Source organism: Musa acuminata, chromosome BXJ3-11, assembly GCF_036884655.1.
Source record: "Musa acuminata AAA Group cultivar baxijiao chromosome BXJ3-11, Cavendish_Baxijiao_AAA, whole genome shotgun sequence".
Lineage (NCBI taxonomy): Eukaryota > Viridiplantae > Streptophyta > Magnoliopsida > Zingiberales > Musaceae > Musa > Musa acuminata.
Window position 1 is genome coordinate 1,224,972 of NC_088359.1, and position 138,649 is coordinate 1,363,620.

The following is a 138,649-nucleotide window of genomic DNA, read 5'->3' on the forward strand; positions in this document are numbered from 1 at the left end:
ACTTATTGATCCGCTCACGGAATGCTGGATGGTTAATGATAACTCATTAACATACAACGATTCTATGGCCTCGGTCGTGTGTTTGATCCTTAGACTTGAGATACCAATGATTTCTTATATGAGTACTTTGCTCTTTGATATTAGACTTATAATAGGTCTGGATGTTCTAAAATCTTGCATAACCGATCATCGGGAGTGATCGTCAACCTTACAAGGGCAATTGAGTGTCGATAGAGGATCATCCGCTCTCAGTGTCATTAAAGAAATATTTTATATATTCTTGCTCAGGCAAATCTCTTGCTAGGATCATTCGGATCGAGAGAGAAAGAGTTCTTCGAGAGAATCCGATTAGAGCGAGACTCGAGTAGATTCTATATGAGCTTGACAGTCCCATGCCCAGTATACGATATTTGGGATTAGATAAATGAGGGACTACAAATACATGGTAACTAAGGATAGACAAGTCCAATGAATTGGATTCCCCTATATTGTCTAGGGACTGGGTTGTAGTGGCTTAGTTCGTCCGTAGTCGATGAGTCGAGTGAATTATCATAAGAGATGATAATTCATTGAGTCAGAATGAGTTCTGATAAGTATGACTCACGACCAACTCGATATTCGGCCTAGAGTATCATACACATATGGTATAACTACGCCTTGCAAGCCTAGGCAAGCATGACCTGGGTTGCAGAGTTATTTTCGAAGTCGACTCGGGTCCGCCTTCAAGCCGAGGAGGCGAAGCAGCACCTTGTGGAGGCATGAAGGAGGACAAAGGTCGAGATCTCCAAACTATCATTGGATCTGGGCTTGGCCATCCGTCATGCCGAAGAACCCGAGACGAAAGGGGCCTGGAAGCTAAGGAGGCGAAAGGGGCCTGGGAGGAGAAGAACTAGGCTTCCGAACGGGAGAAGAGAGACGTAGCCTCTTACAAGGAATTTGAGGGGTTCTAATACGGCCTCCGGTGCTCCAGTCAGGTTGCCTATGAGTTCAGGTGTCAGATCGTCACTGGTCGTTTCAAGACGAGATACCTCATACTCGAGATCGACGAGGCAGAGATTATATCAGCCAGTCCTCTCTAGGATAAGTGGCACAGTGTATTAGTTTGCTATTGCTTCTACTCGTACATCTTCTTCCATTCGACTCATCGAAGCGCTCATCTACTTCTCCCCGGAAGAGGATATGGCACAAAGCACCAAGAATACGCATTCAAACTCCTTTTCTCTACTACAATCATATCTCTCTATATTTCCTCTCCAATGATCGTTGGGCACATCAGACAGTGTAGTTTCATTGTTGCTTGTAAGAAGCTTATTATACTCGGAAGACAAGAAAGCTAAGCGGTGAGAATTTTTACTACAAACCTACTTGTCTTCTGACCGGCAGCATTGGATGGTCCACGTGGACTTCGCTTCCGCCCATTATAAGACAACGTGTCGACCGTGGGACACGTACTACTGTTCGTAGAAAAAGTGGAACGCGATACGTCACGGTCTACAAGGCGGGAAAGTAGCCTTCGCGTCCCGGGAGACACATCCTGGATTGCCTGTCTCTCAGACGATTCCAAACACAGCTGGGGGCCGCAATTTGTCGAACAGTCAACATGGGGCCGAGACACTAACCAAGCGTAAAGTTTTATCTTCAATATCGTGATCGGATTGATACACGGGATCCTCGCTCGCCAAAAGATGTTGCGTTCAGTGGTCTGTTAGTGCACACCTTTGCATCCTCGAGCGCTTTTTCTACTCACCCTGTTTTACTTTCGTTGACACAACTATGCGGGACCCATGTGAAAACCTATTAATACCACCAATCATTGTGTGGGTAGATAAACGGAAAACATATAAACGAACATAAAATCATTCAACTACGGAAATACAACTGCATAGACGACTCGAGACACTCACAAGCAAAAAATAATTAGGAATTTATTATATATTTATTGCATTACTACCACCCTGCATTACAATGAGAGTAGAGGACGCTCCACAGAACAACTTGGAGCGTCGTCTCGTACGTAACACAACGCTATCACCGCAGTTCTATATATCATCTCAGGCAACCCTTTATTGCTTTCCGGCTAGTTTGGGCTGAGGATGCTAATATACATAGGATCGATGTTGCGGTAGGGCTCTCGCTCCCGAAGCCTATGGAACAGAGATCTCTTCAGTCCAGTCTTCCTCCGTGCCATTCCTGATCTCACCCATTTTGGCCCGTCTGCCAACGAACCTGTGATTACGATGACCGTCTTCTCGCTAACCAGGCTTGCGAGAGCAACCGTCGCTTCCGGCTCCATGGCGGACGAAGCATCCACCAGGAAAATGTGAGTGAAGTGGTCGGCTCTGATTCCGGCGCTGTGAAGCCTGAAGCTGCTCATGAACGTCGACGCCACCACGGCGAACTGCTGCAGCTCATCGGGAGGTGGGCAAACGAAGCACTCCCCTTCGTACATGCATGTCGGCATAATGTCCTCCGGCACAAGGTCCCAGTCTCGAAAGGCTGCATAAGCTCGGAACAACTTCGTCTCTGGGATTTCGTCGAACAAACTTTGCATGAGTGCATCGCACGTCTTGTTCCTGGGAGAGCACACAAGTATTCTGCAGTCGGAGGAGTCCTTGTAAATCCGGACGATGGCTTCCCGAATGATGTGCCCGGTGATAGAAAGATTTGATCGAGCTCCCGTGAAGCTCAGATTCGATTCGGCCTCCATGTCACTGAGAGGTCGATGATCTATAAGCGGTCCGTCGATGAGATAAGGTACAAGGCCTTCAAGGTTTTGAATCCTTCTCAACGTGCGAATCTTGGAATCTCTGATGTTTAGTGAAGCCTGGAATATGGGTGAGCACGAGGAATTGGTCGGCGGTGTTGGATCGGGGAAGAGGATTTTGCACAGTAGAGGATCTGTCGCAGCTGAGACGGCCACATGAGACCTTTTCAAGCAAACTCTGTTGAAGGAGAAGTTCACGTCGTACTTCTTCGCCGGCGAATGCTGTTTATGGAAATCAAGTTCGAATTCTGCCAGCACCGTTGTACTCTTTACCACGCGTACGATGACTCCCTGGCACAAGAACAAAGCGAGTGAATAAACGAGTGTTACTCTCCGAATCATAGTTTCGCATACAGAGAACATTGAAACGAAAGAAGAGGGAGGATGTTTGAGAGACGAACCTTAAAGGGTGCAGCGTCCGTGTTGCCTGAAGGTTTCAGAATGACATAATCTCTTGATAAAAGATAAGGCCGTCTCTCAGGAACTGCGTCGATCTCGAAAGCTACAAAGGGATAGACATCGTTCTGTTTCTTACTGCTCTTCCCGGTTTGTCCGGCGCTCCGAGTTCTAAACTCGGTCTTTGGCCGCAAGTCCAGAGTAACTTCCGACAGTAAATAATCGCTCCATTTCTGGTTATTGCAAACACCAACAATTAATTATGAGATGAAGCAACAGCAGCAGTTCAAAGATCATGTCCAACTTCTTTGGCCATAAGCTGCAGTAGACATGGAAGATCACGAGTCTCCTGATTTCTTTCCGTGGTAGCATTGCCACCCAACGGTATGCAATTAGACAGGGGAACTGAGTAGATATGACAGAGTACCTCTTGCTCGTAGTCCTCTGCATAAAGCAAGGTTGCAAAGTATTCGGCATAATTCTGCGGAGACAATGGCATCTTCAGAACTGGCGGCACTATGTCTCTCTTGATCATCACCTGCAGATGCTCCGGAATGTCGTATCTTGGAGTCGTGCGCTTTAGGTTGGATCCAGGTGTACCCGGCGATCTTCCGTCGGATTCAGGTGGCTGTGATGAGAGGCTAAATGGATAAGATTTTGACCGGATTGGAGAAGCTGGAGACGCCTTGGATGACAAAGGAGAAGAAGATGCAGAATCGTTGGACGAAGGAGAAGAAGTGTTTGGCCGAGATTTGCGGGGATTCTTGGATGTGAATTGGCTAGTGGTATCGACTAGGACGGTGAGGACAGGTTCGTAAGGCGACTTTGATCGAGGAGCGCTGGCTGCAGAGACCATGGATGACAGAGACGAAGATGCAGCAGCTTTTGACGAGGGTTCAGAGGGATTCGACGGTAGCTGACGCTTGTCGACATAGCGCGTGGCACTGGTGACCGTGGTGGAAGGCGACTGCGTCGAGGCAGCAAATGAAGAAGGCGGTTTCGATGGAAGAGGACTTGCCGTAGCTGCCTTGGACGACGAAGGGGACGATGGAGAAGCCCGACATGATGGTTCGGAGGGATTAGACGGGGGCTGATGCTTGGCAGCGGCGACGGCGGAACGCGACTGCGACGGGGCGGCAGGTGGAGGAGGTGACTTCCATGGAAGAGGATTTGCTTTGGAAACCTCGGAGGACAAAGGGGAAGATGGAGAAGCTCCTGAGGAAGAAAAAGAAGCTTTCAGAGAAGGTTCGGAAGGATTCACCAGCTGCTGGCGCTTGACGGGATCGGCGGCGTCGGTGACAGTGGGTGACGGCTTGGACGGAAGAGGGCGAGCTGCCTGAACCTCGGACGGCAGAGGTTGCGAGAAAGATGGAGAAGCTCCAAGCGAAGGTTGACGGGGCTGCACCGGAAGCTGGGGCTTAACGAAGTGGAATGAATCAGTGGTAAGTGATGAAGGAAACGACGAGGCTTGCGCCGTCCTCCTAGTTGACATCAGCGCCGGAGATCGTGTCGGCGAGTCGTCCGCCCGATGATAGTATCCGCCATGAGTGCTACTTGTACTTGTTGCATTCGATCGATCGAGACCCTTGTCCTCTTCTCCGCCGAAGAAAATGCGTCGCAAAACATCAAGAAGAAAACCCATGAGAAACTTCTTCACTCCGTCTTCTCCGATGATCGTTGCAGGAGCAGAGAGTTTGCTGCGCTCGGTGCGAGAAGAGCGTTCCCTTATCAGGTGAGAATGCTTAGACGAGAAGTCTTCGTTTGGGAAGGGGGAAAGTGGCAGCGGACAGGGATCCGCGGGATTTACGCATGTGATGGCACTCCAATCCGCTCGAAGGGCCCTACGCACGGACGCGGCTACCTCGCAGGAATAGCCAATGGTAATGCTTTTATATTCAAGTCTGTGATCTGGCTGCTACATGGGATCCTCAGCAAAGCGACGGGTTCGATGCCTAGTTAGTGCGCACAAGCGCTTTTCCGAAACTTTTCGCTTCCCCCACGACGTTCTTACCCTAATCATAACTCGCGGGAGCCACATCCGGGCCCACTATCTTCTCCAATCATAGTGCAGGTAAGAATTGAAGGCAATCGACTGCATCAGTGGCACCAATTCGGCACCTCTCCGAGTCAGCATTCGGCAGGTCGTAACGATTTCGTCTCGAAGTAAAGAATAAATGCACCGAAGAAAGCAAATGATACGTTTACAAGTGTTTTCATTTGACTTGATTACGATGTTTCTTAATAGTATCTACTGTGTTTATATTGATGTATTTAAAATATTATAAGTAATATTATATTATGTTTCTTTAGTTACTATTTGTTCGTAGATCATTATAATATTATACTTTCAGACTTGAAATTATTTGGTTGAGGTAAGAAGTTTATTTTGATTATGTATAGTATATTTTTTAGTAAGTTTTATAGTATTTTTTTATTGTGATGGTCAAAAACACTATAAAAAGTTTGTTTTAGTCTTATTTAGGTAATATTTTTTTTTTAACTATTATATGGTTTCTAACAAGGTTCGTCGTACCGTACCGTACCGACGTTTTGACCTGGGCTCGGTACGGTACGTACCGCCCGATACAGGCGGTACACTTCGGTATGGTAGACATTGATTTCTAGTGTATATTGATTTTATTTGACTCGTTTATAATGCTTTATGTAAGTTTTATAATATTTTTATTATGGTGACTAAAACATTACAACAAACAAAAAATACTGTAATAGGCCAAAAAACAATAACAGGTAAAAAAAAATTAAAAAGGTATTTTTGAGTTTTTTAAATTAGGAGCACTATTTGTGACAAAGCAAAATAAGAGATAACTATTGAAAAAACACAAAATATGAGTATTTTCTATGAAAATCACCCATTGTATTATCTCATATATGAGCCTTGTCACGAAGATATAATATAATAATAGTCATTAACACTACTATATGTTTTGTTCTAATATGCTTATGAAATGTTAACTATATTTATATGAATAGTAATATGTATACTATAGTATTTTATGTTCTGATATAATATTAGTTATATTACTTTCATTATGAAAATACATTTAAATGTAAGCTTCGAAAAGCATTGCTAGCAAGTCATGATTTGAAATGTATATGGAACCGATATTTTGAAAACTGTATAAGTGAAAAAATTGATATTCAAGTATTATATATTAATAAGCCATGGTTTTAAAATGCATGTACAGTTTAAGTTTTTATGCAAGCATAAGGAAATTATTTGATATTTTGCATATTTCAAAAACATGTTTTGAATGCATAAAAAATTATTTGTTTCAGATAAAATAATTATTTATAAATAAATTATTTTACAAAGTTTAATTTAAGAGAGAACATTGAAATATTAAATCAAACTTTGTGATTTGATAGATTTGGCTGAGGAGTCTTAGTATAAGAGTTCCTATTATATTATAGTTGAAGTCAAAATTTTAAGTTTATATTTAAAATTCTTTCGACATACAATTAACTAATTAAGAGTATAAAGTAGAAGCATACAATTAGGAAGAGAGAAAGGGATTTGAGACATGAGAGATTGTAAAGTTTTATATTTAATAAGAGTTCATAATTTTAAAGTATCTCCTCTATTCTCTTCTATTGTCATTCTTCTATAAATTTTTTTATGCCCACTGTCTCTTTTGAGAGGATTTTCCAACACATCATGGACTTAGCTGCCTAGTAGGGTTAAAAAAATCACAAGAGATTGCTTAGGATTTAGTTACTAAGTGATTTGTATGCTCCCTAAAGTATTGCTCTCCAATTATTCCACCATTATTAGACCGATTTTACGATAGGTACCTTTTGATGCTATCTGAAAAAATTCTTTGTGTGATATGCAAAGGCACTATCTTTAGATCCAAAAATACTGTCTGTAAGAGAATTATACTTTCTCTTCTCTTTCTATCTTTTCACGGGACCAATTAGATTGATGATTCATGGAGGTTGAGAGAGAAACTATAATATCTGAACGGTATCCTCTATAAGATACATTGTTTAACCCTTAGAAGTATTGTTTATTTATAAACGAGAACAGAGAGTCTAAGATAAGTTATTAAGAGAGTTCTTCCCATCAATGAGACCCCATAACGAATCCTATTTTAATATAGATTTTTTTTTTTTTTTTTTTTTTTTCTGATGACCAATATTTGTTATCAAAATCCAATTAATTTTATTATATATCTTATCTAATTATAAAGGATCATATAATCGTCTCGGTGATGTCGTCGAGGCTACATCGCCTTTTTCTCCCTAGGTGGGAAAAGGTGACGCCGCGTCGCCTTGACACTGAAAAATTCTTTATATATATATATAAATATATATATATATATATATATATATATATATATATATATATATATATATATATATATATATATATATATATATATATATATATATATATGCGACGTCCCCTGCCTGGGAAGAGGAGAGAGGCGACGTCGCCAAATATATATATTATTATTATATATATACATATATATACCGAACGGTATACCTACCGTACCATACCGAGCGAATATCGAAACTCCGTATGATATTTCAATCCTTATATCAAATACCAATTTTAATCAACAACTGAGCATTAGAACCAAAGCTCCACAGATCAATGCCAATATATCTTCTTTCTTGGATGTTGGATTGAGACATTAGTTTACAATAATCTAACAAAAGCTCCACTTAATTTTATATTAGAAGTTGATAAAGACTTTAGTTTACAGTGATCTAACGAGCACATTATCATTAATATGGATTCAACTATTTTAATCGGATGTTCATCCTTAATAAAATTAATGAATCAGTTATTTTAATCAACTTCCTTTTTTTAAAAAAAATTGTATTGCATCATTCAAAGGCTTAATAAAAAAAAGTGAGTGTTGATGTGATGATAAAGTTGTTCCTTCGCTTTCTTAATAGAAGCTTTAAAAACAGCTAAGATTAAAAATACTATAAAAGAGGATGGTAATGGCTCCCTCCTCCTGTTGAAATGCTCTGCTCTGCTCTTTCCAACTGTTAACCTCTTTATCCTTCAGCTTTAACAACTACGCCAGCAATCAGTCAAACCTTAGAGCTATCACTGTGAGCTCTCGAGAGCATATAGCAGTAATCAGGGCCGAAATGAAGGAAGAACAAATCCAACACTGTTGTAACCATTATCCACCCACTCTTATCCACGTCCTTTTCTTCAATTATCTATAAAACTAGAGAGTTCTTGCCAACTAAGATAAGAATTGGCAGGTGACGACGACAAAAGCAAGCAGTACAAATCTATTGAGACCATAAACCACTGAGTCCAGGTTCGGACAATTGATTTCTTTATGATATATGACAAAAGAAAGATACTACCATTATCCTTATCTTTTCCTTTGGTTTCTCTGCACTCTACTATTGTGTTCTTCTACTTGCTCTTGAGCAATCTTTGGAGTTTTGCATTTAAGCTTGTGCTGAGATTGGCTTCAGATTCTGTTCTTGTGTTCTGCCTTTGAGGCAATCTCAGGAGCCATGTAACTGTGTTCATGCATCAAACAGAAAGTAGAAAAGCTTTAGATGTCTTCCTTCTCATGAATCTTTTTCTTTCTTTGCTCGCTCACGCATTCACATCGCATGATTAGGGAATACACAAGTTAATCAGTATGATAGAGACTAGATTCTAAATGAATTACATAAGAATTGGAGGAAACTCTAAGAAGACAATGTCATGAACATCATCTCTCGCTGTCACCAAGTCAGGAGGACGATTACTTTTATGGTAGACATTAAAAGTACATGAATTTATATCAGGTAGAATGCTCGAGCGATCTAAAAGCTTGGAGTGGGTCAGCCAGTGGAGTCCTTTTGTCTTCCCAATCACTCTTCTTCTTCTTCTTCTTTTCTTTTGTTTATCCTCCTGCCATAATTGCAGGGAGAAGGGCACGGAATTCAATTGTGTGGTCCACTGAATCTTAGCAATCACATTCCTTGATCTTCGAGGGCCCTACCAACCTACCTAATCCACCATCTCCAGCATATCGTATCGATGCTTCTCTAATGAACTGAGTAAGTCTTCCAAGTGTTCTTGTACTTGGGCTGCATACAAGAAAACAAGAGCAGGTAAGAGTGGACTCGGTTTCCTTCCAACGAGAACGGCAATACTACACCTTTCCTACATCATCATCATCATCTTTGGCAACGGCAGGACCACAGAACGTGCACTCTAACCTTGTCTTCCACCTTTCCTCCGACAAAGCTTCCGTGCGCCATCTACAACCGAAAGCATCAACGGTATACTCACTCATATCTGCTAGCTGTGGGCACTTTGATCACCATGGCATAATTATCCTTCTTCTTCGAAGAACCTAAAATGAAGGCGACGGTGAAGGATCATAAAGCGTCAATATCTCTGGGGTTGTCGAAGGCTCGCTGGCCCCAAGAACAGTGGCCATTGTTGTCGCCGGCAGTGACCTGTGGGCGCCTTCCAGACTGTAAAGCTTCGTAACAGTGATAACAGGAGAAAGCATGGAGTTCATTTATGTGGCTGAATCTGTAGATATGCCTATAGATTATGCATATATAGGAAGGAGACCTAACTCTACTTTTGTGTCTTTCTCATCACTTGATGTATTATATGAGAAAGCGAGATAGAGTCCTAGGGGTGATGCAAGGTTGCTCCACACGCAACAGTTGATGCATGTAGGACATGTATCCTAATGATATATATATATATATATATATATATCATGGACAAGGCAATATGATAACATGCAAAAGATACTGTATTCATCATATCAGGATACGTATTTTACACAAAGGTTATATACCTATTCATACACATCCATGCAGATTCATCAGTCTGTAAAGAAGGGAATATTATATATATATATATATATATATATATTTATATATCTAATGTAGGTGGTGTATCAGAATACGCGTATAAGTTGCATGACGTAGACAATTAAAAGTCAAGTCAAAGTACCCAATCGGCTGGGTTTTACTAAGTCACTCATTACGTGGTGAGTGCAACAGAGGTGCAAGGAAATTATTGCCATACAGGAAGGCATCACAGTAGGCATCTATATGAGGGTACACACCTTGTTATCTTCCGTGTAGTTTACTTGGGACTACCCTTGTCTCTCAATCCTCATCATCCCTTCTTATATTCCATGTCTCACTGGCTGTGATCTACAACCGAGCAGCAAAGGGGAAAGGAATCTACTACTCTCCTTCTTGCTGAAAAACTTGATGGATCTATTGATGAGGAAGCCAAAGGAGAAAAGGAAGGGGTTGGAAATGATGTATCAGATGGCAAAGATGTCCTTTTTGCTTCTCGGCTTGGTTTCTGCAGCACTAGTCCCTTACTCCCTCGACGTCTTCCGCTCTCTTCGCAGTCTCTGGATCCTCTCCCAGTTTGCCATCTTCGTCATCTGGAAGCTCTCCAGCACCAAGAACGGTGAAGAACATCGACCCAGCAATGTTCTCGACCTCACTCTTCCTACTCTAATCTCTGATGACTCACCGGAGACCTGGCTGGATGTCCTTCCCTCCCCGACCTCCGAGACTTGGTACGATGTCCCTTCCTCCCCACCCACTTCCACCACCTTCTCCTGCGCTAGTCCGTCCGAGACGGAACCCTTGCCGCCGGAGATCGAGAAGGTGATGATGGAGCCACCGGACGAGCATAAGACGATCGATGACACCTGGAACGCAATCATGGAGGGCGGTAAGCGGCCGGCGAAGAGTGCGCTGAGGCGACATCGCCGTGAGGAGCAGGGATCGGAGACGACGGTTCCCGGAAAAGGGCTGAAAGGGCCCGAGATGCCGAACGAGAAGGTTGCGCCGGTGGTGATCAATGAGGAGGTGGGGTGGAGGAGAAGGGAAGTCCTCGTGGTCGGCCAAGACGAGCTGTTCCAACGGGTGGAGACGTTCATCAAGAAGCACTACGACCATCTCAAGCTCCAGCGCGAGGAGTCGGCGCAGCGCCGCTTCTTGGAGAGGCTTCGTTGGCCCGCGTAGTACAGTCTCCAACGTCCCTATACTTCCTCCTTTTGTGTCTCATCCTACATCACCATTATTAGGCACGCATTCTCTTCTAAAGTTGTGTGTCTGCACGCATCGCCATTACAGAAGTGCCGCTGATCTGCTACCAGTCATGGTGTCAAAGTTTTCTGTGTAGATAGCTCATGTAATGAGACCTCGGTGTAAATATGCTACTGGAAACTCTTCACTACGTGAAGCATCGTCTCTATGTAACTCTCCTTGTGAAATCTAAACGTAGTCGGACGTGCTACTTCTTTGCATTGCCTCAGCGCTCCATTGCTTCTCCCATAACCTAACTTTCTTCTCCTGTAATTGGTGAACGCAAAGATAATATGCACACAAAAAGGTCGAAGCATATTATTTTGGTCATGTTGTTCCAAAAACATTGGAGAAGTCACCCAAACCATCCAAAAACTTCTCCATCTAATCGAATGGGTTGGCAAATCCTACCTCTGGATCAAAAAGGGAAAAAGAAGAATAAGAAAAGCTTCCTTTTCGCAAGCTTATCTTCTGCGAATTATCTCTCTTTCGCAAGATATATTTGCATGACTCGGTCAATCGAAAATGACATGTTGCATTTGTTTAGCATTGACTCTAGACCGAATGCTTTACGTGGGTTAATGATGGGGGTTCCCTAACCCAGGATATTATCTGAGTCTGATTAAGAATTGCTGGATTAGGTAGGGTTAGCTACTTGGTCAACTCTCACTGCTTGCCTGAGCCCTACTCCTTCAAAGAAGATTGGTCGTCACTTGTTCATGGTGATATCACAAATATGTCATCTGCAATCAAAGCTCGTCTTTCTTACTGAATCACCATGTTACGTTCTGATACTTTTCTTTATCTTCCACCTTTCAGGTGATGTTATTGCATTAAACTCACTTTCGTAATTACCCAACCAAATCTTAGAGTCTCTGTCATGTGTTGACTTATTCAAAGGTGATCAAGTAAACAGTATATTATATACGGTACATGAAAACGAACAGATATCAGAAAGTCTAGAAGATGAAAGATCAAACAATGTAAACAGCAGCAAAGATAGTTGGAGAAATTACTCTGAAAGTAGGCAATCTTTAGCATGATTGACTTGCATGCAGTCAAGAACAACTGATTTCATATGCTGGGATTGATAAGCATTTTTGGATTCTTGGAGTTAAATATAAGAAATTCAAGCATATAAAGACTTCTACATTAATTATATATTCCTTAAATATCATTTGTGTGGAAAGATGTAGGACTAATATTTTGATAAGAATTTTTTGAAGGATTTATGTGAAATGATGTGCAAAAGGAAAAGAAGCTTTGATCTTTAGTTTGAGTTAAATTTAAGAAGCTTATAATTGATGTTCTTCATGGATGTCACACAAACCAGGTAAATTCTACGTCGACCATTATTTCTCTGTGTTCATGTTGTATTGTTGATGCCCATGATAGTTCGTCTGGTTTCAAAATCAAGTAAATATGAGATGATCATTTCTCGTTTGTACAGCAAAAGTTTGCGACATTTGAGAGGTTAATTAATCTCGGCTGCATTAGCCAAACTTATTTTATACCGATCTTAAGGATGATATGAGTCAAACCTACCTGAAGTCCCTAATTTGACTCGACTCGAGCATATAGGAGGCTTTCATGTGTGGTTCAAAGACTATTAATGTGTCTCCTTATATATATTTATATTGCAGAAGTTTATTATTGTCTTAAAGCCATTCGGCGGACGAGTAGTTGGCAACTCGCCATCAGCTCGGAGCGTTGACGAGCCATGGAGTCCTAATCACTACCCCATGCTGCACCAGTCATTGATTAGCAGCATATCTACTATGATTCACGCAGGAGGAACTAAGCGAAAATGACACTGAATTAGGCTGAAGAAAAGAATAGAAGATAAGAACAATTATTGAAGAAGCTTTATTGAAGAAATGTAGAGAGATTTCCTCGTATAGTTGGAGAAATCTTATCTTCTATCATGCCCCCGCAAGATGGTGCTCCTGATAAGGATACCAATCTTGGATCGATGCAAAGAATGGTTTACAAGCAAGAGACTTCATGAGTAGGGCAAGAGCAGATCACTGCTATTGTTGCGATTGCTGTTGCTGTGAGGGCACAGGCGTTCTCTTCGTTCTCCTTAAGTCCGTCCTTCGTTCTCCTTAAGTCCACCGACTGTTAGCAGATCAGCGAAGGCTACCGCGGTGAGGAAGATGAGGATTGACCGTGGAGCCTATTAGGAATGTGGCTACAACGGCGTTGGTCGCTGGTCGAAGACAAGGGCAAAGCTTCGCTTTTTTCAACGACGTTGGTTGTTGGCCAAAGGCAAGAGTGAAACTTCGCTTTTCTCACTGTTCTGATACCATGAAGAAAAGAATAGAAGATAAGAACAATTACTGAAAAAGCTTTATTGAAGAAATGAAAAATGTTTCAATACATTATCCCTCTCCTATTTATATATATTAGGAGAAATGATTTCCCTATCTTCTATAAGAGGCTACCACGTTAATGCCTTCGCCTGCGAAGTGAGTTCTTTTTCTTCCAGTACTTGGACGCAGCTGCAAAGATCGATCACAAGTAGAAATGCTAAATACTGTCTTGGGCTTTCAGGCAGATAGAAAAGGGATGTGGCTCGTTGATTCAGAGGACTTGCGCATGCTTTCGCGGTTGACCTGGAGTCAACGTGTATAAGAGAAAACCTCCGGATTCTTTGTTTTCCTTTGACATGTAGTTCTTGTCTTTCTTGACAATGCTCATCTTAATGTGAATGAAAGAAGTTTTGGCATCTTAGGGAAGTACAGAGAAGAAACCAGTGTTTCTAGATCTTGGATTCTTTGTGGCGTTTAGTCGAAGAAAAGGAGCCCCCCTGTTTACACATTGTCATTGTTGTTGTGCCATGCTTTGCCACTTGCAGCGACAGCTGACTTTGAGATACACTATTAGATCTCATGGACGTTAAGATAAGTTTGTGACGTAGCAACTAGTCGTCATCTATCTTGATCATGTCGAATGGCTTCCGAAAGGTCAAGTCAATAACTCCCCAAGGAGCCGACACCAAACATCAATGTCGTTCTCAGCCACCCATCATGTAACGTGGAGTAAATACACAGGAAAAAATATGATGTGCACAATACAGCGATAGTTCTTTGTTTTTTTTTAATTGGCCAATGATTTTTAAAATAAAAATGAGTGACCATATGAGTAGAATTATTGATCAGATTACAAATGTATATTCTATGTCGGATACCAATAAGATAAAATTTCTAGTCACTAGGTTTGTGGATGGATGTCGACTACAGAATCCACGACCAAATCTTGCATAGCTGACCGTACTTAAAGAAGGGACAAATTCGTCGTCTGTCATGTCGTGGGTTCTGTGACTTCCTACCGAGTTGAAATTGGCAGTAAAGCCACATTTCTGCTATGGTATCACAGTTCTACCAAAATGTAGACATTAGCAACAGATCCTGTTTAACATCATTCTTCAGTGTAATAGGCATTTCTGATGTGGTAGAACACACTTCCCGAATCCGAAAACAATCTCCTAGGAGTTGCTTCCCAAATCTCATCTCAATTACGTATCAATCCGACAACATACCGATACACGGACTACGCGGACAGTTCGTTATCGAACGGACTGTACTACAGTAATAAACTGTAACAGTACTATAGTGCTTCAGTGATACACCGTAGAATATTACAATACTACAGTAGGAGAAAATAGCTCGATAAACCTTGATGTATCGTTCGATAAGCCTTGATGTACCGCTCGATACGTCGGTACCGTACCATACCGAGCTAACATCGAAACATCGGTATGATACGATATTACATACCTTAATCTCAATATTGTATCGAGCTCTCAAACATGATGCAACCCTAGTTAAAGATCACGTCCAGTGAAATAAACAGGCATGAGTTCTGTGCACTCAGGCCCATTGCAAACAAATATGTCAATTGATAGACAGAGATTACTTTGGAAGAGCACTTCAAAACTTCTGGTTGGAACCCCAGTTAATAAAAATGTGGCATCCCATAAACCCAAACCCAGTTTTGATCGGCTGGCACACAAGTATAACTTACAATCACAGTGACGGCTCAAAAAGAAATCTTCAGTTCATAGTGTTTGCAGTCTATTTGTTTACTGGGTTTTACTAATCCCATGGTCCACAATGACATCAATACTGTATTATAAGTTCTTTAAGACCACCAACATATCAGATAACTCGCCATCCACAGAGGTTCTGTTATTCTCAACGGGCTTCGTATTGCACAACTGCATCATTTGAAAGACAAACTATTAGTACAGGGAAAAGATTCATGGACATCGTTGCATCAAAAAAATGTCATGCAGGTATATAAACAACAAAAAATTGCTTTAAGGATAAAAACAAGCATATTCTTTGTTATCATTTAAAACCCAAAATATATGAAGAAATGAAACAGTTTAAAGATGACTTCAGGCTTTCACCAACTTAGTTGTGTGATTCATACTCGATCCCAGGAACATAACTGAAAACAGTGCCACCGGACAGGACAATTGAGTCGGCTTTAGTTCAATGATGAAAATCACTATATTCTTTTCTAATCCCACTAAATGAGACTCAACTATCTCTGAAACTGTCTTGCCTAAAGTAACAGTTTGCATGATTTGCTGCATACCATACTCTGTACACTATGTTTATATTGCATGGGATAAATAAATTGGGGCCAAAGTTGCCGTCTGATGCATTTTCACATTATGACAATTTATATTTGAACAATGTTCAGCTTTGACATTCTAAAGAAAAAAGATAGCATCAGGCACATCATTCAACATTCTTTTATGTCTCCTCTCCATTTTAACCATTTCACCTTAACTCTACAGCTAATATCTTCATCAATCTCCAAAAACTCCAATTCTGTTCAAAATTATAGTTAATAAGATATTTAAAATCTTACTTCTATCACCTTTTTGACTATTTCTTTTGATTACACCCACAATTCTTCTCTAGATATTGCTAAAATTGCACTTCATAGTTTGATCTTAGTTTCACTTAGTCTAAAACTCATATAAGATTAATTGCCATTTTCAAGATTAGGCACTCTAGATGCAAAAGATTTATTTACCTAGCTTAAAGCTAAGCGAGGATAAAAAAAAGGAGAAAGAACAATTCAAGTTTAAAATTAATCAATACTAGATAGGATCATGGCAATTTAATGCCAAAGATTTATTCTATGCTTGAAGCTCCCAACTATATCCTTGTATTTTTATCTACCTTTTGCCTTGAATTATTGCACCTAAAATAAAGATAAGCCCCATTTTTCTGTGTGCCAACCTTTGTTATGTTATTTGGCATCAGTAAGCAGTGGCAGCTCCAAACTTAATATAGGACTAATGTAGTAAAAGTTTAAGCAGTATTAGTAACATCATTAAGAGAACAAGAATGCATTTCTCATCAAGTATCGTCAATAAGCTAGAACTGTAGAAAAAGAGGCAATCTAAAAGGAAATAGATGTACAAAAACAGGAAATTTAAATGAACATATAACATTCATACTCCATAAACATGTTGTATGGGGATTTTCACTGTAAAATCCCAGATAATGATTTGACACATAAACGCCAAATCTTTGAACATATAGTTGCTGGTATAGGTTATACAGAAGCACCATAAAACAATTAAGAGTAAAGAGATGAATCATCATCAAAATATAGACTCAAAAAAAGCAGATGACCGATGAATCCAAGACAAAACAACTACTTAAGTCATTTTTCTACCTATCCTTCAATTCATTTGCAAAAGCATAAATTTCCACACGATCAACCAAGAAAACCCACCAAAAACAACAAATAATTAGGGCTGTGGCAGCGGTATCTATGAAAAAGACGATACAATTGACCAAGACATCAGAGTTACAACACCATATGTCAAAAAATATTAGTTACAAATAGAAGCGGCCCTCCGCTCTTCAGCCATCAATGATCAACAAACTAAGACCTCGAGCAACGACAACACGAAGTCTAAAGGAAAACTGAATACTACATACCTCTCCGAGTGCGCTTCTTGTAAAGGATGCGATATCCACACTCCCTGCACTGTATCACGTCCCCAGGCTTCAGCGTGTTCTCCGCTCCACAATCTGCAATCATGTTCGTTCCAATTTTTGACATAATCAAGACCATAAAGCAACGGATAACATCACAATAACCAAAAACTCCTTCGATCAAGGGAAAAAGAACAAGATCTTGCACCTCCACATATGTAACTAACAGGTTCAGGCTGCAGGGGATCCATGACTCAGGAAACAAAGGCTAGGGTTTGACCAGAAAACAAAAGAAAGCAACCGATCAGGATCCATCGAATAACAGAACGAAATCCAATTGATGAGCGATGAACTAAATCATACTCTTCTAGAGGAGAAAGAAACGGGATCGTCGAGCGCTCTAGGCTTGCGGCGACCAAGGACAGAACTACCGACGGCAGCCACGGCGTGTTTTGGTCAGCAAGCCGCCGCTTACCTTTATAAACCGGGAAAGCGTGACTCGGGCTAACCCGGGATGACTTACGACCGAACCGGTCGAGCAAACCTGGTTAGAGTAATATTGATAAATCTATTTTATTTGCCTACCCTTGAGTCCTACCTGCCTTATGATTGGCTAGATAGAGTGAGTCCCAATGGTATCCTTCACATTCTTCAATGACATAGCGGGTAGCGGAAAGGTGATGTGTGAAATGGTAAGGCAGCTTAGGACTCCTGCCAGGTCGGGGAGGGGAGGCCACTCCTTAAGAACACAGATTAGGGCTGAGTAACCACACTGAAACCGGAATCCTCCCTCTTTGTGGGTGCCTCTGTTCGTCTGATCTGCAACCTTCCGAAGGAGGAGAGAGTGATGGTCTGCATTAACGATGCCCTCACTGACGATGAGCTCTGAGCGGTGCTCGCGCGGCTGGAGGAGGAGGAGGAGCGGACCTTTTCGGGCTCGTCTGCAAGCGCTGGCTCCGTTTGCAGAGCTCTGAAAGTCGCCGACTCAGGGCCCGGGCTGGCCCTGTCATGCTCCGCCGAATGGCCGACCGGTTCACGGGCCTCCTGGAGCTCGACCTCTCTCAATCCGCCTGGAGGTCGTTCTACCCTGGATTCCGGAATTTTCGTGTGATTGATCTCCAGAACTGTAAAGGTGAGTTTTTTTCTGCTCAGTCGATGTGATGGTCTGTAGTTCAATTGTTTGGTACAGATTTTTGTGTGGTTGATCACGTCTACTTATTGAACTAGTTAAAATAGGAACCTTATTTGGAAGACGACTACTATGTTCCGGAGCATGGTCAGCCCACGGTTTTCACTATGTTTGCACATCGTTGTTAGCAATCAATGGTGGGCGGAAAAGTAAAATAAGAACCTTGCTTGGTTGTAGCATCTGCGCGGAATGGACCTTGTGTAATGGCCAATGGTGATTATTTTGGTGACTTATGTAAGAAATTGTTGTCTTAGACAATATACAGCATATTATTTGCTTCTAAATGGTCCATTTAAAAGGTGATTTGTGCTTTTCATTGGTTTCGAATGTGTGATACGTTTAACTCCTTTGTGAGAGAAAGGAGGTGTAAGAGTTGATTTTGGGTTGTCCGAGCTGGAGGCCAACTTAGATCCAACCTGATTCCTTTTCGAGTCGGTCTTAGGGAAATTTGCCAAGCTGGATGTTCAATCCTTGTAAAACTAAGTTGGGGGAGAGTCTCGATATTGCCCCTCCGACCTCAAGTTAGTCAAGTCGGACTAGTCGGACAGATCGAATTTTATTTGTTGTTTTGTATCGTGTATTGGGTGTTCCTATGTGATCTTTTTATAGTGAGTGCCTGAGAGAGGAGCATTACACAGTTGTTTAGTGAGAAGCGGTTATAACAGCCCGACGACCTCGGGTTGTTTTATTCGCTTGTTATGTTGGTTGAAATTGCCATCAGTTGGAGCTAACATCGAGCGGTTCTACCAGTTTAGCTTGACCATGTGTCAACCAATAGCTTGGACACGTGGCGAGGGAGCCCTTGCTGGGTAGATGATGAGAATGATGGTATGGAGTGCTGACGAGTCAGCCACATAAGCTGTCGACAGGGCCACCATGTCGCTCTTGCTCTAATAGGAGGTATAATTTGGTGTAAAAATGTCATTTTTGGTTTTGATATAAGATTCGACTTCATGCTCTAGACATGGCAAAACATTAGGAAACACTGATTGCGATGACTTTGGCAGTCATAGCTCTTTGGATACTCAAGCGTGCACCTTTGTAGTTTATTATGGTTCATTTACCATTAATGCATTGTGAACTATTCTTTGTGTCATTTTACTTGATGTCTTTAAATTCGAATATCTTGTCATACAATTGATTTTGTTTCAAGTGTTTTTTCCCCTTTAGTTTTACCTCTGGAACTTCATGATCTTATATGATGATGCTTATGACACATGCCAGTTATTTTAGTTGTCTGTGATTACTGTTGTTTCTCCATGATGTTTTATCTATATTGTATCAGTGACAAACCTCATTGTCTTCTTTATTAAACTGACATGCAACCTTTGGTAAGTTAAATATTATAATAGAATTTGTCATCGTGTCATGTTCTTTTAGGATTTTACTTAATTCAGTTATCATGAGAAAATAGGTTATTTTGCCCTGGACTCTAAGAGTAATATAATCTATCTTCCTTCTGTTCCACAGGTGTCACTGATGTTGGGATAACTACTCTGGGAAATGGCCTCTGATCCATCCTGTCCCTTGATGTTTCCCAGTGCAGAAAGGTTACAGATAAAGCTATTGCTTTGGGTTTTTCGGATTTGAAAAGGTTGTACATGACAGGATCCAGATCTGTTACAGATGAATTATTAAAAGCTCTGTCTAAGAGCCGTGATACGTCGAAGATATAGGGTTGGGTCGATATATTAAGGTTTTAGATGTGAGTAAATTGGCGATGTTGGAGTTTCAAGAGTTGCTGAGGTTGCATCATCGTTGTTGAAAATTCTGAAGCTGTTGGACTGTTTCAGGGTTGGCCATGAATCCATATTTTTCCAGGGTTCACTTCTGCCATTATCTTGAGACTCTCATAATTGATGGATGCCGTGATGTTTCGGAAGAATCCATAAAATCCCTGTCACCTGCTTGTTGCCACAGCTTCAGGAGTTCAAGGATGGACTGCGTTTCCTTGATATGTGTGCTGTCAACTTGTAGACATCTTGACATGGGTTGGCTGTGACACAGTGACAGATTCGGCTTTACGGTCACAGGCAATGGGTGTTTTTGAGTCCCAACTGACAGTTTTAAAGATGAGCAACTGCATGAAGATCACAATTTCCGGTGTAGGCTCGATATTGAAATCTTGCAAATTTCTGGATTACCATGAGCTGCGATCATGCCCGCATATCACAAGGTTGGGTTGCCAGGAAGCTGGATTGCTGTAAAACAAACTATGATGGTTGCCTAGGTGAAGGTACTGAAGCGAAGGTTGATGTCTTGTTTTAAGACCTAGACGAAGACGATGGAACTCTGATTCCCCGGAGGTGCTTGCCTGCGAGGTCATGTGGCACCATCAACTGCCAATTATTTGCAACCATGAGAAAGCAAGAAGTGCAGGTTCTATCAAAATCTCCAATAATTATTATCTCTTGGGTATGTCAATATTTGGAAGCTAGAACTTGTACCTATCTCGATTCAGCTCAATGTTCACAAGGATTTCCTTTACAAACTGGAACTTGTAGATGTATTGTCGCTGCAAATATGGACAGGTGGGTGGGCCGACACCAGCTAACGTGATCCTCTCGTGAGGATGAAAGGCAACGGAAGCCCGTGATAGGTAACCTGCTGGGCCGGGACCACCGGACCCGTGGACCTGGAGAACTTACCGATCACGCCTCCTTTTCGTACGTGTCGATAGGTGGACGGCCGGATGTCTGCTTCAACGCCCTTTTGAGGGCCAACATCTGATGGCGTAGTTCGGTCGCGCCCGCTGCCCGGGGGAACGAGCCTCGACCAGCCACGTGAGAAGCACGAGGTGGCGGACCTCTCACTCCATCCGTCGGGCCACGCGTACGGTGGAGGATTCACCGGAGGCGGTCCCGGCTCGGATGGGGTCGCTCCTTCTCCGAGTGCCGACATTCCCCGCGACTGCGGTCACGAACAGGGGATATCTTGCGCCTGTCACCGGGTAGAGGGACGTGACGTCGGGGCGGTGAGCTGGGTCGTAACATATGTCGATGTCACCACCGTGGGGGGGTCCCTTTTATAAGATTAGCACGTAGGGCCATCGCCCTCTTAGTTTTCGAAGATGATGAGAAGACACGTCTTCTCATGCGCATTAAAATGGGCGTAAGGTTGTATCCACGGGCATCATTGTGGAGTAATTGCATCAGACACGCAGTACATACACCACTGGAGACTTGTGCTGTTTTGACATCACAGAACAGGTCACCCACATTATAGCGTGATCTTTCTGCTGTATCATGGCATCAGCTGGACCACACAAAAAATGGATTTCCAAGAATAATAGCAATTGAAGAACTTGCAGATGTCGTCATGCCGTGTTCTTGGTGGTAGGATCTGGTCACAAATCGACAGAAGAAGTATTCGATAACTGTCGTCATGGTAATTTGTGACGGGAAGATTGGGCGCACAGTGGTAGACTTCTTTGGATCTCAGTCACCAACAGCAACAGCACAGGAGAGTCGTCCAGCCAAATACTACCTTTATATAGGCCACTCGGGCGCCGACCTTTTGGACTGTCTTAACTTTTCTCCCTCGTCGCTCTGTTCTCTTCGCTACTCCGTCCATCCTTGAAACTGGGATCGAAAACGAGATCCGATTCACATGTAATATCCTTTCTTATGATGACTTCTTTTGAATCTATCCTCGGATGTTTATCTGTTCTTTTTCTGGTTTTGTAAGGTTGTTTTTTTTTTATCTGTCTTGGATGTTTCTGTGAACACGATTGGGAATCTTCTGCTTGGGATCAGATGAACAGCTTCAAAAAAAGAAAAAAAAAATAGATAAGTGTAAAGTTATCATCTTTTCTGGCTCAGCTTGTTCCTTGTTTTGTCTTGTTTCCCTGGTTTTCCAATACAAATCTGTGACTTAGATTTCAGGTGGGAAACTTCTCCAAACATGTTTTAGCTTTGGAGAAAAAAGGTCACTTTTTTCTGGTTCAACTTGCTTTTATCTTTTCTTGTGCTTTCGAATCATATGCCTTGTTCTTGGGGGCAATTTGCATTGCCACTTATGTCTGTGTCTGGCTATCTTTTCCCCTCTCTATCTTCATCGGTGCTCATCTGTTGCTCTGACTTGAGAAGCAATTATGCAGTGTGCTTATCTTGTCATATGGTTGGCTGGAAAGATAAAAGAGATGGACGGTGCTGCCTTGCCACTTTGTCAGCAGTGCTCGTGATCTTTTGGACCACTTTCTGGAGAGATTACATGTGAACGAGCCCCATGAATCACCTACCTGTTGGTTGCATTCAATCTGCCCACTCTTTTATCAGCTAATCTGTGAGGCTTTACATCCGTATCTTCCTTTTTCAATGCTACTCTTTCCTTAGCAGTCACGTAACTTGACATGTTTTCTTGTTGACACTGCAAATAGCACCTCGATTTGTCTCGTTTCCGAGAATTTCTATGTGTTCTCACTGCATTGTAAGCAGATTTGATGGAATCTTTCTTCTTGTTGTTCATGTGCCAAGACTTCCTTTCTTGCCTCTTGTTGCAGAACTAGATTTGTGGAAATGGGTTGTCTGCTATCGACTCCCGGGGAAGCCAGTCCATTGAGAAGGGCTGCAAGTATTGGGGAGGTGGCCGTGTTTGTGCCCGGATTCCGCATCCCTGAAAGCGTAGATTTATCTCAGCCACTGGGTGATTGTTTGTCGAGAGGCCTTCTCGATCGCCTCTCGAGTCTAAGAACTCGTATGGTCACCATGGCTGCTCAAGAAGCACGACGGTTCACAAAGCCAAGGAGAATAACAACTACAAGACATGGTTTGTGACTCCGGGATATGCGTCTCTTCTAGTTCGATTTGTAGAGATAGTTGCGACGCTATAATGCATTTGATTTGTGTGCAGGTTCTGCCTTGAGCGAACTTTTGCGTGCTCTTGAGGATTACCTGCCTGTTCTTCTGGGACTAGTGAAGGATGGTAATTGAACCAGTCACCTCATAAGGTTGTAGCTATTTGTTTGTGCTTGTGGTTGCGGCATGCTTACAGAATCACGAAATTGATTGGTGTAGGTTGCCAATTGAGAGACAAGGTGCCGTTTGTGTGGATTAACCAGGAAGATGATGCAGAGGTTAGTCGGTATCTTTTGACCTGTTAGTCCTCCTGCAAGTTGATTTCCTTGATTAAGATCAAGAAGACACTGAGACTGATTTGTTCTGCTAATTCTCTATGAAGGAAACTGCCATGACAAATGCTTGGTATGAGGTGTTGTCTGTGCTACATTTGATGGCTATGCTATCTTTGTTGCAAGCCAATAGGTTGCTTCTTCCCAAGATATCCAGCGAGGGTTATCAGCTAAAGATATCTGAAGGTGGGTAGCAACAGTAGGTCATATGATTCATGGATCCTCATCTTGTATCACAAATTTATTGCATACACGATCGTGAATATGTTATGATGTGAGATTTTGAACCTTCATTGTGGAATTTATTATTTGCTTGGAAAGTTAGTTTTTTAAGCAATTCCAGCTTCTTTTCTTTCTTATGGCTTTATTTATCGATAAAAGAGTATTAACGAACATGACACTGATGAAGTTGCACCATGAAACCTACTCATTTCCCATTGTTTGTAGAAGATAATTGCACAAACTCATTTTTTGCACTGACATTGACTACAGAGAACAGAAGAAAATCGATTGATATTTTGCTGAAGGCAGCAGGGTATTTGGATTGTGCCATTCGACATGTGCTCCCTCAAATAACTCCAGAACACAGGTTTATTTATCTTGAGGTCCTACTCATCACCAACTTCATTGATAGCCACTTGTCTAATTATCTTATGAATCATCAAGCCTCTTGGTATTCTGTTTTGGGGATATCCTAAAACTTCAAACATGATATATTTTTGATTTTTTTCTCATTTTATCGTGTGAATATTCTGAGTTTTCTTTTTTTCTTTTCAATATTGTGCAGGAAGGACCTTCCACTGGACCTGGAAGAAGGAGTTCTTCGAGCTCTATGTTTGCAAGCTCTGGGACAGGTACTTCTTGTTCACTGTTGTCATTTGGCGTGCAATTAACATAATGTTCGAACACTGTATCCTTTAGAGAGCAATCAAAGCAGCTAATGGCCTTTCATTATGTTGCCAATGTCTGCTTTTAACAATCATATGAACCCAAAGAAGTTGAAGAATGCACTAATTATCAACGCACAGCAAGTATGGCTGACACATGCAAGTGTGCTTAGTTTCAATTCCTCTCACAAATGAACAATTTTAATCAGGTAGGGAAACTAATTTGCCACTGGCTCACTCATTCTCCATTTTACGTGGTTGACAGTGTGTTGATATCCAGCTTGGGATGGCAATAGATAGTCCCAAGGCAACGCTTGCTGTGAAAAGGCGATTAGCGTGTGAAATGGTCAATTACTGGCATCAGGTATCAGCTATAAACTCTTCCATGTCTGACTGATATTAATTCTTTATTGTTTTCCTTGTCCAGATTAGCTTCATCTTTGAACTCCTCTGAACTGGCTGTACCAAACTGACATTGTACATCTATAATCTATGTTATGTAACCCTGCTGCCTGATATAGATTGATAATTAAAAGTGATGCCCATTCCTAAATATGGCATCTTCCATTTGTGTTTCTGTAAATAAACTATACGACTTTATCTGTTGTTCGGTTCGATATTTTTCTCAGTGCTTGTATGTCCCTGATCTCTGGAATTCGTTCTAACATTTCCCATTAAATTCCATTGCTTCACTGGCAATGTAGTCAATGCTGAGATATGTGTGAAACTCATGTGAAATGTCCTGGACCTATTCTAACGTTTACAGGCTCAGAACAACATGGCAAAGCTTCCTTCTACAGATGGCTGGGCTAAAAAGCATCAACTCTTTATTAAGTGGAAATATGCTGAAGCAAAGGTATGTCCTGCTTCTTTTTTAACATGTCCATCACATATTAAAGTTAAAGGTTTTGAGACATGGATGGTGAAAAGTGTTATTGTAATTGTTTGTCTATATTCATTTGGCCTTTTTCTCCTGTAAAAGTCTTTGTAGAATACAAATAGTAGCTCAAATGATGTATGAAGACACTTTATCCTAACCATCCAAGAAAGGAGATTTGTACATCATATATAGATATATTTATCCTACAAATATGATCTCCATTTGACTGCTTTGATTTTAAAGAAAGGAAAAGGTTTCTTGTTGTGAAAGCTCCAGAACTTGAGTTCTGGTCATTCAGCTAGCAGAAGCTCCTTCTGTTGCTTTCCCTCCACCTTCAGGTCTTGAACATATTAAATAGAAGAGATTGAATTAGAGATGACGATAGGTGAAGAATTAGTTTTTTTTACATGAAATATTAAAATGATCTAGGAATTTGCTTGCACCATATAATTTAATTATACTCATAATTTTTCATGTTCATGGGTGCCTAATGGTTGGCTGGACCAATTGCTTCATTACTAAGTCTCAATGATCGACCAGAGTTAATGAAACTTAAACATTATGTCAAACGGTTATATTAGTGATGACATCTCAATTAACTTGAATCAACTCTCAAAGTGTGTTTAGGGTTCTCTTGTAACTGTCTGAGTGCCAGACATGACATGAAACTCAAATTTCAAGAAATTTTTTTTTCTTAGACTGCAAACATTTGCTCCAGAGTGTTGGCTTGTTTTGAAGAAACATGTGGGGGATGTATTTATTTTCTGATTTCCATATAGCTCATTGTTCTTTCATTTTGCTTTTTTTAAAGGAGAAGCCAAACAACTCGCTATGTCTTTTCTTTTGCTTATTGCTGCTCAAGCATATATTTGAATACATAATTTTTCAATATAACAGGCTGCTGCATACTATTACCATGGACTGATACTTGATGAGGGCAACACAGAGAAATCCCATGGAGTGGCAATAGCTGCTTTGCAAGCATCAGAAGAGTATCTGAAGGAAAGCAAGAAAGCTTGTGAAACTTTCAATTCAACACCTCCTACATCAAGGTTTGTCAGCCATTACCCTCTCTCTTGCATTTAATACATCAGCATTGATGTTGTCACTAACATATAGGACCAGAATTAGTACCTTAGGACAAATCATTACATATCTGGATCAAAGTCTAAGCTTAGTATATTCTCTCTGCAGGAATCCCCCTCTTTGGGGATCTATGAAATATCTGTCTGAGAAGATTCCTAAAGATGCATCAAGTAAGATACGAATCAATCAAGATCTTTACAGTGAAGAAAGGTAATCATCTAGAGTTGATTGTGATGTCAAGCTAGTTATAATGGCATTTCATTCCAATTCTACAACTAGTAAACTGCACTTTACCGTTAATTTTAGGGTTGTTCTTCACCAACACAATCAAAGACTTGTTCCTGAAACCGATTCTTCATTGTTGCCAAATGAAGTTTTGCATCCATGAGATGGACTTTAGTATTGCTAAAAGCACCATGCAATTCTATTATAATAAGAGAACAACATAAAATGCAAATGTTTATGTTGATTCAAATCATGATCATTAAACATGAAGTGGATTTTTTGCAGCCTGTGAAGAAAGTATGCTAAATGTTTGTGTGTGCAGGACATTCAAGACAGCACCAAGTTTGCCAGATTTTGCTTTAGCACTAAAGCCTGATGACTACCAACTCCCTCCGTTGGATCCCTTATGGAACAAGGAGGATCACCACTACTAGAAACTAGCAAAGGGAGAAAGCATGGAAAATATGTCAGCAACATGTTCTTCAGCAACAATCATGCTATAGACTATTGGATGGAAGCCAGTTACATGTGTACATTATTTGTTGATGTAAGATGGTGTCCATTTGAAGGATGTTGATAGTTCTTTGCCAATGAGGAAATCAAATATTCTTTTCTTTTGACTACAGCTTTGTCAGTGACTTAGATGGCTTTCTTCTCCACTGTTCAATAATAATTGGCTTGAATAACTTTAAGCAGATTTGTTTTCTGATAGAAATTATAGTTAAACCTTCCTTTATTATTATTATTATTATTTTGTTTTCTCTCTCGTGGCAATTCTTTTGTTTGTCACCTTACAATTTCTTTTCTAGATCTAAGCTGTATAAATCTGAATTGTGAACACTGTCATGCTAGTAATAGATTGAACAACATGATCAAATATATAAAATGACCCCACAAACCTGTTTCATGTAATAAAGGGAATGTAACGATCCTACTAATACTTTTTAATTCATTTGGACTTACCTTTAGATTTTAAATAGATTATTTTTGTAATTTTAATTTTAGCCTTTCATGTTGTACAAATTAAACTTACCAAAATCCATCCTCAAAAAATTATTTTATATAATAAAATTTAAGATATTTATAAATAATTTTAAAAATATTAATTATAAGATAAATAATTCTTCCATTGATGATAGTATTCCAATAATTGCTTACAAGCAACAAGCCAAACCTAATTATTGTGGGAGAGTATAGTCAACACAATTTAGTCTTAACCAAAAAAACGTGAGGCCATTCGAGGAACCCTCGTGGTCGTCCTATGAGAGACTTGATGGGGGCACCAAGGCATCCAAGGTAGCTTTGAGATGATCTTCAAATGGAATTCGAATGTCTAAAGTGGTCTAAAGACTAGGCCAAGGTGGAGTCTGGCTCCTTGAAAGGTTCCTATATAAATGTCAATGTTGAGGGGAGTTTCTTGACTTGACATCTTCGATACTTAAATTAGATTTGAAATGATATATAGTGTAAAAGGATTATTTGTAGAGAGATTCGACCTTTAGGCCAGCATTGAAGGTTGACTTTTATACCTGACTGATCGAGGAAATCACCCGTAACGATCGTAATGCCTTCCCTTTGGCATTTTGGCCAAGGAGGTGACAGGCTCGAACGACCTCTCATATATTATTGTCCATGGAGGTCAATCAAGGAGGTGACAGGCTCGAATGACCTCTCTTAAACTTTAATCTTGGAGGTTGACAGAGCTAGTTCGAATGTCTTATGGGTTGTTGTCCACAGAGGTCGATAGGCCATAATTGCCTCCATGTCACTGCCCCCGAGGGGGTGACTCAGCTCTCATCTTCCACGTCAACACCTTTGTGGCGACCAACTGGCAGGCTAAGATTGGTTATCAAAATGTTTCCTATCAATTGTCCCCTTGTAAGGTGTGCTTTGAAGCTCTTGCAAACAGGTTCGAAGTACGTAATTCGATCCATTCGATATGGGAGCGTTCATGATCTCATCTTATGTGTTAAGTTTTTCCAATTCAGGTGCCTCGAGTATATTGAATCTATATTTCCACTATGACAGATTCCTTTTGGTAAGGGTTGAGTTTTCTCAACTCATACACTTTGAAAAGCACATATTGGCTTAGAGTCTTCGTCGTAATATATTTATCTTAGTGTAAATTAGGTTTTTCTAACTCACATGTCTTGGGCATATTTGGCTTGGAGCCTTCACTATGGCAGACTTATCGTGACTTAGGTTGGGTTTTCCTGACTCACATGCCTCAAGCATATTTGGCCTGGAACCTCCACTGTGACAGATTTTTTTTACGCAAGTTGAATTTTTTCGACTCACATGTATTGGACACATTTGGCATGGAGTTTCTGTCGTAGCAGAATTATCTTGGTGCAACTCAGGTTTTCCCGACTCGCATACCTCAAACACATTTGACTTAAAATCTCTATCATAACGAACTTATCTTAATGCGAGTCAAATTTTCACTCACATGTTATACATTTGACCAGCAACCACTGCCCCGATGAATTCACGCGGATACTTTCTTTGTTGATGTGTCGGTTCAAAATTACGTTCGTGCAAGACACGGGATGAAGGGCACTCTAATTTTATGGTGCATGCCCCTCTCTCTCTCTCTCTCTCTCTCTCTCTCTCTCTATAACCCGAAAGGACAAAGACGTAGATGTCCCTCGGAAAGCACGAACAGTGGAGATCCACCGCGAAGGCCACCGTAGGCGTCCTCTACGAGACACCGTGAAGGACAAGAAATACAGGTGTCATCATAAAGCCCAGACGGGGAAGTTATGCTCGGATAACATCCCACCTCCATCCAAGAACCCCATAGAGCCATATATATATATATATATATATATATCATTCGAACCATATATTTGAACTACATGGACAGTGAACTTAATGTTTCATTCATATGAATGCGAACTACATTTGGATCACAGCTGAGCACACTACAGACGGACTAAACACTTTTATTAGTCACAACTATTGCTTTCAAGGTTCTCATCCCTAAACAAATATCACCAAGGAAAAATGTACTAAAACCGACTGAATCCAAGGATGGCTGTAAAAAGCTACTAAGCTGTACAATCTTCTTGTACATTTGCAAGCATGTAGTCCAGCGCTCAGCAAGCATACAAACCTTCAGTAAAGATGTCAAAATTTACCAATAGAATCAAATACTCGGGGTAAAATCTGCAACCACCAAACTTTAAGCTTGTAAAATTGTGCACAAGTTTTAAAATACAAATTCCTCTTCTTCATCTCCGATTGGAAGTGCTCCTCGCTCTGCTGTATCCCGAAGTATGGCAGCAGTTGAATCACTGATGCCAAGCAAGTGCTGGAGCCGAGTGAGTTTCTCTGGCTTCGGGATACTCTTGAGGTATATGCAGTACAAGTCTGCGAGCTCTTCCGGTGAGGACCACGATAAGGGTTCAGCAGGGACCGCCATGTCACAGGCAAGCATGTCGTTGAGAGATGAAATCTGGTACATAAATTACAAATAATCTCTTCAGTGCTAAAAGAGCAAGGGGAAACATATAAAAGATAACATGTAAATACAAGCAGTCATCCTTCTTCCTTTAGCCGACAACATTCTTCTAACTACAAATGACAATTACTATTCTAAAGACTTATTTTTCATTAGATAAAGTAAATGTTCCTTCCCACTCGACCATATTACTTTTTATACAACAGAATATCCAGATTGATTCCACCCAACAATAGGGCATCAAGTCAAAATGAACTTTAGGAAAGAGGAAGAATGAATTTTTGACTGTTGGGATTAAAAAAACAGTGGTTTATCATATAAGACAATACTTTTCCACGTAGATAAGATGAAATTTTCCCAAACAATACTCACGGATATCATGAAAAACAATCACAGATATCTCAAATAGTTTCAATGCAATACTCAAATAATGCAACACAACATGAGAGAGAGCGAGAGACAGCAAAAAGAGGGATGGAAAACTACTATCTAGAATATCATAAAACTATTCAAACAAAGTAGCCCCCACACAGCAAAATGACATTCTGCAAGACGATGAAAGCAACAGAATAGTGAATGGTTGTCAAAATAACTTAAGTTTCCAACAAAAGGAGACTAACTAAATTGCAAGTCCAAGTAAGAAACATACTCTGTAGAGCCCACAGAAGCAGAACTTCAATGCGGTCGTTATATAGATAAGAAGCATCGGGTGTTCATTTAGACTAAGGAATGTGATTTCCCTTGAACTGGTATACAACGGACGGGATTTTCTGGTACAGATGTAGACCGCCACTTTTCAGACGGTCTAATCCATTTTCTTAGGGATAGTGCCCCCAAAGAAAAAATTCATAGACCCCCCACCCCCTCCCTGACAACACAATATGTGCCCATGAATAGTGTGTTGTTATAACCGTATGGACCATACCCATACTAGTCTGGCCATGGACCATCACTAGCGCACGCCAAGCAACTTGTGAAAAAGATACTAATAAAAATGATCTTGTAATAAGGAACCTACCTTAACCAAAATTCACATTGGAAATATGATGCTCTCCCAAAAGAACAAAATTCATATAGAAAGCATAATGCAGCTGAAAAAATGTATGTATAAAAGCCATGTGAGAAAAAATGCTTAATTTTAAGTAATCATTCAAAAATCAAAACGATGTTAATTCTACGTTTCCCATAAACCACAATTAATTACAGAAAACAAACAATCATTGAAAAATATAATAGAAAAATTCAATAATTATATGCTCTCTTTGGTACTCGAATTTCATACCACTCCATCTCGATTCCTCTGCCGAAGTAATGCAACAGCTTGAACCAATGAGTTTGATAGCCTAGTCTTGGCGAGCTCCTTAACAACCCCTTTTGCCTTATCAGCATCGATGCTAAGATCTGATGGAATCTTTTCATACACCTCGGCTTCATTAAATACACCAGTGCCTGATGAAAAGATCTCCTCCACCGTTTTCCTAAAGAGGCTTTCCCGCAAGCGTTCTGAGATCATGCTATCTAGATCAATATTAGCCTCTTTTAGCTCTCGGACCTGTTGAATACCAATCCTCCCTTGACTCACAGCAGTTTCGATTGCAGCTGCCATCTTGGTTGTGGTTATATTCTTAATAACTTTTTGTGCATATTCTGCAGGCAGTCCCACCTGCTTCTGAACCTCATTGAGCTGCTCGATTCTGGCTTTAGTTAGCTGGCCATCAGCTAGAATAACCTCAGCCTGTTTCATGAATGCTTGTTCAGCAAAGTTCCTGTGGACTTCCACTATCTCTTTACCAGTCATTCCTAGTATTCGTCCAAGCTGATTTAGCAGCAAAAATTCTGAATTGTCTTTTTTTGTAGCAATTTGAGCTCCAAATGGAACTGTCGTAACCTCCCCGGTAATGCAAAAGAGCAAGTAGGTCCTGTAAATCTCAGCCCTGTCTCTCTCAGGGAGGTCATCCTTGAGGGTTATTTCTGTCTGAGCTGGCTTGGTCAGCTTTGCTTCCAGCTCTTTGTTCGGATGTGTCTTTCTCAGTGTCTGCAGAGATTCCCATTCATCTTCCTCATCTATTTGTTTAGAATCAACATCAATAGGTTCAGCTGGAGCAGCAGGCTCTCCTTTAATATCAGAAATCAATTCTGTGACAACCAATGCGTTGAATGCTATCATTTTTTTCAGCTCTCTTGCAGCTTCAGTACGGTTCCCTGCCCCTTTGGATCGTTGTATATAAGTCATGAAAACTCTACGAACCTGCAAAAGAAAATAGGTTGAAGCAAGTAAATTTGCAATGCTCAACTGTCAATGGTTTTTGTAAACATAAAAGCTATTTTTTAGTTTTAATTTAGTGTCACAACAGAAGAAGACAAAATACATACTGCCTTGTTAGCAATGGCCATGGCTGCATCCGTTGTAAGCCGCAAGCCTTTAGAAGCCTTCCTTACAGAGTTTCTAACTTCAGCATCATAACCCTCAACACCTGATGCAATTGCATCTTTAACAACCTGCAAATACAATATACCATTAACAAAAATACAGAAATAAAAATAAAGAATAATAACATTATCTGTTTGCAAGGGTCATCAGACAATCACTGCCATAATTTGCTACACAAGCCATCGCCAACATCTTGAGCAGAAATTTAACCTATTAGGTAGATACTTATCACTTGCATTATTCATATAGGTTTCATATCAGACAATTAATTTAAAGATCTCTATTGAATACTCCAACAAATACCATAATTTCCAAACTATTTCTCCCAAAAAAATCAGAAATCTGAGTAAAAAATTCAAGAACACTTTTTTCAGGCTATTTTTTTCTCAGTGAACGCTAGTCAACATGTGATGCACAAGATGGATTGCTAACCTTAAAATTCATGGCTACATATACAAATTAAACTATGACCAACAGATGAAATTTAACTAATTATTTTATAATAACTTTAAATTTTGAAACAACACTAAGTCAAAAACCAAGGAGGCCAATCATGCTTGGTTAAGATTCAAGCCAAATATACAGCACCTGTCTCGATAATGACTATCTCAAACAACATTGTTTGGTTTTAACTATTTCATGTAGTCTACCAAGACTATCATAGAGCAAGTTGCACAATGGTTTCTTTCTCGATAAGACCTGTACCTCCATACAACAAGGTCACAGGTACTAACCTGTACCTGTACCTCCATACAACAAGGTCACAGGTACTAAACAGGGCATTTTAACTATATTATGAGGACAAGACATCAAGTGAAGAATGACTGAAATGTGAATCAGAACTTTAGAAACATAATGATTTTTTTACCTTCTCAAACAAGCGACCACATATATCAGCATGTGCTGCATCAATGGTTTCGTGATGAATGCAAAGAAGAACTCTGTAGCGTTGTAAAGAAGCAACTTCCTCCTCACTCAATTCCCCATCTTCTACAAACTGCCGAAGTTTTTGCCTGTAAATTTCTGCAAGTTCAAAGTTAAAAAAAAAACTTTTAATTAGCGCTGATTGAATCATACTCGACAAAAATCTTCAAATTTCTTCAAGTTCTCCATTTCCACTTCTTTGCATAAAAAACTTGCCTCGTGAACTCAAAACATGAATGACCTCAATCACTGACCACCAAGCAATTAACAAATTTAGCTCTCTCACTGGAGATAAAACAACAAGCTAAAGAAACTACATTCAGATACCTTCGTGTCTCCAAATGGTCCAGAAACAAAAGGGATAACATGAGAAACATTCATCTAAGTGAGACAAGGACAACAAGTGGATCCAAAGTCCAAGCATCAATCGACTCACAAATTTCCATGCTTCAAATTCTCAGCCTTTATTTTTGAGATTGAACAAAATAGCAGCCTAGATATTTATTAAAATTATCCATAACATAAATATCACTCTGAAGTAGTGGACAAGTACTAGAATCATTAACACGATTTTGAATTTCACTTAAGTAACATGCCAAACTAATCCACCGCTTAAAAATGGTATATTTTATGTTTCATTAATAAAATAATTAACAATAAATAGGAAACTTTATCATAATTTAGGATCAACCAAAAGCGATTGAATGGCTCTCAGGACTCAGTTTGACAAATGATATTGCTTTTAACATAGCTCAATAGAGGAAAAAATCCATGCAACCCACTCCGAGTAGTTAGTACTTTTGTTAGTCTTGTTTGTAATTGTACATTCAATCAGCTATTCGAATCAGTTTCAATTTCTCAAAATCTAGATGACAAACCATGTGCAATTCCATATTCAAGCATAAATAATAGTCTTTTTCAGTACCTTAAAAAATTGCAAATGTTTTTTAATAAAAAATTTATTGATTTTTCCACTATGTATGTTGCAAAATTTCTATAACATCTCATCACCATGATGCAGAGGACCAAAGACTAGTTAAAATGGCATCAAATGATAACTAATGTTTCTTTACAAACCAATTACCTTCATGAATCTTGCTAGCTATATTTGGATCAAAATGTAATTCTTCACAAAGGTTTTGAAGGAATGCAGCCTTGCTAGGAGCTGCATCCAAATCACCACCAGAAAATGCTCGAGAAAGCCGCCGGCGGTAGACCCTCGATGTTACATCCAGCATGATGTTTTCTGCCTCACGTTTCCCAAGACCAAATATATTTCTCAACTGGCTCAAAGCTGTAAGCTGCAATTTTTACCAAGGAAAAGGATACAGAAATACAAAAAATTAATATGTTATGAGCAAAAAAGAAAAACTAAAATGTCCTAAAGCTAAATCAATTCAAGCATATGTGAATCAATTATGGTGATGCTCTTGTTTGCACAAAATTTTGAACCAGAAAATGTCACCCAAATTTTCAGGTCAGCCTACATGTGACTTGGCCTGCATTAATATTAATTTTATGATGCAATATGTTATTTGGAATAGGGATGATTCACAAAACAATGAATAAACTTCAGAGAAAACAGAAAACATTATGCAGTATTTAAGTTCAGGTTGCACCAGAGGTGATGGGCAGCATGACAAAGAATAGCCTACCTAACCAAATATATCTTTGTTCCTCTTCAAATACCCCTTTGTCTGGCATCTCTCCGGACCAACCCCCAGTGGACAATGAAGGCACATGCAAGTGGTCTCATGGGGTCTTTCCTCAAGAAGTGCAGACTCAAGGCTATAATCTTAGCTGGCATCATTACAGGGCAGAAAGACAGGGTGAAGCAACATGTCATAAGCTTGCAAGCAGCGAGCTTGCAAGAATTGTTGACAAAATCCACTGTGAAACCCTAATTTGTTGTGGTTTTCAAAAGACTCTTTGAGTGGGCCAGCCTAATGTGCCGTCAAAATATCCAGTCCACTGATAAAAGCCTGGTTCGACTACCATTTACATGAAGGAAAAGAGTTTCAAAGACCATTTCCCACTGCGAACCGGTATCCTTTATAAATAAACAGCAATAAGGATATCAAAGCATAATGAAACCACGTCCGATGAAGGCCACAGATACTCGGTTCCTTATACCAGCAGGGAATTTAGCTAACAAACATGTAGCAAATTAGTGATGTTCCTTTCCTCTGGCAATATATCTTGCAATATTTTTTCCAACATCAATGATAAAGGGAAAATGTGCAGTAGCACTGATCCGCTTTTGGGAGAATTCACAATCTAGATAAGCAGCAACTCATAGGCAGAGATAAACAAACAAGTTGCTCGGTACAAGGATCTGAATCTCGATGTAATACCATTTTTGGTAACTAGTCAGACTGGTACAGTACCAGAATTCCGGATAGTACCAACCAAGGTATGCAATACCATACCGTACCAATGTTTCGAGGTTGGCTAGGTACGGTATGGTACCGGCATACCGAACGGTACACCAAGGTATACCAAACGATACACCAGGGCTTACTGAGCGATTTCCTCTTACTATAACTGTAGCACTACTACAGTATATTACTGTAGCACTGTAGTACGATCCGTCCGGTAGTGAGCGGTCCGTGTACCGGTATGCTATCGGACCGGTACATACCACCCGTATCGGACAGTACCATTCGAAATTGCATACCATGCTACCAACCCATACCTACCTGGTATTACCAGAAAAAATAATAAAAAGTAGATAACCAACAGGTACTTGTACTTGGTCAGACCAGTAAACACCAGTACTGATACAAACGAGATTAAATTCTTTGGCTCAGTACATCATCATTTCCTTTCGAATGAGGTGTGCCCAAAGATCCATGATATGTTGAAGCAATAGAACAATCTAAAAGATTATGGATTCCCTCAGACACAATTAGATTGCAGCAAGGATACTCCCATATCAAGAACTTTTATCACTGACAATGATTATATTTCTTTCACACAATACATTATTTAACCAAGTCAAACACATTTGCACAGCAACTCCCTAAAAGCATAAATTTTAAACAAAATCACTCAATATTGTTAACATTTAAAGTTTTATACATGACCCAGCCGCTGGTATATATCCATCGCTTTAACTTGTTAGATATGCACAGAGACAATTCATTTAGATACTTTTTTTAGGATGATATATATATATATATATATATATATATATATATTGTATTGATACCTGTACTTCGTAGCTTGTAAAATATATTTTTCAAAAAATATATAGCCACTGGCCACAGCAAAAGAAGCTTTTGAAACAGGCTTTCACAAATACAGTTTCCAGTAAAAAAATCTTGCAAGCATCAGAAACACTTGATCTTATCAAAACAAGATAAGCTTCCCTCATGGAAGTACCAAAAGAAATTTTATTCGAATAATTATCAAGAACAAAAAATCTAATAATCATAATCTTACCAGCTTCTAGAAAAAGCAACTTTGCAGGTTACTTGATCAGTCAAGTATCAGCAAAATTTTCAAAACAAATTACATTACTTGCTGACAAATATGTATCAAAGGTGTAAATGAATACCCAGTGAATGGCTTCACTTTGTAAGATGATGTCCAAAGGCAGCCTTGGTGATATCACTGGCCTTCAAAGACTTGACCACCTTAATAGAGGATACTTGAGTACATTAAATGATCACATCTCACAATGAGAATTGTAACTATAAGTTGTGTCAGACAGCATAAGTTAAACAATTTGTTTTACACTTTACACTAGGGTGCATGGCATTCATTAATGTGCATAATAATCAGATCTCATAAGGCAAGATATAATTCTAAATGGTGTCCACTAGCTTAAGTTTATTAACCAAAAAATATACTGGCATAGCTAATTAAATGATAGCATCCATAATAGAAGCAGGTATACAAATAAACTTAAGAAACAGCCATAAATTTCAATTCTAGATTTGGTAAAAACCAATGCAGATGTCCAACAAATGTACCATATCAATGCTTCAACAATAGACAACTAACAAATTAAATATATTATAACCTTTTCTTCTTGAAGACATCCACTTGAAAAAGATTCTTCTGCATAAGTTCTATAAAGTAACTTTAAGTCCTCAATCTTTCTATCACCATCAAACTCCCCGCCTGATTACAAAAGGAAATAATTCTCATTACTATGATGTACTGGATTCATAGCATGCACTGGATGGAACAGGCAAAAGTTCCTTAAATGAACTCATACCTATTAAAGAAACAGGTCCAACACCCTGTGCGAACTGACCACTATCAGAATGCTTGCTTAGAGAAGTAAGAAGATTGTTGAATGCCAAAACCTTCTCGAGTTCCTCAATAACTTGCAGTGTCCCCATGCTACAAATTTTACCATGTTAGTGATAAAATTATCAAAAGTATATGACAATGACCACAAAAAAAATGTTGTAGAAGCTTCCAAGCAATCTCATGAAATTTGTGGTATGCTCACAGCAGGATTACCCTGAGGAAAGAAGGTTTGCAAATCACAAACTCCAAGCCGGCTGAACAAGATGTCTCTATAAGAACAAAATTAAATTATGTACTTATATTAAGTTGCCCATCCAGGTGAGTACACATCTGTATGTGTTATTGTAACAGATAGTGTGGATTAGCGATGACAGAGATTCGGTTGGTTGATGACTTTCCAGAACAATATACACTCCTTGATTGTACATTGCTGCACAGTCAAAATGTTGTGAACTGAATCCCTCTTTCTTTTGGCAATAAATTTTACATCAACTTCTAAGAAAATATATCCTAACAAGTGATTAGAATTACCTGTTTATATTTAGAAATTGGTGCAAGTAACAGTAATTTTATAAACTATAAAATTAGAGCCTGAAGAAGAGTTTTCTTTGATTCTACGTTTTTATTCAAATTAAATTATTGGTTCTTGACAATGATACTAGCCAATATCATGTCATATAAAATACTTGCTGTCCTACACATTTGTACTTGAGGGTCTCAAAAAAGAGGAAAGAAATTGTGAATTAACCAATGAATGCATAAATAGTTCTTTTCCCTGCGTTATGTATGAATAGTGTGAGGCCACTTTCCTTTCCCAGTAATATGATAGCATCATGCATGTGTGAGATGTGGAGGTGCAAGTCCTTCATTTTTAGGAGTTAACCCTTGAGTGTGAAATAGTATGGTACTTTTTTTTTAATTTCTATATCATCTAAACTATTCAGCTCTCTATTCTATAGCTATCTAGAAGAAATATATTTTCTTTACATCCTCACGCACTTGCTAGATGTCAAGCACGGTTCCAACAGAAAACAGAATTGGTGGCACATAACCATGCACTGCACTAAGTGATCTCAATCCTCCTTATTCCTCCTCGCTGATGCAAGGAATACTGACACAACTTTTGCACATGACATCATGACAGGGCATTTGATAAATTTCTTACAATACCAGCACAGGCTGGTATTTGTTTAACAGGTATCACAATTATAAAAAACCCATCCAAGTGCTTCTGTCTAACATAAAGGCAAATCTATACGGATACCAAAGTTGACTATAAAAGCTTCAAATTTACTATCTATATTCATCATTAACAGGAGCATCAAATGACTACAATGAATTTCATCAGTTTAATTCCAAAAAAGTAGACCAATTTCATTCGGCAATTTGCCTACATGTCATGAGTATCATCATTTGATTAACATGTCAATAAGAAAGGATTTTGATGCAAATTTGAAGTTGGCCATCTATGAACTTACCTAGAACTTGTGTGTTTAGTATTAGTCAATCCTCATATTGGATTACTGCCAATAAATGATTTTTGTACAACAGTTTTTTATGTTATTTCTAAAGCCATGAGAGTCAAGTATTAGTCACCATGGAAAAGAAGCAGACCTATTTTTGCTAGCTTAGAAGTGATAATCAGGAATTTTCTCTGCCATCAACTGATTATGTGCTAAATATTAACTTATTAACAAGACTGCAAAGAATCAAACTGAGTATATAAAATACAGAAGGCCTCGAAAACAGTTGCTAACTACAAAATTCCATCTCGACTCATAGAAAAACAGATACGTGAAAAATTTTAGATACCAGAATAGCATAACAAGAGCATCCATACCTTGTCTTTCCCCGAGACTTTAAAATTGAAAGTGCGGATGAAATATTTTCTTCAACCAACTCTCTTGTGTGCTCCCTAAACATTTCACCAGCAATCTGCAACAGATCTTGGTCAAATATTTTTATGATAATTCAGTAATTTGATGAAAGGCACCATCACAGAATACCTAAAGCAAAGTATCTTGGGAGCCGCTTAAGCAGTTCACATAGGCATGACTATGCAGCTACACATAAAACTGTCTATATACGGTCCATATGCATAAAATTGTGATCAGTAAATATGGTTTACACTTTCTCCACAGTGCTACTATCCATGGTTCGCCTTATCGGTCCATACCGTTTGTACCAACCAATGGTTGGCACAGTAAGTACCAACGTACCAACACATGGTACGGTGGGGGTATAACAACAGACTAATATGTACCGCCCATACTGATCAGCTGTTGGATCGGTACGTACAGCCCATACCAACATCGTGGTACGATGAACCTTGCTACTATCCTATACTATATTACTCCAATAGTATAAAACAGGGTAAATATACATCATTGCATGTGTCTAAAACAAGATAAATATACATCATTGCATGTGTCATAACTCATTGCCTAGTAATCCAACAACAAGTCAACAACAACAACAATTTTTTGAATATTTTTTAATATTTATCATTAACATGCTCATATTTTGATCACTTATAGTGCAATCTTTTTTTCATTTTATTTTAAAAAATTGCCCTTTTTTCAGCACTGTGATATTATTTATGGCTACATAAATATAATCTCAATAGATGTGCAAGATATGATTTCCCTTCTCCAAAGGTTTGTCACAAAGAGTGTTGCAGAACCTATGATTTTTAATAAATTCCTGACTTTTTTCTATCTTAATAGATAATAATTCTGGTAATTCATGATTTTTTTTCCACCTTAATGGAAATAATATGTTTCCAAATATAAATCCTTTTTTTATATCCTTTGAACAGTCACCAGACTATGCTTTGGTGCAAACCTGATGAACCCACCTAAACTAGCATAATTGCACTCCCAAATTCATATAAAATTTTAAAGTCAAATGGAACAAAGTCTAAAACATAAATATACTTTGTCGGACATTGAGATTACAAAAGTGAAAATGGCAATAGACATACAGTCCTGGTGAACATACCTGATCAGAAAGTCTATATAGAAGTTGTGATTCTCTAAGTTCAATAAGTTGCTTCACTTCAATATCTACAAAGAGACATAAAAAATACAATAGTTACAGAATGCACATTCAAATGAACCATTTAAAAGATATCAGTATCAAAAGGCATTTCATTAATAAATTCTGTCCAAGGCAATTGTTCCTGAACAATTAATTAGTAGGTATAAGGTACCATTCTATACAAGAAGTCCAAAACTGGCAATGTTCTAAACTGATCCATGATGGAATGCCTGTTGACTGATATTTTGTTCAATGACAGTAATAAAATTTTAAGGTTAGTTCAAGAGCTGACAAAGACCTCTACAGTTTATTATAATTAGTTACCTGATCAGAATAAATAACCTGATAGTTTCGATTCAGTTATACATGATTGATGTCCAGCACATGGATCTTAATTTTGATTATATCAGTTGGTACGGACCAGTGTTTACCAGTCCAACAGCCGATTAATACATGAACCGGACAACTTCTACAGCTCTGGTATGAAACTAAGCTATTACCGCCCAATAAGCTCACCATTCAGGCTTACCAAGTGGCAAGTGCACCAGTTCAAACTCAATCAGGCAATACCAGTACCGGATCCCTTTTTCTGTGTTTATAGGCCATTCACACATACTGACAGCTATCATTTGTTTTCTTTCTCGTTTTCATCCTCCATCACCATGCCTCCTATATCCCCCTCAACACCTCCTTGCTTGTGTTGCTTCGTCCTCATGTTGTCACTTCTTCTCCTTGTCCGCATCGCTGCCTCTTCACCACCTATCAATATGAATAATCTCCTCAACCCTTCTCTCTCTTTCTGTCTTTCTTTCTGGGCCGGACAGGACCAACCAATACCAACCCATAAGGAGTGTTGGTATGTTGACCAATTCTGGTAATATACTAATCTAGCCATCAAGTCGGTACCATAATTGTTAATCCATTGAATTTATATTTAGATCACTGACATTCTCCTGAGGGTTGCACCTCTTCCTCAGCCCACGTCACAAACACTATGAAAACTGCTTATAACCCATAGAGATGAACATGCATAGTCAACATGACATGAGAAATTCGCATGGAAGAACCACATATGTAAATTCCTAATGATCACTGTCAAACATATTGATAGGGAACAGTAAAGAAAACCATCGTTTTGCAAAATCAAGTTCTCAATTTCTCTAAGCATACAAACATTCATGTGCATCAGTGAGATCAAGAGTAGAACAGGCACTCACAATCAACTTTACTATAATATATATAGCTACAACTATGATTATACAGCAACAACCAAATACTAATTCACTTCTTAGATGCATATCCATTTCCATGTTCCTCCCCTAGCAGTCGCAACAAACTTTGATGATAATATACTGCCAATGTTGTGAAGAAGATAACAACAGACATGCCAAAAGGAATAAAAAGCGACAATGACCATATAGCCATCAGGCCAAAGCCTGGTGGTTGTCTCCTAGGATCGTTGCATTAATAGTGAGTCCAAAGACATGAGGAGAAGTCAGGTTTAATCATCGTGCACAGAACAAAGATCGTGGAGGCTGAAGTCACAATATTTTCATATGTCAAAGAGTCCTTATTGTCAAGGAATGCTTGCATTTAAGAAATTGGAGATGATTTAGATATGAATAGAAGGGGTGGAAGAGTATTCACATAGTCATGGGCTTTTTCCACTATTTAAATGATGAAGTGGCAATACAGAAACAGAACAAGCATTAGTTCAGAATACACATTGATGATATATCAATAAAGTAAATGGTCTATGAATTTGATATGTTTAGAATTAGTTCTTAAAAAATGAAAAGTAAACAAAAAAAAAGAGGCACAGAAAAACCAAAAGAATAAGATTACAATTGTGACCAAAGAAAAAAGACCATTGTTTTCCCACTTATTAACCACTCCAAAGAAAAAATTGAGAGATTTCATTAAGATAAAAATAAAAATGTGAAGTGCAGAAAGATTCTAAGCTAAAGAAAGCTGCCATATAAGTACTTATTAAAGTGATTATAATAACAATTTTAAGTAGCAGATTCTTTTTTGGACTCTAAGCTACATAACTGACAACAAAAGAGCCTCATCTGCGCAGCTGAAGAGAACAAACAGAGGGGCTGGAAGCATGAGACTAGTAGATATTTTCAAAGGAGGGTGAAGCGGAAGGCCATTAAATTTCAATTACATGGGAGGAGTAAACTCAAGGTGTGAGACCTTCAAAATTCTTGGGTGCAACAAGATCATCAAATTTTATAACAATTTACCATAACCACTGTAATGAGACAAACTAAATTTTAGGCTATTTCCAACAAGTAGATGTCATAAATATGCTCACCAGTAGTTACGTCAGGAACAAATCATTTGTTATACAACTATTTTATAACAGCCTACATGACAAAAGTAGGAAAACAGGCCTGAAACCCATAATGTTTCATGAATACATGGTGGTAGTTACAGATGCATCATCAGATGCAAGGTGATGTTACAAATTATCGTAAGCATTAATAGTTGATCAAGATAGCATTGAAAACTGTGATATATTATATGATCTATCATAATTAAAAAATGAATAAAAATGTCAGAATAACACCAAATAATAAAATTTAATGAAAAACATATGGCCCGCACAAGAAATGGACTAAGTAAATGAATGTAAAGCATACACCTCAAACTCAAAATTTTAAATTTGTTTTCAATCAGCAGAGAACAAAAATTACCAGATAAAAGTTAAGGACATGTAAAGTAGATACTTGTGGTGTTACCTCGTCCAATTAACTTTAGCTTTGAAGCATACAATTTTTGAGCATTGTCCCGTATAGCAATTTCAATCTGGCATTAAATCAAATACATAATCCAAGAGCAGTGATTAAGACATGGATATTAGTTTGTCAGGAGAAAAGGTACAGAAAGCTCAAAACACAAAATAAGCTGCAATAAAATACAAATATTTTTAAATCTCACTAATCACATTATTAGAGTGGCATGCTATATGTGTGTGCTTGCATGGATGGCGGAACACAGGCAGCAAACGAAAAATAGAATAAGAAGCACATGGGGCATTAAGGCCAAACTAAAACTCCACTAACTTCAGCAAGCAGCCATGCATAAAACTTCAGCTTTTTGCAGCCCCCAATAACAACTAGGAAAATAATATTACTGATCTCATCAATACTGAAAACTGCTAGCCAAATACTATAAACCTGACATATAATGCCTCTAAGAGAAAAATAAATACTATTCAATTTGCTGTTGAAAACAGAAACAGAATTAACTTCTATATAACCAAACCTGAACCCAATTTAATCCTGTCACTAGCCTAAACAAGATGACCAGGATAGCATTGCAAGTTCACTATCAAATGTATCAATAATGTTAAAGTGCATTGTTAGGATTCCTTAATTTTAGGAGTCCTTAATTTTAGGGATTTGATATTAATCATTATTTTCCTATTTAATTTTTCCTAGTTATGGTAGGATTTGATATTAATCTTTATTTTTCTATTTAGTTTTTCCTAGTTATGATGAGAGTTTTTGAGAAAATTTTTCCTAATTATGTTAGGAGTCCTTTGATGTAGCAAATTAGGAATTGCTATTTTTATTTTTGCTAGAAATCCTAGTCCTAATTGACCAAGGATTAAATAACTCTATATATATGTAATTCCTCTAGCTATTTTTCAAAAATAATAAAATACAACTCAAAGCCTTTGGCCAACTTGGACGTTGATCCCCTCAAAGCAATCAAAAGAAAGTTAATCCCCTCAAAGCGATCAAATCCTTATCTATTTTCTTAGATAAAGCCTTAGGGTTTTATCATGCAAGTGCATGCATTTAAATGTATGTAGAAGGTAAGAACATAAGACACTCCCACGGAATACAGAGGTTGGATAATAAAAACTCATTTCAAACTCCATATCCTATTAGGATCGAGAGATTTGCAATCCAACCTTTTACAGAGTAGCAGCCAACGCCTTTTTCTGTTATTGCCAATCAAAACTACCAAGCTATTCCTACAGAACTCCACTAGCTTATAACATGACACTGTAGGTTATCCCAAAGAACATAGCACCTCACAGAACCCACAAGTCATCAGGTCCTGTGAGCTTGCATGTCATGTGAGCTTATGTAAGATGTGTTGTCAATATGTACATACATTAGAGAAACTCAACAAAATTTCTCCACTTGACAATCAACTTTGCAGAAAACAATGTCCATCTATTATTCACTACCAAAAAATTCTAGTGCTCATCTGAGAAAGAATCAAGCATACAAGTACCTGAGAATCAGTAACATTAAAAAGTCGCTTCCAAGGCAAAAGGAACTTGGATGCTTCTCCAAATACAAGTGTTGAAACATATATGAGTTTCTGAAATGCCTGTGCAGCAAAATTCAATGCTCTCAAAAATGATCCATACGATCTTAAGAAAGGCCTTAATGCAAAGACATACCCTACGTTGCTCTATGTCAGCTTCACGATCTCCTGTTTCCAACCTTTGCCTATAAATATGCCTACCAATCTAGAAAAGCAAAGGCAAGAGAAAAATCACAAAAAAGAAACTCCAAATACGCAAGAGATATTAATTAATTTGAACAAAGAAATAAATGATATTATTACCTCTACATGAACTGAAGCAGCATCTGGATCATCAATGCCAAGAGCTTCTTTAAACCTAATTATCATCTCAACTTCGTAACCCTTGAGATTTTCACTCCCAGGTGGAAGAACTGAAGACACAAACCTAAAATTGAAACCGAAATAAATCAGTTTTCGTCAAAAATAATAATGTTATTTCAAAGCGAATAATTTAAATTTTCAACAAGTTATGATTCCGGGAGGATATTATAGAAGTAGATAAGTAATTGCTAGAAAAATTATTCTTCTTCCAGAAGCTTTTACAGTATCACATGACATTGATTACAACATAGCTTATTGATTTTTGTATCTTACTTCCGATGGGAGTGAGAATCATCATATAATTTGTTGCCTTTTTTACATGTTTAATTAGGAAATGGATTTAGTCATAGGATCAGAAATAACAAACCTCTCACAGTCTCACTTATAGTTGGGTGTGTCTACATCTTTAATTTAATAAATGAATAGACCCAATGTCAATAGCAAGTAATGAGTAACTTAATAGTAATGACATCATCTCCAAGGATTCAAAATTCGGCGGGCACGAGAGGTTTTGCTGACTATTTCTACTCTGTCAATGCAAAGCGAAGGATGTTGCGAACTAAACGACATGGAAGCATATATAACAACATTTCACCAATTGTAAACTGACAATAGAAAATAACAGTAAAAAAACTACTTACAAGGAAGAATCATCTATCATCCATCCTCCTCTCTTCTATTCCATCTTTACTAGTCCACTTGTCACTTTCTTTATTATTTTTTAAGCGCTTATTTTATTGTGAAAGGAATAAATATTCCTCCAATAGGTCAAAAGATTGAGCACTGATTACTCTAGAGATCCCTTTTGATGGATGCTTAGTGACAAGACTAACAAATAAAGGAAAGCTTTCTTGAATAAGCCTTCTTTATAAACCATGCATACCAGTGGCAGTAAACGCAAATATAAGACTGATCGATTTCTTTATGCAATAAAAATATTCAAATAGCTAATTAAAGATTTTCTTATTTATAGCTAATCCTTGAGAAGATTATTCCCCTAACCAACTTGAAGAAAGACCTGATATAAAGTCATGATGGATCCTATCATGAATCAATATCCCTTTCTACTGATACAATCTTTGGAGTAGAAATACAACACAGTACAATAACTAAACTGAGACTCCTATAAGCAACACAAGATATTACCAAAAACAAAGGTAGATAAAAGAATTTGCATATTTTTGGAATTTAACTGATCGCTCACCTACTGTACAAGTCACAGAGCTCTGCTTTAAAGGCATCATCTTGTTTACTGACACCGTATCTGCAACATCATACCCAGAAGAACAACATAGCATTAGTATGCAAGCTACTACCTAAATCCAACCAAGTTCTTCACGTTTCGTTCCCTTAATAAGGAATTAGCTAGACGACCTTTCTTTAAAACCCAAAACCCTATTCCTTCAATCGAAGGCCTGCGGGCTGGAAAAAGATAATCGAATCACCATGGTTCCAAGCCCGAGTTCTGTTCGATAAGTAAACTATTAAAAATTAGGTGATAAAAGGAAACAAACTTCTCCACGATGGCTGCGACTTCATCCTTCCTCAGTTCCGTCGGATCATCATAACCAGCGACAAGATTGTGCAGACTGATCGCTGCAACCTCCGGAACCTTTGAATTGAGGGCATACACCGCGGCACCACCCGCCACTCCAAGAACAGCCGCACCCCCTATCCCTGCAACCTTAGAGCCGCCAACACGAAGCCCTAGACCGAAGCCGGCGGCCATAGCGGCGGCGGCGAGGACGGCGGAGGACGCCATTCTCGCCGGGGGAGGCAGGGCGCAGACGAGCGCCTGAGGGCCGGAAAGCTCCTTGGGGCCGCCAAAGACAGATGGATCAACGGCGGGGGAGGCCTCTGGAGCAGAGGCGGCGGCGGCGTCGGCCGAGACGGAACAGCGCGGGAGGGAGAGGCGGCAGCGGCCATGGCGGCGGAAGTGGCGGGGGGGTAGGCGGGGGAGGAGACGGAAAGGGGAGGAAGACGGGGCGGAGGGGGAGAAGAGGAGGCGGTGAGAGGGGAAAGAAGGCGTGGGTATGAGGCGGGAGGTCTCCATTTCAGCCGCCGGCCTCTCCTCTCCTTTCCTGTTCTTCTTATCCTCCTTTGGAGTACTTTAGGAGTGGGCGGAGGATAAAGCACAAAAGAGGGCGTTTGAACTCAGTTGCGATCATCTTAAATGAACGAGTCCAATGGGCCTTGGGATCTCGGCACATGAGTTTAATGGGCCTAAATACGGCCCATATCTTGATAGACCTAAATGAGTTTGAATCGAGCCGAATAGGCCCGAATCCGACCAAAAATATCGAGATAAAAGGGGTCAACGATCCGAAGCACGAATCCTGCCCAAAATCGTAGACTTTGATGGAGCTGTGATAACTGGATTCGTGATACGAGATTTCACGGCGGAATTCCTTATTTACTATGGCAGATAATCTAATTAAGATTTTTGGATAATGTGTTACACATTTTCCTCTTTTATCCCTTTTTCTTCTAGCTTTTTTTGCTTGTATAAGTCTCTTCTTTTCTCATATGCTCCTTATTCCATGTCTTCGTCTCCCCTGTTTCGTTTCATCAGCTCACACAATGACAAGAAATTTTATTCTTCCTCTCGACAGAACAAAGTGCAGTTTGATGGAATGCTACTCAATTCTTTCTCTTTTCATTTCGTTGTTCTTCGAATTCTGATGGTCAATTGAATTGACCCTCTGGAGTTGTTGAATTCTCCGATCTTTTCCTTTGGGAAGAAATGGAATACTGGGCAATAATGGCTGCAAGGTCAACGCCCTCATTTAAGATCTCTGCTCGTGCAGAGTGCTTGCTTTCTTTCTTCGTGTTTGCCTTTCCCATTCGTTCGTCCTTCGTGTTGTATCAACTATCATATTAACCTCGTGGGCGTGCATATTTGACTTCATCTCGACGATGAAGTATACTGAAAAGTCTTTGTCAAGTTGGCGTCTTGTAATGTCAATGCCAGCTTTCTGATGGAATCCAAGCTTTCTTGCTTTGTTTTCCGCGGTTTACGGCTTGGAGAACTCGCTTGCCCCACGTTTCATGTCTTCTTAGTTGGGAGTTTGATGCATTAGAAAGAAAGAGAGGAGGAGGAGAGTGGCATTTGCGGTGCAGCCTCTGCTCCGCATATCCGGCCAGCATTTGCTTGCTCGCCGCTACAGCGTCACTATCTACCACCATGGCAGGAGAGAGATGTCAGGAGGAATCGTAGTTCATAGACCACATGAAACATAAAAGAGGGAAAGACGTCGGCCTGCTCAGGATCTCTTCTCTGTGGAAAAACTATGAATTCGAACTGACAATGTCGGTTTAAGAGTATGTACATGATTTCCTTTTTCTTAAAATTCTCCATTAATGGTGATTGTAGAAATTACTGCGCTTTAAGCGATTTCAATCCGTGTTGAAGTTTCTGTTCTTACGACCTTGCACAGTGATGTCAAGGGTTTTGTTCGTCGGCAATAGTTGTTTGATCTTTATCGAGATCTCTAATGTCTAAACGAATGGCAAGATAAAATCGAAAGAGTAGATTAATCTGCCTCTTTTCATCTTGAGCAAAACTCTTGGCGTTGCTAACAATTTTTACCTGTTTCTTCTCAAGCAGGTGGCAACTCTTATTCCAAGAAATGGAAGAAAGTTGGCCCTCCCCGTGGACTTCTGTGGCTGCACTCCTGCTCCTATTCATCTCTATTTGGATCTGTAAACGGAATCATCAAAGGACGATTCGGAGAACTTCAAAGAAGTTGCCGCCAGGAGGAAGAAGTTGGCCTCTAATTGGTCATGGCCTTGAATGGTACATGGCTGTGGCGAGTTCTCATCCACCAAAATTCGTGGAAGATCAAGTCAGGCGGTAGATTAAGAGAAGTTTCACTTAGTCTTTTCTCTGTTGCCGTAGTTCGTAAATCTACATACGTCAGATCAGTTTATATTTGTTGAACAAAAGGAAAAGGGGGGGGCAAATTCCAACCCTGTATTACTACTACTTGTGTTGATTCAATGCTTTGTCAAAAAAGAGAGAACTTTTAGCAATAAAAGCGAAAAGATCGATAGAACTATTTGGTTCATAAGTCTGAAAGGAAAACCTTTCTGCATTGTGTCAAAAACATGCAGGTATGGAAGAATTTTCAGATGCAATCTCTTCGGTAAACAAGCAGTTGTCTCAGCTGATCCATATTTCAACCGTTTCATCATCCAACACGAAGAGAAATTATTCCAGTCATGTTATCCAAAATCCTTTAGAGATTTGGTAGGCCGGAATGGGGTCATTGTAGTTCATGGACAGCAGCAAAGAAAGCTTCATGGGATTGCTATGGACATGATGAGGGCGGAGAAGCTCAATCTGAACTCCCACTTCTTAGCGGACATGCAGATCGTTATGCTTCGAGCACTAAGCACATTGCAGGATAACCATGTCATAGTCCTCCAAGACTTGTGCAGAAAGGCAAGTGAGGCTCGACAGCTTGCTTCTATACCTTTGTGAGAAGTTAGTTGTTGAATGTAAATTTCTGAGACTTTAAATTGATCTCCTTCCAGGTTGCTATCAATCTGATGGTCAATCAGCTATTAGGTGTGTCTACCGAATCAGAGATCGGTGAGATGGCTTGCCTATTTTCGGATTTTGTCGATGGTTGCCTCTCTGTCCCAATCAACTTGCCTGGATTCACCTATTACACTGCAATGAAGGTAACTGCACACCCCGTCTAATAGCTTTCCAAACTTCTGCAAGAGTAGAAAAGCTTGATCTCTCCAGCATGCAGAATTGTTGATCCATCGCGATCGCGCTAACGAGCAATTTGGACATGGCAGGCAAGGAAAACTATCACCATGAAGATCAAGAAAATGATAGAGATCACAAGACAGCAAACCAGGTCTGCAGGAGAGAATGGAGCCTTCGGGAGACTGGTCGAGGAGGAGAACTTACCTGATGATGTCATCTCCGACTTCATAATCAACCTTCTATTTGCTGGAAACGAGACGACTGCTAAAACAATGCTGTTTGCTCTCTATTTCCTTACTCACTGCCCCAATGCATTGGAGCAAGTGCAGGTAAGAGCTACATCTAAGGCTTCTTTTCACCCAACTTAGCATCAACAATCCATGCCTACTGCGTAAACCAAGTTCTGCCTGTGTTAGAATTCATGACATCTTTTCTTCCCCTACACCCCACAGTATCAAATGTAATGTTATGTTGATATCCGCTTTTGTGTGGTTGAACAGGATGAGCAAATGAGCATTAGAAGAAGAAGGGGCAGTGACATGCTCTCTCAGGAAGATTATGAAGCCATGCCATTCACTCTCTGTGTATGATACTTGTTCTCAACTTTAGCTGAATTTTGTATGAGACGCTAGTCATAGGTGCTTAAACCAAAAATGGTGCATTAAAGACAGTGATTGTAGGTGAGATATCAATCTTCCAGGTAAGCTATAAAAACTCGAATGGATAAGCAAGAAACCTGAACACAAGTCTTTCCTGATCCTATCCATGGCATAAAGACATGTCTTGCACCGGCAACGCAGAGAGAATGACTACAACGATACATGCAGGTCATCGATGAAACACTTAGACTTGGAGGCATAGCAATATGGTTACTGAGGGAAGCAAAAGTGGATATCGAGTATCAAGGTAATTGTTTCCTGTTATTTAGGTGTTCGTCTCAACTGTTCCAGTGTTTGCTAAACATACAAAGAAGCTATGTAGAATTTGGTAATTCTTGCAGCGAAAAAACCAAAAATCCGAGAATGAATCGCCTCACTCAGTTACTTCTTCTAACGATTGTCAGATCTTTCTATTCCAAAGGGATTCTTCGTGGTTCCCTTTCTCTCAGCAGTTCACCGGGATGAAAGTATATATCCCGAGGCTTTGAGTTTTCACCCTTGGAGGTGGATGGATCAAGAGAACAAGGTTTGTGGTATTTTTGCCTGTTGTTTACCGTGGTGATAATTCTACATGTTAGGCTAACATGAATGTAATGTGATTGGCAATCGCAATCGGATATGTTTGTGCACAAACATGGAGTGACAAAGTTATTTTCTTGTGGATTTGAAGGATAAGAGAAATTGGAGAACTAGTCCCTTTTACACACCATTTGGAGGGGGTGCTCGGTGCTGCCCAGGGGCTGAACTAGCTCGACTTCAGATTGCTTTCTTTCTACATCATATTGTTACTAAGCTCAGGTTTGCATTCTACTTCTTGTCCAGCTTTTAATAAAACAAATGTATGCTCAACTTGTTTTGATTCATGCACTTAGAGCAAAAAGTGTTCCACAAAATGTCGGTTAGAGAATGAACAAAAGGAATTGTATTCACACAAACGCATACCCGGTGCCATTTCTAGCAAGAATGAGCTGAACAAATGAACTTACTCGAAATGCATCTTTGGATCTTAACAGATGGGTTCAAGTCAAAGAAGATAGGATGTCATTTTTCCCTTCAGCTCGGCTAGTGAATGGATTCCAAATTTGTATAACCAAGAATCCTGATGAAGTTGTAGGCTGATACATCTGACAGAGTTGCTCAAGGAAATCGAGTTTGCCGGGTTTTCACTTTGTCAATGTACATTCACTAGACACTGCTGGTTTCTATACTCATCACAAGCTTTTATGCTCTTCAAAATGCAGACGAGGGTTTACATGTAGTTATTCATTTTCTCTAGAAATATTTGTCATGAAAACCATGCTAGATAATTCGATGTTTTAGTACTAGTCTTCATTCATTTGGGCACATATTGTATCTTGTTTTCCTGGTGAAACTTGGTTGTGATCATTGATCTGGTTGTTTCTGATGTCTCACTCAAAACCAAAATGCCAACTAGAGATGGTGATATGCTGTTTTCAGAAAAGTGTAATATAATTTTGAAGCTAGTTAGATTTATGATATGTTTGTGGAATTGGGTGACTTAAACAACTCATTATATCGAGCCGCATTATCAACTCGGAGTAAGTGAGCTCTTGATAAGACCCTTAGGGTTTTATCGTGGAAGAAAATGAATAAAGGGAGGATCGAGGATCACTTGGAGGTGATCGTTTCGAGGGGATCGATCTCCAAAGATTTATCAAAATATTAAAATAATATTTTTATTAATTATTAAAAAATATATATATATATATATTTCTATTTATAGAGTTTCTCCTACAATTCTCTATCTTTTCATATAAAGGTTTTACCATTTGACTAAAACGGAGGATTAATGTTTGTCCGAGACGTTGACAAAGTGGCCGGCGGAGATCAAGTTGGGCTGAGTAGTGGAAAGCATTGGGCCATCTTATTTGGGCCCAAGCTTTGTGAAGCCCAATAGCCTTGCGCAGACCGTCTTAGGAATCGAAGCTTCGAGGTATCGCGATAAGGCCACGCCAAGTCCCCGTTTGTTTTCTAGGGCTTTTGGGCGGTCTCTCTCGATCGTGCGGTTTTCGCCGGAAACCGGTGGCGGTGACGTCGGTGGGCTAGGGTTTCTCTTCGCTGGCAATCGCGAACCATGGCAGGAAAGGAAGTGCGAGAGTACACCAACCTCAGCGACCCCAAAGGTATTCCTATCGACAAGTTTCTCCCAGCTGTTGTCATGCTCCGTGTTAAATGTTCTTGATTCGATTCGGCAGATCGAAAATGGGGGAAAGGGAAGGACAAGATCGACGACGAGGACATCACGTTCCAACGGATGGTAGCAAAGGTTAGCCAATCGGCCCTTCTATTGGTGATTGTTTCTTTTCTACCGATTCTATACGTTTCGTCGAGAAGAGGAATCTTTGTATTGGTAGTGTTGTCTTCTTCTAAGTTGTTGCTATGAGGAAGGTTCTTTTCTTTCGAAGTTCGAGGAATATATGTTCGTTGTCCAACACCTCGTATGTGTTGGGTGCCTTTCTTTTGCCAATGTTATATCTTTCTTCTTCCATTTGGTGCCTCTTCTGGGTTATTAATTGGTATTTGTTTGCTTTCTTTAGCCAAAATTACATCTTTTTTGTACCTCGTCGGTCTCTTGTACGGATTGTTTCCTTTCTTTAGGTTTCCTGGAGACGGGCCTGTGTCAAACTAGCTGTCACGCTTAATTTGGATGTGATCTCATGGGAGATGGATTCTGATTTAAAACACAAGATTCGCCTATTCATCAATCCTAGTATTTAAGAAGTTATCATGTGAACTGCTACTTATCTAGAGAAGTGTACTCATCTCTGGTTCATATTTAGGTGTATATAATATCACATAATTATACATGTAAGATGAATTGTGCAGAATATTCTGAAGATCACGATGATATCTCGTTGTTGTAATGTCCTGCCAACAACACATTTTCAAGCAATCTTTAATTTTTTTAGTTTAGCATTTATTTTCTCCAACATAGCAAACTTCTACTTCTGTGTTGATGGTTTACACCTTGTTAGATTGGTTAACAGCCACAAACACGCAGGGAGGCACTGAAAGAAAACTTCCATATGGTGAAACTTAAAAGATGCCTCAGAAATGTTGATTTACTGGCATAAACTGTGGAATACAATTAGGTTGATGCAAGTTAATTTTTGATGTTGATCACTTGTTTGGTTGTGTAGATTTCGTAAATTCATACATTTTCAGTTATAGTGTTCTGATAACATGCCCCGGCAGGGATATTGGCTTCTCCTGTTGGGCGGTTGATGCTAGCAGATGCAGGAAGTTGCCGGTGAACGTGGAGGCTACCTTCATGGGCGAGGCGGTACTTGCTTTTCCTTTTAATAACGACATTATGTGTTTACATGATATTGCCAACTTTGTAGTGGTTTGCTTCCAGCTTTGGACAGTGATGACTTGCTGTATCTAAAGGAACAGATGGAAGCTGAGGAAGATGCTGAGCGTCTTCTACGGCGCACTGAGAAACAAGCTTTTGCTGCATTTAAGATATCCTCATGTGTTCGAGTTGCATATGTTGACATATTTTTTGTTCTTGCATCGTTGTTTTGTTTTTCTTTCTTTCTTTGACTCTCTGAGTACAAAGCTGCAAATCTGGTGGATTCATCACCTGCACCTTTGCCCTTGCCACTTCGGTTTGAACCGAAGCCCAAGACCGGCATAAGGTGATGTTGGACTTATCATTGGCTTATGGTGACATTTTTTTTGTTCTTGTATCATTGTTCTGTTTTTCTTTCTTTCTTTGACTCTCTGAGCACAAAGCTGCAAGTCTGGTTGATTCCTCACCTGCACCTTTGCCGTTGCCGCTTCGGGTTGAACCGAAGCCCAAGAGTGGCATAAGGTGATGTTGGACTTATCATTGGCTTACTAATACTGTAGACTAGTTTTCTTTAAGAAAAATCTGATTGATCATTTCCTTGATGGACAGGCAGCAAGATCTCTTGAAAAACATTATTGGAATCAAACCTAAGCGGCAGAAAGTTTCAAGTCCTAGTTCACTGCAATCTGAACGACCGACTGTCTCATCAACTGGAGACCGTGAGGGACATCTGGGGAAGAATATCTCTCATTCAACGCCATCCAAAACCCAGAAAAATGCATGTCTGGCGGCTAATGTTGCAATGCAGGAGCAGCCGGTGCGTGAAGATACTTCCATGAAAACTAATGGCGGCGAGGCCAATCGAAAACCAGAAGATACTGTTAAAAGTTTGCTAGGACTGGCTTATGAAAGTTCTGATAACGAATGACCAGAGGAAAATATACAACCATAGCATCCTCGGGAATTTTCTCTTCTATTTTGTTTTCACTACAAACCTAGTCGTTGTAGGCCTGTCTTGTTAATTTTCTAATGTGAGCAAACCTGTTGGTAGAAGATACAACTCTTCTGCTATTTTTACCCAAACCACATTCCACAATACATCAACATGCAATTCGGTTAAATGTTCGATATCTGAAGGAGCAATTTTTATGCTACAAACTGGACGTTGTTTGACTTGCGAACATTATATCTCTTGTTGTGAGGATAGATTTGCCAACACTCACCATCAAATCCTTTGCATTCTGAAAATTTCCAGGGAAAATAGAATGTGGATGGAAGGAGAACTATTTGTACTTCATTTTCATACCTTCCCTCGAGAAGGGCTTATCACTTTGACATCAAACAAGTGGAATGGTCTAATTTTGCTTGGATCACAAGAGTTATGCTTTGTTCATACGGTAGTTTACCATTTCCATAGCTTGCTCACTTGTCGTTGTGTGGCAATTTCCAAAGTTCTATACTAATCCGTGAAATCAGTGTATATCATCACTCATTCACGACAGAAGTTGATGTTGCAATGTTAGTTTACGTGCAAATCTGGCACAAGGAAGATTCTCATGTCACAATCCTTTATGGCTTCCACTCCGTCTGCTTCACTCTTACAGAAAATTGACCGACCGATCACACCACAGTCGCACATCCTCAAAATTAGAAAAAGAAAAGCCCCACAGGACTGGCATTTTGGAAAGAAACAGAGAACTCTCCATGCAAAAAAGTACTTGTTATCTTTTAATTAGCACTGTCCGTCTGCATCAAACCGATGAGTACGACACCGCAACGACCTAATCACACAAAGACGACAAATCGAGAACAATAACGAAGGAGAGAAAGGAGAAAAGAAAAAGACCTTGGTGTCGAGCGTGACGGCGCAAAGGATGTGGGTGTTGTGCATGGCGACGCGGAGGTACTCGTGAGTGCCGCGGGAGAAGTTCATCCCCGCCCGCAACAGCTTCATCGGCATCGGCACCGACCGCGATCTTCGTCTTGGGCACTCGCCCCTCGTTGGGCAGCTCCTTCAGTATCCCCCCGATGTCGATGTCTCGCCATCCCGCTTCTCTTCCCCCTCCTCCCCCGAAACCCCACCAAAATCTCTAGCTGCTCCGATCAATCAACCGCACCACCGAGAACAGCAATAACTACTACAATTGTCATCAAGAAAAGAAAAAAAGAGCATTGGAGAGAAGAAGAAATCTGATCGATACCGAAACTATATACTCTTTTCTGTCGTCTCCTCCTCCACCACCCAACAGTCGAACACCCTCGAGTGAAAAAGCTGGCTGTCGATGTTATCATCGACAGTGGCGCTAAAAGCACGAGAAGGATCTCTGATGCGCCGTACGCATTTGTTACCCGCACGCGTAATGTATGCACTTAATTATTCGATAAAAGATATTTTGAATATATTTTTTATATTAAAAATACTTTTTATTTTCAGTCTTTTGCGTAGCAGTAGAAATAGGGTACAAATAACACTCGCAGAGATGGACGATAAAATGGGTCAACGGGTTGACGAAAGCGAGTAAGTCAACAGACGGGTGGGTGGTTCTCCACAAGCGCATCGTCTCCATGAGGGTTCGTTCCTCTTGGTGTTCCAAGCCATGAAGGTCTTCGTCTGCAATATGTTTCTTTAAGCTTACTGCAATCTTCTGCTTTGGTATGTATAAAGATTTCTTTATACATACCACCTCCGGAAAAAGACAAATCTTTCAGGATCACAAAGTCTTGAGATTTCTTTGTTATGATCTCCGGTCACCCTAAGAAGGTTCTCTTCATTGTAGTTATCCTCAACATATTAACACGAGAAGTTACTACGGCAGACCGAGGCAGTGTTTGACCAATGGTGTTGTTCATACGAAGTGTGTCGTGAAATAGGTAAAATCATGGTGCTGGACTTTAAGCTGCTGCAGCCATGACTTTGCAGCACCGAGGAGGGAGGTGATTCTCTCATGATCTCCTGTGCCAGCCATCGTCCACAGGCTCCCTTGAAGCTTGTAAGTGGCCAGACCAAATGGAGGAAGAGAGATGCGGTCGCACTTCTCTTCGGGTTTCATTCCATTCTTCTTCCCGTCTCTGAACGAGGTCAGATCATTTGTGAAGCTCTCATGAATCTGATCTGCATGAACATTTGGAAGAAACATCTCCATAACAAGGATGTAGATTTCATTGAGATAGTACTTCACATCAATGCATCAGGATGTAAAATAAAGCAATGAGTTTCTACCTCTACAGCAAGCACAAACATCTCCAAACCCGTAAATTGTTTATTGGATGAGAGAAATCCAGTTGGCCATGAAATATATTAAAATAACACAAGTGTTTTGGTGTTGGATACGATTCATGTCGAGTTGCCAATTCCGAGGTTGTGAAGAACAGCATAAACACATACCTTGAAACAAAGAGGACAATGTGTGGTAAGTCAAGAAGCACACGGACAGATCCTTCACGCTTCGTCTGGTTGGGATATGATAAATAGGATACCTGTTGAACGAGAGACAGGACTAAGCCTTGAACCCAAACAACCTTAATTGTTTTGTTCCTTGTGCTAGAACTATCGAAAAGAATTGAGTCCCAAAGTCCAAGACATGTTGTTTGGTAATCAATCTTCCTTCCTCGATTACAGAATTATCAGCTAACATTTCATTCTTTTGACGAGAGATGAAAAAGAGATGGTTTGAGGCGTACCAGGCCACAGACATCCAACTAGCAGGAGAGAGCTCTGTGCTCTTGAAAGATGTCAATCCTGGGTAGGACTGAGCCAATTCAAGCACCTACTAACAGACCCCAAAAATGAATGAATGAGAGAGAGAGAGAGAGAGAGAGAGAGAGAAGAGAGAAGCAGGAAAGTGCAAATATTTTGACAGACAAACAACATAGGCACATAAAATACCTTGTTCAGTAGTGGAATCCTTCCGTAAGGAGAAGAGCTCTCGAAGAACTCAAAGTACATGTGCCCAATCCGCTCTCTGGTTCTCCTTGCGTCTTCTAAGCACTCGGATGCAGCATCTGAACTGGCCAGCTTCTTGTACTCGTGCTCACTGTCATCGCAAGAACAGAGTTTCCAATCTAATCCAGCTCAATTGCAGGCGTCCATGATAAAAGATAGCTATTTGGGCCAGAGGGAGCAGAAGAGGTACCTGGGAGCAGCAGGAGCTTTGTTAGTGTATATCTGAACACCGGAAAGGTATGGCACATAGTATTGGACTGCCATCTCTCCACTGTGCAGGCTGACCGGCACACCGGCACCGTAGGCGCTCCACTCGTAGTACTGCTCCCACAGGTCTCCAAGGTTGAAGAACTCCACGCTGTCCTTCCCGTCCAGTTGCCAAAGATTGCTCAGATCTCGACACCATGACTGTAATCACCATGCAAGAATTGGAGCTCAAACATCTCCGGATGTAGAGAGCAATCATTTCCGATCCGAATTCACTCATATATTACGAGAGCAACACAAAATAAATCAAAGGAAATGGTTAACATGTATGAATAGTACTGATCGAAGTAATAAATGCATGACAGGGAGGGGAAAGAAAAGAGAGACCTTTGGGAGTTTGTGGGGCGGCACCGAAGGAGTCGTGGATTCGAGGAAGCTTTGGAGGTTGGAGCGGCCTCGCCAGCTCGCGCTCATCGTTTCCCCGCCGTTTTACACTACTGTTCTATGAACTGTCGCTGTCCCCAACCTTCCAATATATTAAAGATCCAATCTTTTTCTCTCAAGAAACAAGAAGAAGGGGGAAGAGAGAGGAGAAAAAGAGGAAAGGAGGAGGAGATCAGAGCAGGTGCTCTGTTCTTGGACCAGTGGAGACGAGAGGCGACGGGAAGGGCCCGGAAAGTCCCAAATCACAGCATGCTCGCTTTCATTACTCGTCCTCGAACGACCATAGCAAATCAACACTCCGTCAATGTTCGACCGGTGATCGAGAAGCGGCAGCAGCAGGGGACGAGAAGGGACGACACTCGGAGGTACGTAAAGCTTCAGAAAAATTCGACCTTTTCAAGCTCCTCTGCTCCCAGCGACAGCCCCCTCCGTGTTCTTCTCGCAAAACTGCATCTTCTGCTCCTCCTGTGGCGGAAGAAACAAAAGTAGAACAAAAAGAGCGGGCGTTTCCATAGAGAGAAAGAAAGAAGAAAGAAGATTACCTTTGTCGCCACTCTCTCCGATGGAAGAATAACGAAACTGAGCTCTTTAATGAGTCCGCCTCCCTCCCCTTCTCGCTCTCCTCTTACGTTAGCTTTCTCGTTCTTTACTGCCATTTATTCCCTCGTCTCTCGATCATAGCGGGGCACGAACCGTTCCCGAGTTGGGAGGTGTGGATGAGGTTGCCCATAAAGTCCAAATCTAAGGAAACAGAGTGGAGTGTGGCAATGGTTGATAGGCTCAACTGGGAGAAAAGATCACGAGAGAGTCAAAAGTCTTCCTTTATTGGTCTTCTCAACAAAGAGACTCGTGGGGACGGGGGAGACGCTATGGAGGTTTCCGCAATCCAGCGTCAATGAATGCAATGCTCCAAGTGTAAACTTGTTGACTTTGGGAACCTCTGACATCGATGGATTCTGCAACTGAAGGCATTGAAGAGGGACTTCCATTAACGTGGAGTGAACGGCGGGCACAATACGACAGCCGTTCTTAACCGGTGATTGGACACCATGATGCAAGAAAATTCTTTGTTGGATATAAATCAAGGTAAGTAATACAGAATAATATCGTCCGATAAGAGCGATACTTACCGGTCCTATCGTAAATCGGTACGCGGACCGTCCATTATCGAACGGAACGAATAATAAGTCGGCTTTTAAATAAATAAAAAATATATATAATATTATATATATATATAATATATCGTTCGGTATATCGTTTCGTATCGTACCGAGCAATCGTCGAAACTCCAGTACGGTACGAAATTTCAGACCTTGTCATAAATATTTTCGAGTTTAAAAGGACTCGTTTCGTCATCACGGAAAGTAAATATATTTTTATTTATATTTAAGATATTAATATGATGATATTAATAATACATCATCACCGACGGGGACGACGTCCTGCATCGAGGGAGAGGAGGGAGGAATATTCCGGGCGAAGGTTCCTCCTCCTCTCCTTTTGATAGATGTGTTCGTCAACAAAAGCATTGACTTGACATAATACATCCCACTGATTTGGTATATTTCATTTCCGAAAAGGAAAAATATAATTTTAATAAATATTTACGGAAAAACATATCTAACAAAACTCCTTCCATACTTAAATTAGAAAAAGATTAATAGAAAAAAAAATAATTTGAAAAGTTAAAATATGAGTTACTTCCATTTTATAGATCCCAAGATGAAGTATTAGTAAAAAATATTTTCTTGAGGATGAAGTTTATGCCACCTTAACATTGATTGATACAACTAAAATGAGACCTACAATGGGCTTAGATTCACCAAACACGTCTTTGGTGTTTGAAGTGGACAAGTCAACCTAATGGATCAAGCTGGGAAGGAAGGTGGAGAGACAATGACAAGAAAGTGATTTGGTCTTGTTGGATAAACCACAACTAAGGAAGTGGAGTGTAAGTAGTGATAACTAATTGTATTAGGCTGTAATCATGTCCTCCATCACTTGGTGGGCAAGGTGGAATGCACCAAACCCTAATATCTATCTTTGGCTACTCAAGCCATTAAAGAAAGTCAAATTATGATAACAAAAAACTCTTTTGATTATTTATCTTAGATCCTCTGCTCTTATCTATAAAAAGATAAGACCTGTTAGGGACTAAACAAAAATACGTGATATTATTAGAAGATTAATACTACATATATATAGCATGTTCTAGCATGTTCTAACTGAACTTGTTATGACTCCTAATTCTATTAGGATCCTAAACAAAGTTTAGTATGTGATGTTCTCATGTTGAACACACTCATTATTGTTCCAAACACAAACCCAGAAATGGAGTGCTTGAATTAGTAAGCAGAAAAAGTAGTTTGATGGCAAGAGCTTAGAAACAACTTACTTCTTCCAATGGGTTGCTCAGATGGATCTTAAATGACAAAAATTATATTGCAGCTTAAACTCCTCTGTACTATTTGATTGGTTTATCTGGGAAAAGGATAGTTTGGTCGTTTTAAGATTCGTACAATAATGGAGCATTTTTTTCCCTTCCAATTCACATCAGCAGCATAAAGTAAATCAATATGAAAGGATGGTAGGCTGGTCAAACAGTTCATCTAGAATCTTGTGGCTCATTTTGACTAAATATTGGAGGAAAAGATCTTACAAATCAACTAATAGTTTCTATTATTTATTGACTGTTTCCAAGTAGGGTTCAGAAAACAAGAAAATGATGAGGCTGCCACACAAATCATGATTGACTATCTCTATTTATTATTGAAAGGGATGGCTCTCCTCAGCTCATCCTTTTCCCACGAAGGTAAGAGCAATCCATCAACTCCATTTAAACTTCATTTCTTTTGCCTGTAATCTACATATGAATCTCAAAAAAATCTCTTTGGGCAATGGGAGAAGAGGTTCCTTTCCAAACTTTCCATCTTCTCATCCTGTAGCAAGAGAAAGAGGATGTCTGCACTCAGCATCAAGAGAATCCAAGCTTTCCTTTTTACCCATTGGAGGATGATGATGATGCTCCCGAGGTTATCAGTTTCATCATCAAAACTTTGCTTTTGCTAGAAGAATATATTCTTCAAACTTCTTTTGGTGGACTTCTCTATTTTATATGCTCCAAACAGAACAACGCAACATCCACATATTATTTAAGGATGACTGAAGGAACTATGTTTAAAGGTAGGGTTTACAAGGGACTGCACACAGTACATTACCATTTCACTGGCTGAACTCAACTGCACCAACCTGAAAATGAAGATGCATAACCTGATCAGGATTCGAGTTCACTGAGGCCTATAGTAGTTTCCCTGATGAGATGGCGGATAAGGAGATGGAATGGTGTATGGCGGCGGAGGATGTGAACCCGGTTGCTGTTGATGAGCATTGTAATATGGTCCGCGCCACCCTGGATAAGCTGGTTGCCCATATTCTTGGTTGGATTGCAGTTGAGGATGATGGACTTGACCACTTGGAGAATAATAAGGGGCCTGCTGTGGTGTCGGATACGTAGGGTAGGGATGAGAGTATCCAGGCCTGGGCTGCTCTCTGGGTGGATGATGGTGAGTCATGGCAGGATGTGGCGGAACACTCTGTGGCTCAGCTTGTTGAGATGCAATCCTCTGAAGGTTGGATTGCTCAGCAGAAGGATAATTGTAACCCACTTTACCATCACCTTTGAAGTTGAGTCCAGCTAATTGCCTCTGCACATCCTCGATCATATCACGGCACTGAATGTTTCTGGTCATTACGAAGTCGCTGCATTGCTGCTTTATGTTTGTTATTGCATCCTGTTTAAAGAACACATTAGAAGATTAATTCTGTCATATCAATGCAACATGCAAGAAACATGACAATGCAGAGCCACATGATACAAGTTTATAAACTCAATATCAGAAGCATGCTTCCTGATATGTGATTCATACTTGTCTAATATAAGGAGCTTTCCGTTATTGTTATGTCAAAGATTGAACATCAGAGTGAATAAAAAAGATAGTCATAGACTTTTCAGGAAAGATTTTATATAGTCTAGATTCAAAACTAGTATACCTGAAGAGTCACATAAAACTTCAATCCGTCATTGATGTTCTCCTTAATCTCCCGATATTTTGCTATTGCAGCAGAGATCTGCTTGTAACACTTTTCACGGGCAACTATCAAACATAACCCAATGTTAAAAAAAAGCTTTCATGCAGAAAAAAAAAGGTCTTTAATTCCTGAAAGCAGAGAATATAATTAAGCTTAGGCTACAAGGGAACTTGATGATTAGCAGCATATTATAAGAAAAAGGTCCAACAGATGAAAATTGTATCATATTTTATAAGAATGTGATTCAATGACTAAAGCTTACATAACAAGGTCATTGCTTTCAAATGCAGATCACAATCCAAGTTAATGTAAAAGAACATCTTTTTATAACCAAATTCTGAAGTCCAACCTCAGTGCTCAACCCTAAAGTTTAATTTCGACCCATAGCTTTTTGTTTTGCCTTTGACTTGATCTCAATAATCTTCTAGGCAAAATATATCCAATAACTATATTAGTGTGGTATTTCTCTGAGACTATCTACAAGCAAATATATTATACACATTCATATAATATATCACATATATTGACAGATTGTCTATAATGATAGGTTATATATGACATAACAAACCTCTAGATGAGCACCATACCATGTATACAAGTTCCAAGTTCCGCACTCCTATGCAACACCATGCAAGCATAGGGATACTAGTTTGCCATCTAATTTATAGAAGCTCCAGAAAATATTACTATGGCCACTAGACCTCAAAGATACCTACAAGACCACCAATTTAATCAGAAAGTTTCATGGGGAATCCTTTCCTCTAAATAACAAGATTTTTAGCCCGTCACCCACAACTCACTGGGTTTATTAAACTCAAGGTTCAAAATACCGTCAGACCAGTACCGGTATGTACCAACTGATATTTACCAGACCAACCAATAACCAAAACCTGGACTGAGCCCTTTTTTTTTGCCTGGTCCAATCGGAAACTTAAAATTTTTTAGTCTGGACAGTGGTGCTGTCAACAGCCCTGCTTTTGATAATCAACAGCCCTCCTCACATCCTCTGTCCCCTCCTTCCCTCCTCTGTCACTCTTTCTCTTTGGCCCATGCCAGTATGCCAACCTACCATGAGTTAACATACAGGTATATAGCAGACCCATATCAGGCCGGCCAAGGAGTGAAACACTGATCAAACCAACATTATTCTTTGACGAATATTATAGGAGTGAAATATGCACCTTCACTCTTAAGTATACAATGCATTGCATATAAGAGTTTGGTAAAGAGAAAGGAGGTTTCAGAGAAATTCAAGATCAAAAGTAAACAAGGTGTCAAGAGATTACATTAAGAACAAAAGATTTACCAGCAAGCAAAGCAAGTTGAGAAATTAAGCAATCTGACATCTGAACTGAAGTGAGCTAGAAAGAGATTTATAAGACAGATACCTTTGTAATCTTCCAGATTGAATACAGCAGAAAACTCATCATTTTGTGCCTACAGAAAAAAAAACAACTAATACTTAATCTATAAACAATCTGCACCAAATTGGTTATAATGTATAGAATTATAAATCACATTTACAGATTACAAGTAAAATATACAAGGTATGGTACTCCTCCATTATACCAAAATATACAAGGAAACAAAACAAACTGTATTTTTGTTTCCTATAATGACACTGAAAACTAGGTCACTGGACCAACAATATAGCAGAAAAGTAGCAGAAAATACAAATTTCACATGAATTTCATGGTAACCAAACAAAAAATATCATATAATCAGCAATGCCGACTGTAAAAATAGAAGGCATGATGCTTTTATGTAGCAATTATTAGTGTCACCTTACAAGCTAAAAGCCAGGAGTTGTTGAACTGCATAGTTTTGAGTTAAAACGGCAAACCTGACTCACTGGATTCTGGCATCATGTTACAGATAGAATAAAAAACAATATGAAACCAGTAGTCTGGCCTTCTTTTATATTCTCAAGTTAAATCAAATATCAAGTTGAGTTATAATAGGGTCCACAGCCACGTAGGTTCAGTCTGTGAACTTTGATAACCTAATATGTGTAATATTAGTATAATTTTATTCTGATGTCAAATATTGGCAAATAACATTTGTACATCTCAGCACCCAATGGCCTCAGTTGCAGGGTACTGACTAACCATTTCTTGAAGTTGCCTGGCTTTACAACTAGCATCAACGTAAATAAGATTAAGTGCATAGGTATTCTGAATAAGTTTCTCCATGATAGTCAACCTAGTGATAAAAGCGGTGATAGGCAGACAGAGCAAAATTTGGTTGACTTAACCGTCTCTAGCCCTGCTTCATGGTATCAACTAAGGTCATATGATGTACAAATTTACCTTACCTTTTCTGAAGGAAATAATAACTAATTGAGATCAAGCTAAGTATATAGAAGGTTAGTCTGACATAAATTAAGTATTATGACAGTCAGTAAATACCAATTCAGATAGCTCTTTGTCAAACATCTACAGGTTATTCTCATAGCAAGACTTTAAAGAACTAAAGAGCTGCTTAGTTTATGATTGTTCCACTATTATTGGCATCCTGATTCCACAATAATGTACCTGGATCTGAAGCAGTAATTGCTCCTGCGCCTCAATATTTTGAGCAATTTCTTCACATATCTGATCATACTTAGATATCTCCTTCCTGAAGAGATCCTCTTGTGATCCAGTGTTTGCCATCAACTTTGGCAGTATATCATCCTGAAAGGAAACAGATATAAGATTAATTCATTTAAAGACACTTACTGAACTTTTCAATATCTGATGGTTAAGGAAAGAATAAAAGAACTCCTGAAATGTAGTCCATCAGAACACAGTTGTCATCTTAGATCTAAAGATTCATTGGCACTTTGGTGTCAACTTTAATGGGACAAATATACAGCACAACCATGATCACTCCATAGAAAATATGGGTATAGTAAAAGTTGCCTAACAGTAGGGTTTTTAATTGCGTACCATACCGCCCAGTATGGGCAGTACATACCGGTCCACCAGTCTATCGGCACATGGACCGCCGACTACCGATACGATTTTTTTTCCTAGATCTCAGAGTACGGATGCAGACCCCAACATTTCAATCCTAAGAGAGGAGCAGGAGAGAGAGAGAGAGAGAGAGAGAGAGGGATGGGGTTGTGTGTCTCGAGGTCAGACAGGTGTGTGGGAGGGCGGTGGAGCTCGTCGGGAGGGATGCGACAGCGACAGAGGAGGGCAACCAAGTGGCGGGCACCGGACGCGAAAGGTGATGGACAGGATTGACGAGGCCTAAGGGTTGTACGAGGCCAATCCCATGTCTTACAGCAACCCTGCGTTCCAAGGTGATGGCTCGTTATCAATGCATGGAGATCACCGAGCTACGTGTGGTGGGATTCGTTGCTTGGGGATCGTGAATCTTGACTAATCAAGTCGAGTCAACTAACTCGCATCCGACGACTTCTGTGGTTGAACTAACCCATTCTCACCGAAAGTGATCTTTAATTACTACCTATGCCCTGACTCACTTGCTATAAATACCATGCTAGAGTTGAGTTGTGTTTGTAAACTTGAGAGTCGGAAAGCCCTCTTCTCTTGAACTAATATCTTGATAAAAGCGAGATATTAGCAAGAAGAAGCTTACCTCTAGATTGATTATAGTTTATTCTATTGCAATCGTACGCAATTTGACAGAATATTGCGGACTCAAATTCTACTTTTGAAAAACATAGCCTATCGGTACGCCCTGGCATACCGCTCGATATGCTAGTATCGTACAGTACTGAGCAAGGTTTGGTACGTTGGTAAGGTACGAGATTAAAAACCTTGAGTAAAACAATGATAAAAATTGTCACTATCTCTAAATACATTGCCAATCAGTTCTATTATCAAGACAATGTGTCAGCTGGTACCAACTCCATGACCTCAAGGTTGCACATAAAAACGATTTCAAAATCAGGAGTACCATCCCAAACTGAATGAAGGATACACCCTGTTCAGGCCCCAATTAACATCTAAAGACAACTCGATGATATAATTCAATATTTTATGAGTAACCAATCACTCATAAGAACCCCAATTCACAATCACAAAGAAAACAAGGGGAAAATTTCACCACATACAAATTTAATGCAAGAAAGTCACCCCAAAAGAGTGACAATAATTATTTATTAATGATCATTGTAGTAGTCCACACATGATAATCACTTCCACATTTAGCCTTGTCTAACTTTTAAGATATGAAATTTTGTTTTAACTTTTAACTCTTCTCAGGCAAAGTAAACACAATAGAACATGGACCAGATAAATACATGTTTTAAGACTCTTAATATAGTAATTCTACAAGGATAACCTTCCTGATAATAAATAAAGCCTCCAAGATTATTCCTAAAAAGATGAAGAATCATGAATCCAGCCATCATGTCCCCTTAAAGTGAGCATTTTATAAGAATGCTATCAATACACATACATAAAAGATATGAATATAAGCAATATTTATCACCTTTCTTTTCATCTCTTTTAACATGTCCTCAAGACCTGCCCTCTGTGCGCCTAGATTCTCCAATTGCCTCTGATAGAATATGGTGTTAGGCAACCATAAGAAAAAATTTGGATATTAACAAGGAAAAGAAAACCATATAGAACGTGTCCAGAATCACACAGCAAGCCAAATAGAAACAGATCTTGAAGATATGGTCAGAAAGAAAATATGCAAGGTTAGGTGAATTAAGCTAAAAAATTTGGTGCCATCGTATTTTCCTTATTTTTGGCCACTTATGTGAACCATGCAGCTGAATGCCCATTTGGACCCCTAGTTATTTTGATAAATTAAACAAAACAATAAATATTTAAGATTAAACACCAAAACTTCTTGATTGCACCAGTGGTAATGGTGTAATTACCAGTAGCAGATCATATTACAGTGAAGTGTAATGAGTTCAGCTTAACACTCATCAAGAAATGGAAAGCAAAAGAATAACTTGTTCACTGAAATTTGTGCCATCACAATATCTAAAGTAAGGTATTTCAATGATATGCAAACAAAAAGTAAAACAAATAGTGTCTAAGTGCAACACCTAGAATTTTTTGCTGCAACCTATCCAGAAGGGAAGCTAAAAATTCACATAAAGCCAGAATATTCAGATGACATTTGTAGGTAATTAGAATCTTCACCAAGCTATTCTGAGATAACATAAATAAAAGACAGCCAAAAAATAGATTTAGAATTAGTAAATATGTAGAAAAATAATGAAGCCGGGGCATTAATAATAAGGACAACCAACAAATGAAAATTATAAAGAAAAAAGACAACTCCAGGACACCACTGATGATTCCACAATGTTTCTTGAACACTACAAAAAGGCATAATAATGAGTACAGTACCAAACTCAGTTTAAGTGCTCCCACTATAGCATCTTCATTGCCATCCAAGGACATAATAGGCCTTGCAAGACTCGGTAGTGCTGATTCAATCTGAAACATGGATTTAAATTGTCAGCTCAGAAATGTTGGGAATAAAAAATCAACAATATGAAACAAAATATATATAGATGCATTTTCTTCAAAACAAATAATAGAGCAAAACCAGAATGAATCATCATTTTTTACTTAGACGGAAAAAGAAGAAATTCTAGAATAAAGCACATTACTAAAGGAAAACCGTAAACACCAGAAAAACTTAATTGTTCAAATGCTCATATAAGAACTAAGAAGGCCCAAGAGAATCTAAATTTTGAAAAGTTTCATTTACTATACTGTAAAACAACCAGAAAAGCTTAGGAAAACAGCAAGCAAAGACTACAAACTAGGTACCATGTATACTGTAAAGGCTACACTTACATATCCACTTAGAGATAATCTACATGGAGAAGTTGTAGATATGATTGTCAAACATAGTGTAGATAACGATGGCATGATGTAACTAGAAGACAAAGAGAACATGAATAGTGAATACTTTGTTGTTATGATTATGAAGCAACAAAAATTGAATTGGTATATGATGACAACGTCTGAACCCTGAAGGGAAAAGGAACTGAAAAAAACATATGCTTTCTCAGCCATGTTAATTGTGTGCTAGTGCAACAATCTGCCTGCTAGTGACAAACAGGAGGAGCAATGCTGGACAAGGACCTATGACTGCATGAGGTCAAGCATCCTGTATACCAAATTTTTACATTCTATAATCATAAATTGTTTAATCAAACAGATATGCATCTATCTAACAACATGAATTAGAATGCACCTTTTTCATTCCGGATATAATTTCTTAGTAACTTACTCCTTTGCACGATAAACACAATTTTACTAGTTTTCCTGCATATTATACACATATTTTATATTAAGAGAACAAAAAAGCAAGACAAAGAATGAGCTTGTATAATATCATGCCTTATGCAATTTTTAGAACAAAAATATATAAACTTAAAATAACATCTGCAAAAAAGAAAGGGAGATGTTCTTTCTTGACATGCTGTTATAGTGAAATGCCACTAAGAGCAACAAAGTTCTGCAGTTCATTTATTTTGGCCTGTTTGTTGAACAGACCTTATCAATGCTTATGATTAATGGCTTTCAAAAGAAAACAAGTACTGAGCAACAATGATACGAACTTTTTAAAAAGACCAACCTACCGGTCTATGGTCAAGGATTGCCATAAGATCAAAATTGTCTCTCACAGTCCGTTCTATCCTTGCATCACTATCAGCAGCTTGCTTAAGATTTGCAGCAAATTTGTTCAATCGATCCTGCAGGTTCTTTGTCAGGGTGCTTGACTGAGGTCTGGTCCACCTTGTTCCGAACTGGGTTCGGAATTGCGCATCCTCGGTTGCTTCCTTCTGCAGTAACTCCTCAGTCTGGACAAGGAGCTCCTGATTAACTCTCCTCAAGTCTCTGAGTTGTTGTAGCTCAGCTTCCAGCCCGGAAGGGCCACCACTGATCTGAACTGCTTCCGCATCCTCCTTAAGATCCGATGGCAGATTAAAATTACCTTCCAATGCTAATATAGAATCTGGGAGGTCCATCTCCTTGAGTTTAACTCTTGTTATCTCACTTCCTTGCTGCAACTTCTCTGCTTGTGTCCGGATGATATTGTCGACCATATCTGTGTACTTGGAGAGAGCCCTTGTGCTGCTGTCTGGAACAAGCCTGGAGAACAGCCTCTCCTTGCTAGCATCTAAAACATCAGCCATTGGAGTTGGCCTGACAAGAGGTGCTGCGGGCAAAGCAGCCAAAGAACTTGCTTCTGGAACCCGCATGAGATAAACACGATTGTTCTCCTTCATAGCCCTCTCCAGGTTACGGTTCATATCAGTCTCTAGCTTGTTGACAGCATCAAGCAGAGGCTGAGCAACACCCCTGGCCGATTTCTTTGCATCTGCAACGGCGCTTATCCCAATCTTGAGCCTAGTGATCTCTTCAGCAATTTCTTCCCTCTCGTGAAGATCCATTGAGTATCTATAGCAAGCTTCTGCATAATATTGGGCCGCCTTAAGTTGCACATGCGAGATCCAAGTACGATCAAAGTGCTGGTTGAGAGGTGGAGCATTCAGAGCAGCATAAGTTTCCTCATAGTAGAGGCCAACCTGCAACATTCAAAAAATTATATGAGAAATCATTAACTAGCACAAAGTGAAACAAAAGAATAGACGGGAAGAATCATTGGCACTTCCATAGCAAATCCAATTTCACATCCTGATTTTAGTGAGAATTAGGGGAAAAATACCCGTCCATTTAAAAGAATCCAAAGAACATAAATTCAAGATTGAAGTCGAACAAAAGCTAAAATCCAAAGAATATCAATTCAAGCTCCCACGATTTACCTGGCGAGCGATCTCGGAGCATCTAAAGATTCAAAGAATATCAATTTGAGAACAACAAGAAGGAGCCCTAAAGGTATGTTTACCTGGCGGGCGACCTTGGAGCAGATCACGGGGGGCTTCGCATCCCCGATAACCTTCTCGAAGAAACACTCCTGAGCCTGCGCCAGCATGAGCTTCTCCAGCATCCCAGCGGACTCGACAGAGAGATCGACGGTGGTCGCCCCGGAAGCGGTGGCCCTGGCTGCGGCGTTATCTTTGAGGTAGGCGAACGCCCCAGCAGCGCTCTGGAAGGCATTGCAAGCCTGTCTGAGGCCCGCGGCATCCGCGCGGTCGGCGGAGAGGGCGATCTGGCTGTAGACGGCGCCAAGATTGAAGAGGACGGCGGCCTTCTCGAGGTGGATGGACTGCTGGGAGGCCTTCTTAGAGGGCTTGAAGGCGTCGAACCAGGTGAAGGTGAGGGAGTGCACGTGGGCACGATCGGGAGAGATGGGGAAGCGGGGTTCGATGAGGGAGAGCGCGCGGTAGTAGGCGAGAAGGAGGTCGCGGCGCGAGCCGGTAGAGGAGGAGGCGGCATCGGGCGGCTTCTCGAGGTCGAGGCGGAGCTGGCGGACGGCATCGAGGTCGTCCTCCGCCGCCTGGGCCTCGCGTTCCCCGTAGGTGACGGCGATGTACTGTCGGAGCGAGCGGTAGAGGTCGGCGGCGGCCGTCTTCTTCTCCTGCACCGCCAGCATCACGTTCACCGCCGTCGCGTACGACATCACAGATTACTCCTTTCCCCTCCCTCCGAATCGCTGCACCCTATGTCAAGTTACTCTCACAATTAATCTGCTTCCGGGGAGAGGTTTATGATTTGGTGTTTACTTGGAGGCGAAGAACGACATTTGGGGGAGACCGGGGAGGAAGACATCGGGAGGTTAGTTGGAATTCACGTGGGTTGGCGCTTTGAGATTCGTGCGGTGGCGCTATATACGTCACCGCTGTCTATGTAAGCCGAGTTCCGCTGGGCTCTGTAGATGGGCTGCTCTTGTCAGCCTCTTTAGTTATGGGCCCAAATAACAGGGATTAAGCTCAACACTTTTACGTGCTCATTAATCTGGATATTGTGTGTCATTAATAACAGGGATCAGTTACATTGGGATGGGATAATTCCTAAATTCTAATCGGACATATTGCTGTCATGCAACATCAATTAATGCAAACATCTCTTGCGACAACAAGCATTATGAACATCAACAATATATCAATTATATACACATTCAAATAGATATCTGAATTAAATTTAGATTAAAATATGATAAAATTTGTATTTTTTTATACTCTAAATTCATATAAATCGACTTATTTATTCGGGTCAAAAAATATTATTATTTAATTATCTAAAATAATTTTAAAATAGTCTTCCAAAGAAGTTTAATACTTCGTCTGAAAGTATTTGTTTACATAAAAATCTCTCGTTCCATCTCCTACCATTTTTCTCCTCTTGCTTGCCATCCATTTTTGGTACCTCTAATTTATTGATCTCCTCTCACTTCATGGATTCCAAGATATTCCTTACCCTCATTATCATCTTTGATGTCGTTGCATTTGCTCTCGCTATCGCTGTTGAACATCATAGGAACAAGGCGATACATCTCGATGATCCTCACCTAGCTTTCTCCAATTTGACTCTTATGATTGAAGAAAAAAAAAAGAATTTTTTTAATTTAATTTTCTGAGAAAAATCTTTTATCTTTGAGAAATTCTCACAAAGCATCTCTTTTTATAAATAACCATTTTGTCCTCTGATCCCATCGGATCCATCTCCACCTCCATCTTATACTGTCTTTGTCATTGCCTCTCTTATGTTTCATTAGACTTGCCATTGCCTTCACTCTTAATTTTGTTTGGTTGTGTCCCCTCCTTCCACATATGAGTGTGACGAGGGCTACCACTATCGTATCCCCTCTTTCGTTGAATGAGGGCCATCGTCGCTTTCATGGACTTCATAAGATACTCCCCTGCACACAAGAGCTATTGCTATATGTCTACTCTTTCGTCACACGAGAGCCATTGTCGCCTCAGTAGATCTTGTTGGATCTCCCCTATGTACAAGAGTCGCCACCACCATACCCCCTCATTCACTACGCGAGGGTTGATGCCACCTCCGTGAATCATACCAGGCCTTTCCTTATACTCATAGGCTATTGTTGTTATGCTCCCTCGTTCCTCATGCGAGCGCTAGGTGATTTTGATAGGGTCCATGGAGGTGACAACAAGTTTGGTAAAGGATAGAGATAAGGATAAATTAATCTTTTCACATAATAAGAGACAAAGAATTAATTGTCTTCACAATGATGCTTCTTCTGTAAAAGAGTGTAATATCTATTTATTTCAGGAAGAAACAGTGAACTAACAAGAGCATATCTGATGCTGAGGATGGAATACCACAAAATATGAAATTGGAGAAGCAGTGTAGGAGCTACTCTTGTACTTCCTCTGAGGTTCTCACTTGCTTCACTTGTTCTCTCTGACACTCCACCAACTGGATTAGCAACTCATTTCCAGCTTCTATGCCATTTCTGTCACAGATGAACAGCCCTCCTACATGAACAAGTCTGAAAAGATTCAGAAAGCACAATGCCATCCAAAGGAAAGGAAGCAGCAGCAGCAGTAGTTTGCTGCCCCTTCCCAATCCATCATTGGCTGCAGCAACAACCTTAAACACCCTAAAAGTCAAAACCTAGACTAGGTCCTGGATCATTCTGATTTGTCCCCAATGTCACATCACTATGTTCTACAGGCTTTTGATCAATCATTTGCTTCCAATCAATGGACCCAGCACCACTCAATTCTACCTTGGATTGTCCAAGACCTTGACCTGTGTTCTTTGTGCTTGTGCTGAGAATAACCAAGTTAGGATCTGTAACTACAGTTTTGTGTAAGCCATGATTGGAGTTGAGAAAAGAGGCCATGCATAGTTTGGTTTCTGGACAGATATGGAATGAGCTAAGGAAAGAAGCAAGGAATTGCTACCGAATTCCTAATGGTAATATTCCAAAGGCTTTTAGATCCAAATATGAGCTTTTGCCAAGCTAATCTTACTTTTTTTTTTTTGTTAGAGATCAGTTTTGTGTTATGCACTTAAGATTGAGCTTTCATCAAAGATGAAAGCTATGAGGAGGAGAGAAGATGCCTTCATCTTTTGTTGGAGAGAAGTAAAGATGGAGGTTTGTCAAATTTAAGAGACCTCTGGATTAGGCTTTTCTTATGCTAATATTGCATTCAGATCAGTGTTTGGAAGAAATTCAGGATTGTAAAGCTAAATATTTGATCACATATGGAGAGACAAACTTAATGGATTAGGATCATGAAGTGCTCTCTTTCTTTGAAAAGCATGCATCATTTCTCATGGATCTTAAGCTCCAATATATATGGCATTATAAACAGTTTGTAGAAGGTCTCAGGATAGCAAATTGGAGTACAAGATAGAGCTTGTAATTGCAAGTGCAATGATCATTAAACAGAAACAATAGCCCACAAACCACTAGCTTGGAAACTTGGCAGCTTTCTTTTTGTCTAAGATAACATTTATCTTGGAATATGATTGATGCCAAGAATAAATGAACACATTAGCTAAAAGAGATGGTGACAGCCCAATCACTCCTTGGCTTGTCTTCCTCTTGCACAAGTCAGACAACAAAATTTTCTTGGAAGCTCATACTGTCATATAGTTTTCTTTCACTGTCATATAACTCATTAGTCTCGATCAATCTTTTGTGAACAAAAGTATAATTGTTTCCTTTTGTGCAAAAGGGAACAAAATTACAATCCAAATGTATGACCAAGAGAGTGATGTCATAATTGAACGCATGATCATGCTGCACTGCACTCATGCTACCAGAGAATGATCTCATGAAAGCTGCCTTGAGAGTTCTCAAAGAAAAGAAGAAAAGGTCAAAGTGTGGAATTGTTGAGGACGAAATAACACAGTTGCGCTTTAGTCGCGTGATATGTCGGGCTGTGGTCCTTCAGATCTCTCAAGTTGGAATTAGGAAATGTTGTTGCTAAGTCACTCTCAATCTTTGAAATAAAGACAGCACAAACATCTTAATCAAGAGCTCCTTCTTCCATTGAAGGAGCTCAATAAAGTACAACACAATATTGATATTGGCTTTCAAGAGAAGTATAGAAGCCTAGTTTGATCAAGAGCTCCTTCTTCCATTTGACATCTCTTCAAAAAAAAATTCATGCTATTGATTGATTTTCAAGTATGAAAATATTCAAAATGGGGATCATATTGAGTTTTATTCGAAATTTGGATGATCAACCTCTGGAAATAACAGTGGTTTGGTTCTTGTTCATGCAATCAATAGTCACATTTCGAGCATATGAAAAGAAGTTTGTAGGTCTACCTACCATTGCAACATAAGCTGCCTTGGCTGTAATTTCATGTCAGTTGGCCGCTCATAGTAGAATACTAACCAAATTCATGTACACAAAAACATCCTTGCATAGAGAGGTAAATTGTGCCAACTTTGAAGAGTGAGATGATAAGAATTGCAACCTTTGATTGTTCTGTGTTAGTTTTATTTAGTTGTGTAAGTATAAAAACTATGATTATATTACTGTTATATGAAAAAATTTAATATTAGAAACTGAAATCAAACAATGATATATCAAATTTACGATGTTTATCTTTTGATGTCATTCAAAAAAACTTTTATATGATCTACATATATATTGTTATTAGATTCGAAAGTCATAATAGCGTGGATCGGTAAAGAAAACTATATTTATAATCTTTTTTGTTTTTATCTTTCATAGGATCACTACGAGCAATGAATTAGAAACTAAAGGATATTATGAATAGATCTATAATTTAATAATTAATTTTTATCCCTAAAGGTTCGTATCTTTTTATAAACAGAAGATCTAGGATGGTAATTAAGTGAGTCCTTCCCATTAAGATAATCTCATAAAAAATTCTACTATAATTGAATTTTTTTTTATTAGTTGATAAACGTAATCAAAATCCAATCATACCTATAATATATCTTACCTAATTAGATAGAGTTACTTAATCTAACATTCTCCCATTTAGCCCGTAGATATAAAAAAATTAAAATCAATATAAATAAAATAAAAATTTATTTGAAAGTAATTTTATTTAATTGGATTTTGAAATATTAAAAAATATTTTATATGTGCGTATAAAATTTATAAAATAATAAGTCAAATAAATATAATAAATCACATTAAGTTTAACTACTAACGCGAGTCATAGTGATTGTATGTCATCAATGTCATATTTCTTTCTATATATAATACTACTATTAGTCTTTTTCTAATATAGTCCAAAATGACCCATATAATTTATTTTGTCAAGATAATATATACATATATAAATGTGAATAAGATATTATAAATAAATAAATTTAATTACATAAAAATATCAATTATAATATTCACTCAAACATATATCACAATATCTTTATGAGTTACTTATAAACCTTATGCTTTTTTCAAATACTTTAGGATATAAGTCATAAATGTACCAACAATCAATATAGTAGAATTCAAGTTCTTAAATGACATTAATTATTTCTAGACTTTTTCTCTAACCATTAAGTAATTTAATAAAACTACTAGAGTACTTGTTATTCTTAGAAAAGAAAATTATTATGATTTATCATAAAATATCCACAATAATTTGATAATTGAGTCTGATCACACCAAGTCCTAAAATAAAATTTTACATAAAGCTTGAGTAATGGTCTTAAAACATTCCACAAAATCAGTTTCTATTATTGATAATACAATAATACCTTACTTTATAATTTTTTCCTTATAAATTGCTCATTCAACTAATAAATATAAAATGTAAAGTGACTTTTCTATTATTGAGAAAATTTATAGAGTCCAAAAGACTATAATTTCAAGTTGATTTAATTTTATATAAATAAATATATAATCTTTTATCCCTTCCAAATATCTTATTACTTTCTTTGCAATCCTTTAGTATTTAATTCCTGAACAACTCTAATATCTACTTAGTTTTTCAACTACAAAATTGAGATTTGAATATATAATAGACTTTCAACTATGCATATATAAGGAATAATTCTTTTTTATTTGATTTTTTCTAAGTCATTTTTAAAATAATTACTTTGACTATTTTTTTTATCTTTTATTAAAAAAATTATAGACTAAATCTCTCTAAGAGTTAGTCAATATATCTTTTCTAAGATAACTCTTCTAATCATTAAGATCTATCACTAAATATCTAAATACAAATAACATAAGTTGTCTCATTTATATCAACCATATTAAAATTCTTAGTGAGAACTATTTTAGTTTTATATAATAAATCAAGATCACTATTAGTAAGTAAAATTTTATCCATACATAAAATTAATATAATAAACTTGCTCCTATCGATCTTCAAACATAAATATTGATCAATAATATTTTTCTTAAATTTGAAGAAAATAATGATATTATGAAATTTTATATACAATTGTCTAGAAGCTTATTTAATGTCATAAATAGATTTCCTAAATTTGCATATCAAATTTTACATCTAGATATCCATTAAGAAAAGTTATTTTTACATATATCTAATGTAACTCAAAATGATAATGTACTATCAATATCATGACAATTCTTAATGAGTCTATTAGACAAATGTCTCATTATAATTTTTTAATTCCGTATGAAACTCTTGGACCAGTTAACCCTATTTAATTGGGTAGGCTTAGAATTGGGTAACTATCAAACTAATTAAGTTAGTCAACGATTAAACTTGATCAAAGTTAAAATTTATCAAAATTTAATTATCTTTGAATTCGATAAAAACTTGATTGATAGAATCTAAATCTAATCAAATAGTTAAAATACACTCATAATTAAGTCAGATCAAAATATTTGATTAAAATAAATCAAATTAGATAGTTTTATAATTAAGAAAACAAAGTAAAAAAATTTTAATTTTTGAAGATAAAATTATAATTTTTCTTGGGATATATAATGAAAATATATAATTTTTGAAGGACAATACTATGAAAAAGATATAAATTAGAATTAAAAGATAAATAAAACTCTTTTTTTTTTCCTTCCGCGACTACTACGTGAGGCATGCGATCACTTATTGTTATCGCTTAAAGCAACGACTATTCTTACACAATCGATCAACGATCTCACCGGTTGTCACGTCAATTTGTGTCGCCAACCCATGTGCAATTGTTTTCACCATGCATGGGTTGCTCACGGCCGGAACACCTCCATAGTCATACATCGCTGATTGAGTGTTGTCGATCGAGTGCCCCATTGTATAATTGTGTACACGTAACAACCAGGGACCCCCCATGGTCATCGTAGTGCGTGGTTGTGCCCAGGCATTCACTCGATCATTACTATTCTTCTTCGCCTTGTGGCCGTTGGAAATCGTAGCCTTTAGCATCTAGTTGACATCAACCATGACTAACAAATGCCGCTATAGTGACATTGTTGTAGCCGTCGGTTAAAGGTAGCGCTGGTGCACATAAGCAGTTGTGCATATGATCATTGCCAGCTATGGTACCCCATGATGCTTTCATTGTATATAGTAGCACCTATATGCAATCATTGCTTGCAACTAGGTTAGTGACCATCGGAAGCCATCACCCTCAATATTACTATCACCGACAGCAAGTTGTTGACGGTGGTCAATCGATTAAACACGAGAAACCATATATCGTTGGCAAGCAAGCAATATGATAGACTAGATAAAAAATAAATCGATAACACAAACAAATCATTTATGCATTATAATCAAAATTGAATAATACTTTTTCGCAAGCAAAGAGTGGTAATAAATAAATTTAAGGTATTTGATTTTAAAGCATGACTCTTATATCAATTGTAAGTATAAAAATTATAATTATGCTACTGTTATATGAAAAACTTTAATGTTAGAAACTTGAACGATAGATCAAATTTATGATGCATATATTTTGATGTCATTCAAGGTTTTTATTTGATCTATAGGTGCATCGTCGTCAAATCTGAAAGTTGTAGTGAAGTCGATCGGCAAGAAGAACTAGACTCACCGTCTTCTCTTTTCCTATCCTTCACAAATCATCATAAGCGATAAATTAAGGACTAAGGAAGATTAAGAATATATCTATTATCTCAATAACTAGTTTTCGTTTATAGAAAGTCAAGTCGAGAACAGAGGGTCTAAGATTATAATTAGGAGAGTCCCTCTCATAGTTTTCATTCATATTCTAAGAAATTATGGTATAATTAAAGAAAATTATTAATCAATAATAATAATTAGAATCCAATCATATATAATATAATTTATTTAATTAGATAAAATAATTGTAATCTAATAATTTGTTCTTTCGATTATGAGTATTACAGTTTTAACTTTCTCAATGGCTTCTGTTGGCTCTGTTTTCAGTCTCAGTCACTGTCACAGCAATCCTTTCTTATCTGCCGGTGGTGTCTGGACAAGGAGGAACTGTATGAGATTTAATTCAAACTAATCGTGCCAAACAATTTGTTTTATATTAATTTTGATGAGGTCGATTGAAGTCTACCCATTGTCTTATAAAAGGATCCCTTCTACAACATTGGATCTTAACCATTCAAGCGTCTGATCGGTTTCCAGTATTTGGTCCCTTTCAGCTAATATTCTTCATTTTGATATGATAGATTAGCTAGTAGAGCTGTCATGGATTTTACTGAGTGGGCGGGCATCGGAGCCCGTCGTACCGAATGGATATGTTTGCACCATCAGTCAAATCGACATGAAATCCTATGAATTTTCAGAGTAGGAATAACACCAGCCATTGAATTGCCGGTTCCAAACTCCTCATAGATTTTTGAGGTGCAGCTCAATCTATACTCCCACGATATTTTCTGCGAGGCCAGTTATATCTCTAAACTGATAGCTTAATGGATTCGAGGCATACAGTAGGAGAAGATCATAAGAACAGTCTTCAAAGCATCATTCATGGTGTTCATGAATGTTGAGGGGGATAAGTAACAACCACGAATGTAACCATTGACTTGGGAATCATACACAGTATTTTATGTGCCTTTTCTGACATTGCTCTTTCATTGCTTCAATTATATGTCATAATAGAACCAGTCCTTTGCTAACTAAACTAAAAAGATCCACATTAACAAGTCAAGGAAGCCTCACATGCTTCCTGCAACACTGCCCATTTGCAACCCTGTGCAGCAACCACCAGCCTGTGTGCGCGCCAAAGAATGCCAAAGATATCGAGCAAAAGGAGAAGGGTTGAAGATGAGACTGCGTTGGCCGGTGACAGCGATACGTGCGAAGATGCCTCCCACTCATGTCAACTCGCTGAGCTCGCTTCGTACCTCCCCTTGCATCCTCCATGTGCTCACCCCTTTCCGTTGTCCCCAGCTCGTCTTCCTGTGGAATACTACCGCAGATAACAACTGCAGCTTTGATGCAGTAACATATGGGCTCTTGAGTTGCAGTGAGGAACAAAGAGATGTGCGAGTGATGGGATTTACCTTTTGATGGTCCCCTTACTGTGGTTTAGTGCCAATCTCCGAGCTGGAGTAGTACATTTCAATTGAATGGGAGGACCACAGAATGGTTATTGCTTCCCAAGGAGTCAATCAAGAGCCTGCAAGCATGTCTTTGAACCCAACATGCAATTACGATCGTGCATAATCTTCAGCTGTAGATGCTGACCTACAGGTGTTATTGCTTTCTTTCTTTTGGGTTTAACTTGATCGAGTCATTCAATGTGTTTGTTCATGACCGACTTCTATTTAGATTTCAAGGTTTTTTTTGGGCAGTGGAGGCAGATCATGTGGCTTCACATGAGGACTATTATGGGATCCAGCAGAAACTACCATTCCTCTGCAGCTCAGTGGAAATTCTTCGGCCAACTCAGTGGCCTCCCAAGTCTTCCTAGGTTTTCAACTATTCTTATCCATCTCCTTTTTACAGAGTTCATCTCTGGCCTTGTACTATGTATATGTCAAGTTGCACAATGTCTTCTTTTCTTGTGTGATCAAAGGACAAGTATGGAGCCTCACCATCAATATCTTTTCCCACATCACCTGAGGAGCGAGGTTCTGCTCATTATCATGCCGATACAGTAAAATGCACTGGTCCATTTCTGAGGAGAAGAAAAATTTATGTGCTGGTCCACACAAAATGCAAATGCAAATTTTCCTGTATTATTTTACAGGGATGCAAGGGAAATGTGCTTAACTATGTGAGCTTCGTAGGTTAAAGCGATCCTCATTGCTTCGTTCATTTTATGGGCAAAAGTGTGCAGATAAGAGAAGCATTCTGCGTGAGATCAACAACTGTCTCATGATCTCCTCTTTCTCATGGCCTGCCATCAACCAACAGCATGCTGCTCCCTCCTTTCCTGTCCTCCAAGTTCTACTACTTCAAGAGACACAAATGTAGGTGGTAGTGGTGGTGGGACGCCAAGAAAACGATGGGATATGGCCATTAGTGGATGGTCCCTCGTCCTCTCTCCCAACCCAAATCTCTCTTCTCCTTTTAAATATTTATGAGGAAGAGAAAAGAGAGAGAGAGAGAGAGAGAGAGAGAGATCACCCGCATGAACTCGATCCCACTTAGATCTTTGAGATCATAGAAAGGAGTAAAACTTGGAAGGTTGAGACGATATCGAGTTTGATCTTGTTTTGTTTGTAAATAATCCAGAGCAGATTGTTTGCTGTTCACGCAGTCATACTTTCACCTGCTGCGTAACGAGTGAAAGATGCGGTTCATACACTTTGGGATCCACATATTTCACAGTCCGACGACTGTTCGCCACCTTCTTCTTTCGCCTCCACCCGCAGAAGATAGAACCGGTGCACCAGTCAAATCTGTGTCTACAGCAAACAAATCATTCTCTGTGACCTTTTCTCTCACCCCACTATGTTTATTTTTCCTACATATGATCACAGTCACTGCATGGCATCCATCACTGGCACTGCTGTGACACAACAAGCGGTCAAAAGGCAGACAGCTTATAATAACTTGCATCGCCAGGCCATGAAGACAAGTGTTGTCTTGTTTTTGTTCTTTGCCTGTTCAGCTATTATTTCACTCGATCTCAGCCGTAGGCAGCATAGGCTTTTGGGTTAGCCTTCGCTTTGATCGACGAGTAGAGCTGTAACCAGAAGTAATCCATTGAATGCTCGGCAGTCATAGCTGTGGCCGCCGATTCAATTCCTACACATCCTCCATGTCCTCCCCGCAACCTTAGGCAGCATCAACGCACACATGGTAGGCATCTGTGGCGTTGAAATCCGTCTTCGTTGACGAGAAATTGACTGTAACCGGAAGCTTTGACGTAGTCCGAACCTTTCAGGCCTGCACAAGTCAACTTTTACGCAGAGAAGTTATTAGGCGTTTGACTGAAGACCAATTCACCATGAAGATTACATAGCAGTTACTCACCGTCGATTCCTTGCCTACGTTTAAGCATAGCCGTTGACTTCACGTAACCTAAAGTGCGTGTTGTTAGAGTGCAATTAAGAGGTGGCTTCTTCTATAGAAGGCAGAAAATGATATAGAAGAAATACTGTATTTTATTTACGAGTTCTAAAAATATGAAATTGTTATAATATAATATAAAAAGAAATACAGTATATTTATTATATATACATATAGATGATAATGATGCCAGCTGGATTTTGATTTGTGAGAGTTAATGAACGAACGAAAAAGATCGACCACGACTAAGCCAGTCTCCACGAAAACGGCGACGACTAGTATTACGACCCGGCTCCTCCTACTCTTCATCAACTGACGACGAAAACAGCAACAACAAATCGCCTCGGCCTTCGCTCTCCCTCTATTTCTCTTCCGAGTCGCGGAAGCGCCGCTTGCTTGCTTGCTTGCCTTCAATTCTGACACCCGGGAGCCAACCGCTCCTTTCTTGTCGCGGCCGTGTCGCGATCCGGAATGCTGGAATGATGCACGATAAGGAACAGGGGGAGGAGGAGGAGGAGGAGGAAGAGGAGTTCTACGAGTCCTTGGACCGCATCCTGTCATCGTCCTGCTCCTCCACTTCCGCCTCCGAAGACGACGGCGACGGCCACCGCCGCCGCACCTTCCCCCTGCCGCCGTTGCCCTCCCTCGACGTCTGGACCTCCGAGCCCGCCCCCGTCGCGGAACGCCGACGCCTCCTCCTCCAGCGCCTCGGCCTCGCCGGAGACCCTACCCTCGTCCGCCTCCCCCCTCCCGCCGGCGCACCGCCTCCCGCCTGGGATGCCTCCTCGTCCTCTTCCTCCTCTCCCTCGGCCCCCGCCGCCGGCATGGTCCGATCCAGATCCGATGGGTCTGTCAACCCCTGCTCCGTAAATAAACCCGAGCCTCCGCGCCGGCCTTACCAACACCAGCATCAGAGATCGATCAATTTGCCGGTATCCCACAGGCCGCCTCTCTTCTCGAGATCTCGGCCCTTGTCCACCGGGAATCTCGATGTCTCCGACGGCGACGCAAGCAGCAGCGTCGGCAGCAGAGACCGCTGGGAGGACGGTGACGACCGTGCGAAGTGCGATGACCCCAGGTGCTTGATCAAGAACCTCGACAACGGGAGGGAGTTCGTGGTGAAGGAATTCGGGAAGGATGGGATGTGGAACAAGTTAAGGGAGGTTGAGACCGGGCGGCAGCTCACGATGGAGGAGTTCAAGATGTGCGTCGGCTGGTCACCCATCGTTCAAGAACTGATGAGACGGCAGAACGTGGAGGAGGCCGCGCATGGCGGCGGCAGCTCCGGCGGTTCCGGTGGCGCGCCACGAATCGATGGGGCTTCCAGGGGAGGGACGAGGCTAAAGAAGAAAGGAAGCTGGCTCAGGAGCGTGAGGAATGTGGCGGGTGTTGCGATAGCTGGAGGGCACCATCAGCAGCGTCGGAGTAGTGATGAGAAAGATACATCTTCGGAGAAGGGAGGGAGGAGGTCGAGCTCTGCTACAGATGACAGCCAGGATGGTGCGCCCGGCCTAGACCTTCGTGTGAAGGTCCGACAGTCTGGGAAGTCTCACAAGGAGCTCACCGGTCTTTACATGAGCCAGGCTATTCAGGCCCATAATGGTTCCATCTGGTGCATCAAGTTTAGTTTGGACGGGCGGTACTTGGCTACTGCCGGAGAGGACTGTGTCATCCATGTGTGGGAAGTCTCTAAGATCACTACAAAGGGGGGTTTGCTAAAAGTAGCTGAGCAGAGTGGGAATTTCAATCCATTTGCTATGGCAATCGATGATTGCCCACCAGATCCAAGATTGGTGTTGGCCAGTGCCGAAGGGAACCATTGGGAAAATAAGCGAAGAGCAAAGATTTCTGGCAGTCGGAGGTCTGTTAGCTCGGACTCTCTTATGATGCCAGAACATATGTTTTCTCTGTCAGAGAGCCCTGTATGTTCTTTCAGAGGCCACTCAGATGATGTCCTTGATCTCTCTTGGTCAAAATCACAGGTAGAATTGCTGCTGATCATCAGCTTTATATGTGAAAGAAATAATATTGGGACCTTCAGAGGTTTATATATGATGAAATAAGAGCATGAAACTTGATCAAACTTTAAATTTAGGAGGAGAGATGCAGTGATGCACATATACAGGTAGTTTGTCAGAAGAATTAGGATATTTCGGGTATGCAAGCTTGTGCTGGTCAGAATTCTAAACATGGAAGTGGTGCACAGCTGAGAGAAAGTTACAGGCTATGTAGAATTTTCAGGAACAGACATGATTTGTTCCTTTTAGCTACATAATTATGCTATATATCTACAGTAGCAAAATGCTTTCAGCTGTAAGAACCAACATTCGTGTTTGATACATCTTCTGTATGTTAGGAGCATCCAATATTTAAAGTTTACTTGAATAGTATTATCATAGCACTGTAGGTTGGTTTTGTACTGAGTCAAATGGTTTTTGGCCTTTCAGTCTTATACTAGCCAAGCTGCCCTTTCATGGCCCGCTTGATATCATCCGTAGGTGCATAATGAAACAACACTAATGGGCTCTGGAATTTTCTTTTTAATATTTGAAGCCTAATATCTGCTTCGTACAGTCCTTTAGATTGAACCCTAAACCATTCCTGGTGTAAAGTTTACTGAAGAATTTGTATTTAGTTTAAGTTTAGAGTTTGAGGTTGTTTTTTTGCTTACTGTAGTATTATGTCAAAAACCAGATTTTGCAGTTATTTGAATGCTTTATATAGTAAGAATTATAGGTTTTTTTTCCTCAGTGATTAAAAATATTATGAAGATCTACTACCTCCTGACATATTGCTTTGTTGCAATTCCTAGCAACAAAACGATGATCCAAAATATGTTACTGGCTCACTAGTTAGTTTTGTTTTTTTTTGTGATAAATGAAAATCTTACAATTTTTTAGTTATTGCATCATGAAACTTTTGATAACCATTTTATTCTCCTAATTGGTATAACTACCAGTATGCTGAAATTTACAATCTGTTCAGATGTTATCAATGAATGCTTGCAGACTCAAGTAGCTTTTTAAATGTCGATTAAGGAGTTTATCTTCTCTGGTTCAAGCTTAAAGTGTTGATCATATTATTCTTGGTTTGTTTATTTCTCAGTACCTTCTTTCATCTTCAATGGACAAAACTGTTCGGCTTTGGCACATGTCCAGCAACTGCTGTTTAAAAACATTCACACATAGTGACTACGGTACACTCAAATTATCTTCTGACTTATTTTTTGTTTTCTTGTTCTGGTATGTTCTTTCTGTTCTAGCTAGCTTCTTGATACTTCTTACATTTGCATTGATGCAGTGACTTGCATCCAGTTCAATCCTATTGATGACAGGTACTTCATTAGCGGATCCCTAGACGAGAAAGTCCGCATATGGAGTATTCCAGATCGTCAAATTGTTGACTGGAATGATTTGCATGAGATGGTCACTGCTGCCTGCTATACCCCTGATGGGCAGGTCTTTTATTAGGAACTAAATGATTTACTTGTTCCAAGTATGGATCAGTTGATATCTTAATTTTTATTGTTCAACTTTTTGATTGTTGAAGGGCGCTCTAGTTGGTTCACACGAGGGGAGTTGTCACTTGTATGATACATCTGGTATGGTGCATCCAACACATAAACCCTCTCTTAGTTTGGTCTATCTGTTTTATCTAATTTTTGAAACGAACTTATGATATTTATGTATGTATATATCTCTCTTGGATTCAGACAATAGGCTTCTCCAAAAAAGTCGCATTGAATTGCAAAATAAGAAAAAGAAGTCCAGACACAAGAAAATTACTGGATTCCAGGTATTTGTATGATCAGTCTTTCCTTTTTATATAAAAATGTTGAACTTCTCCATCATTTAATTATCATTTCTAAATATAATGAGCTTTCTAATTAGCTTCTTTAACAGTTTGCTCCAGGGAGTTCTTCAAAGGTGCTGGTTACATCTGCAGATTCACGAGTGCGGATACTTGATAATGATGCACTGGTCCACAAATTCAAAGGTATAGATTCCACTTTAGAATTTTACTCAAATCATTTATTTAAGGTAACATAATTTTACATCATAGATTAGCCTTCTATTCTTATCAATCATCAAATGAGCTTGTATGAGCATTTAGTAGCAGAAGCTTATAGGGAATGTTGCTTAATTTCTATGTTCTCCAAAAAAGATTTCCATGCTAGCTACAGATGGTAAGGAAACATGTTATGAATTAAAATGGAAACTTTTAAATTTGGTTTTTAGATTTTTATTGTTTTATTGACATCAAATAACTTCACTTGTAGTATAAGTTTTGTAGTCAAACTTGAAAAGAAAATGAAAAATCGAGATGCAAAGGCGAGGCAAAGAAATTTTGATTTATCTAAGAAAGAATTGAAATTAGCTACCAAATAAATCATGATTGACACAATCATCCTCCGAAACATGTTTGAGATCCTTGCTTATTGTAAAAGCTTGATGTATTATTAGCAGCATGCATGTGACCGGTGAACAGGATAGATAAACTGAAGTAAGATGCAATTTCATGTTTTTTGAAGCTTTTACTCCACATTACCAAGTAGCAAGCACCAAATCAATCATATGTGTTGGTCAGCATGAATGACAATCCTTGTCAAAAACATCTCTTTAAAATGGCATAGAGCAATACCAGGACCCCTCTCCTGAAATGAAGTGAGAAGCAGCACTCTAAAGTAACTTATGTCAAATATGCATCAGTCTTCATGGATCTTTCAAAGATTGGAGCATGGATCATTGTGATGATATAGATACCTGTTATTGGTTCCTACTGATATTTTTCTGGTTCCTACCAATATTAATTGCATGGGAAATATATATGCTGTAAGATGTATATTTCTTATGGAAAGACCTATCTAAGTGGACCAAATCACCCTGAAACTTTCATTCATGCTGGCAGTGCTACCTGCATATAATATTTTGATTTGTTACAGTAATATTTCATTCACTGTTCTTCAGTTTGTTAGCTGGGGCTGATGCATTGCTTTCTTTTTCAGGGTTTCGCAATACAAGCAGCCAAATCTCAGCATACTGGACTGCTAATGGAAGATATGTTATCTGTGCCAGTGAGGACTCTCATGTATATGTATGGAGATACGATGAAGATTCTCGGCCTAGTAGGAGCAAAACTGCAGCAACTGTCACGCAGTCTTATGAGCATTTCCACTGCCAGGGTGTGACAGTAGCTGTTCCTTGGCCATGCTCCGGATTGGAAAGGATGGTGAAAACTCACTCCAACAAGAAGGACCAAGTTGGTGAAGAATCTCAGGCCAATTCACCACTTCTGGTTGAAGCCAATGGGCTCCATCTTTCGCCTTCTCCTAGTAACCAGAACATTAGTTGCCAGCAAAACAATAGCATTCTCGGTCGAAAACCAGATCACTTCGGTGACAAGCTTTCAGCAACTTGGCCTGAAGAGCTCATGGCTAGTAAACAGACACCTCGAAGTAATAATGACCTGAACAGTTGTCATATGCCGGTGCCAAAAAGTTCGGCCTGGGGATTGGTGATTGTCACTGCAAGTCGATGCGGCGAAATTAGAACTTTTCAGAATTTCAGCATTCCATTTCAAATATAATTCTCCACTTGTGGTAAATGGAGGGAGATCGCCAACGTCAAATGATTCAACCCTCCACTGCCCAGGTTGATGCTGCTGGAGTTTTGTGTACAGTTAGATGGATGTCACGAGAGTTGTGATATCCATCGGGCCTATACTTGAGTTTCCTTTTGTCCATTTGCGTGATTGATTTGTAAAAAACCAATCCAGCAACAGATGTTCCACAAGGATCCATCAGTATTGCGAGGATGTTACTGCAATTGCATGTTAAAGCAGAAGCTAAAGATGGTGAAACTGGGAGCTGGTTGGTCCATTCTCTGTATCTTCCTCTTCTTTTCTTATCACCTCAATCATGTTTTGGGGGTATGGTGATCTGGACCCCATTGTTTTATTCTACCATATGTTGATGTAAGAAGAGAAACTAAATTCAAATGCTGCAAGAAAAATTACCCAAAGTTTCAGTTATTAATTATGACTGACAGTGAATGTTGTCCTCTCACTTGGTAGGAAATTGTGATGTGAGAAATCTTCATCAATGATCTTATCTCTGGTTGAGTTTTGGATCAGAAATCGTTTGCGCCATTAATTATAGCTACTTGGTAGGACCTCTTGCAGCATTCCTCTTTGACTGTGATTGCGACATGGATGATGATATAAAAGGATGTGAGACAATAATAATACAGCATATCATAAAATGCTTGTAAAACTTTCATAATAGGCATGAATAATCTTTATTGAAAATAATAATGAACAAGAGATGCGTTATTGACAAAAATATCAACATTATCTAAATAATTATAATTAATAAGCTGTGCAGCAAGTGCTCGACAAAAGGACATCAGCTCAGCTCAGCTCATCAACAGTGCCCTCCCATGCTCCATTATTGGCTGGAGAAGGGCTATGCATCTCGGCCCAGAACGACCAAATCTACAGGTGGATCCACAACGACATCTACAGATCTACAGGTCGATCCACAACGAGATGAGCCATAAAAATACGGCCACGGGTGCAATCCAAAGGAAGAACCCTCATTGGCCGATTCCGCGCCAAGTTGGCCCGGATTCTATCACCTTATCCCCTCGATCCAGCGGCACTACAAAACCCTGCTGCCGTTGCTCCTCCTCCTCCTGCAACCATCGGTTCCATGAGCAGCACAATGGCGCTTCAGGCTTCGTTTCTTCCTTCGGCTCTCTCAGCTCACAAGGAGGTGTGAGCTTGCTGATTCTGTTCTTACCCTTCTTTCCGAAGCAGATATGTGAGCTATAACTTTCTTGTTCGGTGGTGCAGGGAAAGGCTAATGGAGGTGCGAAGGACTCGGCTTTCTTGGGTGTGTCTCTGTCTGAAACCATGAAGTCGGACTTCAGTTCCTCGGTTCTCAGGAGCCACAAGGTATGAGGGTTTTAGTTTGCTGGAAGTTTGTGGTTCTTCTGCATATTGTGTTTATTGTTACAAGATTGACTCAAAGCAAATTGTTCTGCTCTAGTTAAGAACATCTAATTAGCATCAGGAAGAAAGCAGAGGTAGTAGAATTCTTTGTTCGGAGAACTCATTTAGCTCGTTCATGTTGAATCAAATGCAGAGGAATAATCTTTCAGCCGGAATCAGAGCTCAGACTGCAACTACAACCCCGGGGGTCAAAAGCTCCGCCCCGGATGGGAAGAAGACGCTGAGGAAGGGCAACGTGATCGTCACGGGGGCCTCCTCCGGCCTCGGCCTTGCCACCGCTAAGGCACTGGCCGAGACGGGACGATGGAATGTGATCATGGCGTGCCGCGATTTCCTCAAGGCCGAGAAGGCGGCCAAGTCGGCCGGCATGGCCAAGGAGAACTACCAGGTCATGCACCTCGACCTGGCGTCCCTCGACAGCGTCCGCCAGTTCGTCAGGAACTTCCGGCAGAGCGGGCTGCCCCTCGACGTCCTCGTGTGCAACGCAGCCGTCTACTTCCCCACCGCCAAAGAGCCGACCTACACCGCCGACGGCTTTGAGATGAGCGTCGGAGTCAACCACCTCGGCCACTTCCTCCTCGCCCGAGAACTCCTCGAGGACCTCAAGGCATCGGATTACCCCTCCCGACGTCTCATCATCGTCGGCTCGATCACAGGTACGACCTGAACCCGATACATTCCTTGGATCGAGGCGCATCGCTAACTCGAGCTTCTCCGTGTGTGCTTGCCGGTGCCCAGGGAACACCAACACCTTGGCCGGGAACATACCCCCGAAAGCAAACCTGGGAGACCTGCGAGGGCTCGCGGGGGGATTGAATGGGCTCGGCGGCTCCACCATGATCGACGGAGGCGAGTTCGACGGCGCCAAGGCGTACAAGGACAGCAAGGTCTGCAACATGCTCACGATGCAGGAGTTCCACAGGCGGTTCCACGAGGAGACCGGGGTCACATTTGCCTCCCTCTACCCCGGTTGCATCGCCACCACCGGGCTCTTCAGGGAGCACGTCGCTTTGTTCCGCCTCCTCTTTCCTCCCTTCCAAAAGTACATCACCAAAGGCTTCGTCTCCGAGGAGGAAGCAGGCAAAAGACTCGCACAGGTAACGTCGTCTCCTTGGCTGACACCAGAAAACATGGTGGATTACTAACGACGATCCTTTCGGAATCCGGCTGTGTTCTTCGATTCAGGTGGTGATTGATCCAAGCCTGACTAAGTCCGGCGTGTACTGGAGCTGGAACAATAACTCGGCGTCGTTCGAGAACCAGTTGTCGGAGGAAGCCAGTGATCCTGAGAAGGCTCAGAGGCTGTGGCAGCTAAGTGAGAAGCTGGTAGGTTTGGCGTAGGATTAGTAGCAGATGATTTGGTCCAAAGTGTGTGTGTGCGCGCCATGCAAAGATCACTGTTGTCGTAGTCGTTGTTGAAATTTTTGAGCTGACGAGAAAATAAAGATATTATGAGCCCAATGTTATGTAATCTGCAAATCAATCTTTCGTAGAGGAAAGGGGAGCTGTCTGTACCTTTGATGGATTTGGGGCATGTGCTCATCCATGAACGGATATTGGTCAGAGCAGCTAATGTTCTCATCCCAGATTGGCAAGCTTTAGCTTCTCCATGAATGCTAATAGAAAACAATGGTTACTACCCCATAAGAGAGAGAGAGAGAGAGAGAGAGAGAGAGAGAGAGCTATCTATTGGCATGTATGAAACAGAGAGTAAGGGTGATTCCTTTAGACCTTTTCAGTATTCAAATTTGAGGTTGTTCATTTGCAACTTCTGTTCATGTTCTCAATTTATAGGAGTAAGGCTAAGCTTTTCATCGACAAAAGTCTCAATGAAATCATGTCATTTCTCCATTACCAATAGAGTAATCACAAAGGTAAACACAAGCTTTGACAGATCGGCATTGTATGCAGATTACAGTAAGCCCCCAAAGGCTTGCAGTCTATACATTTCAACAACTACGGAAGCCAATCCCCCCTCCTTTAACCTCATCCGATATGGCTTCTCCCGAACGCAACTCTGCAGCTGTTTGTTGGACAAGTCTTCGGTTGTGCAATAACATCGAGTTATAGAAGATGACGTTAATGCACCCACCATCGAACAACATCAACAGTTTCATGGCAGTGACATGCTGCTTCAAGTGAACACAGGACAAGATTCCCACTTGAGCATTGAATCAGAGCCGTGGAGTAGGTTAAAGCACTCTATCGACTCGATAAAACTCGCTGTTGGCAAATGATGAATGTTTACAAATAATGACTTTCTTGACTGGAAGGTGATTCATTTCCCTCCAATCTGATCATCACAAACTAGATAATGTTGGAACCATAAAAAAAAAAATCAATGATGCAACTCTGGTGATCTTAATAGTTTTTGGGATCTCGGAAGTACGAGGCAACAAGGTGTATCAGCAACAGGTGATACTACTATAACTTCAAACATTGTCCCCACAATTGAAAGGTTCAATCGGTGGAGTGATCCCAAACAGTAATCATCACAGAAACATATAATTAGCAGCGATATGTAAAACACATGCTTCCAGATGAGATATTCTGATTGAGGTGCCCAAAAATGCATGAGATATAGCTCTATCAACTTTGTGGAGAAGACTGCTCGGTGTCGTCAGGGCTTGGTGTCCTTGCTCTTGCTGCGACCATGTACTTTAGCAGAGAACCATTGAAGTTGTAGCATAGTCCTCGAGGCACTGGAATTTCACTTTTAGAGTATCACCCAGAAGATGGGAAATCTATGCAGCATCCGTGAAAATTGGCCTGGACCGCTTGTTCGCTGTTATTGACATTGACCTGAGAATAAAGAAAAAACAAGAGAAAGATGTCAAGCAACTGGAAATATAATTACTGTAGAAAGCGAGGCACTATTGCAGAGGTTACATTCGGCAAGCTGGAGGTGAGAACTAGAAGGAGACATTACTAGTGATCATGACTTTTTCTATTTAGAAAAAAAAAGTATGAATCATGAACCCATTAAAAGTTGCAGTACACTTTCAACGGTTTTACATTAGCAAAGTAAACATGCATCAGGCGTCCGCAAGATTCCATGATTAAGTTTCCAGCAATTAGAAGATTCAAGAAAATTTTGTAAATGGAACGGCCGTCCAAAGCAAGGATCACCGTTTTGGGTACCGGACCCATTTCGGTGATCTGGTTGGACCGAAACATACCAGTCAGTACCAATGTATCATCCGTCAATACACTAGTAGATACTGGCAATTTGGAGAGGAAGAAAAAGGAGAAGAGGAAGGATAGACCGTGGAGGAAGAGGAAGAAAGTATGAAGAGGAAGGAAGAAGGAAAGACAGTGGAGGAAGAGGAAGAAGAAGGAAAAAAAGAAAAAAGGAAAGACACTGGAGGAAGAAAAAAGAAGAGGAAGAAAAGGAGATAGTAATAAATGGCAGCAGCGGGAATGTCAGCGGCGAGAAGAAGGCTCGCAAAGCAGCAGCATTGCGAGAAGGTGACTACCATTGACGAGCCCCAGTTGCTATTTTAGGTTTTCTTTTTCTTTTTTAATACTGAGTTGGACGGCCCATCACTGTTCTCGGTTTTTTTATTTTTTCCTGATTTGGACAAGACTGCTCGAAACGGGGTCATCCACGTACTGATCCATGCCCAGACCGGCTCATACTGCCCATTTTGTACCCGTTTCAGATGGTATGGCAGTCCTTGGTCCAAACCATCCAAGACTTCATTTAATAAAACTTGTAAGGATTTCAAACATTAGAATTAGTTGGGATAACAAAAAGAAATTAAGCAAATCTCTAAAACTAGCTGACAAACTGAAGAAAATAATCATGTTTCTTGGTGTAATACTCTAGGCAAACCAAGAACCAACTACATGTATGGTATCCACAGACCAATAAAATCATTGAACAGTACATTAATAAATATTTAACAACTGTCTTTTCCTGTTATGACTTTGTTCTTGTTCACATTATTGACTGTTGGAAAATCATCTAATAAAAAACCTTATACTCATTTACTTTACCATTGAAATTCTTTTTATTATACATCATATTTTCTAAATGTCTTAAGAACTATCATTATTTCTTCCACTTTTAAAAAGTTCTTCGGCAAAAGAAAGTGCATATTTAGGCACTCTAACCAAAAAAATGAAAAAAAACTCACCCTGGTAAACTAGAGTGTTTTTGAGTGAATTGACCAAGCATGGATCTCAAAGTTCCAAGAGCTTGTTCAGCAGCCTGTAGAAAAGATGCAAAGTCAAGATTGAACTAGATTTTATTGAGTTTAAACAAGAGCTACATCAGTATCTTAAGTGTGCACTGAAGACCATGTTGCACTTGGTCAATTTGTCTCAGGAGTACCACTTGCAAAAGAGGAAGATAAAACAAGATCTGCTAGAAGCAACAACAAAAGAACCACTCTTGGAAAAATCAAGGTTTTAAGTCATAGACTGAGAAAATTACAGAAAAGCCTTTTATTGATCATGTAGAAAATTGGAATCAACAGAACAATGTCTAATTTGGCTAATCAACAGAAAAAAAAGTCCAAATCTGAACAAATTAACCATCTATTCTGAATTTCAACCCAAATCTAGGGCTGCAAGTGGAGGGATTTAGCTTCAGCGAACCCAGTGCTACAGTAAGATAGTGTAGCGCTGCTACAGTGCTATAATAAGAGAAAAAATATTTAAAACCACTCGTTACGACCTGGTGTACCGAGCAGTACATGGTACTGTACCGAGCCAACCTCTAAACACCAGTACGGTACGGTATTACATACCTTGCCCATAACCAATCCAGTTTCCAGCAGATTTTAGTTCAGGTATTATTGACATGGATTAAAACCAACATAGAAACTCATCCTGACTCTAATTCAAATCACACTCAATTTCAAGTGTTTAGCAACCCGGCTTGAGTATAGAATAGCGAGTTATCTAAGATAAACACAGATGCATCCCAAATTTCCCTATTCAGTTAAATGATTGCTTGCTTTCTCATTCCTTACCGGTTACAAAACTAGGATTGCTCATGTCCTCAATTCCTACCACACATCACACATCATTAGTCACCTCCCCATGGACTGCCATACCATCCGATAAGTTCTGATCCGAGAGCCAGCCGAGACACAGACCAGCCCATTTCGGTTGGTTGTAGGAAACATGAGGTCTACTGGTCGGTACACCTCATGTATTACCGGATACAACCGAAATTTCAATTGACATCGGCCCCCAATGGTCAAATTGATCGTTGGGAGCTGTTTTGGGCTTATAAAAATCCCTCCCTCCCCCCTCTTTCACTCACAGTCTTCCTCACATTTTCTTACTCATTGTCACTTTTATTAAACTTGTTTAAGGTGACTTGTGAAATCAATCTGTCTATTTTTTCTTTAACATCATGTAATTAGCACAAAGAATATCGATAATTCTTGATTGCTTAGTGACTAATCATTAATTAAGACATATTTAGAGGAATTTAAGAAGAATTAGCTTAGATTGACCATGTATTGTCTTCTTGCATGATTTACGTGCTTATTCTACCATTTTTATTGGGTAGAAGCTTATTAATGCATGCTTAAGTACCAAATTTAATTTATGTACCGATATATTTGTATAAAATTTAAGCCTAGATTTTTTTTAAATTTTGACTGATTTTTCAGTCTTTTTATTGTATCAGTAGGTTCCGATGTACTAACACATGGTACACCAATACTGATAGGTATATACCAATCCAACCAAGGACCAATATGCTTGGTTGACATGATATGGTGAACCATAAACCTGCCAAACTCCTTGTCATGATCAGGAAGTTGTCCAGTTCATTCTACCCTCTTCTAACCAATACATCTCTTTGTCTCTCTCTCTCTCTCCTCAATCCCCCATTTGGAGCTATCTTAAACCATGCGGACACAAGAAGTAATGCAGAAGCATAGTCACTTGTAGAGGAACTACCAAAAACCTGCCTTACTTTTTTAAAAGGAACCTCCAAGACATGCACGTACTAAGCACTAAGCATGTCAATATCACTTCAAACTTCAAAGTACCACCTAATGTAAATGTGCTTTGATGCAAAATTCCTTGCAGTGACAAAGAAGAAAGAACAAAGTCAAATAAAGAAAGAGGAGAGGGGGGGGGGGGATATGAAGGGAAAGCATACTACCTGGAGCTTAGCTTCCACCCAGGTTGTTCCAACTCCTCTCCCCAAGATCTGTCTTGCTATTTCTACCTGAAAAAACATAACCAGACAACATGAATAGTGGTCAACAACAGAATAGTAACAGAAGAGAAGTCACATTTAAACTCTTGAACCGGCTTTTGATTTCAACATGAAGGACAAAGCCTATGTTAAGATGGACATTTTACACAATTTAATAATTCAGTAGGTTATTTTCCTTTCTTTATAGCTCGTGACAGTCTATTATACATAACCTAAGAGCTTCAAATCAAACAAGACTTCATGAGTCTCAGTTAATGTGAGTATGTGACATTAATCAAAGTTGACAGAAGCAAGCTGAAAGGTTTGTATGATCGACCATTTGCATCACTTAATCCTTTTGCTGTCATTTAACTTCCATACGAGAAGCCAAAAACGGAAGAAGAATTTCTTTCATAAGTATAACATAAGCAACTTAACAATTTCCAATCCACTACTTAGGGAATAAGCACAAATGAAGGTGCAAATAATTGGTGTCTAAAAAATACATGCATTCCAGTAGCAAGATATATCTTAAACTGCTTTCTTCAACATGTAGCACACGCTGAACTCTTGTCTCAATCAACATATTGTTCTGAATAGAAATGAAAGAGTTGCAACTTTTTACAAATTCAATCAATGTCTTAGTCTTAGAAAGATAGTACTTCAAGTATAAAGCTTAATAAAAAGTTTTGAGAACAAAGTCACCAATTCATAGATTAATTCTTACAATTCCACCAGACTGAACCAGATAGTTCACACAGAGACAGCTTTTAGAAATACATACACACACACACACACACACACACACACACACACACTTACAGGGCCAATCCACCAGATTACCTGAAAACTTTGCCCTATATATCATACTACATGGAAACAAATTTGAAACTATTGACGTTGGTTCAAATTTGTTCATGCATGTCGCTGCTATGAACTAAATTAGCAAGTTGCATATTCATAGAGGTGGGGTCATTTTCTTATAATCATCAAATTGTTGAACACAAACTTTCTCCTGGTGGTTGGTCCCCATTTTCATCCTGAACATATTTTAGATTTCATGGAATGTGCTGCTACCAAAATATTTGATCTGGGTACTGCTTTCCTTTTGGTTCCTAAGTCCCTAAAAGGAAAAAATAATTGTAATGTTTCTGAACTAGGAGTTTCTTGTGTTTGTCCATTTTCACAGCTATTTTCATAAAATGTGTTCCCAAAATATTTGATCTCGATACTGCTTTCACTTTGGTTCCCAAGTCTCCCTAAAAGGAAAAAAACATAACAGTAATGTTTCTCAACTGACTTTCTTGTGTTTCTCATTTTTCACAACTAAGTCAATGTGACCATGAACAATTGAATATAGTTTAAACTTTAAACTTTAAAAAGTAGAAAGACAAAAAACAAGTTTGGGAATCTCTCATTGACAATTTGATGCATGAAGACCTTTAGAAGTTTCTTTCTTACTTCACTTACCAGAAGAGAATGAGACAGGAGCTCCAGCGAAGTGGTTAATTATGATTTATTGTTCTTTTTCTTTTTTTATTTTGCATGACACTTTACTTGATCGCTGAATCATCAATAACTCAAGGTTCTGTGATTGAAATCCACCCTCACCAATTACTGTTTACATTATTCGAGCAAAAACTGTATATGAATGTTACCAGCAGACATATTTCACTCTCCACTGAGAATTCTTCCAAGACACGTGGCACGAAGATGCTAGCAAAGTGAGCCCCATCACAGTTTATCAGACCAAGATTTTCTCCATAAAATGGTCCATGATTCCTACATGTCTTGTCAATTGACTGAAGCTATAAAAATAACCTCAACGATGATCCCAGAAGTTTGAGGATACAATAGAAAATTTGATTAAATTAACTTCTACGTTCTTCCGAAAAGCAACTTATCGTATGAACTTTCTTTTGACCACACGATATTTAGTCAATGAAGACTGCAGGTAATGGATCATGATTCATTACATTTTTATTTCAGAAAACGTGTAAAAAATAAAGGTTAGAGAATAACCTGTGCCGACACTTCCCCTTTACTAACTGAACCATTTGAGGTTGAAGGTTCAGCTCGAAAAACAAGGTCGAAACCCTCCATGACACACTAACATGTAGAAACAGCAGAGATAAATATGAGGGGGCAAATGCTTGGAATACACATAAATGTCCTACATCTAGTAACGTACTAGTTCTTTGAGAGAAGTAATAGAAGATGTTTTTCTTGAGCCTTCTAATCTCTGATCCATGGAATGAGAATTTTCTGATGTACTTGCAACAAGTAAAAGGTCATTCCTGGAGCATGGCTGATATCCATATGAATTTAATTCACTTAAAAGACCATTTTCTTTGGCTTGAGGCAGCTTAGGTAGATCTCCATGCACAGTATTAGGGCCCGTGAGAGCATTTGACAAGTATTTATCTGCAATGAAAATTAAGATTACCCAAGATATACAGAAAAAGTTCTTTAAGAGGTAAAATTAAAAAAAAAAAGGCTAAAAAATGTAATGAAAATTTTAATTAGTAGTATGGTCATTGGTGTAACTTAAAATAATTATTGTTTAAGCATGTACCAAGAAGTGTAAAGGTTAGATTATGTCAGTTTACCATCATAAAATATAATATTTGTAAAAGTTAATAATAGAGATTGAAGCCAACTAGAATATGCCAAACTTCTTTTCTCAGCAATTACTAATGATATAGGGAATATTTGTGTTGATCCGGAGCTTGACAAATGACAGCCATGTCACCGAAAAATGATAAAGACCTTAATCAATGGATACGAAACAGCAGAATCCAATTAGAAAATATTACACGAAATACTTACCTACCCATAAGCAACTAGGGAAGGACTGACTATAAAAGGTAAAAATTGGCACAGTTATTGAGGTCAGGCACTCTCTCTCTCTCTCTCTCTCTCTTCCCCCCTCCTTTCTAAACCCACTTGGGGAGCTTGACTTGGGCATCAAAAGAACCATGCCAGGAGCCCCCTCTTGACACCAATCTTGGTGCAAGAAAGACACTCCGAATGAGTGCCCTAGTGAAGCCACTCCAATCCCCACCTACTGCACCTTTAAAAACATCGAATGGTCATCAATATTCTCCGCAATTGATGCTTTCAGGTTTGCTCAAACCCCACTTCAATACTAGTGATTGTTCAATGAACCAGGCAGAAAGAATGCCAACCCACATGATGGTCCCTGCTAAAGTCTTCCCTGGCTTAGCCCAGCAAATAATAATAATGATGCAGTCAGTCATCCCCTTTCACAATTGGCTCAGATAGCAGTTGCCCACGATCAAACGCAGCAAATACTAACTACACCAGCCTCGACAGAGTTCCCATTGCCCCCAAGCGGTCCAGGTTTGCTGCACCACCAGTCAACAACGAGCCCCTGCGGTCTCACATGGTTGAGGTCAATGGTCCTGCTCACTCACCAGTCAGTCCAACCATAATCAGAAGCTCAGCCGGCGATAGCTTAAGAATCCTACTCTATGTGCCCAAATCCAATAAATGGACTGATGGCTCGAAGACAAGCATCGAGAATTCCACATCGACAAAACCGATAACCAAGGTGACATGCAAATTGGGTCACCCTTCATTCAGAAAATCCAAGAACAACTAATTCCTCCTTGGTTCTGCCTCCCAAGACTAGAGATGTTCAATGGGAGTGCTGATGCAACCAAGCACCTTATGGCTTTTCGAGCTAAAATGGCTTGATCCAGTACAACGGATGCTTTAATATGTTGAACTTTCTTGACCATCCTTGCAGCGTGGCCTGTGATTGGTACTCTCATCTCTGCTAGTCCTCCGTCTCTTCCTTCACTAAATTAGCAAAGGAATTCGAGCAGCACTTCATCACCAGCTATCAACCAAAACGGACCAAAGCACGTGGTCACTGCATTGTTAGCAATACACCAGGGCGAGGAAGACTCTTGGCAGATTTCATCATCAAATTCATGAAGGAGGTTCATGAAGTTACTGATCTGCATCCATTCGCTCTCATCCAAGCTTTTATGTGCAGATTGAGACCTTTTTTATTTTTTCTTTTGTTGATAGCAGACGAGCTACTGACCTCCTTTCCTGATCTACTTTAGCTGAGAAAACGTGAGGAGGGGTGTAAACACATGAGGACAAATCGACCACCACCTAAAGCCCTGCATTCAGCTCACCGAGCAAGGAATGTCACAGGTCTCAACCCTACATGGATTTGACTACCCTCAACACATCCTGAACTAAAAGGGGTTTTTCTCCTGATCCAAGAGATGGGGCTCCTTCAGAAACCTCTCCCAATGAGGTCTTCATCCACGAGGCACAATAAAAGGGGTTCCATTGTGACCATGGATATAATAACGAGGTCTGCCTCAACTTGAAGGAGCAGATCTCTTTGGTACACCTTGAGGATGATAACCAAAGCCTAAGCGCTAGTGGACTTCATCTTAGAGTTTGCCACCTCTTCCCAAGGAGCCTTAAGCTTCAGCAATGGACCCTCTTCATTGATGGATCGACAACTTCCACTAGTAGGGATGTCGGGCTAATTTTCAAGGGCTGACAAACAAGTGTTTGAGCATGCTCTCCAGTCTAAATTAAAGATTTCCAACAACAAGTCAAGAGAACGAAGCACTACCGACTAAATACAAAGCACTTCTGGTTGAGGAGCTTGATGACCTTTGGTGACTACCAAGTAATAATCGTCAACCAAGTCAAGAGAAGCTTCAAGGACCAAGATGCCATGAAGGCAAGGTATCCAACTGGAGTGCACAAACTAATAACCTGCTTTGCCAAATTTGAGATATTACAAGTGCCTCAAGAGGAGAACGTCCATGCCGACACATTAGTGAGTCTAGCATCCAACTATGCCATCTCTCTTGATAGTGGCCTAATGATTGAGATCTTGTTTGCCGAAAAAGCCTCAACCTACCTAGCATCTCACTAGTCAAGGACAAACCTTGTTTTATGATGACATACTGAAGTACAAGAGGATGAAGTCCTCTCGTCAACTATAATCAGTCATGGTATTGCATTAGGCCGTTTAGCCGACCCCTCGTTAAGTGTTTATCCCCTTGGTAAGCAGAGGGTCCTATCTGAGATACACGAGGGACTACGTGGAGAGCATATCATTGAACGAACTCTGGCGTTCAAAGTTCTTCGACAAGGATATTACTAGCTGACCTTAAAAAAAACGTCATAGCATATGCACAAAAGTGTGACCGATGCCAAAGAGTCACCCAGATCCAATACCGAGCCCAATAGACTATGACTAACACTTCATCCAATGGGGGATGGACCTCCTCGGCCCCATCCCACTTGCTTGGGGCCAGCACAGGTTCCTTATTGTGGGGGTTGATTATTTCACCAAGGGGTTGGAGGCTGACTCACTAGCATATATCACAAAAAGGCAGGTCGAAGACTTCATGTAAAGGAACATTATTACAAGGTTCAAGATCCCAAGGGCCATTATCACATACAATGGCACCTAATTCGACAATATAAAGTTTCAAGAGTTTTGCCAATCGCAGGACATCCTCTTGAAGTTCAATTTAGTAGCTTGTCCTCAAACCAACGAACTCACCAAGGTGACCAACAAAGACATTATCAAGAGGCAATCCTACCACCCAAGGTTAGCTTCCTGACACTCCAAATAGAAGAATTTAGGAACGTGACCTCCAAGGAGGAACTTTGTGCAAATCTCAAACTCATCAATAAGGTCAAGGCCAATCAATGATCACTGAAGGCACTACAAAGCTTTACAACCAACGCATGTGGCCGAAGATATCAGTTTAGGCAACTTGGTTGTTCGAAAGGCCGAAGTCAGCAACATCAGCGCACTCTCAATCGGTGCCTCGCCCATCGTGCTCCTCTCGGTCCCCTCGACCAACGTAGGAGACAACTCGGTTGAGGCAACAAACTCCTTGGCCAGGGCGACAACTATAGCAGGCCCTTTCTTCTGCCTCAACATAAGATTCATCCCTAGAGAAGAATAATGTATCGGATATCGAAGAAACAACATGCAACAAAAGAGGCAAGAAAAAGGAGACCACCGGAGGACCCAGGCTCAATCTGACATTGATTAACCCAAGGTTCATAATTTTGCACTGTACCGACGTTTCGAGCTTTGCTCAATACAGTATGGTACGGGCGTACTGAGCAGTACGCTAGGGTGTACCGCTCGGTACATATATATATATATAATATAAATATATAAAAATATAAAAATAATATAAGAAATTAAAAAATGAGGCGTACGCTGCCTCGACGACGTCACATCCTTTTCTTCTCCTCGTCATGTCAGACGAGGTCTTCTCCTCATCCGCGGCGTTCGACAAAGACGTCGAAGGCTGCAGACGTCTCCGGCCTTCGGCGAAGAACGCAGCAAAGAAGAAGCTGAGTCGTCGCCTCTCCATTACCTCGTGGATCGAGATCGTCGAGGGAGAGCAGCGCCGGATCGAGAAGCGTCGAGGTTCTCCCGATTCTCCCTTTTCTTCGAGCGCCTTCTCCCTCTTCTCCCTCGACGCTTCTTCTTCCTTCGCCGCAGTTAGGCTGATACCACCCGGTAGAGGGCGGCAACGGTCGAAATCGACCATTATCGACCTATTTCAGGCGATGACAATCGAAATATCGACCGTTACCGCTCGATACACCCCCGTATCGTTTGATACGAGGCTAGATCAACAGTACCGCACAGTAGCGGGTGGTCCGCGTACCAGTCCACTGGTAGACCGATACAGGCGGTATCATTCGATATTATAATCCTTGGATTAACCAATCTTCATCAATCATTTTGATGGCTAAGAAAATGGAGAGGCCCTCTACTAACTGAAGCATTTAACCCTTCTCCTTTGAGGTCAGGAACGAGGATATTTGAGACAGGATGGGTAGACCATTCAAGATCGAAGTCCTATTCCCAACCCGTGCCTTCGAGGAAGAACCGTCATTTCCAACCTTTGTTGGAGGATGGGGCACCCTTAATCTTAAGCCCCACTCAAGCTACAAGATAGTGCATTAGCTCTCTTGCAAACCCGAAAGCAAGTGTGAAAGAGATTAATGGTCAAGGTTATGCTGATGTTGCAGCATTCCCCAATGTTACAAGCTGGGCACCATCCAGGAGGGCAATATCCTCCACTAGTGGAGGCACACTGAAATAAGCAGATGGAGTGGGAATCAAAGCTTGATCTCGAACGTATTAGCATACATGCAAAGATACTTACACATCGGCTCATAAGGCCAAATCTTGATAAAGGTACTATCATCTCGTACTTGGTCGAGATGAAATACCTGTGGTGCAAGCGCTTCAGGAACTTGAGAGTACGGGTGGAGTCCTAGTCATAAAAACCTTTTACGTTCTAAAGGTCTCTCTCGGCCTTCGAGTCGACGACTGATGTCCCCTCTGAAGATAAAGACAATGACACACTCCCGGACCTCGAACTACCCGAGGATACGACTTAAACCCCCCCCCCCCCCCCCGGTCATTCGGCGACTAAGGGATCGAGACTCAAAAGAATTAAAGGGGTCATTTTACCCTACCTAATGAGGAGAAAGAGAAAAGTGCTTCAAGAAGGGAAAGGGCTGCGAGGCTAGAGGCTAAGGCTCAAAGGCTTAGAGGACTTGAAAAGCTAACGATGCAACGGCCTTATATTGGACACGAGCTCTAATATGTCTTTTGCCTACCAGACATTTTTTTACCTTCCTGCTCAAAATAGTTTCATACTCATTCTTTCTCACTCATCAATTTCTCGCACAGCTTCTTGCTCACCAAAGCGGTTAACCAAATTGTGTGTTGACCACTAACAGAATCCTGCTATCAAATCAGACCCTAAAAGTGGTCTTCAAGCTCAACATCAAAGATCATTTGATAGTCGGGCTGAGCATCAAAGATCACCCGATGGACCCTCCTCAAACTAAACATCGAAATTATCTGATTTGCACTCCTTGGGCTAACTTTCAAAGATCATTCATTGTGTCCTTCTCAGGTTAAGCATCGAAGATCACCCGATACGCCCTTCTTCGGCTAAGCATTGAAGATCACCTGATATGCCCTCCTCGGGATAAGCATCGAAGATCATCTAATGCGTGCTCCTCGAAGTTACCGTATGCATTCTCCTTGGGCTAAGCATCAAATATCACTGTGCCTTCCTCAAAATAAGCATCGAAAGTCACCCAATACACCGTCGAGCCAAGCATAAAAGATCACCCATGGGCCCTCCTTGGATAAGCAATTTCTAATGATCTAATTGCCAATATCATAAACATAATCCATTGTATAAAAATGGATATTTAAGAAAATAATTGTTTATAGATTTAATTTGGTTTAAGATATTATACATTCTATAAAAAAACCATCAAATAAGGTAAAAAACCATCAAATAAGGTGTGCTTTGTCTGATAACATCACGGTTTATTTTAACTAATATCCAACTAATATAAACAACAAAAGCATACCAGCCAAATTCCGAACGGAGATCTCAGCAGCTCGATGTTGGGCTTCTTTCCTCGTTTTGCCAACCCCCTCACCTAACTTTTCTCCAACAAACCAAACCTGCAAAGAATATATCATGAATAATTGACATTCCAAAATAATAATTTTATTCTCAATGACCAAAACAAGCAAAAAGAGCAATAGTCACTATGAAGTATAAACATTATTAAGAAAAGCCTGAGCATCCACCATTTAGCGAATAAAATAGAACTAACAAAGAAATCCCGTTCACATGTAATAAGTCAACACTGTCCTATTCCCAAAAGGAGTAAGCTGCACATTAAATAGGAACCTTCCAAATCGATCTATAAGTTCATTATTAGTTTCATGGTTGGTAATGGCACCTTCCTTACATGTCTTATTAAGAAATGAGACAAAACACCCATACTAAAAGATAACAAGCCAGCAACATAGTTTATTTATTAAATCTTTATATATGGTTCTAAATCAAAGTGAGTAAATGATAAGCACATCATTTTTTTTTTCAAAAAAGAAACTTAACATAAAATAAACCTAGGGAACACCTATGATCAATGAAAAAAAGAAAATACAGGAATGGTATATAGCTTCTAAAACTTCTCGACCAGATTGTCTTAATACCTCAATTGAAAACTGCAGTTCTGCAGTATCACAAAGAGTGCTTCGAAACTCCACCTACATAGAAGTAGAAAAAGATTAATTAACTTCTTCAAATTTATACAGCACAATTCAGAAAAATACCTTATTTCTACATCTCATCGCTATTTCCTGTAAAATTCCAGCAGGAGATTCTGCCTGCTTTATAGTAGCCTGTCTGGTTTCAAACTGGGCATCTTTGTAGCTTGAAAAGTTTCGCCCCATAGGCACCTTGTCACCTTCATGTTGCAAGTTTGGTTGAAAACAGCATGTCAATTAGGTCCAAGAATAATGTCATCATCTTAATTAACTTAATAAACAAAAATTTGTAGAAAGCAAGTTCCTGTACAAACAGCAGGCTTCTATCGAACAACATTCAATGGACCAAGGCCATACAGCATAAGCATACTACTATGTGTTACACAGAATATTACTTATGGATGCAAAAGGACCCCAAGGGGTAAAAGTTTCAGTCGGTTAGCAATTGTCAATATGCGAAGAATCTTGCACTTGTTTCATAACCAACGAACATGAACCAAAGGTAATTTTTTAAACTGCTCTACCACAAAAATTCAGCCTTTAAATCCCTTTCTTTATGCTCTATTCGCCTCTAATTTGGCTAGTATGAGCTTCAAACCCTAAAGACATTGAACATCCTCAAGTGCTTGCTAATTCCCAGCCTGCAATGAAAGATCCATGCTCAATGATGTCCTTTGTGATAGCCAACTTGAGAGGCACTGTCAGCCTGTCATTCCTTCTATCATACAATTACTACACATCCTACAGGTGAAGACTATGCACAGATCTAAGAAAATGGTACATTACTATGTTTCTATCAAAGGTTTCATAAAGGTCCCAATATTTGCCAAAGTCATCCAGAAGAAAAGGAGCTATCCATAGAAGAGAAAAGTCGGCAAACCTAGTCACTAAAGACTGTTGATAGTTAAGACCAGGAGAAGAAAAAAAAATTCTATCCACGGATAAAACCAGTCAACTTACTGTTACATGCAACAATTTTGAATTCTTACAACTGAATGACACAAGAAGGCCAACTATCAAACTAAAACTCCACCGTATTTGGGTGGAAAATTCTCTCAAATAGTCTAATATTGCATCTGCCAAGATTTTTAACATTGAAAGATCTGGTTTTGTGATCCATTAAGCCATGTGTGAAGTTCATGCATCCATGGTGAATATAGATGTAGAGAGGTTCATGTAATTAATTCTCGTCTTCAGTCCAAAATAGCTAAACATGTGACTCTTCAAGTTCACTTGTTCAGCTGCACCTTTGGCCATGTTGGTGTTGCTTGCAACAACTAACTTGTATGCCACTTTTTATTCTGATGATAACATTTCCATCCTGTATTCTTGCTTTCACAATAACTATTTCAGAAATTTTGTGCACTTATATAAACTAATTTTTTTGAACTAGCAAGCAAGAACTTCCCATTAGGGTTCTTTCAAACAAGGTTTGCAAAACCGATCGGTTCAGTATGATTCAGCCAGTTTTACTGGTCGGACCAAACCGAGCAATTCAGTCTGGTTTAAGATATATATATACATATACATACATATATACATATATATATATATATATATATACATATATATACATACATACATACATACATACATACATACATACATACATACATACATACATACATATATATTCTTTTAACCTGTACTAGAGCTGCAACACGACTCCTCACAACACTGCCTATTTCGAGACACCTCCACTTCTTCCTCTTCGTTCTTATTCCTCTTCTAGGAAAAATATTTAATGTGTAGAGTTAAAAGAACAAAAAAAAATCTAATTAACAAAAGGATGACATTTATTAACATAATAAATAACAGCAGTTGTACAAAATTAGAACAGAAAACAATAAAATCCAAAACATAACAGACAAATGGAAACACAGCCTTCAACCATGTGCAGTACCTTTAAAGGAATTGAAGTTTGACAAGGAATTATTTTGCCACACACGGTCGCCTCCATTATTCAACTGAATCATAAAACAAGTTTATGTATCAAACTGCTGAAAATTATGCACTTCAACATCTAACTGTCAACAGAAACAAGCAAGTTACCGTACAGGTGATCTTCTAGGTTCATGAACTCTATCGTAAGGAACAGAGTTCTCTCCGCCATGCATGAAAGATGGATGCCTAAACCGTTTTTTATACCGTGCATGATCTAGTTCTCTGATAAACTCTTTTGATGCTGTGTTTTCTTGTCTTGGTTTAATCTCTTCTTCCAACGGAAACCAACTTCCTTGTGGTTGTACAGAAGGAATTGAGACATGAAGCGGGGGGTTCATAGGAAAAGAGGTAGGAGGTTCTCTCGTGTCTTGACCATGTTGCAATATGAGAAGCCTTCTCCTTGTGTCTGGATCTAGTTCTGATTCAGGAACCTCACCCTCTTCCCTAGAAGGAGAGCCTTGAAAGCTAGGTTCTGGAAAGGCCAATTGGCCTAAGGGCCTACCTACTGCAACAGACTGAGAGCATTGATCATTAGGTAAAGGCACCATCATCTGCATAGCAGTCAGTGAAGTACCAAATGAAGAAGCAACATGTTGAGAAGATACTGGTCGCTGCACAAAGTTAGTGACCATGGGATGAACAGCTTGGACACTGCAACTTGCTTCCTGAACAAGATTCAAATGAAGATGTATTCGTAACTGCTTTTATATATATCAAAGCACAAAACTAAGAAGAGCTCAACAAGAAAAAAAAACCTTCAATTTTCTCTCAACCTCTGCATCTGCCATGCCATTGTGACATAACTGGTCTTTGTTTACATTTGATGTCGAAGTGTCATCCTGAATCAAATTAAGAAAATTGAGAGGAAAAAGATAAAGAAAGAAAGGTAAAACAAGTCTCCACGGTACTTGGAAATTAAAGAAAAGTGAACTTTTACCTCTGATATCAAGAAGTTGCCCACATCTGGAGCAGGTGGAATATCTTTCATTTCATCTTCATATAAAATTTCACTTATTCGTGGTAATATTCCTTCATCAAAAGCCCTACAGGAAAACAAAGAGTTACCATGTCAGACGACTTATAAGGATATAAAAGAACAGCCATTTCAATGTGTGCAAGTTGATAAGGCTAACCGCAATCAACAATGCAGTATCACTTACTTGAAAAAACCACCTCTGACATTACAGGCAACATTTCTTGCAACACATAAAACTGGGATGGTGCTATTGGCCTACAAAATGTTGAGATAAAGTCTCTTTAAGCATAATGAAAAAATTAAGATCTACATGAAATCAAGCTGTTGAACAGCTTATTCACATAGGGACCATCTTACCTCTGCTTGAGGAGCATAATATGGGGCAAAAGCAGGGACAACATGAACTCGTGATTGATCTTTTTCATCCCAGACTTTTAGACGATCATCAATCACAAGTGCCATCTTCGGATGGCAGATTCCATCTTGAAAGACATTGAGCAGCGACTTTCTTGAGCCTATCAGAAGATAAGCCAATACCGATATATGAGAATTATATTGCTAGAGAACAAAAAATATATAAAAACAGAAAACAAATATTGTCCAAAAAAATGCAGAGAATTCCTCGAACAATTGCTTAACATGGCCTCTTTCATAAAAGAAACATGCAGAGGGTATAGCATACAAAAAATTATACCATGCAATATGTAAAGGCTTGATGAATGAATGGCATACCTGACTTAACACAAACTATGCGGTCAAGTAGTTTTGAAGAATTAATCAAGCTAGAATCTGGGTCTAAAAGCCTCCACATTTCCAATGCATAATCTCTTTCAGCCATTGTGCAAACATAGACCTCAAAACGCTTCCGTCCTCTTGCTGTTAAATAGCTCCGGAGGTCTTCCCATGAAGGCCTTAATCGAACAAGAACACTCGTATCTCGTATCTACAGGAAATGATTTTGTCCACCTTAATTATAGATTGCAGATGTTATCAAGACAAAACAGGAAATAAACTTCTTTAAAACAAGAAGTTACCAAGACAAAATGATTTCAGTGATTTCTCTGTGCATGTAGAGTAACAATAGGTGCAACTAAATAATCTTAAGGATATAGAACTTCCAGAAGAAAACTACAAATTAGATAATCTTTAAAATCTGTCAGAGCTAATATTTAATATCATGATCAGGAAAAAATAACACAAATTAGGAATAAAGCTTCTGTTCAAAGAAGAAACACAGGTGTATTAATATTTTGCAAAATAAAGAATGAGACAGGAAACATACTGATGGATTTATACGCGTTAGAATGATGTTTTTCTCTTGCAACCGTATTACTGGGCGTGCAATCAATTGATGGCTATCAGACAAAGGTGGGACCATCTCTGATTGAACCTTGAACAACCTTCCATTTTCATTGACCTGGTCATTTTCAGCATATTGTTTCAAAATTGACTTGTCATCTTGGTACCGCTTAATCTCCATTAGCATACCAGCAACGCGCTGAGGGTCTGTTTCATTATTTATTTTTCGCTGAAGAGCATCGATCCGGTCCTCAAATGAGCGCATGGTATTAGCAACTAGAAGTGTTTCATCAAGATCGAACACAATACCAAGGCACCTTAGGTTCAGCATCAGCAGAGAAGATTCATACAATTGTGATGGAACACTGAACCCCCAGAAACAAGAATATGGCATCGGATTCTTTCTGGATGTCATGGCCACGAGGTGCAGCTCTTCTTTGCCTTGCTGAACAACAGCAGTCTGCAAGCAAATGAAGACACAAAATATAAGAAATATTAGATAACCTACAAATTGCAACACATCAATGCCGATGTGTACAGTGCACATAGAGATACATTCAACTATATATACAAATATACATGCAGAACAATACATTTGAATCCTGCATACTCAATCATTCCCAACAAAAGAAGGATGAAAGGGGTATACCGCCTTGAATTTAATTTTAAGCAAATCAGTAAAACCATATTAAAATGTCAAAAGAAACTGCACAATATATCATACTAATTATAGAAACGGATAGTATTACATATTCAAACTCAATATTGAGGTAGAAAATTTACTAAAGATATCAAATCCAATATATAATTTGTTGCCAAAGAAGTACAAAGAAATGATATTTGAGCAGAAAGAATACATCAAGTAATTTGACAAAGAGGTATACATCGAAGATAAGGACATACTACCTAGTACCTACAAGGAAATATATATCCGTAAGGAAAAGTTTAGTTTTAGTCTAGAACCAAGACATGGTTCAGATAATTATTATGGATGTTTCTTATTCTGACTTGACATGAGTTATTGTTAGTTGATTCACAAGATTTTCACATCGCTCAATCAGGCATTAGACACATCTCTGGATGATTAACTCCCTTTCAAGGAGGCTCAAGAATCCAAAAGTATAATCACATTAAACATCTCTAGAACAAATTTGAACCAACAGAAACTCCATGAAGGCTTTGCAAATATCTACTTTTAGAGCCATAACATTTGTTAACACATGCCTCTGAATCATCTATCACTCTGGACATAAGGAGAATGATTGAAATCAATTCTCTGCTCTAGCATGTTCTTTGACATTGGTATAAGGTGAAGATGCAAGCACTTAACCTAAAGTAGTCTTCCCTTTCCCCTTCTCAGATCTCGCCCTTTGAAGGATACAAACCAAATAGCGACTAATATGTTATTGGTAGATAATAAGATGTTGAACAGATTCTGACAGCAAAAGCTACAAGAAACGAAATAGAAGACAGAGATATTGAAAGGAAGCATTATAAAATAGGGATAAACCAGTCATGAGAAGGAGATATTTTCTTTCTGTCAAAACTAATGTCAGACAGTTCTATTTCTTCTAATTGCACCCAGCGAAGTATGGACCAGACTCTGTTTTCCTCATAGACAAACTATTAGTTTAACAAAAATATGAAATCATTAACTCTCTATACTCAATCTGGTCTCCACATCCAACACCTGCACAATGGTACAATCATCCTTGAAATGAGCAGAGCCAAATTACAGCAGATGTGCCAGTATAACACACCAAAATAGTGTTGATACTATGACAGAGCCTCTTTCTCTCTCCCTTAACATGCCAATATATATCGAACATCAACTTGAAAAAAAAAAAAGAAAAGAAGTAACTGGTGAGATATGTTATATAGGTCATGTCAGCACAACAATTACAAGAACAAGAATAAGATATCATTATATAATTATCCACATATTTGGGATCAACCAAATGAAGTTTTTCCCATCATTTAACTCTGTCAAGGGCAATATCACCAATCAAACTTTTAGCATCAAATTAATTTTATGGACTCCAATGATGTATTCTTAGGTTTTCCCTTATCTTTCCTCAAACCATTAATCATAATTGATTCACCTCATCTATCCTGTGCATCTATAGATTTCCTTCTGTAAACCATGCCAGTTTTTATGAAAAATTAGCTTTTAGTGATATATTATTCTATGTAGATTACAGACAAAGTATTTGCACATCAAGAAGACAATGTAGTTCACTAAGCAGACCTCTGCTTAAAAGAAAGAGTCATAGGAATTAGGAACTTTACCAAGACAATATCATACTAAATTGACAGTCATAGAAAACCCAAGTGACCTCGCATTGCATGTTCCAATCAAGAGCAATCTTTGCTTCACAACCAAAATCAACAAGTTTAATCAGTTGAATACTCCAAACTTTTCATTCTTTAATATCATTACCAGCTGCGTTCATTGAACTACATCACGAGTCCATCACCAAGCGTCATTTCGACACCCGTGAAAAATAATTATCCTTAAAATATTCTAGCTGCCCATGGAAGTCTTAATGCAACATAATTCCAGGAGCACCTAGCGAAGCTAATTATCAGTGTCAAGAATTGAAGGCAAGGCAATTAGCAACCAGTACATTATCAAAGGGAAGGATGAAAGACACTCGATCATTTCCACTATTAGGAATAAGATAATAACTAATCTACCGAAACTGGAATTTACTTTCCAGAGGCTTACAACTTATGCTGAAACAAAAAAGTGATGACCTAGGAACAAAATTGACAACCAATATCAATAGATTTACTTTACTAGCTAATGAGTTTCTAGTTTTACCTGAATTAACTGATAACCTCAATTGCTCATATGTCAAGTTTTGGACCAAGCTATCAATAAGATGCCAAAACCAATCTATATATATTATCTAACTTGACGAAGGGGCCTAAAATTTTTGCAGGAAATTCTAAATAAACAACCATCACTAAAAGCTTAACATACATGTCAAAAAAAGCTTGTCAAAAATATTTGATCTGCATCATGAGAAAGCAAACGAATACTAAAATTTTATTAGTTGCAATGATCATTAAGAGCTGATTGCACTGAAGGGAAGCTAGTCTAGATTCATTTAAAATAACACCAAGAAAAAATAACATATGCAAAAAAAATTGTGCTTCTATTACATTGTTAGTCTCATCAGGAACCAATTTAGTATATAGTGATTAAAAATATTTTTTAACTGCAATCCTTTTTTAACCCAGATCCAGATGCGGTAGCTGAAAAAATTATAGTACAGATCCTTGTTTCTGTAACCATAAGGCATTGTGTTACTTGACTAATTCCAATCCAATAAAGATTTAGTACAGCAAATTTGTTTCAAACTCAGCCTAATCAGATCAATAAAAGTGAAATTCACTAGCATATTCACTTACGAAAATACATATCACAAAGTGATTCAAGTCGTTCTGCTAGGATTCACTATTAATCATCCTGTCATAAAAATATTTAGTTCTATTATTTGTTGCCTTTTGGGGAATAATACCTTATTCTCTCTGGCGAGAGTAGTGTGCAAACGGAATAATGGCGAATCATCGGTTGATGTTGACGTCGACTCCACCTTGATGCAGACGCCGCCGGAGGTGACGGTATGTAGAAGGGCGAGCGGTTGGCACCGCTCGCTGGAAGGCGAGAGATGGGAGATCTGGATCTCCCTGATCCTTGAGCCGATGTTCGGATTCTGGGGATAAATTTGAACCTCCCCACAAAAGGAGTTCTCGTAGTAAACACCAGATTTAAACATTTTTACGAGATCAAGATAGATTTTGTCGATCAAGACCAAAAATCCTTCAACAAGACCAACAGATCTAGGTAACAGTTGTGGAATTCAATGTCCGGTCTAATAGAAGGTCACAAGAAAGGATGGGTCTTGGATCGTTCCAGCACAAGAAGAAGAAGAAGAAGAAGAAATTATAGTTCAGGTCTTCTTCACTCCTGTATCAAAAGATCAAAACTTTCTGAGGTCCAATTTCAACTTTCAAGCGTTGCAAATCTGGAATTCGAGGTTCTTAAAAGATAGATCTGTTCTTACGAAAAAGTTCTTTAATCTGTCCTGCGGTCGGGAGTTGCTCGCGGGCGGCTCGGATTCGTTACACGAGGGGGTTTAATGCCTCCGCCGTTCGGAATCGAAAAAAATTTACGGTTCTGTGGGGGAGCGATTCGAGGGGTTTCTTGGTGTTCTTCCCCGTTTCCTGTGTGCTTCTTAGAAGCCACTGATGAGGAATCCGGAAACCCTAGGCGTCGATAGATGAAGGGGACGAGCGGAAAGCGACGGCCTTAAATAGACTCGACCAATCTGTGGCGTAAATAAATAAATAAATAAAAATAATAATAACAACAATAGCTATACTATACGATTGATTTTAAATCTATATCCGTGTAGTATCTTAAAATAGCATAGGTTCTTCTTATACGTTAAAAATTATAGAAGAAATTATAAAATATATAAGATGTAATTGTCTAGTTCATTTTGATATTGAGCTCTTGATAGCTATTTATACACATTCAGCAGGGAGGTTATACACATTCAGCATAGAAGATTTTTCTCAGAGATTTCCTCAAGGTATTTTCTCAACTGCTTAGAGATTTCCTCGAGGAAATCTTATTACTTATCACTATGTAATAACACTTCAATAGATGCCTACCATTCCAGAATATATTTAGATGAGCAACTAATTAAACTAAAATATATAAAATATAATAATAACAAACAAACAAAAAAAAATTACTCTTGGAATAATTTCCATCATAATGGAACTTATAAATTACAAGAAATACATAAAAGAGTGTTTAATTTTTTTTTAATTTTGTCATGTATATATACTAAATTAGTAGTGATGAGAGATTATTGTTTTAACAACAATCAAATTAAAATATTACCACTCTTGTTCTTCTAGTCAAATTTGAAATATAAGTATAATAGAAGAGTGGTTTGTTTAGGAATATCATAATATTTTAGGTGATTTCTAGGAAAATTGAATTTTCCCTCGTTTCTATATTTTCCAAAGAGTTTTCTTTCCCCTTTGGAAACAAAAACTAAAATATCTATCTTTAAAAATCAAAGTATGTTATTGTAATATTTTTTATAAATAAAATTATTTATAATTTTTTTTAATAAAGCTACATTGTTTTTAATTTACAGTTTTTTTTAATAGGATTGCAATGTCTTTTACTACTACTGGACCAGAAATATTATAACTAAGTCTTATTAAAAATATTTAATTAACGTTTCTTCATAATAAATGATTATAAATATTTAGACCTCAATTTAAGGCCAAGACCTTCATAATTTTCATTCAAATTCTCATATTAATAATTTTATAATGCATCCAAACATATTATAAAGATGATGTTTATTGTTAATGAAAAATTTAATTATTTAAAAATAAATTTTATAATATTTTTTAAGATTTTAAATCATCAATGTTTTTGAGAATTTAAATAAATGAAAATCAAATTACAGTGTCTTTAAATAAATATAAAATATTATAATATTTTTTTTAAGAATTTAAATCATCAATATTTTTGAGAATTTAAATTAATGAAAATTAAGTGACAGTGTTTTTTTGATAGTCAACCAATTTGATTAGTTCAATCTAACTGAGTTTCAATGGAAAATTAAAAAAATAAATTATAATTGTTAACATTTTTTATCATTTTAAATGAAAATGTTGCCCACCGCAAGCTCCGAGATTAACATTTTTTTTCTAATCCAACTACAATAATAATGTAAGTGAAAAAATAAAAATAAAAATAGATAGATAAAAATGCCATTTGTTTGAAAATATTATTTATTATTAATTTTTAATGTTCTTGTTTTCCATATCGTTTTTAATCGTGGAGCATTCTTCATTCCTAAATCGTCATTTTGGCTGACAACATCGATGAATCTAACTTGCTCGTTGTTGATCGGCTCGATTCATCGAAGAGAAGGAAATCAAAACAGTAAAGAAATAAATCGATAATTTTCCAAATTATCCGATGTTATAAAAAAAAAATTAAGGTAAATTTCTGAAATATCAAATCCATTTTTCACAGGCTTGATTCGACATGAAATCATAAGCACGGCCACATTAACTACGCGTATATGCATTTTTGTGTATACGTATAGCAACGTCAAGGTTGGACGTTATTAAGTACACGTCAACGTAGAAGGATCAATGCACCTAATTTAACACACATCATGCAACGCATGGGCCTGTAATTACCTGAATCTTATTAATGTATCAAATCTCTACGAGGAATATTTTCTTAATCGATCTGATACAGTAATTCTTCAGACAATAGAAAAATATAAACACACTCTTTCATTATATAAATAATTTTTAATCAATTCTGATTTAAATATCAGAAAAAAAGTTTATTTTATTGAAAAAATTAATATAGATATTTGGAATTATATTTTCACAAAACAAACAAAAAAAAAGGCCTACTGTCTTATTATGTATCATCATATTTATGTTCTAAGCTTTAATATATTATGGTAACTAATATATATATATATATATATATATATATATATATATATATATAAAGGTCTATCGTACCGAAACGTACCGTCCGTATCGGGTGGTACGTACCGGTTCGATAAGTTACCGGTACGCGGATCGTTCGGTACCACTACAGGGCTACAATACTAAACTGTAGCACTACTACTACAGTATGAAAAAATAAAAAATAAATATTCGATACACTATGGTATATCGCTCGGTATGCCCTGATGTACCGTCCGATACACCGGTACCGTGCCATATCGAACCCGGATCGAAACGTCGGTACGATACGATACACCGAACCTTTATATATGTATATATAATTCGGCCTCGTTTAATATTTGATTCACATGCGGTGAATTGGATGGCAAAACGTTACCGTCGATGGGAACATATATGAGAATAATAAATCTCATTGATTGAGACGCAAGACGAGTGCGCACCGAGTGGTATCACATCCAACTTGCCAACCATGCTTATTGTAGAGGAAGAGATGATGAGCAAAGAGAATGGCCCGCACGTAACTCTGTCCTCTCTCCATTTATTACCGAACCCTCTTCTTCCACTCTTTGATCTTTCCGACGAAACTTGTTTAATCCACTCCTTAAAGCATCTTTAAAGAGCTCCTTCACTTCACCAACCATCCTTTTTGACTTTTTCCGGTGAAACGGAGACCTGAGTGTTATCTTTCGGTAGAAGGAACAACATCTCCAAGTGTTTTTGGCTCAGGCTTTGATGACTTTTGTTCTCGGAATATGACTTGTTCTTCTTCTCGAGATGAATTTTATCAAGAAATAGAATTCTTTTTTTTGTTTTTACCTCAACTCCTAAAATACCTCTTGATACCAAGAAATCGATCAATTCGCCAACTAATTTTAGCTGTATTTGTCGATCGTAATTTAGATGCTTAATGAATGAATGAACCTCACCACAAATACGATATAATCATTCTTAAAAAAAATAAAATGATTGAGAATATTTTAGTTTTAGTTTTTCCATAATTTAGATGAAAGTGATATATTTGAAGAGTGAATTAATATATAACTTTACTATCAATATATCAAAATGGGCACAGGTTGGACTTCAAATAAGTATTCCTATTGGTTTAGAATAAATATATACAATAAGCTTGTGCCTAGGTAATAACTCATATGAAAAAAGGTTTGGAGCTATTAAAGGGGGTATTGTTCCTTGACAATAGATGCTTGATGTTTATATATATATATATATATATATATATATATATATATATATATATATATATATATATATATATATATATATATATATATAATAAAAGAGAAAATTACGTGTAGGTACAACACCAAATTTGGCTTCTTAACGACAACTGGGATCTCCGACCAATAACGTGTCGCCAAATCATCTCACGACAGCCTCGGGACGCTCGCGGTACGACCGGCGGTCCACCGGGTACCTCCACGTGTCGGTTCTCACAGCTTCGCCATCGCCCGACGAGCGACGGAGCCTCATCCCCTGGAGCTTCGTGAGGACGTGCCACGTTGCGTCGCCCTCCGCCATGCGGCGGCGGAAGAGCAGCGCCCGCCGCCGCGCCGGGTCCCACAGGTTCTTCTGGATGGCAGACAAGTTTGTCGCCGTCACGTGGTCGAGCGTCGCCTCGAGGCGGCCGACGTCAGCCTCCGCCACCGTCAGCGATATCTCCGGCCACCGCAACGACTCCGGGAATGGCAGCCGAATGCCGTCGGCGACGATGACGGGCACGCAGCCGAGCGCCACCGCCTCCACCAACCGCGGGCTCCACGGCGCCCACCCCAGCGGGCACAGGCAGAACACCGACCGCGCCATTTCCGCCCGGTAGTCCCCCGACCGCTTCCTCTGCAGCCGGAACCTCGGGTTCCCGCTGTACCGCCGCCATATCTCCGTCCTCACCCTCCTGCATCCATCCGACAGTAAGGAATCGTCGCCGATTAATCGATTAAGGACATGACGAGCTCGAACAAACGCCTGCGTTTCTTCGTGTTCTGAGCTCACAATTACTTGCTATAGAAGCGGCCGCTGACGTTCTTGGGATGGACCTCCATCTTGCCGCGGAAGAAGACGAAAATGTCGCGCCTCGCCTTCTCTGGCGCCGGCCACTCATCTTCTATGTCCGGCGGCACGTAGGGAGGAATCAGAACGTGCTCCGCTTGCTGGCACGGATGCGGCGGCCGCACCCCGAACGTCTGCAAAATGATTGACCTCTTCATGAACACCGGTATCCCGTCCGCGATCGCCACATCTTCCTGTAAACACCGTTGAGCTGTTATCCTATACATATATGTGAAACAGAAGAGTGGGAATGGAGAATTAGATTATCACCATGGCGTGGAAGCAGGCGCCGTAGTCGTGCGAGGCGACGAAGACGTGGTCGCGGCCGTGGGAGCGGTTCCAGAAGGGGAGATGGGAGGAGACGAAGTCGACCGCGGAGGACAGAAGGGGGCGGGCGTGGTGGAGGGAGGGGAAGCCGTTGGGGGTGCTGAAGTTGCAGGAGACGTAGACGGGGACGAAGAAGAAGTCGGCCTCGTTGGGGTCGACGGCGCGGCCGGGGTAACCGAGCAGTGCCTCGTGGATCGCCACCTCCGAGGCGAACAGGTGGCTGCCGCACCGCGAGTTCGACAGCCAGTCCTTGTTGTACCGAGAAGGGAGCTCATATACATATATCTTAGGAAGCGCAGCAGACGACGGCTGCGGAGACTGGATGAGAGCTGGAGGATTGGTTTTGGCCGGGAGAAGAGGTTTGAGGTCGAGGGGATGAAACAAGAAAGAGTAGGAGGTGGGAGTGGTGGTGAGGAAGAGGTAGATGAACAGAGCTAACCAGGGGATCCATTTGTAGTATTTCCTGAGATGGAGAGCTTTCAGGGAGAGGTGCTGGTGGCACTGGTGATGGTGGAGTTGGGCTCTTCTGGCCATCAGCTTCATCTGTGGAGAGAGAATTGGATAGGAATAGAGATGGCTTCTCAGGCAACAGGAGCTTAAAAGAGCTCAGGTGAGGAAGAGAGAGACTGCAGATGGGGTGGGGCTTTCAGCGAGGTAGAAGGTGGAGTAGACATGAAGGGTTAATCCATTAAGGTTGCAGGGGGGAAGGTAGCTGACGACCAATCCATGAAAACACCAGGAGGAACAAGTTTCTGTCCATGGTGGCCACATCGACATGGACGATCTCTAGGCGTGATGGCGCCACACCAACCTCGTCTCCATCGCTTTTGCTGAAAAGATTACGTACTGTTCTTTCTCTGATCTCTCCTTTCGGCCTAAGATTATTAGGATTGAAGGAAGAAGCTCGTGAGGTCATGTTCGAGATCTCATGGGGGCATTAAGTTGGTCGTCAGTCCAAGTCACTGCCACAAGGGACGTTCAGTTAGCTTCGGTCCTCACCAGATCACTCACATGACACGTGTTTGCTATACCAACAATGCATCGCGCCGTGGCGGAAGTGTGACAGGTTGGATTAAGAATGTACAGCTCAAGTCAGGTTCGGACAGAGAGTTAATTGGATTTCAGTTGAGATGATAGCCTCATCCGATATATATATATATATATATGGGGCATCGAAACTTGCATAACAAATCAATCCCTTCTGCTCGACGCTGGTTCTTCTTTCCGTGACTTCACCAGCGATGAACGGGCTTCAGAATCTTCCAACGTCTGTAAAATATCCCTCCATTTCTTGCTACCTTTTATCCCTAACCCTTTATTATTGTTTCTTGTACGATCTTGATTGCTACTAGTGGTATTCTTCGTTTCAGATCCTCCGCTTCGCCTTCACCAACCCTCTTCGAGAAGGCCTCCGATCTTGAGTTTGGTGGGTTTGTTTGATTTCTGGATCGTTTCATGGAGTTATTTGGGTTTCAGTCTCTTACCTGCGATTCCTTTGTTTAGGGGGTGACACGAGCTCGTCATCTTCGTCGAAATAGGAGCTCCCTCGGTTCTCGTTTCTATCTGGCGTCTACATTTGATCCAAGCGCGGTACTTCTGAGAATGTGTAGTTTCATATCTGTCATCTTGATCTAAACATTCATTCGGTCAAGATTCGATTTAGGGTTGTCCTGAGGATGCCGATGCTAAAAATCTCCCATCAGTTTCTAGCCAAGTTTGTTTTCGATATGGGCTATCGGTTTTTTTGGCTTCGTTATTTTCTATTGGTATTTTTTGTCTTCTAGTGTCTGGCTTGGGGTCTTTTGTTTGTGGGGGTGACATGAACTCATTGCCATTGTTGTGAGTGGCTTTCTTGGTTATCGCTTTTCCTTGTTGACTTCTGTAATTGATCTAGACGGGGAACTTCTTGAGAAACCCGAGTTGCATATATGCCGCAGATTTGTTTACTCCGCTTCTTCAATTCCCTTTTTCGTTTCGTTTATTGCACTTTTGTGGGTGACCAATGAAACAGTTCTGTTGTCAAGATTTGACATGGAGTGCTAAAACTTGGATCAGTTTGCAAAATCTTGTAAAATGGTCGATATGGCTTTGACGAATTCAGAAGGATCCCCCAAATTAAGGCACTTGGCCCTCATTGATTCTTCATCTTAGTTGATCAATTAATGGTATCTCCTTTGGATTTTTGGGCTCAACTGTTGAAATGTCTTGTTCTTGAATATGAACTTTCTGGTCATTGCTTTTGGATGGTTGTTTGATCATGCCAATTAAGAGGCATTTGAAAACTGAGTCTTCTAATCGTTGGACTAATGGGAATATATGATGCCAAAAATTTAAAGATTTATCGAGGACCAATTAAAAAAGTTTGGAAGGGAACACAGTTATCTTAGTAGCATTAGCGATGATATGGGCTATTAGGTGGAGATAGGTTTCAGCCAGTAACTGGGCATATGGGGCCTTTAATAAGGCAATATTTTGGATTCAATGGGATGTGTTCTATTTCTATTCATTCTACTCTATTACAATAATCTTTCCCCGCAAGACCCTATGGCATGACGAGAGAGTGGTACTCCCACTAGCTATAGCTCACCGAGGGAGTTTGACGACATTTCATTCGGAACTAGAACCCAAGGGCACCATACCAACTCTATTAGCAATTCGACAGGGGGAAAACAAGAGTTATCTAGATTCAAGCAAAGTAGAATAGTGGTGAGGTAGCCTACTGAACTCTACAGTTAGGATTGGGGGCGCTCCGCTTCCTCGACTAGTGGCTCGATAAGTCTTGGATAGCCATGAGATGTCGATAATTTATAGGGTGGGAGGACCCCAACAGACATCGATGCTGATGGTTGCCAGACTATTGAGGATGGTTGAGGCAATGTCATCATCCATAGGGTAAAAGCAAGGTAACAACTTGTATTATATATGCTAATACTTGCATTTGCTAGGTAAGGTTGAAGAACGCATTGACAGGAATGAGTAGATGGCTCGACGATACTCCCGGAGATGAGGATCTAGTACTCACAACGAGATGGATGTATATATGTGGGGAAAATGTGACTATTGCTTTATCTAAGTAAAAGTATCATGGGTCGAAGGCGGAGCCTCACTCGAATGTTCATAGATAGGAATGGTCTACGAAAACTCCTGCTACATCAGATCCTCGTAGCGCTAAAATGTTAGTAGAAAATATCGTTGACATCTTCGTCAGCATAACATGACTCTAATTCGTATGCGAGCAGTCATGTAGAATAGAGCGCGGTCTCTCTAAGCTCGTTACCTACACAAAGATCGAGGTCGGGAGGAGCTTTCCAAACTGATCCCTTTTGATACTTAAAATTAGTATTGTGATATCTCCCCTCTAATTATATATTCCCAATCAGTAGTACTAAACATCTGAGGTAACTTATTTTCCCCGGTGGATGTCATACACGGCAGGAACAGACTTCTCATTCCACCGTACTTCACGTTTCGTTGATCATGTTGAAGAACCCGTGTCGTGTATGGTACATCCGTTCTCACTCCAAATTGATCGGTCCCCAAACAATTGATTGAGCTCATTACCGTTATATGTTCCATGGGCCAACAACCCCTTCGACAACCGGGGTCGGACGTAGTGCGACTTGTGGACATATCGATGAAAGCTACGTTGGATCATGGACTTCCCATTCATATCCTGGTTCAACCATTGCTGGATTGCAGACGATGCTCATGCAGAAAAGCTTTTGAGGGGACAACACGAGCAGAGAGAAGAAGTATAACCCTTATATTGACTGCATCAACCTTCATTTGATACACTTTGGACATGTGTATAAATATGAGTATGACCAAATATATGGACGGACTACAACACCGACAGAGAAAAAGAACACGGCAGCACCCAAACTTGTATCAGTATCGAAAACTATGACACCCACGAACGCCTCAACTACCGACATCATATAGTAGTAGCAGGGCGGCTCCTCCTTGTAGCAGCAGCATACCAACCACAGGGCCCAAACTAGGCTTCAGCACTCCGGCGTGAGAGAACGGTCCCTGCTGGAGTCCTCGCAGTAGTAGTAGACCATGTAGTTGTTCTGCACCCACCGCATCGCCGCGTACTGCTGGGGGCTCAGCCCGTGGCCCGAGGGCGACGACGGCACCGGGCGGCAGCTCGGCGGCGCCGACCCGGTGCACCCCCCCAGCTTGAAGTCGGTGTACTTGGCGACGAAGGGCTGGTAGCGGTAATCCGCCTTGTACTTGCCGTTGTCGGTGGCCCACGACGACGCGTCCCAGATGGAGCCGTACACCCACATGGGCCGGTCGGGGAACGTCGCCTCCACCTTCCTCGCGTATCGCCGTATCGGCACATCGTCCACCAGGAATCTGCATCATATTACGTTGACGTAAGATGTTTTTGTCTATCTGCAGAAAACCGAATTGGTAAGGGAGAAGAGACACTGTCAAGCCCGTTGATTATGGCTTGATCATGGGTCTCCGGTGCAGTCCAGGAGTACATAGATCCATCAGGTCTACTGCTTGCGCGTACCGCCCCACAGTTGCTACAGCACTGATGTGACCATCAGTGCCCCCACTCGGTTGGCACTGTTCGAAAAGGATAGTTTCCGAAGTACTCACATTATCTCGTCGGGGTCCCAAAGAATGGCGTAATGGTGGAAGCTGGCGGTGGGATCGAACCAGAGGTGGAACCGCATCTCCCTGCCGATGATCCTGCCATCGCCGCTCCCCCTGACGTACACGTTCGTCTGCAGTATGTATGGCCTGCCCTCTATGTTCCCCAAGAACTCGATGTCCACCTCGTCGTGGAACCCAGGGTAAGCTTGATTGTTGGAGAGCTACACATGATGATGACGGGCAATTAGCACAAGCGTGCAGAGGTGGAAAGAATTGGCGGACGCACTCTTAGCAGGGACTCACATAGAATGCCGTGTTCACTCCGGCGGTGTAGCCGCTTTGGAGCTTGATCGAAGCACCGAAGTAGCCGTTTCGGTAAGAGTTCTTCGACTTGAATCCACTCCCTGCGTTCGTATGAGTTCGACGAGGTCAGAGATGCAGGGAAGGAAGTCCAAACCTGGAGAGCGAGAACAACGGACCTGAGCTGGTGTCGAGCCAAATGGTCGTAGAATACTGATCCGGGGAGATCGTCTGATGCTGAGGCCCCCAGAGATTGCTGTAGCCTTCGTAGAATCTGATAGGACTCACCGAAGAACTCGGATGGTATCCTGGCGAGGGCTGCGCATCAGCGGTGCGCAAAACGAGGAAGACAAGCAAGGGAATGAGGCAAGCCATGCAGGCGGAAGAGAGGAAACTGAGAGGCTGCAGGCTGATGCAATGATGGGTTTGGAAGGCTGCCATATTTATAGCGGTGGTGGGTTAAGCCATGGAGTGAGATTTTGGTGAGCACAACATGCATTTTCTTCCTCAGATCATGCCGTGATTTCCATATGCCAACAATTGGGTGACGGATCACAAAGTGAGTTGTGTCAGCTGACACTGGCGTTCTTGACGTTGTCGAGCGGCTAAAGGAGTCAGCATAGCGCGTCACTATCTGCTGCTGTAGGGATTAGGCCACACCGCCATTAAGCACGAAGACCACAATGGGTTCGGAGTTTGGAGGTTTGGCGCTTTCCGTGGTTTAGGGGGATGACGGAGGCCCCACCGGGGTTGCGTACTCCGGTTATTGTGCCAAACATCAAGCCACCTCCGTTGCTGAAGCATCCAAAATCAAAGAAAAGAAAGAAAGAAGAAGAAGAAGAAGAAGACCCAATCGAGCCAATTAGAAATCTCTGTTCCAAATGAACTATCAACTCTTTTCTTATCATCCAATTGCATTATATTCATGATCTAATTAGAAAGACCGCCCAAAGTCTCCACTGCCCAATCCAACTCTCCTCAAATCCATGTTATGGCATTTTAATTGGTCAGTTCTCTTTGACTTCGCCTAGCTTTGATGTCAACCCCATTGTGGAAGCCTAGCAATCATCTCCTATTCTTCCGTACTTCTCCTAACCTACTTTGTCGGTTGCTTACAACATCAACGAAAGATTTTTAATTTGTGGGATGATAACTCTGATTCTTATGAGCTAATCACCCAAATGACATACAAATCGAGTGATATCCTAATTTAACTACTAGAATTACTCATCCCAATTGATATCCTAAATCGAACTACCTTCCATTAGTGATGAATTGACCATGAATTTTTTGCAATATAATGTCATGTGATTAACCAGTTGGTAGTAACATAAGTTGACCAAAATGAATATGACTTGATTACTAGCAAATTACTATTCATAGCACATGACAAGTTGAGCAAATCACATTGTATTAGCAAGTCTCTAAAGAACAAGCGGAGGGAAGCCCAGCATCTCACATGCACAGCCACCATGGCCACAGTGCTTATCCAAACCCACGTCATGATAGCAGCCAAAGAAATAGAATACCACATAATGCAGGGGACATCTCACCTGCTTCGAACAAATAGTTCGCTTCGCCATGTGTGGTTACACTCGCATGTCTCTCGAAGAGGCTAATAGGACACATGAATTGACCCCATTTAAATCAAAAGGACAAGACAATTTTGATGTTGATCGTTTAAATGCATCCCACACCGTATTCTTATTGCACTTTGCTATTTTGATTATCGATCGATGAGATGTTGCATCGCCATCCCACCTAGCGAGATGATCCACAAAACCAATTTTGTCACGTTTCGATTTGATGAGATGATCTAACATCGAACCAAATTATTGATTTTGTTTGAACTTTCACCTTCGTCTAAGTTTACAATTATAGACTCCTTCCTTCGCTTATAGGTGTCATGTCATTCTCAAGAAATTTAATTCGTAAATGAACTTGATACATATGAGTTCGAGCTTAGTGTTGACTCCGTACTATGGGATCGTATGCGGATAGTAGGTCTTCACTTATTAATTAAAACTAGAAACCCTTAACTATATATATATAATATACATACATTTTACAATCAAATAGGGAACAATTCCATGTGAGGGGACCAAACAAAATGGGTGGTGATCGCTAAATGCCAAGTCGATGATGATGATGAGATTGAATGATTGGGCGGCTTCCATGTCCAACTTGGAGGCTGAGACCAATCAAAATGTTTGGCTAGGAAAAGACCAACGGACTTCTTTTATTTGCTTTGATTCTTTCTTGTGTTAGCCAAACAAACAAATGGATAAAGATGTCGGCCGGAGAAGGTAACATGTATGTTGATGCTCATTGGTCGACGATTGGATTTCGTGAGGGTTTTCGCAAGCATTAATTGGCTATGCAAGATATGAAGGACATCGTTTCATAGGTTGACTAACGTGGCCGAGGTCCACAATTACATGTAAATGCTTAGTTTTAACTTTAAGTTAGAGAAAAAAAAAAGGTTTTGTTTTTTTTGATGTTTGTGATTTAATTTGAGTGCAAATTTAGGTGTATTTTTTTTAAAAGGATTTAAGATTTGGGTGGCGGTTGGTGGTTGTAGCCATCAACTGTCATCCTCTTGTGTTCTACCTAACTCTTTACGAATGTCAAATACTCGAGTTTTATACGTGACTTTGTAGACTTTGAAATGATTGAAGTAGTTGGGGATAACCCCACTTGGATATGTATCCTAATTTATGTTGCTGCTTTTATTGACATTTATACGAATTGGAATGCGATGTTATAAGAAACATGAATACCTATTTTATCAACCACATCTTTTTTTTTTTTTTTTTTTTGTTGAGAGAGTATCTATCTTGTAATCACACATATTCATGTCGGTACCTCTTATCTCTACACCCTTATCTCATATTCATGTCAATATCATTTTATATCCACACTCTCATCTCAATTCACAAGAAATGGAAACGATCCACCGAACAAGATTATTCAAACATCAGACATCAAAAAAATTAAGTTAGCCAACCCTTCTGGTTATTGAGTGCATAGTGAATATAACATCACTTTAAATACTAGTTAAAGACTTAATCTAACTCTACATAATATATGAAGTTAAGACCCTCTTATATATTTTTGGGCCTCTTTTTATACCACCAAATGGGATTATATATATATATATATATATATATATATATATATATATATATATATACCACTGCAGCGCACGTTAAATATTCCCAATTTTCTAATTCGCAATTAATTGGGACCGTGAGATTGCGTCTCGTTCGCCACGTGGCATCCGTCCACGAGTTAGGATCCAAGAGGCGGGGCCCAATCAGACCTCCAATCCCCAACGAAGTCCCAAGAGTAGTTGCTTTCCCGGTTCCTTACCCGCTACGCTTCGATCGAGGAGGAATCGAGGGTATGTATGGCTGCGTTCCGCCCTCAAACCCTAAATTCCTTCCCTTGATTTTTGCATCTCAACCATTTTCTCGATCGTCGAATCGATGCTGATGCTATTTCTAATCCCAACAGGCAAACCCATCTGTGTTTGTTTCTGTTGCCTGCGGCCCCTTTTTGTTCTCTTGTAGTCTGCTAATTTGATTTGATCGTTCTTTGGCCCTTTCCGTCGGTTGAGTCGATCGTGCATTTATTAATTCGGGTGATTCTGGGGCCAGATTCGTCTCCGTCGGCCGCGTCCCATTCCGCTAGAAATAATTCGGTCTTTGGTCGTGCTCGATTACTTAATTTTTATTCCCCTCTTTTGCTTGTCGTGGGAATGGAAAGACTTGGCGCTGTGTATTTTAGTTAGGAGTAGCCAGATTTGACCGCACGTTTATTGGATGTTTGCTCAGATCGGGGGAAGGGAGAGTTTGATGTCGAAAGGACTTGTATATGGTTTCTGTGTTCTTTCCTTTTCTGTGTAGTTACAGCGTTGAGCGTTAAAATTCCTGAAGAAGAGCATGCGTGTAGAGTAATTTTTACCTCTGCAAATTGCAACGACGGATAATTTTATTAGGGGTTGATGTTATTTGCACGTTTAGTTGCTCGCTCATGGATGAGAGTAGCATGCAGTTTGGTATTTTTCAAGACTTGAATTATGTTTGAAATTAACACAGGTCATTTTTGCCTATACATGCCAAAAATATTGTTCCTACTGAGACAGAAAGGCCTAGAGTAGTCCTTAGTGAGAAGATAGGTGATCCAAATAAACTGAAACACAGAATCGATCTGCAACCTTATGGCTTGTTGTTCAAGTAGGAAGTATCAACAGTTGTGTTTCAATGAACATGGGTCGTTTTGCGTATTCATGCCAAAAATATTGTCACCTCCAGGGCAATAAGACCTCATAAGAAGTAAGGTGATCCAAAGAAACCGAAACAGAACTGAGCAACAACCTTATGGCTTTTTGTTCAAGAAGGAAGTTTCAACAGTTATGTTTCAATGAGCATTGGTCATTTTGCTTATTCATTTTGCTTATTCATGCCAATAAGGCCTCAAGCAGTCCTCAATAAGAAGGAAGGTGGTCCATAGAAACCAAAACAGAACTGAGCAACACCCATGTGGCTTGTTGTTCGAGTAGGAAGTTTCAATTGAAGAAGAGCAAGAAATGTTCTGAGACCTAACCATGAGAGGATCTAAATTTAGTCCAGCAATAGCTTTTGATAAGAATCAAGTATCAGTAAAAGTTCCCTTAAGTAACAAGGCTCTTTGTGGCATTATATTTGGATCAACACTATGGCATGTGCTCATGAATAGTTAAGGAACTATAACTTTTGAAGTTCAAACTGCCCAATTTATTTTTAATTTGTATTTTGAATCCAATCCAAAAGTAAACCACATTATTCATTCAGACATTTTATAATTAAACTGGATTTCCGTCCAGTCTATTTTCTTTAATAATATATCCACCTTGTTCAACCTCCTTGAGTTAGAATTACAGCATTGATGGTTTATCTACCCATGCAAAGCAGGACAAGGATTCCTAATCTTCCTGATTCTCATTGATATTGGAGTTTTAGGAAAATGTGATTTGAATAATGTTTGCTTTCTGATGATTTGTATTGGTTGGAACTGATTTTTTTTTTTATTCTCTGTGATATGTTTTTGTTAGATAGTCCAAATGCATATGTCTTTACTGTTTTTACATGACACTGATGAATTCTCAGATTTTACAGAATGAAGAATCTGATGACATATATTAATTGGAAGTGTGAAAGCTATCTGGTTCTGCCTCGCAGAGCCTGTTAGATGGATAAACTTAAGGAAGCAACTGTCTCATAGAATACATGGGGTAGGTGACATTTAAGCTGCAAAAAAAGAACCAGATTTATTTAGTTGAATCTATTCTTCTTTAGCATTTCAGTCATCCCAGTTGTTAATGTTGCGGTTTGGATTTAGTGCACTCATGTATCCGGTATTGTATTCAACGGGAGCACCTCTCATATTTTTATCTTGAACAGAGCAGTTGTTGTGTTGGAGGTCTAGCCAAACCTCAATCTTTACCAGAAAGAACGCCGATGGCATCTAAGAAGATAAATATTGGTCATTTTTCAGCACACAAAGAAAGCCAATGGTCTTCAAGTCCAGAGGCAATGGAGAACAATATTAGCATATCTCATTCCCTTGAGACAAATTTCTCTTTAGCACCTAATGCTGCCAATGAGATCATGATGTTGCCAGAGGAAAATCATAACAACTTATTTACTAATCAAGGTTGGTCCCTCTTATTATTTTGTTGATATTTAACATGCCATTATCTCTAGTCACTAAACATTTGCTTTATTTGTATTTCATATTTGGCATTAAGGTACTCTTCTACTTAAAGTTGCAATAGCTTAATGTTACTTATATTTTGTGTTCAGAGATTTGTGTGATACTTATGTGACTTTGTACTTAAGGAAAAAAGTTTATAAGACAGTCGTAAGATGTGAACATAGGAACTTAGGAAACAACACATTCAAAAAGTTGGTATCATGTGTATTTTAATGTTGAGATAGATGTTTGGGATTATTAAAAAAATGAAGAAATGTTTTCATCTATGTGCAAGTTAGGTAGCTTTAATTATGGATTTACTGAAGGACTTTTTAAGATGAGTTGGGCAGGCTAACAAGAAATCTATAAATATTCCAATTAGATAAGTTCTGACTGGTGGTGCCCAGAGAGATAAGAGGATAATCTGGAAAAAAATTATCAAAAATAATGCAAGATTTGTCGAATGTTGGATAGCTAGAGACATTGCTCTTAACAGAGTTCAATTGCCAGCAAAGACATATAGCTGACCTCAAAGAGTTTAGAAGTAATATTTGTCTTTGCTTTTAGATGCATCGCCCTGGAGGATAATTTGTAGTGCTTTTGGTTCTTCCAATGCTCTCTTTTTGTTTCTTTTTATTCTTATGTTGCATGAATTTTGGATTACATTAGAAATTGTGATTCTTCATCATCTGATTAAATTGCTTGTCTACATCCTAGAAGAAATACTTGATGAGTTTGTTAATCTGGAATTTTGTTAAGTTGGTTATTAAACTATGAATATACAAATTCTTGATTATCATGTACCGAATGTTGACGACAACAAATATATAATAATAAATATGGAAAGTATTCTTTGTCATTATATGTTGGTTAGTTTTATCTATAGGTTTTAAGCAATAATCATGTAAAAGTAGAATCCTTTCATTCTATACCTTCTGTAGAAAGTTAGCATATACCACAATTATTTCGCTGTATTTTTCTGCCTTGTGCCTATGGCCCTTTAATAACTTGCATACTTACCGGCCAGTTGCTAAAAACATTTGGAATTTCGGTTGATTACCTTATGCATACTGAAATTTTCACTAAAGATTCTTAGTGTCACTGCCTGACTTTTAAGTAGCTGCTATAGCTTGGAATGAGATGCGAAGAGAATGGGTTGGAGATCAGTCTAAGAGATCCCATATGGCTCCGAGAGAACCCACAATAAGGTTAGCTTGAGTTTCTACTTTCTTGTTGCTCTATAAATGTCAATATCTGAATAATGATAATTGTAAGTTTTCCAGTAGTTTTTAGTAGTTTATAGCCATTTGCTAGGCCGCAACATCTGCCTCTTTTCTTCCTTGTTTTTTTATTATAGAGATTTATTATTATAATTTTGCGTATTATCTTTTTCTGTGCATATGCATGATCATACATCTATATGGTCACCCTGTTATCCTTTTTTTTTCCCCCATTTTCAAGGTAATTATTGTCACCATTGCTATATCAACAAGGTCGCCTATCACCCTACAAGAATTCTCCAACACCATCATGTTTGTATAATTTTTCATGTATTTTCCTTTACACCAAACAATATCTTTGAAGATTTGCAGAATGTTAGACCCTTCTTGCTTTATTTGAGCCGGGTGGATACCCGTGGACCAGAAAATTTAATGAATCTTACTGAACTAACAATGTTGTGTCACGGACTTTCTTTTGTTGTTTCTTTGGCTGCTTAAATGTTTGATGTTTCCTTGCAGCTGGAGCACCACATATGAGGATTTAGTCTCAACCACTCAACCTTTTCCGCAACCCATCCCATTGTCGGTAGGTAGTGTTTCACCATTCCGATTTCTAGATTTTCAAAGTCTACATAATTGCATATTCTTCCAGCTAATAATTTCCTGGCTGAACTTATTCAGGAGATGGTGGATTTTTTAGTTGATGTCTGGCATGAAGAAGGCCTTTATGATTAGAGACTGTCATCATCATATCAACATTGGATCATCCCAGTTCGATCTTCTTGTGTGTAGATTTCCAAGGATGGTTGTTGTCCTTGAACCGTGCAAATCAAATACAGATGTTCAGCTCCGATGATGTGGATTGTAAGTCCATCTGAAAGTTTATACAGCATAATTGTTATTTTTTGTGTCAGGAGGGTTACTTTTTTGCATTCATCTGATCCTCGGCATGTTTTTGTCGTGATGTTATCGGTCATGTTTAATGTTAATCTGCAAGTTGTGATCAGCATTCACTATCATAGCTGCTATTTCTACAGCAAGCCATAATTGTTTGTCATGCTTCACAGCGCTAATCCTTGTTTAACTATAAATATAACTTTTAAAGTTGCTCAAGAGATGAATGCAAAAAAATAACTTTTCACACGTGCATTAAAACTATGTCACACTATCTCATGATTCCTTTGTATCCCCAACTGGGTGTTAAAATTGTAAATAAAAAATATATACGGATCATTCAAGCATCATAAATTAAAACTGAATAACACCTTTTCACAAGCGAATGATGCTAGTAAACAGGTCTAAGATATTTGATTTTAAACATAGAGGTTTGGTACCAAATATAATCATAAAAATCATGATTATGTTATTATTATGCGAAGAATTTTAATGTCACAAATCAAAATCAAATAACGATAGATCAAATTTATGATGCATACTGAGAACCTTTATTTGATCTATAAGCACACTATCGTTGATTCCAAAAGCCATAATAGTATCAATCTATAAAAAGACCTAGACTCGTATTTTTTTTTTTTTAATCGGATTAGAGATTAGGAGAGATTGAGAATTGAAATGTAATCCGAATGACTAGTGTCCAGTCCGATCTTTATCCTTTTATAGAGAGGATCTCTAATAATAATTAAAAAAAATTCCTATTAAAGTCATTACTAAGTAATTCTATTATAATTGAACTTTTTTTATTCATCGATAACTACCAATCTAATTATATTTATAATATATATTACTTAATTATATAGGAGTATATAATCTCATAAATCTCTCATGCTAAAATTTTTAAAATATTTTTGGCCATATGGATGGATGAATTAAAATAAGTATAAGGTGCTTTCCATACCTCTTCTTCTAAGGGAGACATTGGTTTTATATCAGAGGCCAGTTAATGACCTCTATTTCTTAGACTAAGACTGATTTTATAGCAAGTACTACCGAAGGACTGCTAACCTATAAATAGAAAGTGATAATGTTTCGCTTGTTAATATTCTAAATAACCAAAGTAAAGTTCCTTGGAAATTCCATTACCAGTAATTTTTTAATGACTATCACTCTTCTTCTTCTCGTTAATATCCTAAATAACCCAATGGGGAAACCACATTGTTTCGTTTCGTTGTATATGCCAAACATTTTGGGTCGATCAGGTTCGAAAGATCTGATAGACATTTGCTGATCTAATATTATTATTATTATTATTATTATTTTTTCCCTTCTTTATTTGAAAAAAAAATACAGATAAAATTACAGATAATTAGAACGTGTACGCAGGCAGATATTTGACCATGCTTCCACGCGACTACCACGTGACGTCTTTTATCTGCCACCGCTTATTTGTTGGTTGATTCCTTGGTTTGTGCGTATCCCACGCTTTATAAACTACCATTCCCCTCCTCTCTCTCCGCACCGTCCTCCTTTTATCTTCCCTTGCAAATCATGGGAAATCTCTCTCTCTTCTTCCTCCTCCTCCTCGTCTCCGGCCTCTTTCTCTCCCACGCCGCCTCCGCCGGCTCGATTCCCGACGACCTTCGCCTCCCCTCCACCTCCGCCTTCCCCCGCGCCAGCGCCAAGAAGCTGATCCGAGCCCTAAATCTCATCCCCAAGGACGCCTCCCCCGAGTCCACCGTCGGCTTCTCCTCTGATGCCTCGCGGAATAGGATCTTCGAGAGGCGTTTCCGCTTCCCTGGCCTCTCCGATGGGACATCTGTTGATGATCTCGGCCATCACGCCGGTTATTACAGCCTTCCTCACACCCATGACGCCAGGTGAGGGCTTCTCTCTTCGGGCCTTCGTTACTCTGATTGGCGGCTGTGATGCACAGAGTGGGATGCAACATCTTTGTTTTGATGAGGCATTGGCACTGGGCTTGGGTAAACGTGGATCTTGGCGTGGGAATTAGAGCCACAGAAATTAAGGCCTCGACTGAGTGTTGCGATCTTGTCGAGTTCATGGGTTTTCCTTTTTGTAGGATGTTCTACTTATTTTTCGAGTCGAGGAATAGCAACAAGGACCCGATCGTCATTTGGTTGACGGGAGGACCTGGCTGCAGCAGTGAATTGGCGGTTTTTTATGAGAATGGGCCTTTCGGTATAGCCGATAACATGTCACTTGTGTGGAACCAATTCGGTTGGGATCAGGTAACTGTTGGAGCTCACTGCTGGTTGTTCTTTCTTAGGATTTAGTTCTATAATTTATATTAAGGTTTATTACACTGATCTCTCCCTTCATTCTTATCATGCATTTCTAAACATGTGTTTTCTTGTGTCATCTTATTTGAATGTGTAAAGCAGTTAATTTCATTTCTTGAGTAAATTTCATATATGTAATTGGGATAAAAAATGCATACTATCAAAGACATCTATTGCACAATGGTTTGGACTCTCTTTTTTGGAAGTTCCATTGTTTAAATATCAGGTGTCTCCAACTCAATTTTATTCTTTTTTACTATTAGAATATATTTTTTTAAGTTGAACCGATGAACAGATTCCTGCATTGACATTCTTTGATTTTGAACCATATGCATCTGTTTCTAAAAGCATAAAAATTTACTTGAGCATTGTTATTTCATATTAAATACCAACATGATGTTTCGAATAAGACTGCCGTTTGAAGTTTGAACAACTTTTTATAAAAATATGACATCATATTAATTCTTATTTCTTTCTATGTATTAGGATTTATCAATTTTCTCATTTACTTATGATCATGAGGTCACACCATGTTGTTTTGTCACTTCTCTGTCATAATGTTGTGAATTATCTGATATAACTAATATTGGTGTCAGAACAAAGATATTTTTATATTACTTCTTTCAGAAATTGGAAATGTAAGAGATGGAATAGGAAATAAACTAAATAAGCAGATAAGTGTAGATCTTGTATAAATACACAAGGACTTAGTAGTGAGATATTTATCAGGTCATTCGATTATAGTATTCCAAATCAAACAACATAGTGATTGAAGAAGTGGATCTTTTGTGATTCTAAAACTTCTTGTGCACTTAAATCCAAATATTCCATATTTTGATAACATTACAAGATAAGTATTCCATTTTTTTCCAAATTAATATTCTCATATTCCTCCATATGTCTTCATCGTCTCCTTGCCAAATTGGACACTTGGATGGACATCCATATGGATTGTTTATGTAACACTGTCGGTGACCCTTTTTGTTTAGTACAATGCTGAAGTATTTTTTAAAGAAATATTCATTAATGGTAGTTTAACTTTTCGTTTATAAACATGTTGGCACCCAATTTACCTGGTGAGTTTTGTGGAAACTAGGTAATTATGACTGACAAAGTTATCTGATTTACAATGACTGATGATGTGGTACACTTTGAAGTGGACTATTATGCCATTCTCCTGCAATGAAGAATTTTTTTTTTTTTAGTTGAGTAGAAATTGAACTGGACATGGTACAATTCTAAGATCATTTTCTTACAGTGTAATACTATGCATACTGACCCTTTCTCATTTACTTTATAGGCATCAAATCTTATATATGTTGATCAGCCCACTGGAACCGGTTTCAGCTACAGTTCAGATAAGCGTGATCTTCGTCACAATGAAAAGGGAGTTAGCGATGACCTGTATGACTTTCTACAGGTATTCATCACTTACAAATTTACCAGAGTAGTTGTGTGGTAAATTCTAGTCATTGAGTTTCACACTCACAAAACAAAGTAGTTCCTGATTTGTATTCACAAATTCATTGGTTTTCCACATGTTTGTCCTAGCCTTTCGTCTACGACATTGTTTGGATTATGCCATACATATTTTCTTTTGTTGTGGTCTCCCATTGAACTGATGCACTTTTTGAGGACAAATTTGTGCTAATGATTGCATTTTTTTTTAGCCGAACGCATCAGACTTGGAGTGTTTTCTGTATAGTATTGCTAGAGTATGTAGACCATGCTGAGAACCCAGTCACAGTAATATCCTACAGTGTAATTCAGGAAATTGTGCAGCCTTTTACATGCAGATTAACTAGAATATAAGTTCCATGGATTTGCCCCAAAATCTATCTTTTCCCTCAGGTCATTTAGGGATCAATTGCTTCACCTATTTGTGATCTTTCCCTGTTTCTTTTGTTTGAATTCTGTTGATGTATGAAACATTAGGTAATTCTTGGCTTATATTGGCATTACTGATTGCTCGTTTCTCCGAAGAAAGTCAACATAATCCGTAGGGAAGCATTCTTGACCACTTTTTATTTTTCGGTCACATGATTCAAGCTCTTGAAACTTGAGACCAGGCACATCAGCCAGGTTGGCTTGGTTGAATCACCTCCCATCAGTTTGTGGTTGGATTGTTGATAAACCTAGAATTTCTTAAGACAAAGAAGACTTTTCCATATCTCAGATCTGCTATTGATGTCTCCTGTTCATATTGTTTGACTGAGTGGGTCAATTAGGTTTCCTAGTCCTGCTGGGCTTAGAAAAAAACATAAAGAGACTTACAAGATTTATCCATTTTCTTAGTACATTGCCTTGTCTTGAAGAGGTCGAAGGCTTGAAAGAGGGAACGACACAAATGGAGTTGAAATGGATGTTCATGTCGAAGAGTAGATTAGCAGGAGCATAGACAATGTCTACAGTATCATTGACGAGGGTTATTGATGAGAGAATGGTAGCAGATGGTGACAGATTTTGACCATGAGAGGTGTAGATTCAGTCAAGGTTCTGAATACCGCCCGTACCGAGCAGTTTGGTATGGTATCACAAACCATGGATTGAGTACAATAATCAATCAGGGCCAAACTAGGAATCAATGATGGTTGGAAAGGCAGCTGTAAGGCGCAGAGGTTGTGATTCATCTATCTTTGCCTATCCTCCCTTAGAGTCCAAGATCTTGACATTGAACATCAGCAGCCCTTTTCTACATATTGAAATGCCCTTTGTAGTTAATCGTTTTTGTTCCGCACTGAACCAGAAAACTATGACCCAGGTGCTGAAGTGTGTTTTGTGGGACAAAAGGCTGGGTTTGTAGACATTCATAGTTCACGGTTGGCTGGCAAATACATAATCCAGACTCCAAGGGGTCTGATTGTGGGTCAAGTTTGAAATCATTGGCTTGGTCAAATATTTGTAGGTAACCTATATGTTAAAGAAATCATTGCAAATATATATTTGATGTATCTAAATATATAGTTATAAGTTTCTAAATTGCACCTTTTTTTGGAGAGTTGTTAGTTGTAGTTTGTCATAACATGGGTTCTTATTATTCTATTTTCCCAGGCATTTTTTGCTGAACACTCAGAATATGCAGAAAATGACTTTTACATAACTGGTGAGTCTTATGCTGGGCACTATATTCCTGCTTTTGCCAGCCGTGTTCATCAAGGAAACAAAGATAAAGAAGGCATTCATATAAACCTGAAGGTACACCGTTATATTTAGGGTCAAAGTCTATATTACCTCTGTTGATCTTATTCTACTTGGTTGTACAGGGTTTTGCAATTGGGAATGGACTAACTGATCCAGCAATCCAGTACAAAGCATACACTGACTATGCATTGGATATGGGAATTATTAAGGAATCTGACTACAAAAGAATTAACAAGATTTATCCAGCATGTGAACTTGCCATCAAACTTTGTGGTATTAACTCTTCCCTTTATATAGTATTTCTGTGGTATACACATGATTGGTTGTTCTCAATGCTAGCATATGTGTATTGTCTTGGATTGCTTCAGTATACATGATTTCTAGAGCGATAGGTTAGATGCCCTTGCCCTATCTTTTGCTGTGCATTTTTACCTATGCAACTTGCAATCCCAAACAAGTAATTACATGTTTTTGTTATTTTCGCACAATATCCTGGCATATCTTGCATAGTGCATGCCAACAGGTTATTTGTCTGCTAAACTATCCAAGTATTAGTCCAACAGAGGCCATTTAAGTTTGATGTAGCTTTTATTTCTGTGCATATCGTTCAACACAAAAAAAGAAGATAATTCATATGAATTGCATTACATTTCAGGAACATCAGGGACTGTCTCTTGCTTGGCATCGTATTTAGTCTGCAACACTATATTCAGTTCAATCATGCGGATAGCTGGAAATGCAAATGTAAGTCTTTGATTTGATCGTATTATATTTGTTAACTTTCAAGGGTATATCGCAGCTGCTAACATTATGCTTCCAATTTCTTAAAAGTATTATGACATCAGGAAACAGTGTGAAGGGAGCCTGTGCTATGACTTCTCCAACATGGAGAAATTCCTCAATCTGAAGTCCGTTAGAGAGACTCTTGGTGTAGGAGACATAGAATTTGTTTCATGTAGCCCTACCGTGTATGAAGCCATGCTCACCGACTGGATGAGGAACCTGGAAGTGGGCATTCCTGCTCTGCTCGAGGATGGCATCCAGTTACTTGTCTATGCTGGAGAATATGATCTTATTTGTAACTGGCTTGGTAAGTCGTGGACTTGTTAATCTGTTACTTCATTTTGTCCAAGGTCATGTTTAAACTCTTGCTTCCTTGTTTGCTTGAACTCTTATTCTTAATTGCATTCTGCGCCCATCCACACACAACAAGCTTTTTGTTTGCTTCCACCAGGAAATTCAAGATGGGTTCATGCCATGGAATGGTCTGGCCAGAGTGGCTTTGTTTCCTCATCTGAAATCCCATTTTTGGTGGATGGAGTAGAAGCTGGACTTTTGAAGACACATGGATCTCTTAGTTTCTTGAAGGTATCTATTCTATTGCCTCCTTATTTCTTCTTTTTCTTTCTATATGGTGGAGAACCTGGCTGCTGCCTGCGATTATTCTGATGTCTGTTCTTTGCAATAGTTGTAGATGATAACTGGGTTTCTGTCGTGTGACTTTGTTGATGTCTGGGCTTTGGTGTCACAGGTTCATGATGCAGGCCACATGGTCCCCATGGATCAGCCCAAGGCTGCTTTAGAGATGCTGAAGAGGTGGACACAGGGGAAGCTCGCTGAAGATTCTACCGGTTCGGTGAACCTCGACGCCGAAATGTAACATGCTGAACGGTAGTCTGCTAGGGATGGACAAATTCGAGTCAAACTCTTTCTGTAAGATATGTAAATGAATGAATGAATGAATTATCAGAAATTTGTGGAGTTCCTGCCACTTTTTATCACATTGGCCTTGTTTTTTTTTATATTTGGCTTTGAAATGTTGTGATGTGACATGCTATGCATTATTATTCTATTTGAAGATTACTTTGCAGCATATGACAACAGAGAACTCTCACATCACCCGTTATGTAACTTTCTTTTCTTCATTTAAAAAGAAAATTTATTAGGTTGTCACAAATTCTACAATTAAGACTAATGAAGAGGTCATTATACAAAAAGGATGGGTGAGACAATTTGTGTCAGCATGGACCGAAGACTGATTTTATTAACCCTAGCCCAATTTGCTCCTTGATTACAGTAATTAATGAATGGTGCATGATCGCTGTTGATGCAGCAGCTCCTTGATGTCCTTAATTAATGGGAACTTTTGTGTCTTCATTCATTCAGCAATGGTCGAAGAGTCACTTTCGATTGATAAATGGGTGATATTATTAGAAATCGCTGATTGTAGATTAATTTTGATAGCAAGAGTTTCTTTCACATTGCATGTCAGATTTGCTTTACATACGTAAAATATTTTGAATATGATCTAAAGGAGGAGGCCATCGAAGGAACTTATCGATTAAGCATGAAGCCCAATATTTTCCCTAGGCCTATAATTTTTCCTCGTTGAATTGAACAAAGTCAGAAAAAAGTCTTGATATGATCTAAAGGTGAACAATGAAGAGGATTTCCTATAGAGTTTATTATGAACAACGGTTAGGAAGAAAAAATGGAAGCTAAAAATTTTTTTTGGGAAGAAAGATCGGGGATGCTAAGATTAGAATACGAAGGAGGGGGAAACATTAGAGTTGAAAAAAGGGAGTTTAGGAAAGGAGATATCGTTTCGCAGAGGCTAAAGATTTAAATGTCACATATTTTAATATAGATTAATATCTTATTCTCTCCCTATCAAATTTAGGTAGACTTTGTTGGCGGGAAAGAAATTATTGAGAAAAATATATCATGATAAGATTATTATTTTCCTCTCAATATTTTGATATTATGTTATCATGATTCTAAATTATAAAATTTATGATAGCATATTATTGTAGGGAAATATAGGGGCGATATCACATGTGCAATGGAAGAACGTAAAATAAAATTTTTAAATTTCTCAAAAGGTGTTCATCGTCGTGTGAAGATTGATGCGTAAAAACCCGCGAAACTAAAAACTACGTGAGAGATAGTTATGTTACCTAGGGAGATCGTATATCCCTGAATTCCTACAGATCTATGGTAGAGGACGAAGGAC

General features: G+C 39.5%; 15 protein-coding genes and 1 long non-coding RNA gene across 32 annotated transcripts; 8 read left to right on the plus strand and 8 right to left on the minus strand.

Annotated features, from left to right (window-relative positions):
• Positions 1-1,905: 1,905 nt before the first annotated feature.
• Positions 1,906-5,007, minus strand: LOC135583763 (probable RNA helicase SDE3). Its single transcript, XM_065175313.1, has 3 exons — positions 3,588-5,007; positions 3,166-3,393; positions 1,906-3,055 (listed from the first exon to the last, which is right to left on the minus strand). Exons 1-3 carry the CDS (start codon positions 4,800-4,802, stop codon positions 2,078-2,080), a joined length of 2,421 nt encoding a protein of 806 aa, XP_065031385.1. The 5' UTR covers positions 4,803-5,007; the 3' UTR covers positions 1,906-2,077.
• A 10,151-nt stretch (positions 5,008-15,158) lies between these two features.
• LOC103970171 (DNA-directed RNA polymerases II, IV and V subunit 12) lies at positions 15,159-17,706 on the minus strand. The gene is made up of 4 exons (XM_009383836.3): positions 17,560-17,706; positions 17,405-17,464; positions 17,200-17,292; positions 15,159-15,446 (listed from the first exon to the last, which is right to left on the minus strand). Exons 2-4 carry the CDS (start codon positions 17,445-17,447, stop codon positions 15,424-15,426), a joined length of 159 nt encoding a protein of 52 aa, XP_009382111.1. The 5' UTR covers positions 17,448-17,464; positions 17,560-17,706; the 3' UTR covers positions 15,159-15,423.
• A 258-nt stretch (positions 17,707-17,964) lies between these two features.
• On the plus strand, positions 17,965-27,214 carry LOC103970174 (uncharacterized). Of its 4 annotated transcripts, XM_018821001.2 has the most exons (15): positions 17,966-18,328; positions 19,856-21,996; positions 22,073-22,312; positions 22,485-22,669; positions 22,887-23,152; positions 23,237-23,308; positions 23,401-23,459; positions 23,564-23,699; positions 24,006-24,102; positions 24,301-24,367; positions 24,666-24,764; positions 25,167-25,256; positions 26,178-26,332; positions 26,475-26,576; positions 26,914-27,214. In XM_018821001.2, the coding sequence occupies exons 5-15, from the start codon at positions 22,903-22,905 to the stop codon at positions 27,023-27,025; spliced, it is 1,239 nt and encodes a 412-aa protein (XP_018676546.2). In that variant the 5' UTR covers positions 17,966-18,328; positions 19,856-21,996; positions 22,073-22,312; positions 22,485-22,669; positions 22,887-22,902; the 3' UTR covers positions 27,026-27,214. The 4 variants fall into 4 exon arrangements, with proteins under 4 accessions (XP_009382114.2, XP_018676546.2, XP_009382112.2 ...); XM_009383837.3 differs by lacking the exon at positions 22,073-22,312; XM_009383839.3 differs by lacking the exons at positions 22,073-22,312; positions 22,485-22,669 and having other exon boundaries at positions 17,965-18,328.
• Positions 27,215-29,452: 2,238 nt separating this feature from the next.
• Positions 29,453-47,505, minus strand: LOC103970175 (protein TIC110, chloroplastic). Its single transcript, XM_009383841.3, has 15 exons — positions 46,882-47,505; positions 46,572-46,631; positions 45,308-45,431; positions 45,141-45,209; positions 44,969-45,067; positions 43,459-43,525; positions 40,673-40,737; positions 39,513-39,607; positions 37,635-37,762; positions 37,437-37,537; positions 34,494-34,710; positions 33,354-33,508; positions 32,428-32,553; positions 31,337-32,302; positions 29,453-30,048 (listed from the first exon to the last, which is right to left on the minus strand). Exons 1-15 carry the CDS (start codon positions 47,418-47,420, stop codon positions 29,803-29,805), a joined length of 3,057 nt encoding a protein of 1,018 aa, XP_009382116.2. The 5' UTR covers positions 47,421-47,505; the 3' UTR covers positions 29,453-29,802.
• Positions 47,506-48,179: 674 nt separating this feature from the next.
• On the plus strand, positions 48,180-52,283 carry LOC135653402 (abietadienol/abietadienal oxidase-like). Its single transcript, XM_065175343.1, has 10 exons — positions 48,180-48,688; positions 48,975-49,220; positions 49,481-49,811; positions 49,904-50,053; positions 50,177-50,416; positions 50,588-50,671; positions 50,915-50,993; positions 51,151-51,272; positions 51,417-51,544; positions 51,760-52,283. Exons 2-10 carry the CDS (start codon positions 48,997-48,999, stop codon positions 51,863-51,865), a joined length of 1,464 nt encoding a protein of 487 aa, XP_065031415.1. The 5' UTR covers positions 48,180-48,688; positions 48,975-48,996; the 3' UTR covers positions 51,866-52,283.
• A 415-nt stretch (positions 52,284-52,698) lies between these two features.
• Positions 52,699-55,248, plus strand: LOC135585661 (uncharacterized). Its single transcript, XM_065175344.1, has 6 exons — positions 52,699-52,890; positions 52,963-53,033; positions 54,002-54,050; positions 54,126-54,232; positions 54,502-54,584; positions 54,672-55,248. Exons 1-6 carry the CDS (start codon positions 52,842-52,844, stop codon positions 54,988-54,990), a joined length of 678 nt encoding a protein of 225 aa, XP_065031416.1. The 5' UTR covers positions 52,699-52,841; the 3' UTR covers positions 54,991-55,248.
• Positions 55,249-56,771: 1,523 nt separating this feature from the next.
• On the minus strand, positions 56,772-59,327 carry LOC135652797 (uncharacterized). The gene is made up of 7 exons (XM_065174038.1): positions 59,199-59,327; positions 58,600-59,121; positions 58,196-58,413; positions 57,949-58,096; positions 57,744-57,829; positions 57,448-57,539; positions 56,772-57,174 (listed from the first exon to the last, which is right to left on the minus strand). Exons 2-7 carry the CDS (start codon positions 58,684-58,686, stop codon positions 56,909-56,911), a joined length of 897 nt encoding a protein of 298 aa, XP_065030110.1. The 5' UTR covers positions 58,687-59,121; positions 59,199-59,327; the 3' UTR covers positions 56,772-56,908.
• Positions 59,328-61,783: 2,456 nt separating this feature from the next.
• Positions 61,784-71,389, minus strand: LOC103970179 (vacuolar-sorting protein BRO1). The gene is made up of 8 exons (XM_009383846.3): positions 70,591-71,389; positions 69,320-70,270; positions 68,073-68,162; positions 67,192-67,260; positions 65,280-65,420; positions 64,134-64,182; positions 62,707-62,810; positions 61,784-62,447 (listed from the first exon to the last, which is right to left on the minus strand). Exons 1-8 carry the CDS (start codon positions 71,263-71,265, stop codon positions 61,944-61,946), a joined length of 2,583 nt encoding a protein of 860 aa, XP_009382121.2. The 5' UTR covers positions 71,266-71,389; the 3' UTR covers positions 61,784-61,943.
• Positions 71,390-82,243: 10,854 nt separating this feature from the next.
• On the plus strand, positions 82,244-88,014 carry LOC103970180 (uncharacterized). Its single transcript, XM_009383847.3, has 7 exons — positions 82,244-83,959; positions 85,083-85,173; positions 85,278-85,435; positions 85,527-85,578; positions 85,690-85,772; positions 85,880-85,973; positions 86,983-88,014. The coding sequence occupies exons 1-7, from the start codon at positions 82,457-82,459 to the stop codon at positions 87,561-87,563; spliced, it is 2,562 nt and encodes an 853-aa protein (XP_009382122.2). The 5' UTR covers positions 82,244-82,456; the 3' UTR covers positions 87,564-88,014.
• A 577-nt stretch (positions 88,015-88,591) lies between these two features.
• LOC135652872 (protochlorophyllide reductase-like) lies at positions 88,592-90,449 on the plus strand. Its single transcript, XM_065174175.1, has 5 exons — positions 88,592-88,749; positions 88,830-88,931; positions 89,122-89,644; positions 89,727-90,085; positions 90,174-90,449. Exons 1-5 carry the CDS (start codon positions 88,687-88,689, stop codon positions 90,327-90,329), a joined length of 1,203 nt encoding a protein of 400 aa, XP_065030247.1. The 5' UTR covers positions 88,592-88,686; the 3' UTR covers positions 90,330-90,449.
• A 722-nt stretch (positions 90,450-91,171) lies between these two features.
• LOC103970182 (RNA polymerase II C-terminal domain phosphatase-like 1) lies at positions 91,172-112,779 on the minus strand. Of its 2 annotated transcripts, XM_018820832.2 has the most exons (19): positions 112,577-112,779; positions 112,031-112,479; positions 108,487-108,963; positions 107,937-108,147; positions 107,562-107,719; positions 107,389-107,459; positions 107,166-107,271; positions 106,984-107,067; positions 106,803-106,893; positions 106,342-106,733; positions 106,188-106,251; positions 104,351-104,484; positions 104,231-104,284; positions 103,594-103,690; positions 97,346-97,578; positions 97,177-97,263; positions 95,119-95,184; positions 93,128-93,201; positions 91,172-91,790 (listed from the first exon to the last, which is right to left on the minus strand). In XM_018820832.2, the coding sequence occupies exons 2-19, from the start codon at positions 112,286-112,288 to the stop codon at positions 91,733-91,735; spliced, it is 2,715 nt and encodes a 904-aa protein (XP_018676377.2). In that variant the 5' UTR covers positions 112,289-112,479; positions 112,577-112,779; the 3' UTR covers positions 91,172-91,732. The 2 variants fall into 2 exon arrangements, with proteins under 2 accessions (XP_018676377.2, XP_018676376.2); XM_018820831.2 differs by having other exon boundaries at positions 106,342-106,893.
• Positions 112,780-116,334: 3,555 nt separating this feature from the next.
• Positions 116,335-118,136, minus strand: LOC135652874 (probable glucuronosyltransferase Os03g0107900). The gene is made up of 3 exons (XM_065174177.1): positions 117,375-118,136; positions 117,054-117,298; positions 116,335-116,949 (listed from the first exon to the last, which is right to left on the minus strand). The coding sequence occupies exons 1-3, from the start codon at positions 117,972-117,974 to the stop codon at positions 116,418-116,420; spliced, it is 1,377 nt and encodes a 458-aa protein (XP_065030249.1). The 5' UTR covers positions 117,975-118,136; the 3' UTR covers positions 116,335-116,417.
• Positions 118,137-118,470: 334 nt separating this feature from the next.
• Positions 118,471-119,360, plus strand: LOC108951756 (uncharacterized). Its single transcript, XR_010502236.1, has 3 exons — positions 118,471-118,698; positions 118,802-118,857; positions 118,935-119,360. It is a non-coding gene; the product is annotated as an uncharacterized LOC108951756 (long non-coding RNA).
• A 1,812-nt stretch (positions 119,361-121,172) lies between these two features.
• LOC135653416 (probable xyloglucan endotransglucosylase/hydrolase protein 32) lies at positions 121,173-122,770 on the minus strand. The gene is made up of 4 exons (XM_065175375.1): positions 122,522-122,770; positions 122,346-122,446; positions 122,046-122,263; positions 121,173-121,793 (listed from the first exon to the last, which is right to left on the minus strand). Exons 1-4 carry the CDS (start codon positions 122,715-122,717, stop codon positions 121,436-121,438), a joined length of 873 nt encoding a protein of 290 aa, XP_065031447.1. The 5' UTR covers positions 122,718-122,770; the 3' UTR covers positions 121,173-121,435.
• Positions 122,771-125,669: 2,899 nt separating this feature from the next.
• LOC103970185 (uncharacterized) lies at positions 125,670-130,338 on the plus strand. Of its 13 annotated transcripts, none has more exons than XM_065172944.1 (6): positions 125,670-125,745; positions 127,502-127,617; positions 127,792-128,039; positions 129,196-129,286; positions 129,818-129,884; positions 129,980-130,237. In XM_065172944.1, exons 2-6 carry the CDS (start codon positions 127,613-127,615, stop codon positions 130,031-130,033), a joined length of 465 nt encoding a protein of 154 aa, XP_065029016.1. In that variant the 5' UTR covers positions 125,670-125,745; positions 127,502-127,612; the 3' UTR covers positions 130,034-130,237. The 13 variants fall into 13 exon arrangements, with proteins under 13 accessions (XP_065029016.1, XP_065029022.1, XP_065029019.1 ...); XM_065172950.1 differs by having other exon boundaries at positions 125,676-125,745; positions 127,787-128,039; XM_065172947.1 differs by having other exon boundaries at positions 125,739-125,858; positions 129,199-129,286; positions 129,980-130,338.
• A 1,334-nt stretch (positions 130,339-131,672) lies between these two features.
• On the plus strand, positions 131,673-137,417 carry LOC103970187 (serine carboxypeptidase-like). Its single transcript, XM_009383857.3, has 9 exons — positions 131,673-132,072; positions 132,276-132,444; positions 133,796-133,915; positions 135,547-135,690; positions 135,759-135,909; positions 136,292-136,380; positions 136,468-136,726; positions 136,871-137,004; positions 137,168-137,417. The coding sequence occupies exons 1-9, from the start codon at positions 131,744-131,746 to the stop codon at positions 137,294-137,296; spliced, it is 1,524 nt and encodes a 507-aa protein (XP_009382132.2). The 5' UTR covers positions 131,673-131,743; the 3' UTR covers positions 137,297-137,417.
• The last annotated feature ends 1,232 nt before the right edge of the window (positions 137,418-138,649 follow it).

What these genes read in the sequence shown, in the direction of transcription:
- LOC135583763 (XM_065175313.1), bottom strand. Translation starts at nt 4,802, where the DNA reads ATGGGTTTTCTTCTTGATGTTTTGCGACGCATTTTCTTCGGCGGAGAA. An exon ending in CAGAGGACTACGAGCAAGAG is followed by an intron (nt 3,394 to 3,587) that starts GTACTCTGTCAT and finishes TGCAATAACCAG; the next exon opens with AAATGGAGCGATTATTTACT. An exon ending in CGGACGCTGCACCCTTTAAG is followed by an intron (nt 3,056 to 3,165) that starts GTTCGTCTCTCA and finishes TTCTTGTGCCAG; the next exon opens with GGAGTCATCGTACGCGTGGT.
- LOC103970171 (XM_009383836.3), bottom strand. Translation starts at nt 17,447, where the DNA reads ATGGATCCCCTGCAGCCTGAACCTGTTAGTTACATATGTGGAG. An exon ending in TGTTAGTTACATATGTGGAG is followed by an intron (nt 17,293 to 17,404) that starts GTGCAAGATCTT and finishes ACATGATTGCAG; the next exon opens with ATTGTGGAGCGGAGAACACG. An exon ending in CAAGAAGCGCACTCGGAGAG is followed by an intron (nt 15,447 to 17,199) that starts GTATGTAGTATT and finishes CAAATGATGCAG; the next exon opens with TTGTGCAATACGAAGCCCGT.
- LOC103970174 (XM_009383839.3), top strand. Translation starts at nt 22,903, where the DNA reads ATGGGTTGTCTGCTATCGACTCCCGGGGAAGCCAGTCCATTGAGAAGG. An exon ending in AATAACAACTACAAGACATG is followed by an intron (nt 23,153 to 23,236) that starts GTTTGTGACTCC and finishes ATTTGTGTGCAG; the next exon opens with GTTCTGCCTTGAGCGAACTT. An exon ending in CAAATAACTCCAGAACACAG is followed by an intron (nt 24,103 to 24,300) that starts GTTTATTTATCT and finishes AATATTGTGCAG; the next exon opens with GAAGGACCTTCCACTGGACC.
- LOC103970175 (XM_009383841.3), bottom strand. Translation starts at nt 47,420, where the DNA reads ATGGAGACCTCCCGCCTCATACCCACGCCTTCTTTCCCCTCTCACCGC. An exon ending in TGGACCTGTTTCTTTAATAG is followed by an intron (nt 37,538 to 37,634) that starts GTATGAGTTCAT and finishes TTTTGTAATCAG; the next exon opens with GCGGGGAGTTTGATGGTGAT. An exon ending in TGGCCATTGCTAACAAGGCA is followed by an intron (nt 32,303 to 32,427) that starts GTATGTATTTTG and finishes TTTCTTTTGCAG; the next exon opens with GTTCGTAGAGTTTTCATGAC.
- LOC135653402 (XM_065175343.1), top strand. Translation starts at nt 48,997, where the DNA reads ATGGAAGAAAGTTGGCCCTCCCCGTGGACTTCTGTGGCTGCACTCCTG. An exon ending in ATGCATTGGAGCAAGTGCAG is followed by an intron (nt 50,417 to 50,587) that starts GTAAGAGCTACA and finishes GTGGTTGAACAG; the next exon opens with GATGAGCAAATGAGCATTAG. An exon ending in GGATGGATCAAGAGAACAAG is followed by an intron (nt 51,273 to 51,416) that starts GTTTGTGGTATT and finishes GTGGATTTGAAG; the next exon opens with GATAAGAGAAATTGGAGAAC.
- LOC135585661 (XM_065175344.1), top strand. Translation starts at nt 52,842, where the DNA reads ATGGCAGGAAAGGAAGTGCGAGAGTACACCAACCTCAGCGACCCCAAA. An exon ending in AAGCTTTTGCTGCATTTAAG is followed by an intron (nt 54,233 to 54,501) that starts ATATCCTCATGT and finishes CTCTCTGAGCAC; the next exon opens with AAAGCTGCAAGTCTGGTTGA. An exon ending in AAGCCCAAGAGTGGCATAAG is followed by an intron (nt 54,585 to 54,671) that starts GTGATGTTGGAC and finishes CTTGATGGACAG; the next exon opens with GCAGCAAGATCTCTTGAAAA.
- LOC135652797 (XM_065174038.1), bottom strand. Translation starts at nt 58,686, where the DNA reads ATGAGCGCGAGCTGGCGAGGCCGCTCCAACCTCCAAAGCTTCCTCGAA. An exon ending in GGATTCCACTACTGAACAAG is followed by an intron (nt 57,830 to 57,948) that starts GTATTTTATGTG and finishes GTCTGTTAGTAG; the next exon opens with GTGCTTGAATTGGCTCAGTC. An exon ending in AGTTGGATGTCTGTGGCCTG is followed by an intron (nt 57,540 to 57,743) that starts GTACGCCTCAAA and finishes CTCGTTCAACAG; the next exon opens with GTATCCTATTTATCATATCC.
- LOC103970179 (XM_009383846.3), bottom strand. Translation starts at nt 71,265, where the DNA reads ATGTCGTACGCGACGGCGGTGAACGTGATGCTGGCGGTGCAGGAGAAG. An exon ending in GCTCCAAGGTCGCCCGCCAG is followed by an intron (nt 70,271 to 70,590) that starts GTAAACATACCT and finishes TGAATGTTGCAG; the next exon opens with GTTGGCCTCTACTATGAGGA. An exon ending in GAGCACTTAAACTGAGTTTG is followed by an intron (nt 67,261 to 68,072) that starts GTACTGTACTCA and finishes ATATTCTATCAG; the next exon opens with AGGCAATTGGAGAATCTAGG.
- LOC103970180 (XM_009383847.3), top strand. Translation starts at nt 82,457, where the DNA reads ATGATGCACGATAAGGAACAGGGGGAGGAGGAGGAGGAGGAGGAAGAG. An exon ending in GCTATACCCCTGATGGGCAG is followed by an intron (nt 85,436 to 85,526) that starts GTCTTTTATTAG and finishes TGATTGTTGAAG; the next exon opens with GGCGCTCTAGTTGGTTCACA. An exon ending in AGAAAATTACTGGATTCCAG is followed by an intron (nt 85,773 to 85,879) that starts GTATTTGTATGA and finishes CTTCTTTAACAG; the next exon opens with TTTGCTCCAGGGAGTTCTTC.
- LOC135652872 (XM_065174175.1), top strand. Translation starts at nt 88,687, where the DNA reads ATGAGCAGCACAATGGCGCTTCAGGCTTCGTTTCTTCCTTCGGCTCTC. An exon ending in CATCGTCGGCTCGATCACAG is followed by an intron (nt 89,645 to 89,726) that starts GTACGACCTGAA and finishes GCCGGTGCCCAG; the next exon opens with GGAACACCAACACCTTGGCC. An exon ending in CAGGCAAAAGACTCGCACAG is followed by an intron (nt 90,086 to 90,173) that starts GTAACGTCGTCT and finishes TCTTCGATTCAG; the next exon opens with GTGGTGATTGATCCAAGCCT.
- LOC103970182 (XM_018820831.2), bottom strand. Translation starts at nt 112,288, where the DNA reads ATGTTTAAATCTGGTGTTTACTACGAGAACTCCTTTTGTGGGGAGGTT. An exon ending in AAACTTCAATTCCTTTAAAG is followed by an intron (nt 104,485 to 106,187) that starts GTACTGCACATG and finishes TGCAACATGAAG; the next exon opens with GTGACAAGGTGCCTATGGGG. An exon ending in GGGTGGAAGCTAAGCTCCAG is followed by an intron (nt 93,202 to 95,118) that starts GTAGTATGCTTT and finishes TCTTTTCTACAG; the next exon opens with GCTGCTGAACAAGCTCTTGG.
- LOC135652874 (XM_065174177.1), bottom strand. Translation starts at nt 117,974, where the DNA reads ATGAAGCTGATGGCCAGAAGAGCCCAACTCCACCATCACCAGTGCCAC. An exon ending in GCGCCTGCTTCCACGCCATG is followed by an intron (nt 117,299 to 117,374) that starts GTGATAATCTAA and finishes CGGTGTTTACAG; the next exon opens with GAAGATGTGGCGATCGCGGA. An exon ending in AGCGGCCGCTTCTATAGCAA is followed by an intron (nt 116,950 to 117,053) that starts GTAATTGTGAGC and finishes GGATGGATGCAG; the next exon opens with GAGGGTGAGGACGGAGATAT.
- LOC135653416 (XM_065175375.1), bottom strand. Translation starts at nt 122,717, where the DNA reads ATGGCTTGCCTCATTCCCTTGCTTGTCTTCCTCGTTTTGCGCACCGCT. An exon ending in TTGGCTCGACACCAGCTCAG is followed by an intron (nt 122,447 to 122,521) that starts GTCCGTTGTTCT and finishes ATACGAACGCAG; the next exon opens with GGAGTGGATTCAAGTCGAAG. An exon ending in TGGGACCCCGACGAGATAAT is followed by an intron (nt 121,794 to 122,045) that starts GTGAGTACTTCG and finishes AATATGATGCAG; the next exon opens with ATTCCTGGTGGACGATGTGC.
- LOC103970185 (XM_065172944.1), top strand. An exon ending in CCGAGAGAACCCACAATAAG is followed by an intron (nt 129,287 to 129,817) that starts GTTAGCTTGAGT and finishes GTTTCCTTGCAG; the next exon opens with CTGGAGCACCACATATGAGG. An exon ending in CGCAACCCATCCCATTGTCG is followed by an intron (nt 129,885 to 129,979) that starts GTAGGTAGTGTT and finishes GAACTTATTCAG; the next exon opens with GAGATGGTGGATTTTTTAGT.
- LOC103970187 (XM_009383857.3), top strand. Translation starts at nt 131,744, where the DNA reads ATGGGAAATCTCTCTCTCTTCTTCCTCCTCCTCCTCGTCTCCGGCCTC. An exon ending in GCATTCATATAAACCTGAAG is followed by an intron (nt 135,691 to 135,758) that starts GTACACCGTTAT and finishes TTGGTTGTACAG; the next exon opens with GGTTTTGCAATTGGGAATGG. An exon ending in TCTTATTTGTAACTGGCTTG is followed by an intron (nt 136,727 to 136,870) that starts GTAAGTCGTGGA and finishes TGCTTCCACCAG; the next exon opens with GAAATTCAAGATGGGTTCAT.